At 43.5% G+C, this 105,335-nt stretch overlaps 10 protein-coding genes across 14 annotated transcripts in view; 3 read left to right on the top strand and 7 right to left on the bottom strand.

Annotated features, from left to right (window-relative positions):
* Positions 1-3,695: 3,695 nt before the first annotated feature.
* nrn1lb (neuritin 1-like b) lies at positions 3,696-7,630 on the bottom strand (the record flags this gene model as incomplete). The annotated part of the gene is made up of 3 exons (XM_083650665.1): positions 3,696-4,002; positions 4,910-5,057; positions 7,576-7,630. 3 exons carry the CDS (start codon positions 7,628-7,630, stop codon positions 3,696-3,698), a joined length of 510 nt encoding a protein of 169 aa, XP_083506791.1.
* A 3,519-nt stretch (positions 7,631-11,149) lies between these two features.
* On the bottom strand, positions 11,150-12,665 carry thap11 (THAP domain containing 11). The gene has a single exon (XM_083651223.1). The coding sequence runs from the start codon at positions 12,567-12,569 to the stop codon at positions 11,715-11,717; it is 855 nt and encodes a 284-aa protein (XP_083507349.1). The 5' UTR covers positions 12,570-12,665; the 3' UTR covers positions 11,150-11,714.
* Positions 12,666-15,323: 2,658 nt separating this feature from the next.
* Positions 15,324-23,444, top strand: gfod2 (glucose-fructose oxidoreductase domain containing 2). The gene is made up of 3 exons (XM_083650828.1): positions 15,324-15,402; positions 16,972-17,349; positions 19,604-23,444. Exons 2-3 carry the CDS (start codon positions 17,097-17,099, stop codon positions 20,509-20,511), a joined length of 1,161 nt encoding a protein of 386 aa, XP_083506954.1. The 5' UTR covers positions 15,324-15,402; positions 16,972-17,096; the 3' UTR covers positions 20,512-23,444.
* A 655-nt stretch (positions 23,445-24,099) lies between these two features.
* Positions 24,100-36,020, top strand: LOC310788940 (uncharacterized protein). Its single transcript, XM_083650528.1, has 3 exons — positions 24,100-24,341; positions 26,606-26,959; positions 35,095-36,020. The coding sequence occupies exons 1-3, from the start codon at positions 24,119-24,121 to the stop codon at positions 35,394-35,396; spliced, it is 879 nt and encodes a 292-aa protein (XP_083506654.1). The 5' UTR covers positions 24,100-24,118; the 3' UTR covers positions 35,397-36,020.
* Positions 36,021-37,076: 1,056 nt separating this feature from the next.
* cog4 (component of oligomeric golgi complex 4) lies at positions 37,077-58,387 on the top strand. Of its 2 annotated transcripts, none has more exons than XM_083650526.1 (19): positions 37,077-37,209; positions 46,436-46,518; positions 47,065-47,179; positions 47,968-48,142; positions 48,540-48,733; positions 49,162-49,267; positions 50,032-50,189; positions 50,294-50,352; positions 50,443-50,567; positions 50,665-50,783; positions 51,414-51,580; positions 51,686-51,851; positions 53,152-53,214; positions 53,288-53,395; positions 54,160-54,252; positions 55,180-55,263; positions 55,680-55,781; positions 56,281-56,394; positions 56,505-58,387. In XM_083650526.1, exons 1-19 carry the CDS (start codon positions 37,078-37,080, stop codon positions 56,637-56,639), a joined length of 2,298 nt encoding a protein of 765 aa, XP_083506652.1. In that variant the 5' UTR covers position 37,077; the 3' UTR covers positions 56,640-58,387. The 2 variants fall into 2 exon arrangements, with proteins under 2 accessions (XP_083506652.1, XP_083506651.1); XM_083650525.1 differs by having other exon boundaries at positions 56,266-56,394.
* gnao1b (guanine nucleotide binding protein (G protein), alpha activating activity polypeptide O, b) lies at positions 58,388-69,929 on the bottom strand (the record flags this gene model as incomplete). The annotated part of the gene is made up of 8 exons (XM_083650527.1): positions 58,388-59,299; positions 59,413-59,566; positions 60,490-60,619; positions 64,489-64,617; positions 64,731-64,891; positions 65,089-65,230; positions 69,623-69,665; positions 69,812-69,929. 8 exons carry the CDS (start codon positions 69,927-69,929, stop codon positions 59,112-59,114), a joined length of 1,065 nt encoding a protein of 354 aa, XP_083506653.1. The 3' UTR covers positions 58,388-59,111.
* Positions 69,930-71,315: 1,386 nt separating this feature from the next.
* On the bottom strand, positions 71,316-80,648 carry tradd (tnfrsf1a-associated via death domain). 2 transcript variants are annotated; one of them, XM_083650471.1, is made up of 6 exons: positions 80,602-80,627; positions 79,444-79,557; positions 78,467-78,620; positions 78,019-78,299; positions 74,764-74,911; positions 71,316-72,044 (listed from the first exon to the last, which is right to left on the bottom strand). In XM_083650471.1, the coding sequence occupies exons 3-6, from the start codon at positions 78,615-78,617 to the stop codon at positions 71,746-71,748; spliced, it is 879 nt and encodes a 292-aa protein (XP_083506597.1). In that variant the 5' UTR covers positions 78,618-78,620; positions 79,444-79,557; positions 80,602-80,627; the 3' UTR covers positions 71,316-71,745. The 2 variants fall into 2 exon arrangements, with proteins under 2 accessions (XP_083506597.1, XP_083506596.1); XM_083650470.1 differs by lacking the exon at positions 79,444-79,557 and having other exon boundaries at positions 80,602-80,648.
* A 1,073-nt stretch (positions 80,649-81,721) lies between these two features.
* Positions 81,722-89,177, bottom strand: ogfod1 (2-oxoglutarate and iron-dependent oxygenase domain containing 1; the record flags this gene model as incomplete). 2 transcript variants are annotated; one of them, XM_083650340.1, is made up of 13 exons in its annotated part: positions 89,002-89,177; positions 88,456-88,601; positions 88,314-88,360; positions 85,708-85,808; positions 85,431-85,547; positions 85,210-85,301; positions 84,969-85,097; positions 84,147-84,260; positions 83,970-84,049; positions 82,667-82,935; positions 82,346-82,474; positions 81,953-82,011; positions 81,722-81,853 (listed from the first exon to the last, which is right to left on the bottom strand). In XM_083650340.1, exons 1-13 carry the CDS (start codon positions 89,159-89,161, stop codon positions 81,722-81,724), a joined length of 1,575 nt encoding a protein of 524 aa, XP_083506466.1. In that variant the 5' UTR covers positions 89,162-89,177. The 2 variants fall into 2 exon arrangements, with proteins under 2 accessions (XP_083506466.1, XP_083506467.1); XM_083650341.1 differs by lacking the exon at positions 81,953-82,011 and having other exon boundaries at positions 81,805-81,853.
* A 4,140-nt stretch (positions 89,178-93,317) lies between these two features.
* On the bottom strand, positions 93,318-97,532 carry nudt21 (nudix hydrolase 21). 2 transcript variants are annotated; one of them, XM_083650594.1, is made up of 8 exons: positions 97,261-97,532; positions 96,469-96,669; positions 96,304-96,367; positions 95,713-95,802; positions 94,907-94,982; positions 94,642-94,756; positions 94,252-94,312; positions 93,319-93,776 (listed from the first exon to the last, which is right to left on the bottom strand). In XM_083650594.1, the coding sequence occupies exons 1-7, from the start codon at positions 97,395-97,397 to the stop codon at positions 94,285-94,287; spliced, it is 711 nt and encodes a 236-aa protein (XP_083506720.1). In that variant the 5' UTR covers positions 97,398-97,532; the 3' UTR covers positions 93,319-93,776; positions 94,252-94,284. The 2 variants fall into 2 exon arrangements, with proteins under 2 accessions (XP_083506721.1, XP_083506720.1); XM_083650595.1 differs by lacking the exon at positions 94,252-94,312 and having other exon boundaries at positions 93,318-93,776.
* A 3,971-nt stretch (positions 97,533-101,503) lies between these two features.
* Positions 101,504-105,335, bottom strand: part of LOC310789451 (uncharacterized protein) — a gene marked incomplete at its 5' end in the record, with an annotated part of 4,969 nt that continues 1,137 nt past the window's right edge. The window contains 7 exons of the mRNA XM_083651093.1: positions 101,504-102,104; positions 102,218-103,651; positions 103,834-103,905; positions 104,183-104,219; positions 104,314-104,406; positions 104,534-104,978; positions 105,131-105,234. Of these exons, the coding sequence (XP_083507219.1) occupies positions 101,785-102,104; positions 102,218-103,651; positions 103,834-103,905; positions 104,183-104,219; positions 104,314-104,406; positions 104,534-104,978; positions 105,131-105,234 (2,505 nt within the window). The 3' untranslated portion in view covers positions 101,504-101,784. The remainder of the gene's footprint in view (positions 102,105-102,217; positions 103,652-103,833; positions 103,906-104,182; positions 104,220-104,313; positions 104,407-104,533; positions 104,979-105,130; positions 105,235-105,335) is intronic.

Genomic DNA, 105,335 nt, shown 5'->3' with positions numbered 1-105,335 from the left:
TGTGCTGCTTGCAGATTTTCTCAAGTGAAATGCAGGACACAGGGGGATTAGCGTGAGCAGGCACCTCAAGGTGTTCTGTGGACAGTTCAAAGATTTGGTGGCTTATCCACCAGGTATGCTGCAGCACAGTATCCAGAAACAGCCCTGGATTTCCCTAAATAGAAATGCAAGAAAAATGCTAATCACTTCAATGCAGTAAGTCAGTGTATATCCTACAGTAAAAACGTACAAAGCCATTACAAGACAACTGCTTAAGTCCACATCCAGAGCAAAACTGGACAAACCAGATATTGGATGGCAACATGTAGTCTTTCAGAAATATTTTAATGAAAAAAACAAAACAGAACAAATGCATTATGCAGAAAGAACAATAAAAATTGTGTGTTTTGTAATTTACACACGATTCTTTATCATTATTGGTGTTGGGTAGAAATACACCATCTAACACAAAAATAGACTTTTGAAATGCAGTCTGTTGGACTTATTATCAGTCATAAAGCTAGTGAACTTTTCCACCTATTGTTACATTACAAGTCAACGATATGACGAGTGATTTCTTTGGAGAGAAAAAGCACTGAACAGTAGATCAAACAGTGCTGGGTCATAATCTGTGGTTTCAGTGATGACAGAACGAACAGGAAAGAAATCACAACCAGGCGTTGAAGGAAGCGGTGCATGTGTGCAGGTTCCAGGTTTGTAGTAGGTCCCATCCTGCCTTCTCCACTTCTCCTCCACCCCCCTCTCCCCTCTCTCTGACATAGCCTACTGTGTGTGTGTGTGTGTGTGTGTGTGTGTGTGTGTGTGTGTGTGTGTGTGTGTGTGTGTGTGTGTGTGTGTGTGTGTGTGTGTGTGTGTGTGTGCATGCAATGTTTCGAGCCACTCTCTATATAGTGTGCCAAAGTCTCGGCAATGAGGAAATTAATTCTCCATTCATTTCTTAAGCTGTGTGAGTGCGTGTTTTACCAGCTTTCAAACGCTATCATCCTGGAGACGAGACGCCACAAAATACTCCCTCTCCCTCTCTCTCGTCTCTCTACGCCTATGTCTCTGTGTGGGCCTATAGGCTAAATCTCATCGCACACATCTTGCCACACACATCTCGCCCATAAACACACATAGTCACTTAGAAGCGGCTGCACCGCTTAAAAATAGGAATAGGATTTGTGGCATTATCTTTGAATGACTATGTTCTGTATTGATGGTGCACACAATTTTGTGATGTCAGAGGTTAGCTAGCACTATGATAGTATATTAGTTGTTTTGGGCACAGGATTCTAACCAACATGACTGAAGTATTGGAACATAAATCTTTCTTTAGCTGTTCATGTAGTCCATTCATGTGGACGAATAAAGACAGAAGAGATTACTACTCATTATCCTGCAGTTATGAAACAGCTTAAAAACGTTAAGATTACACACACCCACACATAATAATGCACACAAACACGCGCGCGCGTGCACGCACGCACGCACGCACGCACACACACACACACACACACACACACACACACACACACACACACACACACACACATGCACTCTCTCTCTCTTTCTCGCTCTCTAACAAAAGCCCCCAACACTAACTAACATGAAGACCAGTGAAGATACAATATGTGTGATGATGAGACAGGGTGCCCAGCATCAAGGATAAACCAGACAAAATAACTTTACAGAAAAAGTACGATGTTATGCAGACGACACCTCAAACAACGCTTCAAAATCAATAAAAAAAAGCAAAGAACACCTGCTTAAAAAGAGTGAAGCGTGATTGGGCGGAGTGATCTAACATGATGCAGTGTTGTTGAACAACTGTTAACATTTTTGGGACACGTACACACTGTGGAGAACGTTTCCACACAAAAATTGAATTTTCCACACACTAAACCAGTTATACAGGACGAGGAATTAAACTCCCTTTATAAACCTGCACAAAACACTTTTTTCTCCCCTGTAATAAACCCTGCCTCCACATCATGCCTGAAGCCTGATTGGATCACAAGCAGATTGGAACACCTGGCATTAACATGTGTCTTCTATCTGTCTGCTGTCCTAACATCATCTGATAATGATGATGTAGTAGGCTAAAAATAATAATAATAAACAAACAAATAAATAAAAGTGCACACAAGGAAAGCTAGGACCTCAACGAAGCTGTCTGACAAGGAAGGTCTTTTACTCTCAGTGCATTAATCACATCCCTACTACCTGAAATAGTAGGACATGAAATAGTGTGAATTTATTCAAACAGTAGCAGTTGGTGTTCAGTTATCTGAGGATGTGACATGAGCTATTACCAATTTGCTTCATTTACATTCAAATTCAATTAATCAGGTTATCCCTAAGTTGTCAACATGAAAGGACTATCCCACCGTTTGAGGGCAAAGCATGTACAATGATAAAGCTTATATTGATAATGATCAAGTCAATCATGCCAAAACAAATATGCCACCTTGTGCATGTTTCACATTGTTTCAGTTTCTGAAGTCACGTGGTCATAACGACCCTTACTGAAGAGTGTTTGCCCTTGTGTGTTTGGAGGCTTCGGGGCGAGCGGGAATCTCTGAGAGCCAACAGTCATCTCTCTCGACTTCAAGATCCCCTAGCCCCGAGTCGGGACTCGTTCTGTTAGCTTAGCCACCGCTCGCTGGCAGAAGAGTCCCGTGTACATACATAGACTAGCATGCGACTTTCGCTCCCAAGCTGTCTACATCAGCGATACGCACGTATTTACAAGTCCCACAGAAACATTTCAAAGCCACCTACTAGAGAACAAGGGTTCAGAGCTTCTCGACGACGGGTTTAGAAAGCTCGACCCTGCTCATAAATGCCTCTTTTCATCCGAAGTCTGTCTTGGTGATATTATTTTTTCTGGGTTGCAGCTCCCAGCCGTCAGAGCGCTCAACAGCCTCACTCTGGTTGAAAGCTTGGTAAAAAATAATATCACCAGCACAGACTATGGATGAAAAGAGGCATTTATGAGCAGCGTCGAGCTTTCTAAACACGTCGTCGAGAAGCAATGGACCCTTGTTCTCTAGTAGGTGGCTTTGAAATGTTTCTGTGGGACTTGTAAATACGTGCGTATCGCTGATGTAGACAGCTTGGGAGCGAAAGTCGCATGCTAGTCTATGTATGTACTGTACACGGGACTCTTCTGCCAGCAAGCGGTTGCTAAGCTAACAGAACGAGTCCCGACTCGGGGGTGCATTCCTTTATAACTGGGGACTGGTAATCTTATGACTTCAAAGGTCATGAGCTGGGCGGTGACGTCATCAGAGCTGGTATTTCCCATTCCAAACTCGTAGGAGTCTCAGCAGCCGCAACCTCAAAAATCCAAGATGGCTGCGCCACGCAACAACAGTAGTAGTAATCGTAGTAATATTGTTTAGCACTTCTGTTTTGTTTGTGTCTCATTAAATCAGCTGTACACACAGCACTGCCTAACTTCTATCTGTGTGGACATGAGGCTGCAGTGTTTGTATGCGCAAAATGCAGCGAAATGCCATGTTGTCAATTGTTATTGCTAACAATGGCTAACAATGGCTAGCCTGGCTAGCGACTGGATCTGACCAATCAACAGTGAACTTCCCAGCTCAAGTTTTTTGCAAATGGAACGCTAACAAAACGGATGTGATGTCATTTAGCCTCCACATCCCAGTTATTTTGCGATAAAGGAACGCACGATAAAGATCCCCTAGCTAGAGCCTGAGCAGAGCGAGTAGCGTGCTGCATGCTGGGAAAAGTAATAGATTGAAGGTGGGGCCGTGCTTGTGTGTGTGTCCTTTCAGTGTCTCCTGGTTGGTCTGGTCGGAGGTGGGAGGGCTTGTCGGCGGGGGCACAGTGCTGGGTGCAGCAGCGGTGGTACGGCTGGCACACATGTCATACAGGTTTCCAGAAAACTGTGTCTTCCTGGACTCTTCTCTCAGAGACTCCCATACTGCTGCTGCGTCTCCGGGACACCCAGCCAGCGCCGAGTTGGCACACACATGGAATGCATTCCAGGACCTTCAAGGACCAAGACAGGAACACACGTCGGTGTAAGTGGAGCAATGCAATGACTGGGAAACTGTCTGGATGGATCTGAAGTATCGAAGGACTTCTCTTCTAACACAGACTTCTCAAACATTTTGACTTGTGACCCGTAACAACTTGCAACCCCTGTCACAGGCTGCATTAGCAGAATAGTGAACAAAAATAAAATAATTGATTTTCCCTTTTCCGGTTGTTTCATCTGAGGAGGAAAATAGCTCAAACCTATATGGCATTGTGTAGGTGGTACTTGCAGCAACCCATGTTAAGGGCTTGCCCAGGGGTGGATACGAACCGCCGACCTTCGGCTTGGGAGTCAAGGACACTAACCACTGCACCAAGAGAGCTAGCTCCCTTGGCAGAACTGATTAACATGCCTGTATACTGGGGAGTGAGTTTAACCAATACACTCGCTACCACACTGGACATACGAGGAATCAACGCTGATTCACCTCGGTTACATTTATATATAGGAAAATCGATAAAAAAAATACACAAATGTTTTCCTATGCCTCATCTCACAGCTCCCCAAAATGATCTTGTGACCCCCTGGGGCATCCTGACTCTCCATTTGAGAACCACTATTCTAATGCACATGCAGCACCAGGAAGGAATTTGGGAGAAAAACCAGTCAAGCGAGTCCAAACAAGCTGAGGACATTAACAGTTCAAGAGTAGTAACAAAGGAGGCCGGATGTGACTGAATGGATACCATGCTGAGGGCGAGAGACACACACACACACACACACACGGACGCACACACACACACACACACACACACACACACACACACACACACACACACACGCACGCGCACACACACACACACACACACACACACACACACACACACACAGTACACACAGTACACACAGTACACACACCTGCAGATTGCATCTATATCCTGTGTGCTCTGGCCTTTTTGCGTTTCCACCAAACTGTCCCCAAGTGTGAGCAGACACTGAGCAAAGCTCTTGTAGATGGAACCACATGACATAGGAATGGCAGCTCCCAGACACACAGGGACCAAACCTGTTGGAGAGAGGAGGAGAAGGAGGAATCTTAAAACATCACATCATCCATCAACACTGGCTCAATACATGTGTACTTTACACAGTACATACATTTTTTTTTTTTTCAGACGGACAAGCCCGTCTTTATTGTCACACGATTACAATCAACACATGCACGGAGGGCCACAACACACACATGCTGACGGTGGCCGGTGAAATTTGTCCTCTGCATTTAACCCATCCTGGCTTTGTCCTTTCCTCCGGGGGGCAGGCCAGGAGCAGTGGTCGCTTTTCTCGTACAGCGCCCGGGGACCGACTTCAGATGTTGTCGTCACTGGTCGGATGACGATGACGATCTGATCTTCTGCATGTTTTTAATGGGGGGGGGGGTTATATACGGAGGAACCCCCCTGGGGGAGCACGGGGAGAACATGCAAACTCCACACAGACAGAAAGGCCCTTATGACGAGATACCCCACCTGGGCAGTAGGCACTGAAGATATGGGGGGGAACACAACCAGAGCGCCCACAGTGTCCCAGGCGAGAATCGAACTCAGGACCTTCTGACTGCGAGGCGACAGCTCTACCACTGAGCCACCGTGCCCCCTTGTTGTACATCCAACTGGACCAACGTTTTCTGTAGCTGCCACAGGAAGAACAGCCTCTGGTGGGCCTTTTTTGCCCCTAGGAATCTCGCGCGCCACGCACGCACGATTTGATGTTGAGTGAACGCGTGCTCGATTCCTAGGGTGGAGGCTCTGGAGATGATGCGCCACTTGTCCTCTCCTCTTCTCCCTACTTACACTCCCACCACTTATATACGAGGGATCAGTGTTGGTAAACAAAGGGCAGCTTATAATGGGACCCTATGGAGCCAGCCTTGTGTGTCTCACGCTAGCAGGCTGTGCTTTTTACTAAATTCTCTTCATTTTAAAAACTGCAACAGTTCACACAACTTTTAACACAACATACATATATTATACACTTGAGCTACTTCTGCTCTCACTCAGAATGTCAAAATATAAGCGATGTGATGTAGAGTTTTTGAGATATTAACATTTGTTTGGCACAACTCATACTAGTTAACTGCTGCGGTTCAGGGGTGTCACTGATGACATCACAATCATGACACACCGCCACCGTCCACAGACACCACTTAGCCAATTTTATCTAGGAAGATGGCTGTGGTGTTGCCCTCCCACCTGAGGTCCTGGGATATTATGGTTCCTAAGAATCTGAATGACTCCTCAGTGTTGACTGGGGAGTCACACGTGATGAGGGGTACGGTTGGGGCTCGTCTCCTCCTGAAATCCACAACCATCTCTACAGTTTTTAGAGCCTTTAGCTCGAGATGATTCTGGCTGCACCAGGAGGTCAAGCGGTCCACTTCCTTCCTGTAGGGCAGGCGGACTCATCCCCATTGGTGATTAACCCAACGAGGGTTGTGTCATCTGCGTACTTCAGGAGTTTGACCGACGGGTGACTCCTCGAGGTGCAGCCATTTGTGTCGTAGAGGAAGAGTGGAGGAGGAGGACTTGTGGAGCTCCAGTGCTGATGGTCCTGCGCTCCGAGACATGCTTGCCCAGCCACACACGTACTGCTTCTTGTCTGTCAGGAAGTCAATGATCCTCCTGCTGGTGGCCTCAGGTACGTTCAGCTGCGACAGCTTGTCCCGGAGAAGAGCTGAGGAGATGGTATTGAATGTGGAGCTGAAGTCCTAAAACAGGATCCGGTGTAAGTGCCGGGGGAGAGCAGGTGCTCTACTGCAGTGGTTCCCAACCTTGTTTGTCCTTTGTACCCCTTGAGCTGTTTTGCCATGCCATGCCTATAGTACCACCTCACTCATGCGATGATTCTCCTAAATTAGTTATATTAACCTCTTATTAAACTCATAGTACGCCTCTCTAACACATCTGATTAGTAAATGGAAATGATTTGAATGACTCCCCTAATACAATTTTGACAGTTTTCAATGGGAAAAAGTGAGTTTTAGACACACACACACACACACACACACACACACACACACACACACACACACACACACACACACACACACACACACACACACACACACACACACACACACAGAGAACATGAAGGGACAGTGAACATTTCATTAGGTTAAGTGCATTTGTAAAACCTCTCCCTCCTCAATTTCAGAACAAGCTCAAAAGAATATCCCTTATCATCCATCTGAACTACTTTGAGCTATTTCTGACCAGCCTGCTGAAATTCCACGACGTTAATTTCCACCAGGCTCCAGTTCAACAAAAAGTTCAAATGTACAGAAATAGACAGGTATATAAATAGACATATCAGGTCAAACATGCACAAACGAGAAAACCAGTAACATTGCACAAAATAGTACAGGACCCCTGTGTCATATTTTTGTCAAATTCAACATACCATATACAAACTTTTTTGTGAAGAGATACAAATACACCCCCCCCCCCCCCCCCCACACACACACACACACACACACACACCCACACACACACAAACACACACCAGTTCTAGAGTAAAGACGTCCTTACTGAGGCAAAGGGCAAAAGGCAGCAGCATGGTGACGGTGGCTGGATGGGACTTCATACTCAGTCGGCTCATCAGAGTCCAGTGGACCAGAGTCCCACCTCTGGATCAGGCTCTGATGTCAGGACGATGTGATGCTGTGATTCCATAGAGTATGTTGCTGCTTTTAAAAGATGATGTGTCCCGTCATCCGCTGAGAACAGACCGCAAAAGTGCAGCAATGCACACAGGCACAGAACCACGGCTGGATTAACAGTGAAACAGTGATGCAACACAGAGCACAAGGGGATGCTGGGTGTGTGTGTGTGTGTGTGTGTGTGTGTGTGTGTGTGTGTGTGTGTGTGTGTGACATGCATGTGCACTAGGGAGGGGCACAAGCCGAGCCGAGAGCATCACAACATCTGGATTAGAGCATTCTCATTTCCGGTCTTTAGTGTTAAGAAGAACATGTATTTGAGATAATAAAAAAAAAACATAGCATAGTAGTACAATTGAGATTGTGCAGAAACATCCCCAGTCACTACTATTTCACAATTACTATTGCACTACGGGTTTGTTACAATTCACAGTACAAGGAGAAATAATCTGATGTTTGAGGATTTTTCTTGCCAGATGGAGCATGCCCCCAGTGGCATGACCTGAGAGTCCTCTGAGAGTGGCAGTCCTCTGAGAGTGATCACAACCTCAGCTCTCTTATGTCATACGAGTGAGGGTGGAGTGATAGAGTGCTGCATATTGATACTAGAGATCAGTGAGATCAGGCACAAAAAATAGTTTTGGGCTCTCCAATCGCAAAATATTTACCATATTCCCCCATCACACATCACTGAAATGCTGTCTTACACCCCCCCCCCCCCCCCCCCACACACACACACACACACCATCCGAATCCTCTGCTACGCCCCCCAGATGGCTCACACTGCATGCATTAGTTTAAGTCCTGTTTCACATCTGTATACTGACACAGGAGGAATGGTAACCCATTGTTAATCTGCAGCTTAAAACAGCCATTAACTGCAGAGTAATCTGTCTGCTTCTGAAGCCGCTACCTGTCTACAAATCTATCTATCTTGCAGCCTGAATACAAAATGTATTAAATTGATGTTTTTTGGAGGCAACAATTGGCACAAAATACCCAATGACAAAGCAAAAATATGAGATAACCATTAAATTGTGTGAGTCAGTACTGTGGAGATTCTGGAGAATCATCTTTGGCAGCGATTCAATATTCTCCCCATTCTTCTTGCAGATTTGCTCAAGCAATAAGGTTGACCTTCAAGTGATCGCATAGATTTTCAATGGGATTCAAGTCTGGGCTTTGGCCGGACCACTCAAGGATGTTTCATGTTTTGTGCTGAAGCCATTTCAGCATTGATATTGTAACTATGTGTGATGTTTGGTTGTTTGACCAACTCTAGAAACATCTTGTCAATTCCATGGCTGATCCATTTCCCAATGATGGAACTTACTGTGCTCTTGTGAACTCCCAACACGTAATACATTGTTTTATATCTTTCCCAGATCTCTGCCTCCTCAAACTTCTTCCTATGAATTGACAGTTCCTTGGACTTCAGGGTACGATTTTCTCTCTCTGACCTACATTGTCATCTGTGGCTGTGAGAATTCCCATTCATTTTCTCCATAGACATTTCCAAAAGTCCTTTTTAAGGCTGGAACCAAGCCAACCAGCCACCTACTGAGTGACCATAAAACATTTCACTTGGAGCAAAAATTAAAAAATAAAAGGCTTTTTATTTTTTGTTTGGAAAGTTGGGAGTTTCATCCAGCCAGTGAAATACGCATGTTTGTGCACCGTATATAGGGAAAAGATGAAATGTACAACAGTATCAAGATACTTGCAAACAAGAACATCCCTCAAAATGGGCAGTGTGCATGGTTTTCACTGCAGCCAAACACCACAGCAGCAGATCACAGTGATGATCGGCTCATCCTCTCTGGGTGAAGTTGTGCTCATCAATGAAATCAGATTCTGTAGTGTTTGGTTGGAGTGAAATCCTGCAGACTCTCAGCTCTCTGTGGCTCCTAATATGCCTTTTTGTAGGCAAGGGTCTTATGTGAGCAAAATAATACCTTCAATAATAATCCATAGTGAGTTTTAAATATCAGGCCAGAAACCTTTTGACATGAGCAGGTGTCATATTTTTAGTTGATGGCGGTCTCAATTTGGGATCAAACATGTCATTCTTAATCTGATGCCAGACACTGATATTATTGGATGGTATTTTGGGACCATGTACTTTTAGTTTTACATCATAACCACGACATCATTACTCTGGAAGGGTGAGTGACACCTGTTGTTGTCAGTATGAGGCTACTGTAGGGTCTGAATGTAAAGACTGTCATGAGAATGGGAAAGGGAGATTGAGTTGTGTAAATTTGATTGACAACACTGGATTAAGGCATTATGCAACTCTGCTGGGAGTAGAAATAAACCCAGATGAGATTAGGATCTGGATCCTCCCTCTCTCCAATGCTCTATAAATTCATTCATCTCTCCCTTTTTCTGCGTTTCATGAAACACATGATTGAATCCCATGTACTGTATTTGATCAAAACGATGCTGTTAACGCTCAGCGTGAAGAATCACATCATTTCCTGACACTGACATCACATAAAATCAAACATTTCATTTTTTTTTTAAATATGTCACAATTAAGCAAATGACCATCCACGCTACTGACACAAACAGAACAGATAAGGTATAAATTAGGCCATATAGAATGAATGAAAGCTAAATCCTGTGAAGCTTTTATCCCACTGCCATCTAGAGGGTGTAAAACTTGCTGCAACATGCAGGCATCTAGTATCCTGCCAACTGAAAATGAGGCTGGCGCTGCAATTACTGCTCGTAGCTCCTACCATCAACCTTCTGTGTAACAGTCCGGCACAACATAAACAATAGTGGCTATACACACGCATACATTCTCACTTTCTGAAACCTCAATATTGGTGTCAGTTTCACAGACTCAATTGAAATTGTGTCTTCAAATCAATCCCTTCCGTTTCATTCACGACTAACCTCTTCCTACATGGCAGCCAGCTAAGATAGCAGCTAACAGCTAAGATGGCAGGTTGTACTTCATTATAACTTTCATCATATCGGTGGCCTGGTCTCAGGTACCCTTTTGGACGTATGACAGAAACATGGTGATTCAGTTTTGATCAGGGGGTTCCTGTTTTGATGCCATCACACAACTCCTGATGCATTTAGTTTGATACAATGCAGAATAAACATCACTTTTTCCACAACTCACTGCAGTAAACAACTGAATATCTCCAAGGACATAATTACTCGCCACTCGACTTGGCATCAAAGAAAAGGCACGAGTAAGCCCAACTTTCTGCCTCTTCTCACAACAGCCTGTCACCGATACCCAGATGACTGTCAGTTTAACCATGATGGGCTGAGTTCACCCTTTAGATAAGATTAGCCACAGTCCGCACAGGATCCTCTCTAACACAGCCTATCTATTGAAACCATCACATCATGACACATTTGAAGAATTGAGAAATAATTCAACATGAACCAGTTATATTTCAAAATGAAATTTACTTCAAATTCAGAGTAGGGCATAGCTGTCAGGCCAAGTTCAAAAATCCATAAATGAACGTAACATTCTCTCTGTGCATAAAACACTCAGGAACAGAGCTGAGATGCAGTCATTGAACTTCTGTGTGGTGAGATATGAGCTGGCACATGATTCACACAGAAACAAACAGGCAAATGCTGTTTAGCAACCCAGGAGGCAGACAGTCTTCTCATCAGTCCAGTTATAAAAACGTAAGCCTGTCATTTGTAATTTTGTGCAAACTCTGACTCTCAGTTGAATGGATAAAACAGTTGTTGTCCTCGGTACTAGTTGCAGCCAGGCCAGTAGCGCAAAAGTGGACTGAGCATGTTTCTAATGATTAGCAATTGGGTTATTACTATCAGCTACATAACTATAGCCAACCAACTGGCATTAGGCCTACTAAAAATCAGCTATCTCTAGCCTACTGTTGAAAATAAATTGTCATCGCTCGTCGCTTTGTTATAGAAAATAGGGTTTGATCTTTTGTCTCCAGGGTTCTGGGTGTCATCTCATTTCCCGAAGTTTCGTGTCTTTGTAAAGTTAATCGCCGGTCAGACTTTCTTGACTTTCAAAGAGGTGGCGGCGGCCCCGTACAGCATACGGTCCCGCTCGCGCACCTCCTCCTGCAGCTTGGCCTCGGTCACGCGCAGCTGACGGATGGTCGCCTTCATCTCCTTCATCTTCACCTCCATCAGCGCGATGATGTCCCGCTGCTCGTTGAGCTTCCGCAGCAGCTCGGCCGACGTGGTGCCCGTGGTCAGCGAGTAGGAGTGGTCCAGCGGGCTGCTGGTCACGCTGAGGTAGTGCACGGTCTCCTCGCGCTCGGCGGCCACGGTGCTGTCGTTCTCGGTCGGTTCGGCCGAGCTCGCGGTGACCGTGTAGCAGGTCCCCGGCGGGTCTACCGGTGCGGCTGCGACGGGCAGGCGCGCGGTGCCTAGGTACTCGCCGTTCTGTCCTATCTGCACGATGGTGATGCCGCCTTCCTCGCCCACCTCGCTGCCCTCGGCGCCTTCTCCAGTGATGACAAAACCGGAGCTGGGGTTTGAAACGGTGGCAGCAGCAGCAGCAGCAGCAGCAGCAGCAGCCGCGGAGGATCTATCCGTGGAGCCCTTCCTGCCCCTGCCCCTGCCCCGGCGGCTCCTGCGCTCGTTCACGCCCCGCAGCGGGAACAGGGTCGGGACACGGATGTTGTATGTTTTCCTCCCGCCGGTGAAGTGCACACTGCAGACCCGATGTCCCGTGGTGGGCAGGAAGGTGCTGAAGCAGCCGCTGACCCCGGCCCGCGAGATGTTCTTCAGCCAGATCTCCCTCTGCGTGCTGTCCTTAGGAAAGGTGTAGAAGCGCAGCTCGCGGTCCCGGTGCGAGTTGTTATAGCAGCCAGGAACACAGCACGTGAACCCGGGCATGTTTAGTTCAGCACGGAGCGTGCAAATCTGTTATTTTGATTAAGTTTGGGTTATTTTATTGTTGTTTCGTTCTTCTCCGCGTTGTTATCAAGCTCAGCGGCCTGCAAGCGGAACTACACGTCCCACAATGCTTACGACTTCCTGTTTATTTTCTACAAACGGCGAGCTGGGTATTCGTGGTACGGCGACTGAATCCACTTGTGTTTATGTGGACACGGACCTTGCGAGGCGTGTGTTTTGTTTAATTCTAGATAATTTTTTGATTTATTTTCGCTGGTGAATGTTTTGTTTTTGTTCTTCTCCGCAATGATATCAAGCTCAATTGCCTCAAATGGGAACTACAAGTCCCAGAATTCTTTGTCCCCAATTCTTCTTCTTCTTCTGTTTGGTTTTACGGCGGTTGGCATCCAAAATGTTGCATTACCGCCTCCTTCTGGACTAATACATCCACTGTTCCCCTATTCCATTACAGTCTTTTTAACAGTCCAGTTCCTCTCAAAAAACTGACCACTATTTTCTTCCCCTCCACTACTCCCACACAACCCATTATACCCTTCACACTGGCCTCTATTTGTCCCAGTCTCTGCAGTCCAGTCATCATGATCACCCTCTCTGCTTCATATCTCCTGCATGAGATCAGAACATGCTCCACCGTCTCCCTTACTTGACACTGACTACAATGCCCAGTTGGGTGCTTCCCTATTATACTAAGTGTTCCATTTAAGTTGCTGTGCCCAATTCTCAATCTTCTTATAACTCTCTGTTCAATCCTATTAGTCCCACTATTCCCCACCACTCCCACTTTATTTTTTATACTATGCAGATGTCTCCCTTTTATTGCCCTATCCCACTGCTGTTGCCACTGTGTAACTATTTCCCTCCATACTATGCTCTTCCCCTCTGATTTTGAAAGTTTGATGTCAATGTCCACCTGTTCTCTCCTGATCGCCTCCTTTGCTGCCCTGTCTGCTTTCTCATTACCTGCGATTCCTACATGAGCTGGCACCCACATGAACTTAATAGTTTTCCCCTGCCTAACTAACCTTGAATTAACAAACAACAGTTCATATACTAAATCCTGATGACTTTTCCCTGCTCCATTTTTAATACTTGCTAGCGCTGCCACTGAATCACTACAAATTATTACTTTATTTCCCCCCCCTTCCTCCACCCACTCTAACGCTAACAAAATTGCCACTAACTCAACTGCATAAACACTTAAATAATCTGATGTTCTTTTACTGATCTCTACCCTCTTACTGGGAATCACCACCCCCGCCCCTGTTACCTGTTACCTGTGGATCCTTAGACCCATCTGTGAAAACCTGTAAGTAGTTCCCATACTGACTACTCATATGAGTATAGAATTCCTGCACTAGATCTACCTGTCTACTCCTACTCTTTATTACCAAAATGCCCATGTCCACCCTCGCCTCCTTCAAAGTCCACACCGGTCTCACTGGCCACAACACCGTTGGCCCAAACTCTTCCTCATGAATATGCATTTGCTCTGCCACCTTCCTACCTACCCACCCAAAACTTCCTTTCTGACCTTTACCCCTCTCCCAGCAATCCTCCAAGACCCCCTTAGTCGGATGACTCACTCCATGTCCCCTTAAATTTATCCAATAATTAGCCATCAGATGTTTCCTCCTTAACCCCAGCGGCATTTCTCCTGACTCAACTTGGAGTGCGCACACTGGTGCTGTTTTCACTGCCCCTTTGTCCCCAATGTCCCGCCTGTCTATTTTTGTTAGTGAACTACCGCCCCTGCTGGTCGGTAACGGAAATCAGACCTCAGTTAAAAGAAATTGGTGGAAGTTTTTACCTTTTCCCCACTTTTTAATGTAGTTATGAAATATAAACACACACACACACACACACACACACACACACAAATCAATAACTATGTAGCCTATGATTAAATTGAAATTCATATGGCTTCATAAACATATTGTTTCCCCTTGTTTTACCATTCATTGCATTATTTTTTTTAAGAATTTGTATGGACAAAATGGCTTTTATTTTTTTGCTTTTTATTTTTTTCTGAAATATTTGCCACACACAAATAAAAGATTCGTCATATTTACAATGTTCTTATTTAGATGTGTTGATCAAGTAAAAGTAAAATAATATTTTCTATCAAGTTAAATTGATTGCTTGATTTGATTTATTGGTTGATTTAGGACCTACACCAGTAGATCTAAAACATAAATGTTCAAGGTCCATCTAAAAGGTTTAGTGCAAATAATAATCAAAGCCCATTTGCAATTGGGCACTTTGTCTGCATTACCAAATTTAGACTTTCAGTAAACTGTGCTTTTCCATGAGGGAAACTACACACAATTTCTTTAGATAATAATCACTTTGCACTTCTATCCTTGGTAGACTCTCTGGAATGGAATGCGGCACAAGCACAAGCCCCGACTAGCTAGCTAGCATTAACCTAAGCTAGCATCAGTGCTCTGGCTAGCAATTGTCTTCGCGCAATGAATCATGGGAGAACCGGGGTATATGCTGGCTGGAACTTGCTGGAGGATTTATTTAACCCTCTAAACAAGTTGAAATCCATGTCGGGCGCTATTATTATTGCATGCAATAGTTTGGTTGTGGATTTCAAATGGAACTCGTACGTTAACGGAGCGAGTTCCGTCTGAAATGCACAGCTATAGCGTCAGTCTGTCCCCCTCAAGTAATTTTCCGGCGGTGTCCTCTCTCTACATACTACAACTATCTCTGATTCACACATCATACTGAAGTTACCACTAGCAACTGGGCAGCGCCCGTGGAGCACCTATCCTCGTCGTATCGTTGATGTTGGCTGGGGAAATAGGTAATTTAACGTTATTCTGGATATATTTGTTTCAACTCAAACTATGATTTGAGAATGTTTACTTGTTGTCCCTCTTTATACTTACGGGAAAGCTAAATTTCCTCCACGCTGCTCTCTCTAGATTTTCGCGTCGCCCCCGACGGTGACGTTAGCAGCTAACCTTTGCTAGCTGACACTATACTGTATGGACATATGGACGCTAACGTTCATTACGTGTTATGACTATAGCTAAGTAAGTTGTAAATGCTGTGCGTCACAAAGAGCCGTTCCTGACATCGACAACAGCATAAAAAGTGGTGGCTTAACGTTAGCTTTTATCTGACCAGGCCGACAACAATACAAGACTGCTAGGGTTTTAGCTGCTGTGTGGTAAATGCGACGTAAATGGGTAAATGTAAATGTTTTGCTGCGATGTCTGAAGTTATACTGAGGCCAGGGTTAACATCTGCAGGCAGACTTCATCATCTTTAAAATCCCAAACTGAGACACAGGCTCTGTTGCAGGTGCACTCTCACACTCTCTCTCTCTCTGTCTCTCTGTCTCTCTCTCTCTCTCTCTCTCTCTCTCTGCCATCATGTGTTCCATACTGTATCATATTCATTTGGTACCTTCCAATTATAAATGTCAAAATATGTTATAGTGTTGAAATTTGTGTCTATATTATAATCTTATTTAGATTATATTTTTCTTTGCTGTGTCCTATTACTATTTGTGGCTGCAACGACCTAATTTGGGATAATTTAACTTGTTTGTGATGTTTAAGGGCTGTGCCCCTAAACTGAGATGGTATCTTGTCCACATGCTCTCCCAAGATGAGAGGAGACTGGAGAGTGTTGTACAGCATTAGGTATAAAGTAAACGCATTGGGAAAATTATGACTTCTTAACTTCTAGTTGCAGGAGCTTACACTTACTTTAACCACAACGTAAGCTATGCCAACAAATGCTATTCATTGTCAGCAGCATAGACCGCATTCCCCTCTCAATTGTGGAAACAATTCCTGAATATCTTGCGATGAACGCATTCTATTTTTCACTTGAGCAACATTTATGGCAGCAGCCAGGGAAGCGGAAATCCTCAATTGACAGACCCTTTAAAACCGCAAAGCATGTCAGCAGGAGAATTTCCAAGCAACAAGTGCAGCTCCATGGCAGTAAAAAAGAAGAAGAAATCACTCAACCAAAAGTAAGAGAGGGAAGTTGGGTGAATGTCTCTGCTGAGCCGAGCTATACACCATTTCATATTTATTTGACTTGGCTGGCAGCTCTGAGTCAAGATGTTTATGTCAGTAGAGTAGATAAACATTGATGCATTCTTCCGTCATGTATTTGAAAAGTATATGCCACCAAATGAGTGGCGGTTTAACTTGAAAAACAAGATCATACATACACAGAAATTACACTTGCAGTGTGTTTGAGTTGTGTTGGGTGTGGAACATCTGAGGAATGGGATGTTAAGTATGTGGTGGTGCGACAATCGAAGTAGCCTGTCAGACTGCTGATAAGGGAAACTGGTATGGGCTGCCCGACATGTTTCTCCTGTGTCACTATGGTCACTTTGTTTTTACAGGTAAACTGCATGATTTACAGACAACAAGAGGCTGTGAGAGACGGGCGAAACAGTGGCTGCCTGTTGGGATGTCGGTGAGGCTGGCTATGGTTCAGACGTGAGGTCGGAGCGAGTGGCACACTGCCATGCTGCCAGGAGTCGGTGTGTTCGGCACAGGGAGCACATCCCGAGTGCTGGTGCCCATGTTGCAAGCAGAAGGATTTGAGGTCCATGCGCTCTGGGGGCGAAGCGAGGAGGAAGCGTGTTGCCTGGCGAAGGAGCTCGGCATTCCGTTTCACACCAGCCGCTCGGACGATGTCCTGCTGCACCAAGACGTGGACCTAGTCTGCATCTACATCCCACCCTCGATGACGCGGCAGATTGCTGTCAAAGCACTGGGTAAAACAGATCATAAACACACACATACACTCTTCACTAAAAGCACTATGTCAAATGCTGTCCAAACACTGTGCCGTATCGGTTAAACAGTAGGCTTATTTAGTATCATTAGTATCAAAGTAAGTTAATGTACTGTAAACAGTGTGACCTGTTAGTCGATGCATGTAAACACACAGTCACTGTCTCCCTTGGCCTTCTTTTACTACAACCAATGGAGAGGCAGGACATTCAGAGGACAGTGAGCATGTTGTGTCTTCATGGGTTTTATTCACTGCTACAGGTGAAAACAGTGTTTCCCACAGGTTGCCAGTTTACTTGGGTGTGTGTGTGTGTGTGGGGGGTTATTGACGACCGGTTATTGACCTTTCGTTCAGCAAGCGGCCGAGCGCCCAGTTACTCTCATGCTTTTCAGACTAACGTTTCTCAATCTAGTATAAACTACTGGCATTGCAACATTAGCCGACTGTTAAACTTCCATCTGATTATCAAGGTTATGTTTCAGTCTGTCTCCACTCATCACTGTAGTTCATGCACATTCAGAGAGAGCCGCCTGCTTAATGCGTCAGGGCGCGCACGGTGAAGCCAACAAAAAATTTACTTGGCTGGCTGTTAATTTACCTTTTTCATCTCATTCAGAGACACTCAAGCTCTGTTTGCTTTTAGGGCGTGACAAATTAGCATCTGATGTACAGTATGTAAGATACTCATATGACCCGACCCAGCAGGGTCTCGCAACTCCATGTGTGGAACCAATTCAAACATTTTCCCTATAAGAGCCAGGAATATTTTACTACTACAAATGGGTGGCATTCCCCTATAATCTCTGAGGTTTGACCCTTGACCTTTGATTATTGTTGATCACAGTCCAAGTAGTAATTCTGAAGAGAGCAGCCCCTCGTCAAGACACACTGGGTGTATTCCCTGCTCTGTCTGACTCTTCCGACACCCCCTCCCTAACAACAAATTACTCTGATAGTGTGATAGCCTCCCCCTCACAATCAAACCATTGTTAGCAATACTTTTGAAACGGACATGATCAGCGCGCTGCAATGTCTCTGTCTATGAGGTTAACTTATCTAGTGGAATTCCTGAGTGTTGACCTCAGCTTCCTGTTTTAGTTCCAACTTCCTGAGTGTGTCCCCACCAAAAGACTTGTCCTCTCCCACTGCACCAGCTTCCACCGGGCTCTGAAGTCAGCAGCACTCCATATATAGCCATACATAATATTATAGAGAGCACATAATATAAAATGTATCCATACAAATCCCAGAAACTGGATTCAAATACCATCTGTAAGTGAGTAAACCGTCTACTTCACTGCTTGAATAGTGCTTGAGCAAAGTCCACCCTACACCTTAAAATCACATTCAAATGTATGTAAAACCATTTTGAATGGAAAATGATGTTCACACACCACCTTTAGCTAGAACAGGGATGGGCAACTTTGATGATAGAGAGGGCCACAAAAAAGGACCTCGCTACCAGAGGGCCAGATTGTGACCGTGCACTTCCACCAATAGCCTCCTGTAAGACCATCACTCCCAAATATAGCTACTAATTTGATGAAAAGGACTGGTAATCCAGGTTTATTATACCAACGGTTATATTTTTCATATTCAATTTTAGTAGTTCTTCCATTCAGATGACACCAGAAACTTTGCTCTCGCTTTAAAACAGCCCGCTACAGCAATTTGATGGGGTACATCACCCAAATATGTCATATTAATCAGATTAGTAATGTTGCATGTGCAATGTGCATCCTGGATATACGGTAGTTTGTTACAATAGCGTTAGCTCAAATGCTAACGTTAAACAGTATGTGGATGGACAATCCTAACACACCATTAGTGCCATGTTCTGGGATGTACAGTAAAACAAAAACACAGATTTGGCTGGTCTAACATAACCTAACCAAAAACGTCTGCCTTGTAAAACCCCCCGCCCCCCCCCCCCCAAATTGACCCATGGGCCACACTGAGTGGGGTTGGGGGCCGCATCCCCAGTTGCCCACCCCTGACCTAGAACATGAAGGTGATTCAAAGTAACATACTTGTATGAAATGAAATGTTGAGACATTTTTTGTTGTAATACAAGTCAGCCCAAATGAAACAAGCCAGCAATAGTGGGTATGAAGTTCAAAATTTGCAATAGCATAATTTACTATGAAAAATGAGAAACTATGTATTCATCAACAGTACAATACATATTGTTGTCATTTGAGAAATAACCCAGTACATTTCCCCTCTCTCTGCAGGAATAGGTAAGAATGTCGTGTGTGAGAAAGCTGCAACTGCTGTGGATTCTTTCAAGATGGTGACTGCAGCGCGGTACTACCCCCAGCTGCTCAGCATTGTGGGCAACACGCTGCGCTTCCTGCCAGCTTTCGTTGCGATGCGCCAGCTACTTCTGGAGGGATACGTGGGTGAAGTGCAGGTGTGCGATGTCCGAGTCTACGGGCCCAGCCTCCTCGACCAGTCTTACGGCTGGACCTGCGAGGAGCTGATGGGAGGCGGCGGGCTGCACACGGTTGGCTCGGCCATCATCGACCTTTTAAGTCACCTGACTGGAGCGCGAGCCCAGCGCGTGCACGGTTTGCTGCGCACCTTTGTGCAGCAGAACGGGTCGATCCGGGGCATCCGCCGCGTCACCAGCGACGATTTCTGCTTCTTCCAGATGTTGATGGGAGGGTCTGGCTCTGGGACGGGCTCAGGGGGCGTGTGCTGCACCGTGACCCTCAACTTCAACATGCCGGGCTCTTTTGTCCACGAGGTGATGATAGTCGGATCCACAGGGAGGCTGGTCGCCAGGGGGACAGAACTGTACGGACAACGCAACGGGGGGAACGGCGAGGAGCTGTTGCTCGGGGACAGCGGGTGGGCAGGGCCGGAGGTGCGAGACATGCCCTTGCCTCACCTCCGGGGGCTTAACTCCATGGTGACGGCACTCAGACAGTCTTTTCAGGCCCATGAGGAGCGCAGGTTGTGGACACCTGGGCCGGTCGCCATGGCCCCAACGTTCGAGGATGGGCTGTATGTGCAGACGGTGGTGGAGGCAGTGAAGCGGTCGAGCTGCAGCGGAGAATGGGAGTGTGTTGAGATAATGACTCGGGAACCAGATCCAAACCACAACCTGTGTGAGGCTCTGCAAAGAAACAAGAACTAAATAAACACCCAGTGCAACTACGACATGTCTCTGACAGTTAACTTAAAACTGACAAAACTGGGTTTGAATGTTTTGCCCATTAATTCAGTTGCTTATTTCTGTATGTTTGCATTTTGTAGAGAATATTTTTGTTTGAGAAAAGCCTAGCACAATATTCTCAGCTACTCCAGCTACGTTCTGGTTGGCTGTTCCCCTTACAGTTTTGTTCAACAGGTTTTATTTTTGTGTTAATCACAGCTCCATTATTCTGATTCTCAGCAGAAAATATATTCATAGCATTTAGCAACATATCATTGGGTATAAGATGTTATTATATATGAATTTTTAAATCTTTACTTGGTTTGTCAACCTCTGCCATTATCTGCCCCCTTGATGTGTGTATCATACATAGCATTAGCATACAATCTTATTTTTGTTTTTGCATAATTCTAATTTCTTAAAAATGGGCGCATGAAAAAATAGAAATGGTCCCAGGTTGTCTCACTACGTTTTTGAAAGACTGGGGAAGTGAAACAGATTTGTCACCTGCCAGTGAGGCGCCACACCTACGTCAAATATTGTCCAAGAGGAAATGGCAGAGTAAGAAAAAAAGTTGGATGGCTGTCTGGCCATAGAGTTACCACTTGAAATAGTTTCTGTTATGTATTTTCTTAATTTTATTGTATTCCTTTTTAAGCTAAATGCACAAAGTCATTGTTTCAATATTGATTGTCACAGATGGACAAACCAAGCAACCGATTCCCTCATCCTTGGGATCAGCCAATAATATGTGATTAGCCGTGAGAGAGGGGCCAATCTCCAGCTTACTTACTACTTGAATTTTCCCCTTTTAGCAGCTTTTTGAATGTTAAGTTCACCTGACCGTCAATGGTACTGATCCCAGTAAACTGTTCTCATAATTGTATAGCCCCAAAAATTATAGTTGGTTTAGATATTTGCACTACCACAAGTGTGACAGTTTTTACGGACGGACCTTCTCGTAACAGCCCTATGCTCCACTTTGGGGTCATAAACCAACCATTTGAGAACCACTGGGTTTTGTTATTGTAACTGTTGGGGTTTCAGAAATATTGTCCAAGCCATTTATTCAGAAAGTTTTCTTAGTTTAAAAGCTTACCTTTAAAGTCCAACTGAATTGTTTTTGATGCTTGTATAGAACATGTAGATGTTAATATTTTTTGTCAAAAATATTTGTATGTTAAAGTTTACATTTCGGACACTAGCAGCACCTTAGGTTGAAAGGGAGTGTTCACTTCAGACATACATATTAATATCAAGGTGTGCCAGTGATTTGATTAGCAAAGTACTTCCACTGTTGGTACAGTAGTTGGTGACACTGGCTGAATTCAAATGACCTCTCCTCAGTGAAACACAGAAGAAGAATGGAGCTGTGGATATCTCAAGTTTTGTTTGATATTAGTTTTGAATGTAAGTTTAAGCAGTTGAATAAAATTGCAAGGGGTGCTAATAGATTATTCTTTTTGTCATTTTGGTTTAATAATCATATGGATATAGTTTATTCTAACAAAATCTTCTCTCAACCAAATTAGATGACATTAGCATCTGCTTTGATACTTACTAGGAGACAGAAAAACAATATGTGACATCCAGGGTTGTGTAAAATACCTGGCTATGAAACAAATTTAGTAACAAAAAAAGTCCCAATTCTTGTCTCTTACATTAACAAAAACAAAAGCTTGTCCTAGAAAGACATTTTGTATTTCCTGAACTGATTGACAGAGCTTTTGATACAATGAGTATTTCAATGCAAAATTAGTTTTAAATGTGTTAAAACTGTAAAACGTTTGTTTACATGTGATAACAACCATTGGTGTAAGTTTATATTTTACAAGGTTTTGTTTCATGCAATCTATGCATACATAGCTATTACTGATGTACTGATGTAAAAATCCCAAGACTGGGGTTTTTTAAACAAATCCCCCGCTATCTGTGAAGACTCCTCCCCGCATGTCCTCTCCCCTCCTCACACAAGGTGCAGCCTGCTCGTGCTTGAGCCATTACTTTCTAACCTTTTGATGGAGTAGAACCACTGGATTTGACGTATTTGAGAGTTTGTGTGCGTCCTCGAGGGGCTCAGTGACGACTGAAAAAATAGGAAGCGTTAAACACTTTACCTGTAGTCACTCACTGTGTCTCACAGTTCTGCTGAATATTATTGGCCCTCGCGAAACCTTTTAACGCTCAGACACAGGCCATAGTTAATTCTCAGAGGATGGTAGATATATTGAAGCGAAATGTCTATTAAAGACCAGTAGTAGATCGTACTGGTTGGACTCGATCTGTCTGTCCTTCACCGAGACCCATGCAAATGCCAAACCCTAGTAGAGGGTTATACTGTATAAGACTCATGGTTTGTTGCACTTTTACAGGTGCAGATAAGGAAAAATACACAATGTTACATGCTTACCTCACGCTATCCCAACAGTGCTTTACAAAAATGGTTTACATTAAGCGTCTTTACAATGCACATCACACATTCCTGCTGCAGAATGTTTAATGATAAAACTTACCACTAATAAACTACATGCCAGCTGAGTTATCAGTTAGATTCCTCCTATCTTTTTTTTTGCACTGATACCTGATAATATGCCACATATTTATGCAGTGTAATGCTTGTACCAGCCAGCTCACTGCAAAAATGAATATCACGTGTCTGTTTTGGGAAGACTTATTGTATTTATTATTGTTTTGTGTAATGTGTGGATAGTTTCCCACTGTTGTGTTCAGTGTTTGTATTTTCAGCCTGTGAATTTCTGTTAAAGCTGTAATATTTGTCTTGTTTAGAATTGGCATTGCTTTAACTGATATCGCTTTGTGAGCACAACTTGTGTTGCATTTAAGTTGGGAAACCGTTAGCTCTGGAAACTGTTAATTTCCCTGATAGATGCTTCTTTAACAAATAAATACAGCTCTATTCATTTTGTCTCTTTGGTTGACAATTCCAGTTAATTCATCAAGTAAAGGTTAGATCAGTGGTTCTCAACCTTTTTACACCAAGTACCACCTCAGAAATTACCACCATATTAAAGTATGAGAGGGAGTGAGCCCCGCACCACAGGTTGAGATCGAGAACCGTTAGATAATTTCTAAATTGTATGCATTGTTTGATTAGAACTACAATAAACAGATCTGATGCCTGCTAATAGCTTTCAGAGTTAGCACATCTCATCTTCAGTCTTATCAATGGTTGGAACTCTGCAAGAATTTTGTAACACCGCCCCCTTCAGGTGAATTCGGTTTTCATGCCTATCCACACAGCTCTTTTTTCTTATCCTTCAGTGTGTGTGTCCATAATTTGTACATCAGTGGTAGCCTATTCTTTTTCCAGCTTGACTTTTGGCAGTGGTCGTTTAAACCCCCACACAGAATAATCTTAATTGCATGCATTATGATTGTGTGTTTTCCTCATTGTTCCCTTTTGCATATTTGAACTATCCGATTCTTTTCAACGGCTCTTTGGTACGAGCCAGGTACGAACGAAGGGAACCGAGTGTGATCGTGATCTCGCGAGACCATCCACTCCCCTACCACTACGTGGACTGAACAGTGAGAAACCAGCCAGTCACAAGAGATAGTAGACGAAAAAATGAGCCAAACTCGAAAACGCAGCGGCATCTGGATGCACTACCACAATAAAGGCAATGGTAATGCGGAGTGCAATATCTGCAGATCAAAGCTATCATATAAAGGAGGGTCAACAACCAATCTTCACCGCCACTTAAAAAACAAACATCAAGTGGCCGTGGCCGTGGCCGAGGTGAGACGACGACGCGATGACCAAGATAACGACGGCGCACGTGCATCTGAAGGTACATGTGAGTTTCAGTTTAATGTTTGCAGTATAAAAGAACGATGAGCCGTTATTTTTGAACGGCTCTCAGAAAGGAACGGAGCCATTATGGCTGATCGAGTCTTCTTCGGTCTTTCCCCACAGTACGCAGCAGCAGTGCATTATGGGGCTGGAGCCGAACACTCCTAAAACCTAGTCCTCAACCTGTTCAATGAACATAAATAATTTATGGCACTTTACACACTTTGCAGGTCAAAATAGCATACTGAGCATCTTTTACCAAACTAAGTTTACGTTACAGACAGTCAGTAAGGGTGAGTGGCACGTGACAACAACACCGGGGCTAAAGATGGCGACTCGGAAGAGAAGTGTAGTCTGGCATTTCTTTAAAGCTATAGACGAAGATGGGGTCCAGTGTCTGCTGTGTGAATGCGGTCTGATCTACAAAGGCCGTACCAGTACCACCGGCATGCTCAGACACCTGCGGGCCGAACACCCGCTCGAGTTCGCCAACGCGGAACTATTAAGACCAAGAGAGAGGCAGGAGGAGAGGGACATGACTGACTGTGTTGTCCGACACATGATCGGGACCGGGGCGGACGGGGAGTACTGCACTGGTATTGTCGTGCATTCCTTTATAACTGGGGACTGGTAATCTTACGACTTCAAAGGTCATGAGCTGGGCGGTGACGTCATCAGAGCTGGTATTTCCCATTCCAAACTCGTAGGAGTCTCAGCAGCCCCAACCTCAAAAATCCAAGATGGCTGCGCCACGCAACAACAGTAGTAGTAATCGTAGTAATATTGTTTAGCACTTCTGTTTTGTTTGTGTCTCATTAAATCAGCTGTACACACAGCACTGCCTAACTTCTATCTGTGTGGACATGAGGCTGCAGTGTTTGTATGCGCAAAATGCCGCGAAATGCCATGTTGTCAATTGTTATTGCTAACAATGGCTAACCTGGCTAGCGACTGGATCTGACCAATCAACAGTGAACTTCCCAGCTCAAGTTTTTTGCAAATGGAACGCTAACAAAACGGATGTGATGTCATTTAGCCTCCACATCCCAGTTATTTTGCGATAAAGGAACGCACGATTGTTTTCACCTCTTTAAATAGTTTGTTCAAAGTTACTAGAGGACTTTGTTTGTGATAGCTACATCAAAACATAGGTGAACATCGTCTAGACCTGATTGTAAACCTTTGTCATACATGTATCAAGGACCCATAGTCTACTCTAGAGCCAGAAACCCCCATTCTATGACATTCTGACCTAACTCCATGACTATCTGTATTGTAGGTAGAGAGATAGAGAAACTATGATCAAAACAGTCATTCTTAAGTTCTACATTCACTGATTGTGTTAACTTCTTGCAGGGATGCAAACTAGTCACCTTAGGTGAGTGACCCTTTTCATCCCAAAATATGACGATTTCTGAGTAGCTTTATATCTGCCCCGGTATCTGTCACCTTTTTCACTCTCCATGAGTTTGCATCCCTGTTTTGTAAATGAGATAATGTGCTGAAATTCAACAATTCATCGATTTGCTTGGCAACCCTAGAATCTCCTCAAGGACCCCTGGGGGTTCCCGGACCCCACGCTGAGGACCATTAGTCTAGAGACCCTTACCCTTCCTACATGTTCCCATGGATCTGTGTAGGACTGTCAGATCCGATCACTACAGCATGAGCAGTTCTCATTGGACAATGAATGGCAGACTGATTTGAGGACCCACCCAAATGTTTTAATAAGCTTTATTCTATAGCAGTAGTGAGTGATAGAAGCTGCTGGTGCCCCCCTCTCCATAATCTGGACCGATGGCTCTAGGTAAAAACAATGGTCCTTACTGATTTCAGTTGCTAAAGGGATAGTTTGGATTTTGGGGTTGAAGATACTGTATGGTTGTACTGGATAACGATATCATTATCCTCCTGAGTCCCGAATCATGTCACATATCTTGTTTTTCCTAATGGTCGGTTCGCAGGTGACAAGTTAACTGTTGCTTTCCTGTTATCTCACACCAGCTAGGTTTGTGAAAGATAACCACTTAACAGATTCAAAGGTTTAAAATGACTTGACCTGTTCCTCAGAAGACAGCAAATATGGATGTAGGCATAGGTAATAAACAATGATATATTTTTGTGTGTGTGCGTGAGAGTGGCATTTCCCATTACGGTCAGTACTTTAACATAGTGATTGTCTCCCGTCACATTTGAATCAGAAGAATACAGGGATAAAAGCATGTTCTCATATTATGGTACTCCTGTTTTCCTCTTAAATAGTGGAGGTGGCTCTGGAGGACGGAGAATCCGACTGCATCACCACGGTGAACGGAGCTGAGATCTCGTGTGCCATTAGCGGCATCCTCGAAGCCGCGGAAGAAGTCATCGTAAAACAAAGGAAACAAAAGGCCAAGAGTGACGGCTCCTCGTCGCGCACCCGCAGCTTGATCTGGAAGCACTTTGAGCGGCAGGAGAGTGAGAAGTGCGCTCTGTGTCTGCTCTGCATGAAAAAGATTCAGCACAACAGCAACACCAGCAACCTGCACCGCCACCTGTCCAAGGTGCACCCCGAGGTCACGGAGCTGGGCAGAGCAAAGCCATACAATGCATTACAGCTCTACTCGTCTGTTCAAGGTAAAGACACGGCTAAACTGTCAGAAGTTGGGTTTTCATCCAAATATATTGCACATTTTAACTGCATTTTCAGAAAACCGGCAAAATGCAATTGTAAGGTTATGCCCATTTCCATCCACTACTGTTATGCGAATATTAGGAGTTGGTGATGAGGGCGCAACCAGTTGTGCTGTCTGCCTCTCCTGATTACACCAAATAATGTTACGTGTGTCGTTGTCTTGCAGGCAGCGACTGAGCTCTATAAGAAAACATCTATTATTTTAAAGTTTCTTGGTTATCCACAAAGCTGCACTATGAAATGGATTACCAGGCGCCACTCTTCAATTCGGCATACATGTAATTCACAGAGCAGTTACTGTAAGTCAGTGGTTCCCAAACTTCTTTGGCTTTAGTACTCTCTTTCCCTGATTTTTTAATCCAAGTAGCCCCTTTACCCGTGTGGTGAGATATTTCTGTTTAACCTTTTAATAAGTCCATTTACTAGAGAGTAAATTGTAACATAGTTTATTTACAAAACAAAAGTCCACACACGGATCCGGATCACTGCCTGCTCTCACTACTTCCTTAAGATGGCAAATGACCCCGAACAAAGGAGGTCTTACTTCTTTATAACCTTTGGTCTAGGCTCCGCCCAGACACTGTGTCTGCAGTTCACAGCGCCCTCTATCTTCCTGGAGTAGTAATGAACAGGATTATTTATCTACAGTTCCCTCCTTTTTTTCCTTATAAGGAAAAACTTAACTGAGGGATTTATTATAAAGTTGCTTTTTGGTTTTGCAACTTTTGTCTATCAGCATACATCATCAGCATTTTGACATCTCACCCCATCCAGAGATGCGCACAAGCAGGTCCACAACGCAGCCTTTCCCAGATCACATAATCCACAAAGTCCAAACCACTTCTATGAATCAAATGACCCGGGAACCATGTCATGAACCACCCTGCACACAGCTCTGCACTGAGTGCGGTGACTTTTAACAGCTTATTCACATGCAGAGGTAAACCTACTTTTTCCATTTGCTTTCCTTCGAAGTAGGGAAAGGCCTCTGCGAGCTTCTACTGTTATAGAACCACTCACTTAAAAAGCCTGTGCATAACCCAGCCTACCAGCGATACCAAAAGTCTATGATGATGCTTATTATATAATGATAATGTTTATACTATATTATAATAGGCCTTTTATACAATACTTCTAGAATTAATTAGTTACATACTCTAGTACTAGACACAACATACATTCAATTCAATCATTTACAGTACATATTATTACACTTAACAGCTTTCAAGGTTTATAGTTCACTATCAATTATTTGGCATATGTTTCTGAATTCAATTAGGGAGTGCAGGATTCTTGTGGCAGTTTTATTTCTTCTTCGTCCTCGCGTTGGGTCGTCTTCATTGGCTCCACCTACTTGCTATTCATACACACTCCATCCATTCCAACTTCAATCATTAAATCAATATCCTTTCTCACTGCTAAACTGTCTGTTTTATTGAAATGTTCCTTTGTCTTGAACTCGATGTCTCCCTCGATGTTCCTGGTTTTCCTGAAACAGAAAATCTAATCTTAGTTCTCCTTTTACATACATCAGTTTATCTCAACAGTCCTGCTATTGTTTAATTTTGATTGCATTTTTCATCATTATAACCAGCGTTCATGCAGACATTACAAAATGAAATTCAAGGATTTTCCAGTACTTTCCATAATACTATTTTCATTGTCAAGGATTTCACATAACCAAGACTTCATGGCAGATGTAAGTTTGGCTCAAAAGCCATCAATTTTACAATTTATTTTATTGGGTATTTGATAATTTATTGGTCTAACAACACAAAAGCTTAACTTCTGTGTGATCAGATCAAACCCCCTCTTTCCTTACGTTCCACATTATTTGGTTCTGTTTTGCATACGCTGTTTCTACTTTGCTTAAACAACCTGTATGATGATAGGGTTAGCATTAGGTGAGGGAAAATTGCAAAGTAAACTGGCTTATTAATCAATGGGAGGCCATATTTAATATATTTTGAGAGACAAACCAAGGACCACTCAAAATCTGTCCACAACCCTCATTCGGCCTCAGGCCCGTGCTTTAGAAACCTGTATTGAATTTTCAACTTGCCAATTCATCTCAAAATACTGCACAATCCAGATTGCACATTTTCGCTTAAAATCACACAGTATCTCAGCATTAAACTAAAACAATAACACTACTACAATTGCAAATAGCTGAAGATTATTCAACAAGAAACATTATACAAATATAACTCTGAGCATCTCATCTGCTCACAATGCACACTACATTGAAATGATCACTTAAATTGCTATTCTAACAACTTATTTACATGGCAACACACAAACACAGGTTCTCATTTCAGTTCAATTGTCATTAACAGCATAATTTGTATTAAGAATGATTCATCTCACCTCTTAAATTGATTCCTCTTCAATATTACCTGCCATGGATTCGGTCCCCTCCACGACTATTTGTCCAATAACTTTGGTTATAACAATCAACTTTTCATAGTTAGTTATGAATTAGTTAGTTTGGTTAGTGTATTAATTCATGCAGTATTTCAGCTGTTCCCATATTTCCACGTCATACTTACCTTACTTTCTGATCCTGTAAACAATTAATCCCACAACAAATAACACAAATAACCATTCTCTATCTACAGTATTGAGCTCACTTAGATTCTATAACAAATAAAATTCTCTCCTAGTCAGTCCGAAAATGTCAAGTCCGTCCCTTTCCCTCTCATACACACAGTCACAAGTCTGAACTCCCTAATTCTTCATTATTCTCATTATTCTCCGCTTCCTTCCCCCCTCTGAAAATCGCTTCCAGATTTTCACTTCATTGTCCATCTCTGTATAACAGACAAGCATACAGATTAATGACAATTTACACTTTTAAAAAGCAAGATTATTTTCTCCATCTGCAAACCTCCACCCTTCCTTATAACGAAATAAAATTAGACTGAATATTACTTAACCAATACACTTTAGTTTAGTTGGAGTTTACCCAATGTGGAGTTCACATTCAAATTTTGTTCTTCAAACCCTGTTTACAATGACAGACAGACGGCTCTTCTCGGTCTTCAAATTAGCATTTCAATCACTTTTGCTGCAATAAAAGCCTTTAAATACGACTTCCGATTCTTTTATCAACTGTTTCCTGTGAAAGGAAAATACTAGTACCAAATTCTGTTGTTTTGAATGATTACCCTCTTTCCACGCTTTATTATGCTGAAGCACTGACTAAAGGCTCTCCTCTCTCCTTGGTATCTGAAAGATAAGAGTTACTGGTCCCTACTACATCATTCTAAAATGACACCGACTTTACATTGATATAACATCTTGCTGTTGTTCTTCTCCTGTAACCAAAAGCTTGCACTGCGGCCTTTTCTTTGAAACAAAGCCATCCTGCATACTCACACCTACTGGGGAACAATTGCTTTCACATCCTGTAGTGAGCGCTCTTGCTCATTCTGTGAAATTAAAATTTAATTCAGATGTTTAATTTCCCCACTAATAGATTTGTTAATCACCACATGTCCGACCTAAAGGAAAATATTAAATTAGGAATAACAGCTTTTCTTCCTTCCTGCAAGTAAAGTAATGTTATGCTTCACCTCAGAGTTTTACATGACATCACCTCTCAGCCTACAGTCCCCTGTAAGAAAATTAGCATTTAGATTATTCCAAGTTCTCCTCCCATTTTCCTGTTAAGTCTCAGAGATTTAAATGACAAGACAACATTGTGTAAATGTCTACATTTGCTTGAAACTTATCAGTTCTTCATACTGTGGTTTTTTTTTTTTCCAGCACCTCCATCTCATCTCGGCCTGTTTCTGAAATGTTAAAACCAACATTAATACCCTTCATAATGTACAATTTTCCTGCACACAACAACTGCCTCCTCTCTTCCTCCCATTCCAGAACAACTTGATTCCCTTCCTGCAGCCCATGGTTCCGTCTCTGAAACACACACAAAATATGTTAAACCCTAGCATAGATATCCCCTTTTCATTTATTCCTTAATTTTCTGTGCTCTCATTTTCTCCAGTTCAGCTGGACTCCTTCTGAAATAAAAGAACATAGTGCTTTATTTACTTGTGACTTAATCGCGGTAGACAATTCATTTTCTCTTCTTCTCAAACTTACAGCAAAGTTAAATATGGATCATCATAAAGCAGTGTAACACAATAACATACTAACAAAGGAATTCTAACCCACAATGACTTCATCTGAAATGAGGTTCATCGTGTTGTTTATATTTATAGCCTTCACCTTGTCTCTAATTCTAATTGGCAACATAAATTGGAAGAATCCGAAATTCAACTCAAAATATGGATATTGATATTACCATAATTAGACAATTCTGTGTTATTTATTCCCAACCAAATTTTCATTTTGCTCTCCACCTGAAATCTTACCATCTCAAAGTCTCACTCAATGTTATTGCTCCCTACCCCCTCATCCCTACTTCAACTCTTCTTATCTCTGTTTAGGAAGAAGGGATGAGATGCATTGTCACTATGTTAATTAACTAAGTCCTTTTACCCAACTGGAGTCATTCTGTACTCTTCTTCTTCAAGGAGCCTGCACATTGTAAGGATTATCTGGACAATTTCGGGCCCAGTGTGTAGGATTCCCACAAACAAAACATCTATCTTGCTTTCTGCATACTCCCCTATTCGGACTCTGAATATAAAGGCCGGCACATTCACTGCCTCCTCCTATCTCATGTTGGCCCTGTTGCCCACCCCTCCCCCCTCTATTTACCTGAAGGGAGCGGGGGTGAGGTGGCTTCCTGTGAAATCCTTCTCTCCTTCCTTTGGGTCGAAATGGCTGCTGCTCTGCCTTTTGCTCGATTTCTGCTTGCTTTGTATTTACAAATGCCTCAGTTATACTTATTTTCTCCTCTCCTGTCACTAATTCTACACTCTCATGTTTAACTATCTGTAATTGACGCATAGCTTGTACTAAGAATTCCTCTGCTTGTCTTTTGGCGATTTGAGCAGCCCATAAATTGTATACTATTTCATGTTCCCTTCGGGCCTGGTCATCCAATTGTTTAAGAGATAATTGTTCTAACACTGCATTTAATTTTGCTTTCTCAAAAGTGCCCATAGCTGGCCATGAACCCTGTGTCCAATAAGACCACTCAGTTGTCTTTTCTGCTGCCATGAGCCCATGCAGATTCATCATTTCTTGGATAGGCAGGATTTTCTTATCTTGATTTCTCAACTCCATTTCTGAAAATTACACAAATAGGTTATTACACAGCAAAGTTTCCCCTAATTCTACTTTATTTTACCAAGTTGCTTATTTACTATACAATCATGTGCTTTACTTCTAATCACGTTTGAGTAAAATATTTGTAGTTTTACACATGCAGTACATTCATTCACACACAAACTACAAGTCCCATTGTCCTTGTGAACAACACTCAAAATGGCCGACAGCCATGTGCTTCCAAACTCCCACAATAAACAACCGGCGTAAAGCAGCTGCTGGCTTAGAAATTAATTCCCTAATTATTAAGCCCCAGCTGAGGATAGAAACTATTGATGTGATAGTCAATGATTTTCTTTCATACAAGCCGATTTAACAAACAACCGCGGTAAGACAACACAGCCACATGCAACAAATTCTGCTACCATTGTTCATCCCAGCAACTGAATAGCATTCACACTTAGAAGCATCGTCTTATTAAATTTGTGCAACCACAACTGGTACTGCGTCTCTTTTCATTTCAGTAATATCCAAAATCTCCTGAGTGCCACTATCTCAGAGCGGCCAGCTTTTAAGCTTACCGTTTCTCACATAAAACTCCCTTCAACATTCCTTACCATACACTTTTTATTTGCTAGCTAATTCAGTCACTGGATGACTAACGTACGTTTATTCCTTATTTATTTATATAGCGCTAATTATCTCCCAACCGGGGGAAATCCGGCGACTTTCAAAGCTTAATGCTCCGCTTCCTCTAAGGATTTACTGTGGTCTCATGGGTCGCCAATGCGACTTCCGATTCCTTGTTAGCACATTAGCCACTGCTAACTATTGTACTAAACAGTCTCCCAGAACAGACAAGTTGGGTCTCTAATTTTCTCAGGTCTTTATCTCTAGAGCATAAACTTTACAGGCCTCTAAGGTCTCATTCACACACATTGTGAACGATTCTGCTTCTGATAAAAACCCCATCTAACGGTCAAATGCTTCCACCATATGTGTAGCTGCATTCGCCAGAAGTAGATGAAACAGTCTGTTTTAAGAGACTACTGAACAAAGGATCGTCCCCCCTCCCGCACAGCCTCTAAGGATTTTATTTATTTACCTAGGTTCTTAATTCTCTCTCACTGGTAGGCCTACACAATCTGCAGCAGAATATCTGTTACATCAATAATATGATTAGTTACCGAACTCAGTTACCTTATAATGTTTAAATGATTTCCACCTAGTGGATTCTTGAGGCTCCAACTTGCCTCTTAATCAAATTTCCCAATAGCAACATAGCGATCTTTCTTCCACGCTATTCTTTATGCTCTTTTAATCATTCGGTAACCAATCATCTATTGGGCACAATTCACACATAACACACTTAGACTTTTGTATTTCTAAATAATCAAATTACAACTCACCTTGGCTTCCCATTTGCTTCTCGCCGGCCTGCTCTGACTGTGTTGTTGTTGATTTGCGCGCTCCACAGGAATTCAGGTCCGACGTGAAACAATGGCCCAAACCACAGGCCCAAAGCCTGCCCCACTCTAGTTCCCCCCTCGACACGGGTTTCGGCAACCAAACTGTGGTGAGATATTTCTGTTTAACCTTTTAATAAGTCCATTTACTAGAGAGTAAATTGTAACATAGTTTATTTACAAAACAAAAGTCCACACACGGATCCGGATCACTGCCTGCTCTCACTACTTCCTTAAGATGGCAAATGACCCCGAACAAAGGAGGTCTTACTTCTTTATAACCTTTGGTCTAGGCTCCGCCCAGACACTGTGTCTGCAGTTCACAGCGCCCTCTATCTTCCTGGAGTAGTAATGAACAGGATTATTTATCTACACCCGACTACAACATTTTGCTTAGAAAACTGTGAGAGAAAACTAGAGCATGTGACGCAAGGAATGAATGATAACCCACCTTTTTAAGAATAGAACATTACAAAATAAGAAATATAGTGAAAGAGTTGCAATTAGTGCCTCCTGAGCAGATTTATTTGAACGTTTCATTTATTTTCATGATTTATTCTCACATTTTTTCATTTTCCCTAGTCCAAAATTAAATTAACGGGTGACCTAATTTTCCACTCAGGTATTTTATACGCAAATTGAAAATTCACATATTAAAAACAGGTGGATGGAAACCCACCTAGAGATAATTGTGGTGAAAGACAAATGTTCAGGTAGGCAGTTTGCTGTGGTTTAATTGTTAATGTGAAAAATAACATTTTTCAAAAGCATCTTCACAAATAAATCATCATTAGGGAAATGAAATGCGCAGACTGGGGAAGTTGAAATTAAGCATCATAAAGCCTCTTGTTTTTACACCCAAGTTATTGGCACTGTGAAAATGTAAAGTCAACTCGATGAGCTCTACAGCTGTTTGGACAGTGACAGACACACCTTCTGATGTTTTGGCTTCCCTGCATATTACGTTTCCTGTTGGACTCGAGGGAAGAATTGACCTTCAGATTGTCCGCTTTAATTTGATGGTGAAGTCACATCAAATGAGCAGTTACTTATGCGCAGTATTAGTTGTCAAACTATTCTTGTTACTGTGTGTTAGCTAGAATCAGCTAGACATACTTTCTGTGAAGCCCTCTGAGACATGCTTAGGGGCTATATAAATAAACTTGACTTGACTTGACTGTGTATCATCACGAGTCTATAGAGTTTCAAGATACATGCAGAAACAACATCCTGGATTTGTCACAACATATCTCAGCAGCCATAATCACCCAATGTAAACCATGATGTTATTGTGAATGAATCTGCTGCACTTTGCACGCAGCTAAATATCAAATGAATGTTGCTGTTGCTAACCAAGTATTCACATTCTAGTCCCGTCCTTGATTATGAAGCGACAATGAATCTGGTTCTTCCCTTCCCTCTCCTTACAGAGAGCCGTGTGTCTGAAGCAGAGGCGCGCGCGCTGGAGAGGGAGCGGGAGCTGATCGATGCTCTGAGGAGCGCCCAGAAGCAGGAGGCGCAGGCGCTGGACCACCAGAGGGAGCTGCTGGAGCTGCTGCGCACGGCGAATGCCAGGGAGACGGGCGCAGAGCGGGAGAGGGTCGAGAGCCTGAGGCGGGCGCAGGAGGAGGAGGCCAGAGACTTGAGCCAGCAGAGGGAGGAGCTGCAGAAAGAACGAGCAGAGCTGCAGATGAAATGGGACGAGTTTCATTTATTGTCTGGAGGCCAGTAGGACCGACTGAACGACTCTGTGACAACATGATCCTACGGTTTTGGGGCCCGACTGGACTCGGTACTTCTTGATGGACAGTCATCACATGACATCAAGCTTTGTTCAGAATGCATGGTTTATTCCAAGACATGCAAGTGTGAAAACATGAACCCCTCTCTTAGTGAAATGTCATTTGAGATAGGGCTGGGCGATATCTCGAATATACTCGATGTATCGCGGCTTGTGCTACGTGAGATGTAGAAATGACTATATCGCGAACATTCGAGTATAATTGTCACGCATTGTTTCTAACTTAAGCCGCCGGCATGACTCGCTTCACGTTTCCTCTTGCCAGCTCTCCCTCTCAAGGGAGAGCTCTGTCACACTCAAGGGAGGGGGAATCACATGGATACGTCAAACGCGTCAAACCGCGTCACACACCCGTCCCCAGCAACCAAGGCGAAACATGGCCTGCCGATGGTTATTTGTTCCTAGAATATTTCCCAGCCAACTATTTGCCCTTTCTGTCTCCAAGCAGGGACACCCAGTGCAGGGTAACTGTTGAACTTTGGGAACAATTGCAAACTACCAATCCCCAAAAATGTTTAAAAAATGTTTTTGTAATTGTTCTAGGTAATAAATTATTCTCGCCTCTGTAGAGTTGTCAAGGTACCTCTCTGTTTATCTGGTCGTACTGTACATGCATATAGGTGTCATGACACAATATATCTGACAGTCTTTTTATACTTTTATAAATTTCATTATTATTATTTTTTCCACCATATGCTGCTGTACTGCATAGACCAGTAAATGTGATACAATGATTTAGACAAGGGAATACTGTAGACTTTGGACAACAGGCATTGTAAGAACTTGGGCTGATCCCCCAAAGCAATTTGTTTTTTGTGTGTTTTTTTTACTCGTAGAGCTGCTCTTAGTTTGTGCTCTTCTACCAAAATACACAGTGGTATCAGCTCTAAAAGTTAAAATTATTTTAAAATGGTTGCTTGGTAGATAACATGTATTTGCCGAATTCAGTGGACCCTGCGGTTCAACAAAGGTCTTAAGGCATGTAGTAGGAAGAAGGAAGAATGTCTATTTGCCAGTAAGCGGCAGCAACAACCAGCCACACTTTTGTTTTCTTTTCTTTGTCTGTGTCCAAAACCCAGAAAACGACAGAACTAAGATTGAGTGGAGACTGGTTTTCTCAGGGTGGAAAATCTGTTCATACAGCGTAAACGGCAATCTCCATTCAGCATGAAGTTGGACAAAGCAAAGGTTGAGGCTTTTTGTCGTTCCTTTCTTTTGATCTATTTATTATTATTCACAATTCATAATTATGTCAAGAGTACAACAGAAGGTAAAAACAAAATATATATGAGTATATGAATTGTCAATAAAGATGAAAACAAACATTAAAAGAATACATTGAGAACAGCCAAAAGAAAACCACTGTGGAGACAAAAACAAAACCTGTTGGTCAATGAAGTACAGAGGACATAAAATAGGCATATTATGCAGTTCAAATTCATTCATCCTTATAACATAAGTCTCGTAATACAAGTTAATAACTGTCAAAAGGCTGGCCCTGTCAAGCTCATTAATGGTCAAGTCAGAATACAAAATCGCACCACGCATGCGCAACCGTCGCAAACCTCGCTGGTGTCGTAAATCGTGATTCGTAAACCCAAACTGGCCGAAGATGGCTGACAGCGGTCCCTGTCTCACGGCGAAGAGATGCGACTCTCTCGGCTGTGTGAGTATGGAGAGTATCTCGGCTCTGACGGAGCTGGAAGACCTGGAGAGAGTTTACCAGCAGCTCTGCGCAGGAGAGGTGAGTACCGTTAGCTCGTTAGTTTAGGTGAAAAGGCGGTTGTGGTGGTGTGCGAGTGTCTGCACACGTAAACTTATGACGTCGGCGGCGTGAGGGGGGGCATAAAATGCTGAAATGAAATGTTTCGTGTTGCTGGCCTGTCCCGAGCGCATTCAAAGGCCTTCACGTCTGCAACACGGTCAAAATAACGCACCCCTTTATTTTTAAAGCTCGTAGAGGCAGATTAGTTACATGTCCTCAGTGAGGCGGAAGTTGGGGGCAGAACCTGATCAGGTTGACAGGATACAAAACCATAACAACACCTTTCATTCTGGCCGTATGGAGTTACACTCTTACCGTCTATGGTTACACCCCTTTGTTTTGGTGTCGAGTAGTCCCAGGAGGACGTTGCGTTGGAATCTGCAAAGGTTCAGAAGCGTGAATCCCGGTCGGGTCAGCTGGCTGGTGGTGGATCTCTAGCCCCATCAGCTGGTCCCATCCCAGTTCAGTTTGACAGAGATTTGGTTCACTGTCACATTCGCTCGTAGCCTGCAGTTGCAGCACTATGGAGTCCCGGATCTGCCGTATCAACAAATAAATGAATAAATGTATAAATGAGCAGATAAATACATATATATGTATCATAAATATATGTAGAAATAAATGTAGATGACATAAATGTATATATATGTGTATTTTCCTATTTTTGTACGTTTTATATATTTATTTAATGATTTATTTGTGTATTTATACATTTATTTATACATTTATACATTTATTTATACATTTATACATTTATTTATACATTTATACATTTATTTATACATTTATACATTTATACATTTATTTATACATTTATACATTTATTTATACATTTATACATTTATTTAGACATTTATACATTTATTTATGGCATTTATTTATGTGTGTTTTATTTTATTTATGTCTGTTTTATTTACCTCCCATTTATTTATGTGCCTTGTATTTAGTGATGTCTCCTTTGTATTTAGTGATGCGTCCTTGCTTCCTTTCCTTTTCTGTATGCATTTCTGCCTCACTCAATGCAAATTAGGGGGGCGGCCCGTGCATTTATGCCTGCTGCTCAATGCAGATTAGGGGGCTGGCCGTCATGGGCTCAAGTCTTTGCCTATTGGCTCGAATGCACATTGTCCTATCTGCTCCAAACTTGTCATGCATGATAAGTGTCCATGCCTGAAGATATCTGCACATCAATATCCATGGTATTTACACTCATAGCGCCACCTACTGGCAACAGGAAATGACATGTTTTACACTTACATGAACTGCTCAGAGTGGGTTGAACACATCCACCTCGGATGTGGTCAGAAAATCCTTTACCACCCAATGCAGCTTCATTGTGATGATTATGAGTGCTCATTGACTGGCGTGGGCGTGGCGCCATGGCGAAGGTTGATGTTTCGCCGTCACACAGGAAGTTGGAGTAACTTCATTGTAGATTGTCCAATCTGCTCCAAACTTGTCATGCATGATAACTGTACATGCCTGAACACATCTAGATGTCAATATCCATTTATAGTCATAGCGCCCCCTACTGGCAACACAGAAAGTGCTTTGTAACTTGGCCCTACATGCTCACACGTGCACCAAACTTCACATGTTTGATGAGCATCCCAGCCTGAAGACATCTAGATGACCATTTGGAGTTAGAGGCAGAGCGCCCCCTACTGGCCACACAGAAAGCGGTTTGTAACTCGGCCGTACATGGTCACACCCGCAACGAACTTCACATGTTTGATGAGCATTCCAGACTTCACACATGTACATGCCAATATAGCATTATAGGCAGAGCACCCCCTACTGGCAACACATAAAGTTGATTGTAACTCAACTGAACGTTGTCCTATCTGCTCCAAACTTGTCGTGCATGATAAGTGTCCATGCCTGAAGATATCTGCAGATCAATATTCAGTGATAGTTACAGCGCCACCTACTGGCAAAAGGAAATGACAAGTTTTACACGTACATGAACTGCTCATAGTGGGTTGACCACATCCACCTCAGATGTGGTCAGAAAAGCCTCAAGCTCTCGATTAACCTTCATTGTGAGGATTATGAGTAAGACATTGATATGTCAATATCCATTTATAGTCATAGCGCCCCCTACTGCCAACACATAGATTGTTTTGTAACTCGGCAGTACATGGTCCCCCGTGCACCAACATACACATGTTTGATGACCATCCCAGCCTGAAGACATCTGGATGACCATTTGGAGTGATAGGCAGAGCGCCCCCTTCTGGCCACACAGGGAGTTGGAGTAACTCCATTGTAGATTGTCCAATCTGCTCCAAACTTGTCATGCATGATGAGTGTACATACCTGAAGACATCTAGATGTCAACATCCATTTATAGTCATAGCGCCCCCTACTGCCAACACAGACAGTGGTTTGTAACTCGGCCCTATATGCTCACACGCGCACCAAACGTCACGTTTGATGAGCATCCCAGCCTGAAGACATCTATAGGACCATTTGGAGTTAGAGGCAGAGCGCCCCCTACTCGCCGCACAGGAAGTTAGAGTAACTCCATTGTAGATTGTCCAATCTGCTCCAAACTTGTCATGCATGATCAGTGTCCATGCCTCAAGCCATCTATATGTCAATATCCATTTATAGTCATAGCGCCCCCTACTGGCAACAAAGAAAGTGGTTTGTAACTTGGCCCTACATGCTCACACGTGCACCAAACATCACATGTTTTATGAGCATCCCAGCCTGAAGACATCTAGATGACCATTTGGAGTTATAGGCAGAGCGCCCCCTACTGGCCACACAGGAAGTTGGAGTAACTTTATTGTAGATTGTCCAATCTGCTCCAAACGTGTCATGCATGATAAGTGTCCATGCCTGTACACATCTATATGTCAATATCCATTCATAGTCATAGCGCCCCCTACTGGCAACACAGAAAGTGGTTTGTAACTCGCTCCTACATGCTCACATGCGCACCAAACTTCACATGTTTGATGACCATCCCAGCCTGAATACATCTAGATGACAATTTGGAGTGATAGGCACAGCGCCCCCTACTGGCCACACAGAAAGCGGTTTGTAACTCGGCCGTACGTGGTCACACCCGCAACAAACTTCACATGTTTGATGACCATCCCAGACTTCACACATGTACACGCCAATATAGCATTATAGGCAGAGCGCCCCCTATTGGCAACAGGAAATTACATCTTTTACACTTACATGAACTGCTCATAGTGGGTTGACCACCTCCACCTCACATATGGTCAGAAAAGCCTTAACCCCTCGATTAACCTTCATTGTGAGGATTATGAGTAAGACATCTATTATGTCAATAGCCATTTATAGGCATAGCACCCCCTACTGGCGACACAGAAAGTGGTTTGTAACTCGGCCCTACACGGTCCCACGCGCGCCTACATCCACATGTTTGATGACCATCCCAGCCTGAACACATCTAGATGACAAATTGGAGTGATAGGCAGAGCGCCCCCTTCTGGCCACACAGAAAGCGGTTTGTAACTCGGCCATACACAGCCACACCCGCACCCAACTTCACATGTTTGGTGAGCATCCCAGACTTCACGCACGTACACACCGTCACCGATATAGCATTAGAGGCAGAGCGCCCCCTATCGGCAACACAGGGAGTTGATTGTAACTCGACCGAACGTTGTCCTATCTGCTCCGAACCCCGACGCGCGGCGGGTGCGAGGGCCCACGACGCTGCCTGCAGCTTTAATTAGAGCCCGAGCACCGGCATGGTCGGTTGGCGAAGGACCTATTGTATTCCAAGGGATTATTATTAGGGGTCCAAGCACGAAGTGCGTGGATCCCTATTGTAATTGTTCCGGTTATTAGGGGTCCAAGCACGAAGTGCATGGATTGTATCTGTTGTATCTGTTCTGATTATTATTATTTATTTTTTTATTCTTCTCCGGTAAAACTGTATGTACAGCAGAAACTGTAATGCTCAGCATAGCCAGACTGGGCACATAGATTGGAAATGTGCCTCACTACTCAGAAACAAAAAATGACCCATACCGGCCAGATGGTGGCGCTATAACAGACCATTTCGCGTTATGCTCCATATCTTCTGAACCGTGTGTCCTATACTCAAAATTTCTTTCAAATCAAATCACTTCTCAGGGATTCCTTGGATCAATATGCATCTATCTATGTAGGCCGCGCCCATTTGCGTCTGCCTAGATTTTCCACCATTTTGAATTTGATCAAAACCCTACTTTTGCTAACTCCTCCTAGACCGTTTGGCCAAATCACACAGTTTTGAAATGATAAATCTCTAAACGTTTAATGAAACACACCCCGACACTAAATTGCCCACAACTCATTAACCGGTCAATTACAACTACTGCTGCTACTACTGCTACCAGTCCCACTACTACCAACACTACTATTACTACTATTCCTACTACTGCTACTACTAGGCTACTACTACTACTGCTTGGAAACTGTCAGGTCACCGGATCTCAACCAAATTTTGTTTACTTGTGCACATACCAACTCTGAATAAATGTGCCTTATTTTGTGTTTATTATGTCTCATATATCCCCCATGTCACCGGATGCTTGGACCCCGCATCGCCGCTTGCGGCTATATTTATTGTTATTATACTTACACTTTGCGTGCATTTTTGAGGGTCTAAACATGCACAAAAAGTGGCCAAACTTTGCACATCCGTCACAAGTGGCGAAAATTTTCAGATTTCAAGGTTTTTGGCCAGGGGCGTGGCTAAATGCCTCCATAGTGCCTCCTATAAACGGAATAGCCCTCGCACTAAGTTTCACCTACAGCTACGAAAATTGCAGGGCACATGTATCATGGCCAGACTGATGGAAAAGTCTCTTGGTGCCAGGATCCACACCCAACCGGAAGTCAGCCATTTTGAATTTACTGTGCAATATTTCAGACATTTCACCCATTTCCAGGGGTCAGACTTTAACGAACTCCTCCTACGGGGTTCATCAGATCACCCTCAAACTTGCACAGCAGATAGAAGAGACCCCAATGATGAATAGTTATTAAAAGTTTGCATTTACCATGGACGGCGTGGGTGTAGCTACGCGGCGAAGATCGATGTCTCGCCATGACACACGAAGTCGCTGTCACTCGAATGCACATTGTCCTATCTGCTCCAAACTTGTCATGCATAACTGTCCATGCCTGAAGACATCTATATGTCAATAACCATTTACAGTCATAGCGCCACCTACTGGCAACAGGAAATTACATGTTTTACACTTACATGAACTGCTCAGAGTGGGTTGAACACATCCACCTCGGATGTGGTCAGAAAATCCTTTACCACCCAATGCAGCTTGGGCATGGCGAACGTTGATGTTTTGCCGTCACACAGGAAGTTGGATTAACTCCATTGGAGATTGTCCAATCTCTGCCAAACTGCACGTGCTTCATACGTGTCCCAGCCTGAAGACATCTATATGTCAATATCCATTTAGAGTCATAGCGCCCCCTACTGGCAACTAGGGGGCGCTCTGCCTATCACTCCAAATTGTCATGTAGATGTTTTCAGGCTGGGATGGTCATCAAACATGTGAATTTTGTTGCGCGTGGGACTGTGTAGGGCCGAGTTACAAACCACTTTCTGTGTTGGCAGTAGGGGGCGCTATGACTATAAATGGATATTGACATATAGATGTCTTCAGGCTGGGACAATGAGCAGTTCATGTAAGTGTAAAATATGTAATTTCCTGTTGCCAATAGGGGGCGCTCTGCCTATAATGCTATATTGGCGTGTACATGTGTGAAGTCTGGGATGGTCATCAAACATGTGAAGTTTGTTGTGGGTGTGACCACATACGGCCGAGTTACAAACCGCTTTCTGTGTGGCCAGTAGGGGGCGCTGTGCCTATCACTCCAAATTGTCATCTAGATGTATTCAGGCTGGGATGGTCATCAAACATGTGAAGTTTGGTGCGCATGTGAGCATGTAGGAGCGAGTTACAAACCACTTTCTGTGTTGCCAGTAGGGGGCGCTATGACTATGAATGGATATTGACATATAGATGTGTACAGGCATGGACACTTATCATGCATGACACGTTTGGAGCAGATTGGACAATCTACAATAAAGTTACTCCAACTTCCTGTGTGGCCAGTAGGGGGCGCTCTGCCTATAACTCCAAATGGTCATCTAGATGTCTTCAGGCTAGGATGCTCATAAAACATGTGATGTTTGGTGCACGTGTGAGCATGTAGGGCCAAGTTACAAACCACTTTCTTTGTTGCCAGTAGGGGGCGCTATGACTATAAATGGATATTGACATATAGATGGCTTGAGGCATGGACACTGATCATGCATGACAAGTTTGGAGCAGATTGGACAATCTACAATGGAGTTACTCTAACTTCCTGTGCGGCGAGTAGGGGGCGCTCTGCCTCTAACTCCAAATGGTCCTATAGATGTCTTCAGGCTGGGATGCTCATCAAACGTGACGTTTGGTGCGCGTGTGAGCATATAGGACCGAGTTACAAAAACCACTGTCTGTGTTGGCAGTAGGGGGCGCTATGACTATAAATGGATGTTGACATCTAGATGTCTTCAGGTATGTACACTGATCATGCATGACAAGTTTGGAGCAGATTGGACAATCTACAATGGAGTTACTCCAACTTCCTGTGTGGCCAGTAGGGGGCGCGCTGCCTCTAACTCCAAATGGTCCTATAGATGTCTTCAGGCTGGGATGCTCATCAAACATGTGACGTTTGGTGCGCGTGTGAGCATATAGGGCCGAGTTACAAACCACTGTCTGTGTTGGCAGTAGGGGGCGCTATGACTATAAATGGATGTTGACATCTAGATGTCTTCAGGTATGTACACTCATCATGCATGACAAGTTTGGAGCAGATTGGACAATCAACAATGGAGTTACTCCAACTCCCTGTGTGGCCAGAAGGGGGCGCTCTGCCTATCACTCCAAATGGTCATCCAGATGTCTTCAGGCTGGGATGGTCATCAAACATGTGTATGTTGGTGCACGGGGGACCATGTACTGCCGAGTTACAAAACAATCTATGTGTTGGCAGTAGGGGGCGCTATGACTATAAATGGATATTGACATATCAATGTCTTACTCATAATCCTCACAATGAAGGTTAATCGAGAGCTTGAAGCTTTTCTGACCACATCTGAGGTGGATGTGGTCAACCCACTATGAGCAGTTCATGTACGTGTAAAACTTGTCATTTCCTTTTGCCAGTAGGTGGCGCTGTAACTATCACTGAATATTGATCTGCAGATATCTTCAGGCATGGACACTTATCATGCACGACAAGTTTGGAGCAGATAGGACAACGTTCAGTTGAGTTACAATCAACTTTATGTGTTGCCAGTAGGGGGCGCTCTGCCTATAATGCTATATTGGCATGTACATGTGTGAAGTCTGGAATGCTCATCAAACATGTGAAGTTCGTTGCGGGTGTGACCATGTACGGCCGAGTTACAAACCGCTTTCTGTGTGGCCAGTAGGGGGCGCTCTGCCTCTAACTCCAAATGGTCATCTAGATGTCTTCAGGCTGGGATGCTCATCAAACATGTGAAGTTTGGTGCACGTGTGAGCATGTAGGGCCAAGTTACAAAGCACTTTCTGTGTTGCCAGTAGGGGGCGCTATGACTATAAATGGATATTGACATCTAGATGTGTTCAGGCATGTACAGTTATCATGCATGACAAGTTTGGAGCAGATTGGACAATCTACAATGAAGTTACTCCAACTTCCTGTGTGACGGCGAAACATCAACCTTCGCCATGGCGCCACGCCCACGCCAGTCAATGAGCACTCATAATCATCACAATGAAGCTGCATTGGGTGGTAAAGGATTTTCTGACCACATCCGAGGTGGATGTGTTCAACCCACTCTGAGCAGTTCATGTAAGTGTAAAACATGTCATTTCCTGTTGCCAGTAGGTGGCGCTATGAGTGTAAATACCATGGATATTGATGTGCAGATATCTTCAGGCATGGACACTTATCATGCATGACAAGTTTGGAGCAGATAGGACAATGTGCATTCGAGCCAATAGGCAAAGACTTGAGCCCATGACGGCCAGCCCCCTAATCTGCATTGAGCAGCAGGCATAAATGCACGGGCCGCCCCCCTAATTTGCATTGAGTGAGGCAGAAATGCATACAGAAAAGGAAAGGAAGCAAGGACGCATCACTAAATACAAAGGAGACATCACTAAATACAAGGCACATAAATAAATGGGAGGTAAATAAAACAGACATAAATAAAATAAAACACACATAAATAAATGCCATAAATAAATGTATAAATGTCTAAATAAATGTATAAATAAATGTATAAATGTATAAATAAATGTATAAATGTATAAATAAATGTATAAATGTATAAATAAATGTATAAATGTATAAATAAATGTATAAATGTATAAATAAATGTATAAATGTATAAATACACAAATAAATCATTAAATAAATATATAAAACGTACAAAAATAGGAAAATACACATATATATACATTTATGTCATCTACATTTATTTCTACATATATTTATGATACATATATATGTATTTATCTGCTCATTTATACATTTATTCATTTATTTGTTGATACGGCAGATCCGGGACTCCATACAGCACAAGGTGTTTTCCTGCCAAAAGGAAAGAAGATGGGCTATATTCGAAAATGATATGCTGCTGCCATGAGGGTTGCACTTTATTATGCTCATATTCTGCCCTTTATCAAAGGATAGGAGGACAATGTGTTCAAGGAAGTGCAGCTCAAAGTATAATTCCATGAATCTTTTCAAACAATACATGTGTAATAAACAATTTAATGGGGGAAAAAAATCAATTAATGGTTAGTTGTCTACTGTTTACCATCTCTCTTTGTATCAAAAGCTCAGGCAAGAGCTCAGTCAATTTCAGGGTAGAAGAAAATGTCTCATAAATCAAAATTTAAGCAAAGGCAGAAATGTAGTGACAGCAACTCATCTAGGACTCAGGGATGCCAAAGTAAAATTCCAGATGGAGGTGTTAAAAGGTTTCTGACCACATACTGTAGTGCAAACTGAAGAGTGAAGAGTCCATAGCTCACTGTGCTTAGCCCCAATGAGCATGTCAACTAGAAGGGGGAGTAAGTGATTTATCAAAAAAAACATTTTCGATTTATTATAGCTTTATTCTTGTTGTGCATGACATATTTCGTTGTCTGTTCTAATGCAGAAAGAAGTGGAAACTGAGCTGGACAAACTGACGGGGCAGCAGGGGAGCATCGACACAAAGATGCTGGCACTACAGAGGATGGGGTACAGTTTGAGCAGAGTACAGTTTCTATAACAGTTTGATGTTGGTGCATAGTGGAACAACCATGTGACCCAATATGACTTGCTATGTGTTTATTGTACTTTATGCATACGACATTAATACAGCTTATACATGGTGTATGCTACTTCCTGATGTGTTAAATTGTCATGCCATCCTAATTGACTGGGAAATGTAAAAAGTTGGGGCTAAAATATAAATAAAGTTTTGATGTGATATCTGGTAATTCCATGGAAAAACTGTCTCAGGTTTGAATACATACTTACATCCTCACTGGAGACATGCAGTAGCTCACAGGACACGTCAAAACCAGCAGATGAAACCCACATGCATGTTATTAATAATAAAAGATTAAGATAATTTATTTAAAAGCACACCACATACACATACCAGTATGCACTACCTTCTGACATTGCATGATCATCAGATACAGCACCACCAATTTCAGCTACACCATAATCTATGATGTTTGAGCCAGCAATCTGTTAATAATAATAATGATATGCAAAACCTGTCACTTTGCCCCTCAGGCCCAAGCTGCAGCTGATTGGAGGAGACGCCAGTCAGCTGTCGGGCATGATCACCTTCACCTGCAGCCTGGCGGAGAATGTCAGCCGCAAAGTCCGACAGCTGGACCTGGCAAAAGTACAACAACACACACACACACACACACACACACACACACACACACACACACACACACACACACACACACACACACACACACACACACACACACACACACACACACACACACACACACACACACACACTCCTTACATCTAGGTGTCACACACATTCATTCTACAGAGTCAGGGATGCAGTGGAGGAGGGGGACCCACCTAAACCTTTTAGTTACAAAATAGGGTTTACCCATCTTTTTGCGCATAAATGCTGATGACTCACTCAATTAGAGCTCGATTCTCTTGCTCCAGCTTCTCAAATGTGAATATTTTCTAGTTTCTTTCATCTTCTATGACGGTAAACTGATTATGTTTGGGTTGTGGACTGTTGGTGAGGCCAAAAGAAGACATTTGAGGACGTCATCTTTGGGCTTTGGGGGACAAAGAGATCGACATTTTTCACCATTTTGTGTGCATTTTATAGACTAATCGATTAGTCGAGAAAATAATCAACAGATTAATCGATAATTAAAATAATAGCTGCAGCCCTAGACTCAATAAACACCATATTGGGTAGAATCAAATGGATGTGTATAAAGAAAGCGTATTTTAAGAAAGAACATAGATTAATGTATTTTTCAAAATTGTATTGATGTTTGTGCCTATGGTTGTTTTGCCTTATGATGATCACTGACTTGATGGGTCAAATTTATTTACCCCTTTCCTTTTTTACCACCACATCACTGTACATAATACAGTCACTCCTGCTCTCTGACTGTGCGTTTATATGTATATATTTTTGTTTTACAGACACGGCTCTATAACGTCATCCAGCGGGCTGATGATATCCTTGATCTGAAGTTCTGCACCGACGGTGTGCAGACGGCTCTGAGAGATGAAGATTATGAAAAGGCTGCTGCCCACATCCACCGATACCTCTCTCTGGACCAGTCGGTTATTGAGCTCAGCCGGCAGGGAGAGGAAAGTAAGACGAGGGCTGTAGCTCAATGTGTACTACCAATCTGATCATTTTTCACATTTGGTCAGATCATTTTTGGTTTGTGGTATTTTATGGGGGAAGCCTGAGAGAGGAAAATGACTCAAAAGTTTTCTGAACAAATCGGAAAAGCACCAGACTTTTGATTTTTTTCCCCCCTCAGACTCCCTCTGTTAGCTACTGCAACCCAAAAAAGACATTTAGCCAAATTGAACATGAACAATGAGCAAAAATGCAGAATATCAAAATCACTGTAACTAGCATGTAAAGCCACCACAGAAGAGAGATAACACGTTCACTTTGCATCTGCGCTCCCCTCACTAGACAGAGACCGTAGCACTGATAATGCAGATGTAGATAATGCAATGCCTCTCTGTCCGCCCAGGCAGTGTGGTGGACGCCAGTCTGACGACGCTGCAGGACGCAGAGCAGAAACTGAAGGTCATTGTTTCTGAGAAACTGGATGAGGCTGTAGCAGCGGTTGACCTCGCGCAGGTGGAGCGGTTTTTCAAAATCTTCCCTCTGCTGGGCCTCCACCAGCAGGGCCTCGCCCGCTTTGGTCAATACCTCTGCAGCCAGGTCAGTGTGACAGCGCTCCCAGGTGTTGTAAAGGGCAGAGAGCAAGAGAGAGCACCAGAGTGGGAACTTAAGGGGATAGAGTTGCAGATTGAGAAAGAGGAAAGAGGCCTACAGGAGAGAGTAGTGCTAGGAGCTTGGGAGATGAGGAGACAGCGGAGCGAGGAAATCTGTACATTATTGCAGGAACTGGAGGGAACCTAGGGGTGTCGGTAAACCAGGTAATGTCAAAAACAAATGCTGCCCCCATAAGTCCATGTGAGTAAGTGCACCCTCTTCTCCTTAGCATCCCCTAAGGCACAAGGCATTTTCACCACTTGACCTAATGTTAAAGAATCACCAGAAATAGTCATGGGTATATGATGTCTGATCACTAATTGTGCTCTTATTATTACGATAGTCATATTTCAGTATTTCTCTCTTTCATGCAGCTGGCCTCTAAAGCTGAGGAGAACCTGCTGTTAGCGACAGGTGGAGACCTGGGAGAGAAGAGAGCGCCACTCGTATTTGCTGACACTCTCACACTGTTACTAGAAGGTGAGCTAATCAGCCTGATATAGCGTGTGTGTGTGTGTGTGTGTGTGTGTGTGTGTGTGTGTGTGTGTGTGTGTGTGTGTGTGTGAGACAAAAATAAGTGCAAAACATCTAGGTAACTTCTGTTCTGTGTCCGCCCTCATAGGCAGCTACCAAATTTGGAAAAAACGCTACCACCTCTATCCATAGTTGTCTTATGCAGTGGTCACCACCACTGGTAGATCTCAGGGTGCTTACTGGTAGATTCCAAAATCATTTTTGGATAATAAGTCTGTCCGTGCATGTTTATTGCAAATGTACAATTTAAATATACATTAAGAAATACTGTCTATTGCTAATTGCTTATTGAGATTATAAACAGCATTTCATTTAGGTCATGTCTACCCACACTTATCTATGGAATACAAGTTTGTGATTTTTTGTTTGTTTTGTAATTATGTTTTTGTGTGTGTACAAACAACGGTTAATTATCAGGTTTACTGTTACGGGGGGGAGAGGGGGTGGACAGGTAGATCTTGTGCTGTTGAAGAACGTGAAAGTAGATCTGAAGTGTAAAAACGTCTGTCTTATAGCTTGCTGGTGAGCCTACAGTGTACAGTGGTGGTCATGGTTTTACATTGCATTGTGGCTCTGAGATGCATTTGGATTTTGATGCGATTGTCCTGAATTGAAAATCCAAATAAAGAAATTAAACTGTGTATACGTCTCCACTTGTTTGTTTGGAGAGGCAACTTAGAAAAAACGTGCTTGTGTTTGTGTGTTCCCAGGCATTGCCCGTGTTGTTGAGACTCATCAACCTATAGTAGAAACGTTTTACGGTCATGGCCATCTGTACACACTCATCACCCACCTGCAGCAGGAGTGTGACCGGCAGGCCCAGAAAATAGTCGATAAGTTCATCCAGCAAAGAGACTACCACAACAAGGTGTGTGTTTGTGCGTGTGAGTGTGTGTGTTTGTGTGTATGAGTGTGTGTGTATGTCCTTGAGTTCATACCTGGAGTCGCTGTAACCTCGAGTCCCTCCTGTAGTTTCAGATTGTGCAGAACAGCATGATGAGGACCATGCCAGCTGAGAGGATAGAGCCCAGGTATTTGTGTTTGTCTCAGCAGCATCTTGCGTCCCCCAGTCGGTCTGGCTGCTTGCTGTCTGTCTTCATGTGTGTATCTTGTGTGGACAGAGAGCTGGACCCCGTGCTGATGGAAGTCACCCTGATGAATGCCAGGGCTGAGCTCTACCTGCGCTTTTTGCGTCGTCGTATGATGTCCGATTTTGAAGTTGCAGACGCCCAGAACATCACTCAAGGTAGCTGCATATGAATGCATGATAATACATATAATAAGACTCCCTTTGTGATGTAGGGTAGAAACAATTTCTGTGATTGTTCTCGTCGACCGCACAGAGCATCAGCAGAATGTGGAGAAGCTCCTGAAACATTGCTTGCTGAGCCGGACCATGCAGGAGGTTATTGGCTACTACATTCCAATGGAGGAGTACTACATGAGGGAGACTGTCAATAAGGTAAATCACTCAATCTTATATTTTCATGCGGAGGTAATGGCAGTGAAACAAGTGTTCAACTTTTAGAAAAGCCCAGAACAAAATTATTATTTTTTACCCCATTAGCTGCAATACACTTTGATTAAAAAAAAACGATTAAACTTTTAATTCATAAAGATAAAGTGTGTAGCATTTTCTAGGTGCACGGGTGGAGGGGTGAGGAGAATTCATGATTAGAGAGAGTGAAACTGCATTGACTTTAAAGACGTTAAGACGTCACAAGTTAACACCAAAGTGCTGTTTTCACAGTGTTGTAACTAAGACAATTGCTGTTGAAAATATGTAATTCATGCGTTGACTCTGCCACTACAGTTAGAAGATCACCAGGTTCCTTGTACTGTACGTATGTAGATGTACAGCCACCAGCCTCCAGTTGATTGACGCTGTTTGACTTGAACCGTACTGCCTGTGTATGAGCGCACACTGTATTTCCCTTATGCAGGACTCCTGCTCTGTCATGCCTTAACAGCTTAACAGTACATACCGTAATTCCCCCAAGCAGAGCGCATTGCCAAAAGCGTTAACACACGGAACAGACAATGAACACTCAGAGCCCGGCTCATGCAGAATAAACTGAACTTTTCTCCTCAGGCTGTTGCAATGGACACATATGAAAAGGGTCAGCTGACGTCCAGCATGGTGGACGACTGTTTCTACATTGTGAAGAAGTGCATCAGCAGAGCTCTGTCCAGCTCCAGCATCGACTGCCTGTGTGCCATGATCAACCACGCAAACTCAGCGCTGGAGTCTGACTTCAGGTACTCCCACTCGCACGTTTTCCGATTCACATTTGAAAAAATACTCTTTACCTCCTTGGTTCACACTCTCCCTTCACCCCTCGCCCGTCTCTCTCCGTGTCCCAGAGAAGTGTTGTACAATAAGCTGCGGCAGGGCTTCCCTGCCACCACACTGCAGGACATCCAGCGGGGCGTGAGCAGCGCCGTCAGTCTGATGCAGAGCAGCTTGCAGCAGGGCAAGTTCAACACACTTGGCATCGAGAGTGCCGAACACGCCAAGGCTGCTTTCCTGGTAAGAATCATGAATGGACACATACACGTATACGCTGGCACAAACACACTCACACCTGTTAGACAGCGGGGTACTACTGTGTGGATCTGTCTGTAGTGTCTGTGTCCATGCATTACATCACATGCAACATATCAGAACATACTGGCCTCAATGGCAAAACATTGAGTGAATGATGCCATTGAGACAACATATTCTTATTGGGAATTCACCAGAGAGGGTGAAGAGTGTTCCAAGAGTTGAAGGGTTTGCATAGCTCCCACCCACCCCATGAGGACGTTACAATTAAAATGGAACAAGAGTGATTTTATTTGTAATTCTTTAGGTAAAACAGTATGTTTAAAAAGCACATTGTAACCCACACAACATCGTACACATACGTGTCATGCCTCCCAGCCGAGACCTCAGGACCACAATGGACGTAAGTTTGACGACTTTATTGTGATATCCTGTTCTGGGAGTTCTTGCATCAATTTACATTTCAGCTTGGGAAGCCTGTAAACAAAACACACGTTACCATGGAGATAAGCCATTTAAAATAACATTTGTATAAGACCGCTAAACCGGACCCCCCACTTCTATCAGAGAGGCGGGACGGATGAAAATTAGATAAATCAGGAGTCGCTGCCTCGATCAAATCTCCATGCCTCAACCGATACATTTTCTGTGACCCAAAAGTCCAAACGATTAGCAGTGATAAAATCAAGGTAGATAACAGACTTATTAGAGAGAGGGATGTCAAATTGAATACATCAATATTTAAAGGCACTAGGTCAGGGGCAGCAAGAATAGACCGTAATGGAGTTCCTGGAAATAGAGGCTGGCAGTGTTGTAGTGGGTGTAGGTGTGTTTCCAGGAACAAGGACGGGAAGTGTCTGGGGATGAGGGAGGAGAGAGGACAGTTACTGACCGACTGTCAGTCCTTCATTAAAACCTCAAAGTTCCAAGCAAAGAACAGAAACATCCCTGTCATTTGGATGGAGACGATCCCGCTTGTCTGCATCCTTCGTTAACCGAAGCAAGTCAACGGATTAAATAAAAACCCAGACCAATAGTGATGATGTTTTTAAGCCAGCCGTTGAGTGTGACATCTACGGTGTGTTTCTTAAATCCAATCTGACGCTCTACACTAAAATGAGGGCGCCACTGTTCGCTGTATTCCAACAGCGCTCCCAATTGTACGAATGGTCCAGTTTGTGCCGGATTGCGCTCTGGCGCTCGGAGTGGCTATTTTACGAATGCACCCGTAATTGAATAGAAGACAAATTCACCCTAGACAAACGTTTTCTTTTCTCCATCGCAGGTGACTCTAAATAATGTCGACGTGTGCAGTGAGAACATCACAACTCTGAAGAGGAACCTGGAGGTAAGGTCTACATCAGTGCTTCTCTAGTTTTGTGTTTTTCTTACAGCTTGACAACTTGGTCCCTTTTCCACAGAACGATTGCTCCAAGTTGTTCACGCATGGGGCCGGCGAACAGGCCAAGATTGACAGCTGTTTGTCAGACCTTGTCAACACATCGAGCAAGTTCAAGGATCTCTTGCAGGTTGGAAGATCTCACACACACACACACACACACACACACACACACACACACACACACACACACACACACACACACACACACACACAGAGATCAGTTGTGCATTATGTTCCCCTCTCTTGCTTCATTCAGGTGCCACTCAGTGGGGAAAAGTCTGTGAGTGTGTGTTGAAAAGCATTACTTAAGCCAGTCATGTCATTAGGGTTAGATTTACAGACACAACAGAGGAAAATAATTATTTATTTAAGACAGGGAAGTCATTGGCTTAGTAACGAGCACAATTGAGTTTTAATACGATGTTTAATATTTTTGCTAGATATGATAATTGGTGCCGGTTAGTCACATCATTATTCTCTGTCCTCGTTTTCGTAGGTGGGCGATATAAACCTCTTTCTATAGCCTTTAGTTTTCTGTAGCAAACTATAGCGAGGAACATAACTGTAACTGTTCTATTTAGTGGCCAATACTAATACTGAAAAAAACTGTAGAAAACAGATATTAGCTCTAAGGTTGAAACCCTCCAGTGAGGGGGGAAAGTAAACTATTAAGCTGTGTACACAAAGTCCAAGGAAAGCTAAAGCTGTAAGGAAAGGAGAGACTAAAAGTTTGACATTTAAAAAGTCTTTATTGTCTTGGTGTTTCCATCTTAAGGTCTTCATCAGGGCAAGAAAAGAGTAGAAGACTGTGGTTTGGCATTTGGTATTTGGTCCTGTAAGGATCTTTGGATATTACATACACTGTTGTGCTCATGGGGTTTTGTTTGACAGGAGGGCCTGACTGAGCTGAACTCCACAGCCATAAAGCCTCAGGTGAAACCCTGGATCAGCAGCTTCTTGTCCATCTCGCACAACATAGAAGAGGTAATGCTCTCTACATCACACAGATACACTCTGAGGTTACAGAGCATGCTCTCTACATCACACAGATACACTCTGAGGTTAAAGAGCATGCTCTCTCTACTAGGGATGTTCATCAATTATCGAAAATCGATAATTGATCGTTAAGGAATTGAATCGATCATGTGGAATTTGGATGATTATTGTTATTATTATTATTATTATTATTATTATTATTTTCCCCTGGCCACAGCGCTAGTGTCTGATATTCTTACTACACAGTGGCATCGCCATTATAGCTGGCCGAGAACGCGCAACGTTATTACCAGGCCAGAGTAAAAAAATAAATAAATAAAATAATAATAATATGTTTCAAATTTTTTGATATCGATAATCGATAATTGATCGTTAATTTTTCCCGATTTTCGATTATGGAAATTGTTCAAAATGAACATCCCTACTCTCTACATCACACGGATACACTCTGAGGTTACAGAGCATGCTCTCTACATCACACAGATACACTCTGAGGTTACAGAGCATGCTCTCTACATCACACAGATTACACTCTGAGGTTACAGAGCATGCTCTCCACATCACACAGATACACTCTGAGGTTACAGAGCATGCTCTCTACATCACACAGATACACTCTGAGGTTACAGAGCATGCTCTCTACATCACATGGATACACTCTGAGGTTACAGAGCATGCTCTCCACATCACACAGATACACTCTGAGGTTACAGAGCATGCTCTCTACATCACACAGATACACTCTGAGGTTACAGAGCATGCTCTCTACATCACATGGATACACTCTGAGGTTACAGAGCATGCTCTCCACATCACACAGATACACTCTGAGGTTACAGAGCATGCTCTCTACATCACACAGATACACTCTGAGGTTACAGAGCATGGGAGGATAACTGGTGGTGTTGTTTACAGGAGGAGTTTAATGAGTATGAAGCCAATGATCCGTGGGTACAGCAGCTCATTCTTAACTTGGAGCAACTCATGGCAGAGTTCAAGGTATGTATCTAAAATCTAATTCATAATAATGGTTGCAGCATTGTTCAAAATACAATACGACTGATATCACTTCAGTTTGTATCATCTGAATATATTTACTCTTTTCTTATTTTTTTATCAAGTTTTATTTTAGATATACATTATATATAAAAAAAGGTCTCTCCCATTTTAACCCAGTTGTACTTGGCCAATTCCCGCTGTTGTCCCTGTCGTTGCTCCACCTGCTGATCTGGGGATAGCCCGTAGACTAGCACATACTTCATCCAATACATGTGCAGTCGCCAGCCGCTTCTTTTCACCTGGCAGCGAGGAGTTTTACCGGCAGGACGTAGCGCCTGGGAGGATCATGTTATTCCCCCCTTCATATTGACTATTTTCTGTCTTCACTCTCACTCCTCCTCTTGTGCTCCTCTCAGATGGCCCTCTCTCCAGTTATCTACGACACACTGACCAGTCTGATGACCAGCTTGGTGTCCATCGAAATGGAGAAGACCGTCCTGAAGTGCTCATTCAGCAGGGTGAGGTGCCGGGTTTGGCCACAAGGTGGCACCAAGCACGTTGTGCATCGCTTACATCACTGACATACATGTGATGAAAAGGCCCGCCCTAAGCAATGATTTATTAATGAGTCCAGACATGGGTGTTTCCTTTTGACAGGATGGCATCTACCCATTTCAAGCAGTGCATCTGCTGAAATGCAGAACCAGTATTCTAGTACCCGTATTCCCATGATGTCAAATGCATTTCGTACCAATATGTCTTTATAATATACACAGCTCATTGGCTCTGTTTGTCATTTGATTGTAATCACCTGTAAAAAAAAACATTATTTTCCTACCAAGATGGCTGTGTGGTGATGTAACAGAATACTATGAACACCCCTAAAAAATACATATCCATTCCATTTAGCAACATATAGACTTTCTACTCTAAGAAAATATTGTTGAACAAAATGTATTCAGTCTGTGATGTTTGCTTCACATGCTGCTGATTTTCTCCTAGCTGGGAGGGCTGCAGTTCGACAAAGAGCTGCGCTCTTTGGTGGCTTACCTCACCACTGTGACCACCTGGACCATCCGGGATAAATTTGCTCGCCTCACACAGATGGCCACCATCCTCAACTTGGAGCGGGTAATCTACATTGTAGAATCCTCAGCACACATACACAGAGCACGTATATAATTAAATTGCAGGTTTTATTTTCGACATAGACTCACTAGCACCTATTTGTGTGTACGTAGGTAACAGAGATCCTGGATTACTGGGGCCCAAACTCCGGCCCGCTGACATGGCGGCTGACCCCGGCAGAGGTGCGTCAGGTTCTGGCTCTGCGTATCGACTTCCGAAGTGAAGATATCAAGAGGCTGCGGCTCTAACTCATGAACTAGCGTGCTGATCGTCAGCGATTGGACTGTAGCACCCACCTTGTGATGCGTTTCACTAAAGAGGAGCTCTGCACAATCCAGGTTTAATCCACCTGTCTGGTAATGGACGTGGGTAGGGCGTGGGCAAATGGCTAGGGATTTCTTTTCGTCTCATTGCGCACCCAGGAGATTTCAGTTGGCTTTTCAGTTACTGCCTTTTGCTCCACACTCCCTGTTTCTGTGTTCTGCCGCTGTCAGCCTCTATTAGAGTTATAGCTGAGCTTTCAGGGGCAGGCTAATACTAATATGAGATTGGGTAATGTTAGTGGTTATGCGGTAGTGATGGTGAACTGAACACTGAGGTGAATTATCTGTAAAATATGAGAATAGTCTCTGAAATGTGTACAGAATTACACATTTCAGATATTCTCTGAAGTGTGTAATTACAGAACTACACATTTCAGAGAATATTCTCTGAAATGTGTCATTATGTCATACTGGGATTTCCAACCTTTTAACCTGTAACTCTGAAACGAGGGCACACTGGGACCGGGGGGAGCTCTGCGGCTGTCAGTGAAACGGAGCAATAATGAACATCATATCCATTAAACTGACAGAAGCAGGTCAGACAGCTGATCCAGCCTCGTCATTCAATATATGAATAGCTCCTTGTCTGTGACGATGGAACACTTTTAACCTAATAAATTGAGAGCCGCTGTACCACGCTCTTGATCCCTGCCATCGGCCCCATTGCACGAAGCGCTGCCCTGTTGCCATGCAAGACCTCTTCCCAATCTTTTATATACGGCACATATTTGTGACACCCAATACAAAGCTGTGTTCGCCGGGCAAGGAAGCATTGAAAGAGGGCCATTCTCATAATGTTCAGCCTAATTTCCGCGTCTAACCGTAATAATTCTGTGTGCACCGGAATGGAGTGAGGCTGGTCAGTGTGTCAGAAGTCAATGTAGTCGCACAGTATTAATTCAGACTCGAACAGACACACAGCATGAATGCAGGAGTAGTTAGGAAAAGTGTGGCTTTAATGTAAACACAACATTCGATTGGCTCAGCACAAACATTCCACATGAGAGCAACCAATAAACTACAGAATAGGATGGGGTGCAGCACAAAAACATTCACAGTAAAAAAAAAATCTGGTATAATCATAATATATATATACAGTACGGTGTGTTTTTTTTAAAGGTGAAAATGGATATAGGATTATGAGGAATGATATGTGATAGGTAAAGAGTATACAGGAATGAGAAGATGAATTTTCAGGTGCACAGGTGAATAAATGGAGAGCTGTACTTTTTCCTCTGTGAAAAGAGAAACGTGACAGATGGGGATAATGGTTCCCTGTTTACTTCTCAGGGGAAAAGGGGGGTTAACCCGAGCTCCCCACAAAGAGGTAGCCTCAAATGATATCTTTCTCCTCGTGCAGTCTTCTATTTCTAAACAGACTCCTATAGAGGGGTAAAGCGCCACACAGAGAACAAGCTGTCATTAGAGAACTGCTTTCTACCCTCTGAAATGTAGACCGGTATAATTGTTATATACCCCAGTTTGACATGAGAGGAAATAAATATGTGGCACGGGATTTTAGGAGGTAGGAGGAAGCATGTAGGGCATGAGGCTTAAATGAATAAATCATTCGATGACAATAAAATGTATCTGTTACTTAAATATCAGTTGACTATGAACATGAGCTAATCCCCTATCTGTCATTCTCCGATGGCTGGCACCGATATGACATTTTCCAGATATCATTGGCTGATGCGCATGTCATCACACAACAGGGAGCCAATGGTGACGGACAGCCGTCCTCTTCCATTATGTTACAGTGAAAGAGAAAGAGGAGTGGAACAGACCTGCAGGCTACTCATAATGGAGCAGTCATGTGTGGGTCCAGAGGAGAGGGCAGCTTTGTCCCTCTGCAAGTTAAATAGCCTCCTTCATCCCAACCATGACCCTCAGCCACTAGTACAGCATCACCACCAACATAAATAGAGCAGTGCTGCAAACGGAGCACCAGTGGTTATATTCAGTCACGATACAGCCTTGCAGATAGAAATGTCATGTAAAGAATGGGACAATATTCACTATATTGTGGTAAAAATTAGGACATTGCACACTCCTTGCATCGCATTTCTAGGTTGAGCTTTGCAAAACACGGCGCCGGCTGAATAATGACCTGTGGTGCTGCCGTTTTTATGACCTTCCAAGTTGTTGACAGGATCAACAACCAGACATGAAACGTTCAGTTCAAAACACATTTTATAAGACAAAACTGGGGTTGTATACTGAAATCAGAATAGGAAGAAGGGAACAAATCATGGCAATAATCCAGTGTGGTGTCTGACGGCAGCTCTTTGGGTCCGTTTGGACGTGTAGATTTACATATTGAATGCGTTTTAGTATCATCAAAATTATTATTAACACCTCATACTCTCCATGGCAACCTCTGTGCATGGCCAGGCCTCAGTATAAGCCACACCCTCTAAGGTTGTTTGCAATAATGATGTCAGTGACAGCGTCAAACACTACCTGGATGTTTCCTGTGTCTGTGGCACAGGTCAGGTGACAGTAGATCTCCTTATTGGGAGAGCGGCTCTTACTCTCAAACTGAACCTGGATATACGCAGTAGCATCGTCGTAATTATTAGCACCTGGAGGGGGAAGAAGAGGCAAAGAAAACGGGGTGTGAGAAACTGGCATCTGTCTCTCTGTGTACGTACAGTAAGGTGCTCTGCTTTAAGAAGAGAGTCGTGCCTGCGCTCACCTGTGTATTCGGGAAAACAGATATTCAACGGAGACTTCTTGATCTTCTCAGCGAACAGATCCTTCTTGTTAAGGAAAAGGATGATGGAGGTGTCGATGAAAAACTTGTTGTTGCAGATAGAGTCGAAGAGCATGAGCGATTCATGCATGCGGTTCTGCAGGAATAAAGAATACCGGTAAATATAACGATGAGATTCGTGTTAGCCTGGGATAGAAAGGCCAGTGGTTAGAGAATATATGGGGTCGATATTGGCCTTTTATTAAAAACTAAATATCAGTGTCATCTCATATAAAGGATATGGTGCAGTTTATTTTGTGTTACATGTATAATTGATCAACCCAGTGGTCATCAATGAGAACCTGAACTGCGTCTAATGATTGTTTTCTACACAACATTATTATGTATGTTTCATTAGTAGTAGTATATTACTAATCTGGGCCCGTATTCACAAAACATCTTAAGGCTAAAAGTAGCTCCTAATTTTAGGACTCCTAAATGTTTTGGACTAAGAGTATTTCATAAAGCCTTTTTGCGCTAAAACCAGCTCCTACATCTTTTTATTGAAGTTAAGTCAAATTGATGTCACACCTAGTTTTATTTTTCAGTTAAGTTTTAGTTAACTATAATAACGTTGCCTCCTACAGTATTTCTATGATGACTTCACTGACAGAGACCCAAAACAGCCCAAGACCCAAGAAAGCCAATCACAGTTTCATGAAAATGACATCACCGATAACAACGGGGCCCACCCCGCCCTTTCTCTTAGCTTAGGAGTTCTCCCTGTTCCTTAGTAAAAGTTGGTCTCAGCAGCTTTGTGAATAAGTTTTAAGAGGAAACCCTTATCTAGTAACTTTTAGTGCTAGTGGTAAGATGACATGTTCTGTGAATACAGGCCCTGGGTTTCAGGTTGAGAGAAAGACTGAATACTTTGAAATTCCTTGGAATTTTTGGGCATGAAATACTGAATATTGGTATCTAAATTAAAAAAATGATCAGATTCAAGAAGCCATACAAGTCGAAACCCAGTATGAAGTCCGCACAAGAGAGATATTCAGATTGTGTTTGAGTTCCACTTACGGTTGTTTCGTCTTCATGGAGCACCTGGTCGTATCCACTCAGAGCGACACAGAAGATAATGGCTGTCACATCTTCAAAGCAGTGGATCCACTTCTTCCTCTCTGACCTCTGACCTCCCACATCAAACAACCTGAAAAAGAGCAAGAAATAAATTTAGGCGGAGACTTATAACCCCTGAACCTAACTGAAACCCTTAAATCTCAGTCAAATTGATGTTTTGATCAAGCATTCAATCTCAGACAAAACACATGATGAATAAAGACCAGACTTGTATGAGTTACAAAGCCAACCCAGTCGCCATAATGACATTTTGGCATGGTACGTTTCTAGAATCCACAGAAATATAAAAGATGACCTAATGATCTAAAATCTCGATGTAAATTTGAAACCAAATGCTGGTTCATTAGAAAACCTCACTGCCTTTCCAATGTTAAACACAAATAAATCAACTTTGCTTATGTTTAGGCAACAACAAAAACACTTTGGTTATGTTTAGGCAAGTAAAACAACTTGATTAGGTTTAGGCAACAAAGGAACATGGTTAGTTTAGGCAACCAAAGCTACTGGGGTTGGGGTTAAAACCAAAAGTAGAAACCCAACATGCCTCGGTTGGGAGTTGAACTGGCGCTGTCTCTTGCTTGTAAGACGGGACATTACAGGTCTGTCCAAACCCATCCCTACTCCCTTATGCCCCGCCCCGCAACTACACTTCAATATGAGACTGACATGAACGTGAATATTCACGTTATACACGTCATTAGACTGTGACAAAGTGGGCAGGACCGCATCATTTACGACTTGTTAACATTATTTGTTTATTCATACTTTAATTTTTTTAATTCAATTATTTGTTGTAATGTCTTTTTTAGGCTGTGGTTTTATTTTCTCTTGTTTGAATGTTTTTGCATGTAAAGCACTTTGAGCTGCATTTTATGTATGAAAGGTGCTATACAAATAAAGTTTATTTATATTTATTTATTTTATATACTTTAAGCCAATTAGTACATCTTTACATGTTTGTCTGTTAATCACATCTCTACAGTTTACCGGTAATTTCACAAGGTAATGCAAATCCACATATCTATCCCGGGTCTGTTTGTGTTCATAGCGTTACATTTTGTTTAAATTCCTAAACTCCATATCTTCAATTTAACACAATAATCACATATCTGCAGTTCAACACAATAATCAAAGACAGTGTTTCTATTTAATTTGCCTTTATTGTTATTTTGGTTATAGAAGTTTCAGAATTGCCCAGTAACATTTTATTTTCTTCTCTGAGGTATCCTTACCTGTTGCGGAAAACGACTGCATAAGAGGGGGCTGCCCAGCAGTTGGCATCTATTTGTGTGATCGGTGACGTCAGCGATGATGTCGGGGCCTGTTCTATCGCGGAGGGGGGTTGTTATGTGTTAATGTGTAATGTTGTTTTCTTGTGTAAGATCATGGCTAGCTGTATGTGGGCTCGGGCTACAGCTATTCTGAAATGGAGGTTGACTAGCATTGGTGTCCAATTTTGATGAGCTCACCTCTAACTGGCTAAACAATGGTGTACCCCAGGCATCTGTTTTAGGCCCATTGTTATTTTGTATCTATAAGAATGTGAAGTGTCCGGATTTTTGAATTAGGTAATTAGAAATGGCTAATTAGTGGCCAAAATGAGTGAAAATAGGTTCAGCACCATGGAGAGCTCCATTCGTTAGCTACTGATGGCAGACACCTGAGTGGAGGAGCACAGTTGGAGTAGGTTGGAATCAGCCAGGGAAGTGAGTTAGTGAGAGAGGCCTGACTAAATGGCCAGTGACACATGATGGGTATTCCGCTAGTATTAATAGTTTGGGTCACAATGTGGATGGCGCCGCCAATTTAAATTTTTATGCAGAGGAAACTGATCTATTGTGCCGGTTCCTCCATTGTGGAGGCTCTTACCAAATTGCAAGATGGTTTTAATATTATTTTTCACAACTAAAGCTGGTTTTAAATGCTGATAAAACTCAAGTAATGCAGTTCTCAAATGCTAGGAAGAAGCCTGAGAACATTGTGGATATTATTACTGCTCAGGGTAAGAAGTTAGAAGTTGTTTCCAGTTATAAATATCTCGGTATTTGGCTTGATGTTATGCCCGCTTTTCTTTTAAACCTCATGTTGAAAATCTCCTTAAAAAGCTGAGACTTTAAGTTATAATCCGGAAGATTTCAGTTTTCTTGTCCCTGACACCACCTATTAGCCATGAGCAGTAATTGCATGTGAGATTCAAACAGTGTTGCATATGTGACATAAAGTTTTTTTTCCCTCTCCTTAATGCATTAAAGTTGGTCAGTGGGGGCGGTAATGCAACACTTGGATGCCAACTGCCACACAACTCAAAAGAAGAAGAAGTTGGTCAGCAGTGCGTTATTATGGATCCCACTCAGTGGGCAAGCCCACCCCCTTTCCCAGGAAGGTTCGGAAGTCTTTGTTTAAGATGTAATTCCTTGAATGGCCACTTGGTGGAGGGGGCAGTAGGCAGATCTCACGGACCAATAGCAGGCGGAGCTGCGGCTCTGGGAAACTCCCATCTCACTGAGACTCAACCCATTCCCTCCCATTCTGCAGACGAAAAATCAAGATGGTGACAGCCAATGTTTGAACTCCGCCAGGTAGAAGAAATGTAATGCGATAGCTACGTCCATATTATTTATGTCTATAATCCCACTGAAGATCGCTATGACATGTGGGCGGCTGGGCCGGGTGTGTGTGTGTGTGTGGGAGATTTGAGCTGTCAAAAGGGAACAAAAGGCTCGCTTCTGGCTTGACTGCTGCATAGGCAGGCGCAGGGTGTGTTCTGCCCAAATCTCCAGTGGGATCATAATAACGCGGAAACAACAGCAACTTGTTCCTACTCCGCCTACCCTCTCTGGCGGACCAATCATTGCTGGGTGATGGGAAAGACGTCAAGAACTGTGCGCCGCTTGTGATATCTTTCTGTTTTTTTAGTTTGGGGGACAGAGAAAGTGTTGCCACAAACACAAGTTCATAAATGTTGCAATACAAAGAGATGCAAGGGCTTTCATCAATGGGCCATAGGCTCAATCACCATTGTGTTAACTCAGTTGGCGATATATAGTGACTTTACAGACATTTATTTACATGAAAATCTTCCGGATTATCACTTTTAGTTGGGATTTTATTTTATAAATAAGTTTTGCTTCTCCCTTGAGGCCAGAAGAAGACTGTTCTCTGCTACCTTTTTACCGGTTCTTGACTACGGAGACCTGTTGTATATGAATTATGAATGCTTCTGTACATTGCTTGCACATGTTAGATACAGCATACCACAATGCACTGAGATTTGTTAAAAACGGTAAAGCTCTTTACTCTTTACACCAGGGCTGGTTGGCCATCTCTGACCTTTCGTAGGCTCAGCCACTGGTACATGTTCATTTATAAAGCTATTCTGGGTAAACTCTCATCTTACATTTGTACTTTGATTGCACTGACTGTAGTTCTAGTTGCAAGATGTGGTTTTGTTGTCTGTTCCAAGTGCACGGATCGATTTTGGGAAAGAAAGCTTTTATGTCCTCTGCTCCCCTCATTTGGAATAATCTTGAAAAAGGCTTGAAACTGAGGGACTTGTTCTCTCTGGCTGATTTTAAGGCTCTTATAAATGCAATGGTGAATTAATCGTTTGGTACTTGTCTATGTCTGTTGGTATCTTAATTATTTCAGCATTCTAACGGATCTCCTCTATGTTTCCTTGCTGTTTATTGTTGTTTTGTCTGTAACTTTTTATGTGGCTGTCTTGGCCAGGTCTCCCTTGTTCAAGAGATCTTTTATCTCAATGCGACTAACCTGGTTAAAAATGGACATGTATAATGTTACTTATTCACGTATCTAGAAACGTGAAATGCAATGTATTTCCGTTCAGAAATGTTCATATTTTACATTTCCGTGTATTCTAGAAACATACAATGCCAACATTTTAATCAGGCGACTGGGCTGACAAAGCTGCAACGGTACCTGAAATGTAGGTTCTTGAAGGTGAAGTGGGTTTCGACGATACCGGTGGTCTTCACTCGGGTTCTCAGGATGTCCTGTTCTGTGGGCTGGTAATCTGGCGCCCCAATCCGGTCAAGACTGTCCAGATAGCTGATGACGCAGGGAAGAGGATGGAGAAGAACGAGGATCAGGAGACTTTTTGTGCTTTTGTACTGTATGTTACACACATCAGGCTTCTCATACTACCCTAGTATGCTACTCACTACTGGGCGGAGTCATTGAGCTGGTATTCCCGGGCGCGGTTGAAGCACTCCTGGGTCCCGGCGTCAGCCCACACACGCTGCATAGCGGTCAGAAGCTCTGGGGAGTATGGCTCTGTGTCCTCCATACGGGTCACCACATCACAGATCAGCTTAGAATCCCCCTGGACACACAAATTTCACGTCAGGAAACGGGGGAAACTAAATTAATGTTTTCAATTCTTTTTTCACTATCACATTTAACACCTTGAGCTTCATGGATGTAAAAATGAAGTGTCATTTTCTAAGCAGTTTGAAGCCGTTTCTTCTATTGGGGAACACTTGGGGAAACAGTCCTCACTAGAAAAACGAGTAAACTAACTTTTCTATCCTTGTCTCCGAACTCAATCCCCAGAGAGTCCATGGCTCGGAGGATGGCTGACAAGCTCTGGATGGTGTTACTGTAGACCACAGGCTTATACTGCTTCACGTCATCCCCAGAAAAGCCATCTTCATGGATAATCCTGCATGTGCAGACAGATATTAGCAGAGACACAACAACCATGGGCTAAATACAAAATAGTCACACGTTCCCATTAGGGCTGTGGCGATTCACTTATCTCCCGATTCGATACTATCACGATTCTTGGGTGCCAATTCGATTTATATTGCGATTCTTAAGTATTGCGATTCGATATTACGATTTATTGCGATTTTTGTTTATTTTTTTCTTTTCTTTTTTCAGTTTGTTTGCTTTTTTACACTAGATTAGAACATGGGAAAAGTTGAATCATACACTAGAGACTGTATATTATATATCATGAGTAGGGCTGGGCGATATAGTTAAAAACAGGGGCGGACTGGGATCATAATTCAGGCCGGGCATTAGATACCAAGCAGGCCAGGCCGATATGGGCCGACGCGCGTGAAATTTGGGCCGTTTGAAGCCCAATTTGGGCCGTTTGAAGCCAGATTTGGGCCGTTTGAAGTCCAATTTTACAATGAGATGCACCCACTTTAACCCTGAAGTGTAATTATTACTTCAGACTAACTAATAAAGTAATAAAACCACTAGTAAACCAGTAGGCGGCGCCTGGCCTGCTGTTCAGTGAGTGGCCTGACTGCAAGCACCCAATTTTTTTATTTATTTTTATTTTGCGATTATCGATTCTGGAATAAAAGATCGATTCAAAAAATCGTGACATTAAAAATCGCGATACTTAGGTGAATCGATTTTTTCCCCCACCCCTAGTTCCCATAATGCTCATGCAAGCACGCACGCGCGCGCACACACACACACACACACACACACACACACACACACACACACACACACACACACACACACACACACACACACACACACACACTTATGTTTACACCTCAGATGTAAATGATTCCCCTATCCTAGTAGATTCTTTATGTTGTGTGTGTGTGTGTGTGTGTGTGTGTGTGTGTGTGTGTGTGTGTGTGTGTGTGTGTGTGTGTGTGTGTGTGTGTGTGTGTGTGTGTGTGTGTGTGTGTGTGTGTGTGTGTGTGTGAGAGTGTGAGACTCTAGTGTTTTTAGTGTTCTCAAAGTGAGAGCCAGGTGACTCCTGCTCCTCCCTCCACAACACACTAGGCTCGGTGTCCCCTCTCACAGCCTCACTAGGAAACGATTCTGACCCAAATACATATTTATGTCTATTATTACCTCTTAATAATAAATGGGGGGATAAACATTCTCGATTTTTGATTGGTAATTAGACCGTAATCTGGCAATTAAGACATTCTTAATGAATATGATGTGCAATGGCAATGCATCAATCATTCTAAGATGAATAATCCATTACACTGCATAAGACTCTACTGCAATACAGTAAAACTCCTTATACTGTTGTATGTTGTCGGTAGTATCCAAAAGCACATGGAAACACACACATGGAAACACACACACACACACACACACACACACACACACACACACACACACACACACACACACACACACACACACACACACACACACACACACACACAGGCTCAGTGGTGTAGTGATAATGGATGAGGTTGAAGTAATGATTTGTGTGACCCTCCATTATAGACTGAATGTACAATATCCTTCTTATATCCACATCTCAATTGCCTCAATGCTTAAATTGTCTTAAAGCTTAACAATCCTTCTCGAGCCCCATTTCTTTATCTACTAGATCCATTAATGTATCATTGATTGGTATAGATTTAATCAGGAGATGGAGATCAATAAGGGATGATGGCTTCTACCTGGACTCATCTCATGGACTTCATGATAAGAGTAATTGTCATTATGTATGTTTTACATTCAGTGTGTGTAAAAATGTTGGTGATTAGGATGATAGGTGGCTATACTCTATAAGCCAAGGCCAGGAATTCAAATAGACAAGGTAACTAACTAATCAACTAGTCAAAAAATAAAAAAAAGTAAAAGAGAAGACATAATTGACATTTCTGCAACCCAACTTCCTGGTATTTCACCCAGCAATTAAAGTAATTTAATTCCTATAATATGGCTAAAACAGAGGTGAGTAGAATCCATTCACCTGACTTTGTAGGCCACATCCTCTTCATCATGAGGCTTAACTATCTCACCATTGCATTTCGGTTGCGTGTGAAAAGTTCTATTTCAGGCATTCATTTTTTCTCTCTCTCTCTCTCTCTCTGTCTCTCTCTCTCTCTCTCTCTCTCTCTCTCTCTCATACACACTTGATGGTGAGCAGTAACAATGTGAATGTCCAGGTTTGGTCTCTTTCTCATCCTGATTCTTACATCATATAACAGTGTCTCTCAACGTTGGGTCCAGGGACCGCCAGGGGTCCTAAACGTCATCATTGTTTCTTTTACAGAAAAGTTAACTGTTCGAGAATGTAGAAAAATGACTGTTTTGATCATAGTTTCACTGTTATATATCTCTACCTAAAGATAGTTGTGAAATTCTGGATGAATTTCCTAATCCTAACCCAAATCTGGACATATCTAACGATAAAGACATCCTCAGACTTTGGTTTGATCTCATCAAATGGGGGACCGTGGACTAAATTAGGGGTCATTGATATGAAAAAGGTTGAGAATACATAAGACACATAACGTCATAACACCAGCAGCCAAAGGGCTGGGCAATATATCGATATTGTGATATGAGAGAATGAGACTAGATATCATATTAGATTTTCTTTAGATCGTAATATCGTGATACGGTAAAAGTGTTATCTTCCTGGTTTTAAAGGTTGCATTACAATAAAGTGGTGTAATTTTCTGAACTTACAAGACTGTTCTAGCTGTTCTATTATTTGCTTGACCCACTGACTTATTATATTACATTATTATCAAAAACTCTGTCTTTGCATTATATTTTGATCACAGCCTTGTTTTAATCAAACTAAAGTGCTTGTGACATCTCACATGTGTCTTTGATTTAGACTACAACTGAACATTTAGCCCAGTTCGTACAGTAGAAGATACTGTGTACTGTCATTCAGCCTACAAATACAGACACTTGATTATTTATTTTGTTTGGTCCATATTGCCCAGCCATAAGCAGCCATAATGATTTCACCAATCCTGGGTCAAACAAAAACCACACAGGAAATATAAAAAGATCTGGATTGCTGTATACCTGCACAGCAGCACATCCAATGAATTGAGCTGAGCAAACCAAATCTTACAGCTCCCCCCCCCCCCCCCCAACTTTATGGGCAACCAGAATAGGAGGAGCAATGAAGTGGAGGAAGGGAAGGAAGGAAGGAGGGAGGGAGGGAGGGAGGGAGGGAGCAATGCAATGCAGGATGTGTTGGGCTGTATGGAGGCTGCGAGCAGGGGAAACACTGACACCATAAAGATGATGATGAGACGTTTCAGAGGACGCCTTGTATGAATAAAATATACAATGGACTATGCCTTTTTCCAGATTGAAACATCTAGAAACTTACCTAAGAGGTTTAGGGAGAAAAACACACAACAACAACAACAACAGTGATTTAGAATATGAAAGAGTGATTTAGATTAGAAAGGGGGAAGGTTTAGATGCGGTTTTAGATGCCACATTTCTGCGTAAATCCGCTTTATAGGCAAAGTACTCTGAGCGATATCAGGCACTTAAAGCCATTAAGATTAAAGCAGAGGTATTCGCTAATGGAGCTGTAGTGACCTCACTATAATTCACTCACTCACTCACACACACTCACACTCACTCTCACACACACACACACACACACGCACGCACGCACGCACGCGCGCGGCGCGCCCGCACGCACGCGCACACACACACACGAACACGAACAACACCCACGTACTCCCTCTCTACTGCACTGTCTAGTATAAGGCACTGTAGGTCGATTTCAGCACCCTCGCAGTGAACAGCTCCCTGAGGCGCATCGGTCTGACTACAGGAGGTGCTCGAGACACTGACCGGTGTCTGTGACCGCCGCATTGCTTCTTATGGGGAAATAATCTAACTATATTTCACCATCTCTGACAACAGCCATCAGAATGCGACCACACATAGGCTACTGACTGTAGCCAGCAACAAGCACCCTTTGCGGTCAGTCACACATTTCGGTGGTCACAGATTTCGGTGCCACCGTATTTGGTGACCCTTCACATCCTGCCCTGCTATTTTTTACCCTAAACCCCAACCATCTCACTCCGCCATGCCTAACGTTCAACCTAAACCAACACAAATAATCTGATGGGTCACCAGATACGGTGTAACACCGGGGCTACGGCCTCTCTCGAAACATGGCGGCTCAAGCCTTACAGCGGCACTAGGCAGGGGAGGCGCAATCTCAGACAGGCCTCACCTCGACTGTGACGAAGAAGACGCTTTAACGAGAAAAGACACACACACACACACACACACACACACACACACACACACACACACACACCAAAAATACACTCACTTCATCTGTTTGACGATTGTGCTCTTGCCGGATTCTCCCCCTCCTGCAAAGAAGGGAGCAGAGTGAGTGTATGTGGCCAGGCGGTGTTTCTGTAAATCAGTACCACGGAGAGCACCATCTCCCCTCCGCCCCACTGCTAACGTTACAGGCTGGGTAGCGGGGCGGAGGCTGGCTCTCTGCCTTTCTTACCGAGGAGCAGCAGCTTGACGTCTTTGGCGGCGGTCATGCCGTCCTCTTTCAGGTTCCTCTCGATGGCCTTGCTCCGGTCCAGAGCCAGGCGCTCCTCGGCGCTCAGCGTACATCCCATGTTTCCAGGCGCGTGAACAAGCCCTTCTTCACTCGTCCCTCGCCCTCTCAATCAGTGCGTATCTCTCTCTCTCTCTCTCTCTCTCTCTTGCACTGTCCGGCCGCTACAGCATTAGGCCCGGGCGGGTTGAGGGCTAAAAAGAGCCGGGATCCGGGGGAAAGGGGTGTTTTCTCGGTGCCTCTCTCTTTGCTCCGTCCCTCTCTGGGAGAGGGGGTGGGGTCGTGGTGCTGGCTCGAGCCTGCGGGGCTGGGGAAGGGGGGTCTGTCTCTACAGGGCGGCGCTGATGACAGCGAGCGCGAGCGATTTCATCGTTCTATCTTTTCACAATGGCAGGCAAGCTGCGCGAGACTCACCTAGCACAGACAAGCTCGCTTACGTCAGAGCAGCCGAGGCAAGAGCTTTTAATCACACACACGTCCCTATGAAAGATTATTATGAAAGGGCCGTTTAAAAGGCAAATGTTTCTGTCGTGGTATTAATGAACAATTAGCTGTGGTAAATAAAATAAAAAAGCATCCTATGACAGATATTCTTGTTTTCTCGGTGGGATGGGACCAGGCTGCTCCTCCTAGCATGTCAACAGAAATAGGAATAAAATATAAAAGTACAAGTAACAAGCATGTTGGTGAACAATGCCGTACAAGTTAAAGCCTGAGGTATTCTGAAAATACACTTGACTTGGCACATGCCAATGTGTAACCTTAGCATTTGATTTGTGTGTGTGTAAGCCGGGGAGGGCATGAAGGCTACAGTTACAGCGGAGGCAGAGAGAGATGAGCGAGATGGGTGAGGTCATGACATATACAACTTTGTTTGTGTGTATCGGGGGGGGGGGCAACATGCCAGTAAATGTGTGTGAGCCAGGGCATGTGTGGTAAAAGCTTCTAATCCTCACATCACATCTGGATGGACCTCCAAGTGGAGTAAGGGGGTTGGGCTTTTCCAGTGGAGCATCCGCTGAAACCACCAGAGCTAAACCTGCCTCCTTCATCAGTACATTTGTGTTTGCTATCATGGATGGGACAAACAGCCATGATGAGATAAAAACCTCACCTCTCTGCTCTAACGGCCCCCCCCCTCAACCCGTATGTAGACAGACACAGACATAATAACAGTACATGAATAATCAGCAGTTTAATCATATGAACATGTGCATGTGTCCCACTCTGTGTGTGTGTGTGTGTGTGTGTGTGTGTGTGTGTGTGCATGAGAGTCTATCTCTCATGAAAGTGAGTGGTGGGAGAGAGAGAGATAAGGGGGGATTAATGCAACACTAAATTATACCTGAGGGAATTTTTCCAAAATTATGTTTTCACTTTCAATTACACTAATGCATCAAACACAAACATGACAATTAATTTGATATCTGTATTTTGTAAAAACAACAACAACAACAACAACAACAACAACAAAATCAATCATCACTTTTTGCACTCATTATTGACAAGATCCGACAGGTTCCATCTCTAAATTAACTTAGAAAGGAGAAAGAGAGAAGGCACATGGTGAAAACAGTCTGCTCCTCCACAACAGAAACAGTACAGGCAGTGTGTATTGGTGACTATGTAATAAGTGACTACGACAATAATGACAGATCCTTTTACCTAAATGGGAACAATATTCAATCATACCAATAATAAAAAAACGACAACACAATAGTACCCACATAATATTAATCTACACACTCGTCCTCACACACAGGTTAGCACTTGTCTACACATCCAGTCTGATAGACATACACACAGACACACACAAGAATGATTTTGAATGTGAGGAAGACAGATATCAAAACGGAGCACAGCTGTGCGACAGCGTGTCACTCGCGCGGCTGTCCGTCCAGAATGTTTTCGGCCAGGCTGGTGAGCTTGCAGTCCTCCAGCGCTCTGACCAGCCGGCTGAGCTTGGCCGCGCGCCCCTCTGCCTGGATGAAGCGACTGAGCAGCTGGTAGGCTTGCTCGTACAGACCTTCTCGCTCGTACTCGTAGGCCAGGTTGTCTATGGCCGGGCCCTTAAGAGCGCGGCAGCTCTTGGCCAGGACTCTCCCGACGTGCCTCCACTGGCGGCCCACTCCATTAGAGAAGCTCTGAACATCTGCTGCTGTCAGCATTCGGTCCTCTGATAGGCCAAAGGATAAAGGAAATAAGTGTTAGTCTACAAACCGATGTGTGCATCAACAGTAAACAGCTTTCAGACTGCCTATAGACCCCTGTAGGACAGTAACAGGATTGTTGAGATGTGGGGTCCTATATCGCTCTCATGTCGACGGGAGTTGTTACATGCTTTTGCTCAACATCCGTTTCCATTACTGATGTTTTTGTTAAAAGGCATATTCTATTGGAAACATATAATTTAATTTCCCAGCTTTCTGCCTGGCTATGGGGTATTGGAGCTGTAAATAAATATGCACGCATGAATATTGCATGCGTTGCCTGCTCTTTGCAGTTTCATAACCATCTTAGAATTGGGGTTAAATTCTCGCTATATTTTAGATTCAGAGTCAGACTCAGTTTGAACACAGAGTTTCTCTACCTTTAAATAGTGCAGCATTAGGAAAAATTGAAATGCAGAAAAAAGTGGAAGCTGCCAAATCAGCTTATACTGTATTTATAGGATATGCACAATTTCTATCAGCCATCCTTCTGTCATCGTCTGAATTGTGTGCCTAACTCTGCTGTACCGGAAGACAGTGAGAGATTCTGGTGAGGAGAAGCAGCCCATCTGGAGGCGGCAGCGGAAAGCAAGGCATTAACTTCACCCAGGTATTTCGAATGGCGCGGCGAGCAAAACCAGGTCCACACCAGAGGATAGTCCTGGTGAAGGATATGCAGGGTAACACCGTTAACTCACAGGATGAATGTAGAAAAGGCTGGAGGAAAGGCCCTCTCATGCCGACTGATGAGAGCATGCCTGGGAACGCCCACGGACCGGATTCGGGCCAGTGACCCAACGATGACGTCATCGGCGATGATGTCAGAGTTCCCCCTGTGAGGTCATCGGTGATGTATTGACCGCTGTAAGGAGCATTTCAGTCACCTTCTGCATCATCCTCTCAACTGGGTGGTATCTGCATCCCTGAGCGGCTTACCCACATTTGAGATCATGTATGGATAAAAGAGCGACCCCCTGGAGCACTGCCTTACTCAAAACAAAAGGATGATAAACTGGTCTGCAGTAACCATAGGAGCATCACATTTGTCTATTCCAGGAAATACTTGTCTCCTGGGCCCTACTGGCCATTAGAAGCAAAAGACGCCCCCAACAGGCGGGCTTCCTGCCAAACCGATCAGATCTCTGCTCTTCGCCTCATCAGACACTTCTACATTGTCTTCCGGGATTGACACAGTGGACCAAGCATCCCCCTGGAAGATTCTCACCATTCTTGGAGCCCAAACAATTACCACACAATTTCAAAAGCTACACAGCCATGCAGAAAACTGTGTCCACGTCAATAATAAGAACTCCACGTCTCTCGATCAACACAGGAGTGAGGCAGGGGTGCGTGGCTGCCCCAGACCTCTTAACTGCATCATTGATTTCCTGATGGATTGAGGGTCTGTGCTTGGGCCCCTGGGTTACACCTTGTCAGCCATCTTCTCACAGACCTGGAATATCCGGAAGATATTCCACCACCACTCTGCACTACAATAGAATAGAGCAGCCCAGCTGGAGGATTCCCCGATGATTTCCCCGGAGGAGGCCTGCAAATTGGGCCTAAAGGTGAGGTGGGACAGAATTAAACTCATGTACAGTACATAGGAGGTGAACCAGATCCTCGCATTGCCGGGGGAAGAAGTGGAGTTTGTGAGCTCGTTTACCTACCAAGGGTCAACCGTTACAAATAATGGTAACCTGATATTGGAGCTGGATCGGCGACGTGCCCTGGCGGCCAGTGTAATGAAGGCAGCGCGGAAACCACTGTGGAGACATCATTCCATATCCAGAAGGACCAGATTGCATCAGATACATTGCATCAGTCCTTTCTTTAAACATGGCCTCTTAATAAGACATTGGCTTATGGAATCGATGGCTTTGCCACGAGAGCGCTACAACACAACATGGTGCTGTGGTAACGTACCCCGCAGCCACCTGCTTCCCGCTTAGCCGCACAGCGCCAGCTGCGTTGGTATAGACACATCAAATGACTCCCTCTTGAACACTCTACACATGCCATCCTTCATTTCGACCTGAAAGCAGCCCCCAGGGCCGTTTCCCCGGCTCCTCTGTTTTCCCACGCCAGGATAAAGGCGCTCTTCTCGGCCTCGCGCTCGCTGGTAGCGCCCTCGCACGCTCTGCCACTAGGGTGCTTGCCACGTCGAAAACCAGCAGCCCTGCAGGAAACGATGCGCACTGCAAGTAAATCTGAATTTATTATGGTCTTCCAATGTTGTTGTGTTCAGCTGCACCAACGGCGAGAATGAGGCGCGTGACAGCTTACACGTTTTGTGTCAATTCCGTCCAATTTCTGACCCGCCTGCCCGACCCAGCGATATTTTCTAGTAAGCTGACCCCGAACCCGCCCGACCCACGGTTGTGAGTCGACCCCGCGCATCACTACTCCCAACGTTATGTCCCACCTGTCTATCCTGTTTCACTTGGAAACATGTCACGATACAGAAGATGGATACTCTCGATAGATATCTGGACGTGCTCCCTTGTTTAAAGGGGAACCGTATTCCTCTGTTTGTCAGCCATTTTCTCCACCTTGGAAGGGAAAGACAACATCCACAAGAAAGTGTTTTCCATGGAACCAAACGCAGCCCAGTACCCGAGGGCTGTGAGAGCTGCACGGGACTTGGATGTCAGAAACGCTCCTCTTGACATTTAAGGAACTCACCAAACAGCCTCCTCTGGAAGCGGAAGCAGTTGCTGGGCACGGGAGGCTCTTCGGCTGTGAGGGCGGCTGGCTGCGGGGCGTGACCCAGGGCCTGGTTCTGCAGCTGCTGCTCCAGGGCCTCGATCTCCTCGTCACGCAGGCGCTCCGGCTGACAGGGAACGACAAAAAACACATGAGATCAAAGAATGAGAAGAATCTTTTAGGGCGAGCCGAGCTCAGCTTCCTGAGACAACATCCCGAAACACACTCACTTTTAGTGTGTGTGTGTGTGTGTGTGTGTGTGTGTGTGTGTACGTGTGTGTGTTTCAGCTGAATCACAGAGAAATCAAATCAATGCATCTGTTAATAGCTCATCGACACATGCTTTATAGCTAGTGGCATATATAATCTATCACTGCACACAGGTTGGCAAATTATTCAATCTTGAGCTAAATAAAATAAATATATTGCCGCGCGTGCAGTGCCAAGAGGCTTCCTCACGCGTCATTCCATCAGACTAATACTCTGGGGAACTCTACAATTTAATCAACTTGCACCGATATCGGACTCGCTGGTTCATCACCTGCAAAATAACTTAATCTACAGACATAATGGAAGCTCTAAGCATATGGGAACATGGAAGCGGGGGAAAGAGGCGCGCGGTTCATCCGAGGTTACGGCGGCAGGAGCTTAACCACCAGTGCCCGCTATCAAACTGGCGAATGTCCAGTAATGAAACAGATGAGCTCCGGGTCATGGTACTCCATCTACACGAGTACAGAAAGGCCTGTGTGCTGGCCCTGACCCAAACCTGGTTTTCTAACAATGCCTGTAATCCAGATTTAGTGTCTGAGCAACCCTGTGCCTATGGACAGATAAGAGTCAACAAGGAAATCCCAAGGGGAGCACAGAGAGTGATACTGTAGATAGTGACACAGCGCAGCATGGAGAGTGATACTGTAGATAGTGACACAGCGCAGCACGGAGCGCAGCACGGAGAGTGATACTGTAGATACAGTGCAGCACGGAGTGATACTGTAGATACAGCGCAGCACGGAGAGTGATACTGTAGATACAGTGCAGCACGGAGAGTGATACTGTACATACAGCGTAGCACGGAGAGTGATACTGTAGATACAGCGCAGCACGGAGTGATACTGTAGATACAGCGCAGCACAGAGAGTGATACTGTAGATACAGCGCAGCACAGAGAGTGATACTGTAGATACAGCGCAGCACGGAGAGTGATACTGTAGATACAGCGCAGCACAGAGAGTGATACTGTAGATACAGCGCAGCACAGAGAGTGATACTGTAGATACAGCGCAGCACGGAGAGTGATACTGTAGATACAGCGCAGCACGGAGAGTGATACTGTAGATACAGCGCAGCACGGAGTGATACTGTAGATACAGCGCAGCACGGAGAGTGATACTGTAGATACAGCGCAGCACGGAGAGTGATACTGTAGATACAGCGCAGCACGGAGAGTGATACTGTAGATACATCGCAGCACGGAGAGTGATACTGTAGATACAGCACAGCACGGAGAGTGATACTGTAGATACAGCGCAGCACATAGAGTGATACTAGATAGTGACACAGCGCAGCACAGAGAGTGATACTGTAGATAGTGACACAGCGCAGCACAGAGAGTGATACTGTAGATAGTGACACAGCGCAGCACAGAGAGTGATACTGTAGATACAGCGCAGCACGGAGAGTGATACTGTAGATACAGCGCAGCACGGAGAGTGATACTGTAGATACAGCGCAGCACGGAGAGTGATACTGTAGATACAGCGCAGCACGGAGAGTGATACTGTAGATACAGCGCAGCACAGAGAGTGATACTGTAGATACAGCGCAGCACAGAGAGTGATACTGTAGATACAGCGCAGCACGGAGAGTGATACTGTAGATACAGCGCAGCACGGAGAGTGATACTGTAGATACAGCGCAGCACAGAGAGTGATACTGTAGATACAGCGCAGCACGGAGAGTGATACTGTAGATAGGAACGTCAAAGTGTAACAAGCTCAGCCCAGCAATGTTGAGATGACGTGATGAGTGCACAAAGCTCAAACTCCTGGCTAAATTCAAGCATTTTTAAAGACCTCTTTATAAATCCAAGCACTTTCAAGTACTTGATCTTCATTTTTTAAATTGAAAGCACTTTCGAGACCAGTGGAAACCCCGTCTACATCAACAAAAATTGGTACAATAACAGAACCATCAAGAGAGACACTATGCACCCCGCCCCGACACATGACTGTTGTCTGTGTTTGTCTGCCCTTCTTACCTTCCTTGCTAATTTCCCCAGAGTTTCATTACTGTTGTCTTCATACATCCTAAAGCCAACGGCAAAAACACTGCCGACATAATTAGCCAATCAACCGAGAGACTCCAGTCTCTATCCCCTGATGCTCCACTTTATTTTAGAAGATTATAACCATTGTAAATTGAAGACATCGCCAAGTCATTTGTTTATACAGCATACAGATCAACTATGAGGACGCCCATAGGATAATCCGATCACCCCGCCATACATCTAGAACCAGTCTACAAGGCCGTATGAAAAAGGGAGGTTGTCCACACCAAATCTGTGAAGGTGTGGTCAAAGGGTGCTATCCAGTGTCTACAAGGCAGTCTGGAGTGCACAGACTGGTCTGTATTTACCCAGTCAAATAGATCTGAGGAGTCTTATACAAGCATCATGGACATTGATGAACTTACTTTTAATGTGTGTGTAGCTATATGACATTCTGTGAGGAGACTGTTATACCCACACGACAGGTTAAACTGTTTCCAAATAAATAATAAACCATTGATTACTAAGTCCTTGAAAGTAATAATTAGGACGAAACATACTCTTTTTAAAAAGTTGAAGTTGAAGCACACGGGTGTATCTGCAAAGGTTATCTTATACGCATTAATTATGGGCATTTCACCTTTATAAATCCACAGGGTAGCTTATTATTTTCCCTCCAATTCCCTATTGTAATATAGTGTAGGCTAGGCTGTTTTGAAAGAGATCAGCTGTGACTTGTGTATGAGATGGCAAAATAGCCTAATATATACTGGATGTAGCCATAAATTGCATCCAATAGTACTCATAGTGGACTTTTTTTTTAATCTGCAAAGACAGTGATTTTGCAACAGGAGAGTGCTGACTACTTGAACATTTTAAATCACGGGGGGCTCCTTTTCAGATCACTCCCCCCGCCCCCCCCCCAAAAAAGCAGCATAATTTATAAGCGTAAACATACACTATACCTGTGAAAAGTGGATGTGCTGTAGGCAGAGCTCCAGGTCGTCCAGACAGAGATCCAGTGTGTGTGCGCTGGCTTTGAGCTGGGTCTTCACAGTGAATTCTTGCGTGGCCGTGAGGAGCCGGCAGGCATGTTGAGAGAGGGACTGACACACCGCCCCCGACCCGTAGCTCTCCAGGAACTGCTGACACGCCATTTCATCCACAAACTTGACCTCCACCCCCAGCAGGGGATCGGCATCGTGGAGTTTTAGTATCTCATAACCACCCAGGCCTCCTGCAGAATCTGGGCCATGGAAAAGATTTGAATTTGATGTCCAAGCAAACACATTTTTGCGATGAAAGATGTTGTTCTATGTTACTCGTAATAGGCACCGTGCGCTCTCATTCATACATCTACGATCCACAGAATTAAAATGCTATATGCATGCTGTCTAGAACGTCAGTGCTCACCTATGAGTGTCAGCTTGATGACTTTGAAGACAGGGAACTTTCCCTGTTTGTCTTTGTAGAGCGACAGCAGGTTCACTTCGGGACACAGCGACTGCAGAAACAGAACCGCACATCCTGTCCATGGCCCGTGACCCACAGTCCTGTCTGCCATTCTCTGATGCAATACACATTGTGAAAGACATATTTTTTACATGACTCCAGTCAGTGGTGAGCATTCAAAAGCAAAGGATATTTTGCCTGATGTGCAAAGAAAGTGTCCAAAACAACAGAAGATTAGGAGCTGTGAAGGTCAAGAAGTTCATGTATCTAATCATCATGATCACTTTCTCAAGGAAAGCAGAAGGCTTCACCACCACAAACTCTTCTTCCATTACCCTCAAACAGAGGCCAGGATGCTCTCCTCCCTCGACTAACAAATGCCCAGATTTCCCTCCACTCTCCTCCCAGAGACTTCAGGGTTCCTGCTCCTACATTTCCTCCAAGACACCAGACTCCTCTTCTGTCAGATTCCTCCACTAAACTAAAGGAAGGACAGAGCTCCTCTGGGCCGGTTCCAGAGGAGCTTGGTCCTTTAGAGCTTCTGAAAGATTCCCTCTCCCACGTACTCACATCATCTATCGTCTCCATAGGAGAGAAAAGCACATATAGATTGCACTAAAAGATATGCTATATTTAGTGAGCTTGGACTTATAAAAGGTCTATCTGTTTGAGGTGCAGTTTCGAGATACCATATCTGGCAGTACTGTTATGTAACCTATCCTATTTGTTATCGTGGTATAGCCGAGGCAATAGTTCATCAAAGAATATCAAAAGGTACCCATAATAAACTGTGAAACTGAAACTTTTGATGTGGTCTATGGGGACACAAACCAAACAGCTTGTCGTCCAGTTAAAACAGGCTTTTACTCTACCTTACCCTTTTATACCCCCAACATCCCTTTGAAACCTTCATTACATAAAAACATGTTTAATCTCACTTGCTTCCCTCCCCCACTCCAGCTAGCATCTCCTGCAGTCTGGATGAGGCCTGCTGGCTCACACTTGGTCTTGTTTGGGATCAGTCTGTCACCATGCACAGGATGTACACAGCTCTACATGGAAAGAGCATCATCTGAGCTGGATTACATGTATCTCCTCATATATCACTCTAATACAGTGTGTGTTTGGCTGCCTGGGCCTACTACAGGAATCTCCACAATTTAGCCGGTATGTAATCATGCCATCCTATCTACTGGCAGTCTAGAAGTGTACTGGTGAGATTAGTTCCCCAGCTGTATGAGGATTATGTGATCACCAGGAGCTTAAAATATAATTTAGCTTCAGCTGCCAAAAGGCAACCTCTAGTATTCCCTGGACAGCTCGTCGGTTTGTGTGGAAAATATTGATTCATCCCGCAGAACAGCGGCATGCTTTCATAAATTAGTACTGCAAGCAATGGATGAGCCACAAGAGGCCGTCCTTCAACCTCATTTTAGAGCAGTTCTGAGGAGTTGACTTGATAGGCACAAAGCGGAGTGATTTTTAGCTAACGTTAGCTTTTACAGTAGTGACGTAAAAAGAACAAAACGGTCTAGTAAATCGTATTTTTCTAAATTGTACAGTAAATCTTATTTTTAATCAACAATTATTACACAATATTTAACTGTGATAAATGTTAACGGTATTATTTTGTCAAGCAATGAAACTAGCTAGATCTTGAGCGGTAGCTGAACAAAGTGGTTGCTAAGCGACACGTAAAGAAGTACAGTTAACGTTATGTTATGACTAGTGATTTCCGGCCGTTTCCGGCTAGCATTGAAGTAACACAAACATGTCACATGTGATGTGTGACTTTATAGGGGGGGTATTTTCTTTCTCGGCCGCATTATAACGTAACCCGGAACCCTATCCGTTTTATAAAGTTTACGTTTGGAGGTCTATAAACACCTTAACATGACACGAATCTGAGTTGGTAGACCGCACACACAGACTGCATATCAACTTTACTTTGGACACGGCGCGGTTAATTACACTGCTGAAGTGTTAACTGTACAGGAGAAGGCATGGTGGGACGATGCGAACACGCTTTCTAACTTATCACTGTGTGTGGGTTTTAAAACAGATTTTAGTGGAATTTCTCATAGCCATGAACTTACCTCAAAACTTTGTTATATATTGTTCGACACTTCCTCCTGTAGGATCACGCCCACTGACGCAGTAATAACTTCCTGGCGTCCAATTGGTTGACTTCTCGACTGGACATCAAGAAACATTGTGATTGGTGGAAATCAACATGCCGCCCGGGGAAACATTCGTGACGGGAAGGAAGTGGTTGTTTTCATGTTTATTATTTTTTGTGATATTATTTGTATGCAGCAAATTCAAATGTACAAATAATGGCCAATATTCTTAAATTAGTCTACAACAACGTTTTTACCAACAGTCATAAATATACACACAATATCATGAAAAGGCGGTTGGCCTGTGGAGCTGCTTCTAGAGATTTGGCAATGGTTTTGGCACAAAAAGTTGTACTTGTAATTTATGAAGAGTACCATACTCCCAAAATCAGCAGGTTAGACAGATTTGCTCATTTTCTTTGACAGGACCTGTATCAAAAACTAAATCTAGTCATCAAATTTGTGAATGATTCAGGGTGAATTAATGATTTCAGATTGCTGAAAACACATGAAACGCAAATAAGGGGCCATCTGCTTTATAATTTGGCATTGACAAGAACAGATAAAGCAACAATGAATTACTACCAGGAAATGATTTGACTGTCATCATTATCATGCTTCTTCCCCGGAAGTTTTGAGATTGTCTGTATTGACTAATGATAGATCTAACTTGAAAAGAAACTGCTCTCTATGTAGCTATTTAAAAAAGTTAATCTTAAATATACCACTAATATGAAGTCTGAATAACAAGTGATCCTCAAATTACTATTTTTCAATTTTTGTGTGGCATTGATTTATCAGCATCACCAATTTATACTTATAAAAATGTAGGGATGTCAGCAGTAACCTATTGCCTCATACAGTTGTTTTCAGCTGGAAATCTGATTTTATGATTGGATAGGATCCAGCAGTTGTTTTTCCAGCACACAGTAAAGACAAGTCCTTCACAGTGGCAATCTAATAAGTACTGTGTAAGTAAGTAGTGTTGTTGTGGAGACGACAGTCAATATTGTCCTGTGAATTACGCCTTCATCTATATTCACTGCTTAAAATTTAAGGAACAATAAGGAAATCCAAACAAAGATGTCACACACATTTATTCATAGTACACAAAAGAGAAGTCATAAAATGTTCTGCCTTTGTGATTGATGTGTTTGACAAATTTGAGTGTTTCCTTGTCTCTGTAGATGAGGGCAAGAGAGTTATCCTCTGGATGCACGGTCAGGAGCTACGAAGAAGAGGAAACCACAGCAAATATGACAATCACAGAAATCCTGCCCACACATTTAGAGCTGCAATCTATATATATACTTTCATCAGCACTCACCTCCTCATCCTCTTCATTAGCAATATAAGATGTGAAGCCCCCAAACTCTGACTGCCAGTCTACAAAAAAATAATAATAATAACTTTCCAGTCCAGTCATCATCATACTATAAAGCAAGGAATCTCTGTGAGTGAGTGACTGAGTGTGTGTCCTTCGGATATCTCGAGATATCCGTTCCTCCGATCTACTTCACACTTGGCGGATGTGTTGCCGGGGACCCAAGGACGATTTGGTGCAATTCGGACATGCGACACATTCAATATTAATAAACATCGAATAAACAAGCGAACAGCGCACTGTGAAGCAGTGGGGCGAATGGGCACTGCACTAGTACTATCGATTGGCAATTTCTTCCTATACTGTGTGTGCGTTTGCATGTGTGTGCCCACTCACCAGAACAGCCAAACGGCAAAATCAGGTCCAGAGCATACTCGGCTCTTGCTGCTTCTCCATCGTGCAGCAGAGTGTAGTCCCCATGAGACCAGCGCCGCAGCTCCCCACCACACTCTGGTGTACTCAGCTCTGAAGGAGTTCACAGAGGTCAGCACAGACATCAACAGATACCAACACTTCTGCCCACACAAACTCTCACTCTCTCTCTCTCACTCTCACTCTCACTCTCACTCTCACTCTCACTCTCACACACACACACACACACACACACACACACACACACACACACACACACACACACACACACACACACACACACACCTTTCTCTCTGCTTTTGTTTGTTGATGATGCGTCTGTTAAAGACCCCGTGGCTTCTCCGTCCCTTCTGCGCTCTTGCTCCTCCTCCTCCTCCTCCTCCTCCTCTTTCGCTCCATCTCCTTCCTCGTCGTCTTCGTTGTTAGGACAGAGGTAGTGCAATCTGAGGCCGGTGAAGTTGGAGAGAAGCAGGAAGAACGCTTCTGAATGCAGCAGCTCCCAGCATGCGCTCAAACATGGAGGCCAGGTATCCAGAGAAGCCACTTCATAGCATCTGAGTGGAACACAAAGACATGTACTCACATACTGTAGTGTAGTACGCTCACAAACAAATCTGTTCCATCATTCAGTACGATAACAATCATTCATTCAGTCAACTACTGAGTTATTGAAATGGTTGTGGAATGGGTTTTAATGGTTTTACAATGGGTTTTAATGGTTGGACAACTGGTTAGAATGCGCTTGAAATTGAAGCTCGTCATAAGTTAAGTTAAGTTATCCTTTATTTATCCCCTTGGGGGAAATTCATCCTCTGCATTTGACCCATCCTCTACTAGGAAGGAACCTTCCTAGAACTAGGAGCAGTGGGCAGCCACTGTGCAGCGCCCGGGGACGAACTCCAGTTCTTTTTGCCAGTACTTTGGCCAGGGGCACTGACAGGAGTATTAACCCTAACATACATGTCTTTCTTTGATGGTGGGAGGAAACCGGAGCACCGGGAGAAAACCCACACGGACACGGGGAGAACATGCAAACTCCACACAGAAAGGACCTGGGACGGACCGGGGTTCGAACCGGGGACCTTCTTGCTGTGAGGCAACAGTGTTAACCACTGAGCCACCGTGCCGTCATCTGACCAGTGACGTCAACGTTTGAAGCATGCCCACTGCTCCTGGCCTGCCCCCCGGAGGAAGGACAAGCCTGGATGGGATAAATGCAGAGACCATAATATAGTGAAATATGATTTCACTGTCGGCATGAGTGAGTGTGTGTGTGTGTGGCTGGCTGCATGCGTGTGTTATGGGTTGTCGTATGACAAATAAAGATGGATTTGTCCGTCCAGTTGTTCTTCTAGAATGGGCTTGAAATTGTAGACTGGGTTGGAATGGTTGTAGAATTGTAGAATGGTTATTGAATGTTTGTAGATTTAGTTAGATAGACAACAGGTTAGGGTGGGTTTAGAATGGATTACAATGGTTATCATTTAGAATGGTTGGGGAATATGTTGGATAATGGGCTACAGTGGTAGTGGAATGGGTTAGAATGGTTGTACAATGAGTGAAATAACATCCGTGAAACATGCCCCACCTCTTATTGGCAGGACCTCTCCTCGTCCACTGGACTTGAGCGAGTCGCAGTGACTCACTCACCTCCAAGAACTTCTCCTCCTGATAACAGAAACACTGTCAGCGAGGGGAAGCGGACGGATAGAGAGACGACGGACGGAAAACTGGGGGGAAAAGAAGAAAGAAAGACAAAAGTTACCTTGAGGAAATCTTTGAGCTGGATTTCAGAGCTGTCCTCAAATTCCTCCTGAACCTGCTCCTGATAGGAAATGTCCAGGTAAACTGGATTCACCCACTCCAGCAGCAGTGTCTCCTGTGTGAACAACACAGACACAGAAAGTAAGCTCTGGCTGTGCCTTACCATTTAAAAAGAATCAAATCAAATCAAAATCAAAATCAAATAAAAAATTAACATATCAGGGTTTGGGGACATTCGCGAAACTGAACTGAGAATTGGAATTGGAATGTCACCCAGCTCTAAGGAAACGGAATTGAATTGGAATGACAGTAAACAGAATTGAATACCATTAAATTCCACTTCTAAGAGAGCTTGTCTTGACTTACTCAACATTATAAATCAAAAAATTATGAATCGAATAAAAGACAGTTAAACAAATAAATACATTAAATCATAATGTATGTATTATGATTACATGTTATGCATCAAATACCACCTGAAAGTAGAGTTGGGCCAATGGACAGCAGGCATCGACCACTGAGACTATACATGTTTTCCTATTTTCAACGCAATGTGAGTACATGTTTGCTTCTATGAAGTAGCTCCGTTATGAGCGAAGCTTACTGGGGTGCTGTGTTTCTGCCAGTGAGTGTTAGTCTGCAGCAGCCTGCCTGCTGTCTGATATACAGTATTCCAGCCGCACACAGCCATCACCGCTATAGTATCCCCCCCCCGAGAATACACAACTTGTGTCTACCAGAGATTGATTTATTTATGAGTTCATTCATTCTGACCCTAACCCTAGTACACATTTGTATTCATGCTGCTTTTGTCCCAACTCACATCTCTTGGCAGGTGTGGGCTCCTTGGAATCGGAGGCTCTATATGGCGAGAAGGACGCTCCAATGATGGCCCGTGAAACCAGCCACTCAGGGACAGACGACACTTGTCCTCGGACAAAACCTCCGACACCTGGAGAGACACAGGTCACAGCCACGTCTAACAGACAAATCACAGCCTAACGTCTAACGGACAGAGATGACAACAACGGAAGGAAAGTTATTCTCCAAAGATCAAAGGCTACCTGGTGGAAGGAGACCGGAGAAACCTCAAAGAGGACGAGCGTGTTGAGAGAAGGCACAAGCGACTTCGCTATACTCTGTGGTTGGAAATGACCTGGTGAGAAGGGGGGGAAATGATGAAGGGCTGCGTCAGTCTAACACACAGGGACGCACACACACACACACACACACACACACACACACACACACACAAACACACACACACACAACGTGGGATGCTCACTGTCTGTGGCGAACAGATCCAGGGTTCCCCCGTCGCTGCTCTGCCACGGAGGGACGAGGTACAGTATAAAAGCAACGCGCCTTCCCTCCAATTCATCATCATGACATAGAAGAACATCTAGAGGGAAGGAAGAATGTAAAATATGAAGGACATTTATTTTACGTGAGATTAGATTTGTTATAAAACACACACACCACACACACACACACACACACACACACACACACACACACACACACACACACTAAAACAGCTTGAAGACAAACCTTAACCTCACCAGTGTATTGGTATTTAGCGCAGGAAATGTCCACTGTGGCCTCCAGTTCAACACCCAGCACTTCTCCTAGCCAGGAACGAAACGGCCCAAACAGCGTTGCCCTGAAATCAATATGAAAACATGTGTACCAGCATGAGAAATGTTGTCCTGAATGTCCTCCTCATCACACACAGACACACTTGTTGTGACTGTCTGTCTGTTGACATTATATACTGTGTAAGTAATAGACCGTCACAGGAGAGCCTTTACAGTGCATTTAAATATGTAATTTAATTCACCCGGGCTGTAATGCTTCAGTTGGACTAGCTACAAAAATAATGAGTCTTTGGACAAAATGGCATGTTGACGTCTTTGTTCAGTGTGTCCTATTCTGGTGAAAAACCGCACCAAATCGAGGGCACTCGGTAGAGTGCATACCTCCGTCAAAATCTCCACAAAGTTTTGTTTTGAACGTGAATCTGTTCAGGAGTTAGGCGCCTTTTTGTGATTGGCCAGTTCTAAGTTGCTCCATGACCTACTTTTCAACAAAGTTTCAAGCAAATCCGCTCATAACTTTTTGAGATATCCTGCCGAAGAAGAACAGTCAGACAAACAGGGGCAAAATATTACCTCCCGGCCAACTCCTTTGGCGGAGGTAAATATCATTATATTATATCATGTCATATTTTGTTAAAAATTAAAACATAATAAGACAGGATTTGTCTATTATTTTATCATCTGGATCATCTGTGAGTCTCAAAGACTCAATCTGCTCTGGCTCCAGCCTCAGTGCTGGCTTGGAGTCAAACTTGCCACCCAGATGATGTTGGGCGTGATTCAGACTCGACTGGCCTTGGTCTTTATTTATCTCCAGCACTGAAAATCTTGGCAGGTCCAGCAGCTCTTTCAGTTCAATCAATATCCAATATTTTCAGGCTACACGACTCGTCACTACACACCGTACGATCTGCTCGGATGGTCTTCACTTGCTACGTGCAGGATGCAGCACTGGTAGCCTGGGTAAACCCAGCCGCCACGTGACCTGCTCTCAGACCTGCTCTCAGTCACTACCTTGTGACTAGTGAGCAGGGTCTGTCTGAGAGCAGGTCACTGGGGGCTGGGTTTACCCAGGCTACAGCACTGGTACTGTATATTTTAATGTACAAGGCCATTCTAGGCAGGTTACCCATAACGTATATAGCTCTAAGTTTGTATTTGTTCAAAAATACCTACAATCTTGGATGCAATAATCGGCTACGTTAAAGGTGCCACCTATGCGGACTGAGGGTGGAAAACGGAGTCCATTTTTATTATTGGGACTCCCTCAAATCTCTAACCAGTTTGAAACAAATGTATTGCTATAATGCACAATAAATTAATAATATTCTGTTCTACCACCATTGGTACTGCTGTAATAATCAACACAAGCCTTTTGGCTTTTGCTTACTGCCCTGTTCAGCACACCTACTAGAGTGTAGAAGAAATGGCCTTTCCACTTAAAGGAACACTCTGCCCATTTTCAACCAGCTTTGTATCATTAGAACATCAGTAGTATATCAGAAAACTGTAAACTGTTTTGAAGTCTGTCATTTAATTTGACAGTTATTGAGTGTTAAAGTGTGGACCAGTGACATCACTGGTCCACACTAACTCAAATTAATAACTCATTAACTCAAATCAACTCTCAATAACTGTCAAACTAGATGAATGATGAATAGTTTGACAGTTATTGAGAGTTGATTTGAGTTAATGAGTTATTAATTTGAATTATTAATTTAAGTCCACTTTAACACTCAATAACTGTCAAATTAAATGACAGACTTCAAAACAGTTTACAGTTTTCTGATATACTATTGATGTTCTAATGATACAAAGCTGGTTGAAAATGGGCGGAGTGTTCCTTTAACATAAGGTCTAAAAGTAGGATTATGCTCAGCATATCTTGCACAGGTGATTACCCCAACGACATGTAATGTTGAGTAGATAGAGAGATGGAGCCGCAGCCGGACTGCTGACAGTTAGCTGCACAGAACTCAACAGAGTGAAACAGGTGAAAACACGGCAAAAGTGTCAAAGAGCCTCAGCCTACCAAAGCTTGAAGTGAAACCCAATCCCCCTAAACTGGTGCCAGAAGTGAAATGTAGAACTATTTCAGTTCACAATACAGAGCCGACGAAGACCAACCGAAACATCAACACCCCTGTGTGTGCAATATGTGCAAAGAAAGTTTGCTACAAAGCTGTGCAAATCCAGTGGTAACATTTTTGGTTGGTGGTTTTTCTTGTTTGCTGTGGTCGTAGTAGCAACAACTATTTAGATGTTAAATGTATTATTAGTGAAGTCATACATTGCATGTAGACTGAGATTAATGGAAACAGGAGAAATCCAAGACCTGCGGTGAATAAGGAGGGGAGAATATTCACCCCAAAGTAATGGCTCTCTTCTATGGCAGTCTGTCAAAATCAATACATCACCAGGGGCCTGCCATTATCCATACTTTGATTCTCTCATCATGTACTCCTCATACCGGTCCTCCTCAGTAACTCCACTGCCAAAAAACAACAACATGCACATGCCTACATGCACTCAATGATGTCACATATGAACACGCTCTACTCAGTGTTTACCTCAAGCCTGAGATATGTGGCTCAGTTCTCTTCCTCAGGTCCTCTGACTGTGAGGGAAACAACAAAGTAAACATTAAAATAAGACAATAACACCAGCCCACTGGATTAATAGAGCAGTTTGGTTCACTAGCTAGTAAGCTACCTGTTTGAATTTGTACAGATCATTGGACTTCTCGTGGAAGTTGAGGTCCAGCAGTTCTCTTTGCAGGTTCTCCACAAAGGTTTCGCTGCTGATGAAGTTGTGGATGATGCAGTGGGGGAAAGGGTGGCAGTCCAACTCCAGGTTCTCTGCAGAATGACAACAATGAGTTTTGTGTAAAACATGTCACCAAATACAGGAGAATAATGTAAATAGTGAATTTGGACATTTTGTCTCATTGTAATCCGTGTCCTCTTATACACTGACTTGGATGCATTGCTTTTACATGCTACTATACTTTCACATTAAATGTAAAGCGGTGGCTTAGTTCTAGGGGCTAAATTACATGCATACTTTATCCTTTGGCAACACAGACCCTTTCTGTCAAGATGATATGAGAGAGAGAGAGAGAGAGAGAGAGAGAGAGAGAGAGAGAGAGAGAGAGAGAGAGAGAGAGAGAGAGAGAGAGAGAGAAGAGAGAGAGAGAGAGAGAGAGAGAAAGAGAGAGAGAGAGAAGAGAGAGAGAGAGAGAGAGAATAGCATCATCACCGTGGGTGTAGGGAGCTCTCCGGGTCCATGCCTCCCTCACTGCCCTCTTCACCGCCTCGTCATCTACAACGGAAGAAACCTCCGCTATTTCTTCTCGTTTCTTTCTCCTCTTTCTCTTGTCCGTGTTGCCACATTCGTCTTGCTCTCGTTTAGCGCTCATTGCAAAAGAAAAAGGTGTGTTGTCTAAAGCCGGGTATAATGGCAGGCAGGGGTGGACAGTTTCGTAAACGTGTGTCGCAGCTAAATTACACTGGTTGTACGTCACCAAGGCGACAGGACAAGAGGAGTCGGAAACGGGAGGCAGCATCCACTACGAGTTTGCAGAGATAAACACTCTGACGTCACAATCAACATGGCAGCGCACGCAACATGGCGATAGTAAGCAGTTACTTTTTCACAAATGTTTAACTTGATGTAGTGTTTGTGTTATGAAACAACTTTTAGTTGTCATTTCGATTCCCATACAGTTGATTTACTAGCCGTCCATGTTTGTAGGCGTCCATGTTGTCCCGCGCAATTGCACTGGGACGCATTTAGAGCAGACACCAGTGAGCATGCTGCAGCCAACCATGACTCGTGAGCGGTGTAGTACTAGTCCGTGTAGTGTAGCCTCAACGCATCTGCTCTGTACATTGTAGTCTTCCATCTGCGGTGGATTTGGAGAAACAGTGGGCCGTTTTTGGTAAGCCGTGGTGTAGTGTTGTGCTTCTGCAGCACTCATTTCCCCCCAGACAGCTTCAACAATCTCGACCAGAAAAGTGGGTTAAACGGCTACGCCTGGAGCCTGTCTACCTGACGTTACCTCATCTTGATGCGATCATGCGAACGATTGGGGGGACGCTGGGGGCGTGGTCAGGGTGGGGTAATCATCCCATTCTCTTTATTCAGCATAGTTAGCATTTAGCTGCTAGCCCAGCCCAGGCAGACAGGATCGGTGATTCAACCACCGTAGTAAACGCACATCTGAACAGACGTCTATGTACCTGCTCTAGAATCCCCAATCCTGTAGTGTAGAGCTGCAGCACCGTCCTTTGGTGAGTCAGCCCATTGAGATGTATCGTTTTTTTACCCCACTCGCGTGCCAGCTGTGGTAACATTTTGTGGGCATTCCCACACAGACCGACTGTATCTATATGGAGACTGATCATGTTAAACAGAGTTTGCCTCCATTCTTGCTGAAGATGTGTTTCCAACTTCTACAGGTCCTCCTCTGGTGACAGCCAATACCTCCTCTGACGACAGTGCCAGTGCCTCCTCTGGTGAGTGGTGACAGAGCCAGTGCCTCCTCTGACAATAGAGCCAGTTCCTCTGATGACAGAGCCAGTTCCTCTGATGACCGAGGCAGTGCCTCCTCTGATGACAGAGCCAGTGCCTCCTCTGATAACAATGACAGTGTCTCCTCTGGTGACAATGACAGTGCCTCCTCTGATGACAATGACATTTCCTCCTCTGGTGACAATGGCATTGCCTCCTCTGATGAGAATGGCATTACCTCCTCTGATGTCAGTGCCTCCTCTGGTGACAATGGCATTGCCTCCTCTGATGTCAGTGCCTCCTCTGGTGACAATGGCATTGCCTCCTCTGATGTCTCTGATGACAATGCCAGTGCCGCCTCCTCTGATGACAGAGCCAGTGCCTCCTCTGCAACCAAAAACAAAGGATATGGGCATTCAAATGGAGAAACGTGCATACAGAAGTAAAGGCATTCAAGTAAAGCCACCCCGTAGGCGTGTTGCCACTAATGTGAATGAGATGATGTTACTGGAAGACCTCAAGCTGACGACACTGAGAAGTTGTCTTGGTGTTAATCCGGAGGTGAGCATGGAATTTGTGCATCTGAAGGAGGGACCTAAGCTCATACCGTGTCAGGATACAACTGCACCTCCAAAAACCAACTCAGAGGACAGGGGAACCATTTCTAATCCACGCCCAGTTACACTGGGTGCGTCGATTGGATCCGGGGCCGTTTCCACCATCCATCGTGCTGCTGCTGTCCATGCTTTCCGACCATCTGAAAATGGAACGGGGCTACCATTACGGATGGTTGTCTTCGGTGTCTTCGATGACCACCTAAAAAAAGACAATGCTTGCCAAACCAGTCTTGCAGTCTTGGGAAGTAAAGGTAAAAATAGTGCAAAGAATTTGGAGAGGTATGTTGGCCTCGGCGCCTCAACATACGTTGATGATGACCAGTGCCTGTTGGATTTGGAGAGCCCATCTCAGCACATCATCGACGACGAGCGCATCCTCCAGCTGTTCAGTAGGAAATGCCCGCAGTGCAAGAAGCAGTGTGCTGTGAGAAAACGCGTCTACGGCCTACAGCTGGTGATAAACCAGGCATGCCACTTCTGCAACTTTCACTACAAATGGACCAGCCAGCCAGAACCAGCCACCCAGAGTGATGATGTTGAGAACACACCCGAGTTGACATAGTGCCTCTGCGTTTCGGCTGCTACCAGAAATAGTCCAGTAAAAATGTAACTTGACCTCACACTAATTGCAACAAAACCAAACTCAACTGATTTTGTATCCTCAATATGTCCTCAATGAAGGAAAAAAAGTGTTAAGGAAATGTATGAAGGGAAATTTTTGAAAATTACCTATATGATGCTACCAAAAACGTTTATTTATTTATTTTTTAACATTTCTTTTTCTTTTTCTTTTATTTTTTATTTTTTTTATTTTCTCCTTGAAGCAAAAAACACATACAGGATATAAGTGATGAGATTTATGGCACATTAAAAAAAAAAAAAAAGGCTTCCATAGGCTACCATCATATTTAGGTCATTTTCAAAACTTTCCCTTCATACATTTCCTTAACACTCTTTTTCCTTCATTGAGGACATATTGAGGATACAAAATCAGTTGAGTTTGGTTTTGTTGCAATTAGTGTGAGGTTGACCCACATATTTGCGTAAAATGCCTGGACTAAAAGACGTTTCAAGCTGACGGTGCTTGTGTTGTGATCAAGTCACAACAGGAAATGTTATTAGTTCCAGTTTGAACACCGATGACACGGTAGAAATTGGCAGCAGGAATCACAGCCACTTCAATACTTTGACATAAGCTACCTCAATCGTGTTTCCATTTTTCCCTGGAATACCTGTCAGGAACACTCCTATCAATTTTTTTCCTACATTTTTTCAATTTCTGGATGCCATCCATGCACATCTAAACCCAAGCCATATTGAACTCTTAACATGCTTTTCTTCCACTCCCCTCCTCCCAACTAAGACTTGATGTTGAGATGCTTTCCTCAGACAGAATAAATTGCCTCACTACAGGAATGGCCAAAGTTTGATCAAAGTTGAATAAAGCAAGCAAGGGTCCAATAAATTGCTTAAAAAGAAAGAAGCCTGGTACCCATTACTACAGGCAGGAAGACCTGCCCTGTGTTCCAGTGGTCTTTCTTTCTGCTTTGTCCCCCATAGGATGGTTTTATATGGTGTTAGTTCATTTTATTTTTGTAGCTACATAGCTAGATAATGCGCGTCACATTTATTTACGTTATGCCGTTTTCAATGTCGATTATCTTTTGTGTGCGCTCCATCCTTGTTTACTGTATATTTTATTGTATATCTGTTTTTACGTTTTATGTACCCTATAACATCTAGGGACAAACATTGCAAATTAGCTTAGGCTAGAAATGTTATGATAAATGACATGACTGTTTCCTGCTATGTTTATGTATCTGTCCCTATACAAATAAACATTAAACAAACACTAAGTGTGGTTGTGCTGGATGATGTAGTGCTACAATTTTGGCCCCAGACTAATTGGTTGGGGTTAGGGTCTCTCCGGTTGATCCATTCTAGCATCAAGCTTTATTTGTTAGTAAAGATACAGTCTGTAACGTCACACTTATGTTAATATATTAGCATGGGTCTGTTGGAAATAAAGCTTCATTGGAAATATTTAGGGGGAAATTAATCAAATTATGCAGAAATATTTCTATAGTTCACAAACACATGTATTCGTTTAGGTTGCTGCCTGGCTGTAAATCAAATTTTCTTTCAAAAACACATCATCCAATAGCACTTGGTGATTTTTCCTATCTGAAGTATTTTTTAATCTGCTACTTGTGTTGCCATTTGTTCAGTTTGTGCCATTCTGAAATGTATGGATGACTGGCAGCATCTGTGGAATGTACATAACATTTATTTATTCTCAACTTGGAACTTGGGAATGAATTGACACTTGATTGACTTGAATGTCACAGAATATCCATTTCAACAAATCTTCAACTTTTTAAGCAATAGGCTCACAGTAAATATTAGCAAACTTGAAAATCACTTCTCAAAAGCCTTATTTGTTCAGAAAATTAGTTTAGTATCACTTGTTCGCTCACTGGACTTAGAAAAGCATATTCAAAAGGACAGTTTTATTTAAAAAACAGAAAAACAATACATGAATACAGGTTAAAACAGGAAACTCAATGCTGTATTTTTTTAATCGCATACTGCCCTCTTTTGAAGGGCATAAAATCAGATTTTCAACACACTGGCATATGGACTCGCATTCTACAAAAACTTTCAGATAAAAAACAAAACAAAAAAAACAAGACATTTTCTTCTATTAAGAGTAAACTAGCCAGCGAATTGTCCATATTCCTGATGTGATGAGCTGCGCTTATGTGAAAGTTGAGTCAGAGATGAGCAGCATTTTGTCCACATGGTTCTCTCGTCTCTGAACTTCACCCAGACACGGCTGCACTCACAGAGACAGCAAAACGTCATACTCGCCATTACACTATTTAGTTGTAGATGAAGTTGAACCTGTGCAAAGAAATACAGATTATTAGGGGGGGAATCCCTTTGAGTGAAGTGAACAGATCCATTGTCTCATGAATAACATGAATTATTATAGGTTTATCAAGTTATGTCCATCTTCTATCTCACATTTCCCAAAGTTCATGCAAGTGGCAAGTCAAAGACTCTGATATTCTGCATACATACATACACGTCATGGCAAATAATTTTGTTGTCAGTGTAGTCACATTAGCCTTCATAATGGCAATCATTGTGACAAACGTGAATTAAAACATTTAGCTGTTTGGGGGGGGGAATCTGATTCAGAGTCCTGCACCGGGTCGGGTACCCGCAAAAAGCTTGTGTAACGGGTAAGAAATATACTTCTATAAATTCACGGGCACGGGTAAAAATGAATTTAACCGCGGGCGGGCAGTGCTTGAGAAGAACGTTGAGCCATGTATGTTTTTGTGTTGCGCTCAGACTGAATTCAGTCACTTACGGTAATCTCTCGTGCATGACGCAGGCAGTGTGTTTATTGTTGGCGGAAGTCAGTCTGGTAACTAGGCAGACAGAGGCAAGAGGAGAGATTTGCAGACTACTTTCCCCCCTGTCAAACAGTTTTGTCAAGACAGAAACGCTTTGTTTCTCTACATAACCGACATGTTTCAAGTATGCACACTGCATTGTTTGAAGCTACGGACTGCACAACGTAAACATTCAAAACCTCATCTGTAATGATAGTGAATCTGGGACATTCATTCTCAAATGCAGCATACATACATGTGACAAAGAAAAAGAGACCAACCCCCAAATAAATGTTGACACTACTATTGACACTATTAGACCAACTTTCCCCCAAAACACATAGATGAGAAAATATGAACAATACCTGCTCAGTAGCTGTGGTAGACTGGAAATGATTGGTCCATATCCAGGAGCGTTGTCATATAGTTCAAAGAGCGGTGCAGCCACCAGCTTATAGTTTTTGGGGACTGCAAAGAGGGCTGTGGGACACAGATCACAGACACATTTTAAAAAGGGAAACTATGCTATGTACAAAGATATCATCTGCCTCTTTCCCTCTTAATTTTGTATCTCAATTTACACTTTTCCATCTATTTAACCACAAATAATTAAGAAATTTGGGTTGTGACCTTTTTCCTGCAACTGAACCAGGAATAGCTTCTTGTGCTCCTTAGGTTTGGTGATGTGGGCTGGAATGTAAGGGTACTGAAAAGACAAACAGGTTCACACGAGTTCAGAACAGCGTGCACAATTATATGAACTCTATATCTGTATATCCCAAGGCTGAATGATGGCTGGATGAAGAGAAGCGGAAAGATATCAAAATATCTGATGTTCTGAATTCTGATCAATCGACAGGCATTCAGAATCTAGCTTGCCAACTGAAAGAACTCTTCGTTTTTAGAACAAAGACACTGTCGAGTCTGCATCCACTCCCGGCATATTTGGTGAGAGGGATAGCAACGAGGAACGGCAGTTCCACATCAGACTGATTTGGTAATTAGTGTGAACCAATGTGTTTCCTTATTCATACACAATAACTTATCTGCCAGGCTGTACGAAACTATTCACTACTCCAATCAAACTATTCAAGCATGTTTGGGGACAAGTTAGTGGGAAACCACAATTTATATATCAGGAGTTTAGAGTGAAAGTTTCACATTTTTATAGCAAAGAGGAAAACCAAAACTATGAATCCAACATTTTATTCAAAACAGCATAAGAAAGTTATTAAAAAAAAATAATCTAGGGACGTGTTTTCACTTGTCCTTTAGCATTGAAATTTATTTTACTGTAATTCTATTTACAATGTGTTCCTCACTCTGACCATCTGATAGAGCTCAACAAGAGCTTCCCAATGACATACAAGTCACATGCGCCTTTTGCACCCAACCCTGAATTTTGTGTACAGTCTGCTGTGTTTGAGCACACTCACCTGTGGAGGCTCGAAGTTGGGGCGCCACCAGTTGCCAATGCAGTCGTCAATCACCCAGTCCTGCTTCACCCCATCCTGTCGCCCAAGGATCTAACATACAAACACAAAGCAATGAACAGAACATGATGATAAGTGAGCATCGTTAACTCCTGCGATAGTTAACAACGCTCTTTTCTGACCCCGATAATTTCCCGTTGTGTTTACATAAGTGTATTTACATAAGGAAAAAACTACGCTGCGACACATTTAGCTGTCATTTCTGGCCGCGCTGCTTCTCTCGTCTGCTGTCTGAGTTTCACCACAGGCGGCAGAGAGACACATACACAGCCGTGAAGAAGTGAACGTTTTATTGGGGACAATCAGTGAATTTATAATAATTGTGGAATCGTCTGCAATATTGCTGATCCTATTGAAAAAGAATAGCTCAGAGCAGCTCATTAAAAAAAAAATTTTTTTTAAAGAACGTGAACTGCTAATTTTTGGGACTTGATTTCAAGCTAACTGTGAGCTAACTCTTGTGAAGTGTGAACTTGCACAGCACCGTACCACGGCAACAAGAAGCTCAAAGTGGGCGAGATGTAGCTAGCTAACCTCAGTCATCAGGCGCTTCAGACCCTCCACTTCGTCTTCTCCCGGACTCAACTCTCCGCCGGGCCTACAGGAGAGAGAGGCCAGCATCATCATGTGACATGTCACAAAACTGCAGAAACCAACCACACACTGACGAGACGCACCGCCCAGGGGCTTTACACTCACAGTTTGAAGAACGTGGTGCCCAGCTGCAGCAATAAGACGTGAGGCAGTCTGTGTTCGTGGACGATGAGCACACCCTCCACCGTCCTCCGCATCCCCATCTTTTCAAACTCTTCCCTCATCCGCAGGAACCGAGCTGCCACCGAGCTGTCCTTCTCATACAGAGGCTCCTTGGTGCCAAATGTGTAGTTGGTCAGGGGGTATCTGAAACACACACACACACACAGAGGTTTATGAGCTGGACCAAATATACAGTGTGTGGTCATTAGTGCCAGGCACTGTATGTTTGATGCAGTTCAGTTCCAGGGCAGAATACACTCGGTTATGTTTGGATTTGTGTCTTCAGTCTTGTGCTTAGTGGGCTCCTGTTTGTATAATGGCTATGTGTTTATTTTTCCATTGTGGGGTATCTCTATATTTGGATAATATCTATTAATTGTACTGTTAATATGCCAGCATGTTTTTGGTTTGTTGTTACTCAAAGTCTCTGAATAATTCCATGAGGGATGGGTCAAGTAAATGACCAGACACAAAAATAAAATATTCATTTTCTCTCTCTCTCTCTCTCTCTGTCTCTCTCACACACAGTTGTCTAATACACCTTACAATCATTGGCTGCAGAAGCCAATGGCATCGGCTATTTGAAAAGGCGATCCAAGGTAAAAGGAAAAACTCGATACAATGCGCTAGTTTCCGTGGAACAAGGAAGCAATGTTGTCGGCGCAGCGGGTTTTCCTGGCTCATCAATACATTTTGGGGTTAATCAATTATTACTACAGACTCGAATTCACTCACAGGTTGATGGTCCTCTCCAGTGTGAGCGGTTTGGCGGTGGGGGCCGCGGGGCCGCCGCTCATGTATTTGTTCCCAAACTGCACGGACCCGCCGCGCGGCCAGCCGGCGGAGGAGCGATTGGGAGGCGCTACCGACATCTCTCTAACGTTTGCACGAGGCTGTTAAATCTCCCTGCAAATGCGCGTAGCTTGTTTTATCTTTATCACAATAACAAAGCAAGTTTTAAAGAATCCCTCGCAGCATCCGCAAAATTGTCTGCCGTCGTTTTCATTCCTTCAGGCCTCCTCTTCCGGGTTATTTGTGTTCACGCGGTGTCCTCACTAGCGACACCTGCTGGTCTGGAGCTGGAGCTGAACAGCAGAGTGAAGAGTGAAGTCGTTTTGTCATTTGAAATTGTCACAAATAACTATAATACTAATACTAATACTAATACTAATAGTAATACTACTATATAATATATATATTCACTAAAACTTTAAACCATGAATCAAAAAGCCTAAAATGCCATTTGACTCATGGTTTCAGCAACATGATTAGTGTAAACGTAATGTTTAAGGAGGAAAGAATAATCAGAAAATTTACCTGAAACACAAAAGATCCAGTAGTAGGCCAAGTAGCTACAAGTACAAGTTTATTAATTGTCCCAAAAGGGCGATTTGTGTTGCAGCAAGCATAAAAACCACATAGTAACACATATAAAACATAAAAAACAATACAAGTAGGCCTATACATGGACAGTAGGCTACATTTTACAGTAGGCCTACAAGCAGGCTAAGTGTAGGCACCGTAACCCCTCAGCACCTTGGCATTCCAAGCTAATCAACGCTACAATAGTGCTATTGTATCTAAAATACTGCAAATTAGTTAAATGTTTAACCTGTTTTATTAGTAATAAATTACTATTATCACTAATAAAGGCTTTCCCAGTCCACCATGGGAACACGTATGCCTACAAGAAAAGTTAACAAAAAAAAAGGGGGGGGGGGGACAGTTAACTGCCTCCTTTCTTCCACTGCCTCCTCCTTTCCTAGGAAACTGCTACTGTGTTCCCCATGCTGTCTCGGTGAAGAGGATGACGTAAGCTGCCTAAAACATCCCCTGAAATTTACTCAAAGAAAGTGGACTATGCAGAGGAAATAACATTTTTTATTTCAATATACTAGGTAAAAAAGGTATTTGGGGGACATCCATTGGTGTGTGGCCATAATTAAAAAGGTGATGAAGCACAATAACTTAAACTTTACCCCTCTTCTCCTTGCCTCCCCCTCCTTCCCACTTCATCTTTCCTGGGAGGGAGTGGTAGGAACATGAGGACAGCAACAGCGACAAAGAGTTGGGGAGCATGCAGAAGTCTGCAATCTTTATGGGCCGTTGTGTATCTTTCCTGCGCCCGGGACAAAATGATCCCAAATGGACCCAACCGTCCATCCAATTAAATTAGACAATTAGGCCCCTATGCACCCCCCTATGCCCGGGACAACCGACTCTGCCCCATCCCCCCGTTGTTAGGACCTGTCCTCTTTGTAACAGGCCCCATTTAGGGACTGCACATTATTATTTTATGATTCCCTCATTGGTTTTTCAGTAGTAATAATAATGTAAGAAAAGCTTACAGGAATGCCGTGACTTCGGTTCTGAGAGGTGACTCTTTCTCTGTGGGAGAAAGGTCACCATTGTCCATATCCAAGAGAAGTTTACATCCTGATGAAGCTGTGCTGCTGACTATCGGTTCTAATCCACCAGCAGGTTTGGAGCCGAGACCAACAGCAGGCTGAGGTGAAAGGTCAGTCAAGCTCAGCAGTCACTCCAGAGAAACTAGAGGCTTCAGCATAAAGGGATTGCTCCTTATTCAGGACTTTCACAAACATGCGGTTCATGATTTCATGGCGGTCAATCATTGAGTTGATCAACGTTTTACATGGATGCTGAAAGAAATGCAATGGAAACATCTTAATGAAACAAAAAACCATAAGGCCACCTGATGTAGGTTTATTAAAGGTCAACGTGCTTCATCATAGCTTCATCTGATCATGGTTTTGTTTCAACAACAAATCTAACTGTGAATTTGCAATGTAAATCAAACTAAGGAAGAACTGGACACAAATGCAAATCCTTCAACACAAACAACTAGTCTATCCTGATTGTGTTTCTTGTTTGTTCAGCAAAATACTCTGTGCTCAACCTTTCCATGTTGAATAATAAAATTCTAAATAGATGTGGCTTACCAAGCTGGGAATCACTCTCAATGTTTTCCTTTCTAACAAGAAGATAGTTGTTGATGCTTCTCCAAAGTGAAGTGAATGCAACATGAGTTTTCTTTCTCAATGTGCAGGTGAACACCAATCAGAAAAGCCAACTGAGTCTGAGTCTGTCTTCAGGTGAGTCTGACACTGAAACTCTCAATTCTATTAACTTATCTAGCCTACACATGATTTTAAAAAAAAATCTTAATCTTATTTTTTATGCAGAAATCAACAATTAAATTGCTAATTCCCATTGCACTTTCATTGTTTTAAGCCACAAGTTCGCTCACTCAATCATACTACTATACCTACTACTACTATTGCTACTATACTATTACCTATTACTACTACCTACTATTATATCTGAGGAGATACTATAGGGGGGAAAGAACATTTATTTATCTTCAATTCAGCTTTTCATGTGTAGAATTTATTTTGTCCAGAACAACCTGCATCAAGTCAACCTGTAGTTAATAGAAACATGGGTAGCACTTTAGAATGGCCTTTTTCCAGTGCAAACATTTGTTGTGTGCCCCTAATTATATTAGTGTACCCAGTATTTTTTAAGTAGTAATTAAGGAAATAGTTATACCATAAATACATATCATATCGTGATGATAATTGCCAGGTAATTATAAGATAATGATGATATAATTGGATTACTAAACGTGACTTTGCTTACATGACCATATTGTGATATACATTGGTATCAAGAATGACACCTATGATTATCGTCATATTGATTTAACGGAATCGCCCAGCCCCAGTAGGCCTATACCGTTTGTTTTGGTCTCTCTCTTTTCCCCTCCCTACTCCTGTTCTCCCCCACCTCTCTTCGTCCCCATTCTCTCCAATTCATATCCCCATTTCACAAGCAATACACAGAGCTCATTGGCTGTTTGTGTCACTTGATTGTAATTACATGTTAATTGATTACAATCACCTATTATTTTCCTACCATGATGGCCGTGTGGTGACGTAACAGAATACCATCAATATACAGACTGTTCAATCCTGTTTATTAGTGCTTAGGTAGACATATTTTCTGTAAAGCCCTCTGAGACGCTTGTGAATTAGAGCTATACAAATAAACTTGACTTGCCCTTATAAATCTGCATGGATGGAGCATTGCATTTGGAGGCTAACATAACATTCTCTCATGCTCTACTGATAATATTGTAATGCTAAATCATATACTGTACTTAAAACATTTCAAACGATCTTCTGATTCAAATGAATTAGTATCACACTGACATCAGTCCGTTTTATTGTTAGCCATGTATTTTTTATTATTATATTGAAAGTTTGGAATGTTATAAGCAAGCGCTCATTTCTAGCTTTGCGCGCAGCTGAGCAATTGTGCACCGCCATGCCATGCAGAACCCCCTGCCACCTTATTATAGTAGTGAGATGTGGAAGACAACTAGTCTATTTGATATTCGCTATAGGTTGAGGCCACGTCTCGTCATAGACGCTGGTTTAGCTGGCTCAGCCTGGCTGGGGGCGTGGTCAGGGTGGGGTAAAAACCCCCGTTCTATCCATTCAGCAAAGTTAGAATTTAGCTGATAGCCCAGCCCAGGCAGACACGATCAGGGATTTAACCACCGCAGTAAACGCACATCCGAGCAGACATCTTGTGTTCTGCTCTAGAACACCCAAACCTGTAGTTTAGAGCCGCAGCACCGTCTTTTGGTGGGTCAGCCCATGAGATATAAGGGCGGTTTTACCCCACTCGCGCGCCAGCCGTTTAACATTTTGTGGGCGTTCCCAGACATGCAGACTGTCTCTATAGGCCTTATCGATTTTGTTCTGTAATGTGGACACTGCAGGAAGATGGCTTACCGAGAGCAATATCCATATTTGACATTTTGAATTCATAGAACATCAAACAATTTGTTTCATTTACCCTTAGGACACAGAGGGAATGACTCAGTCAATGCAATATTCCATTTAATAGTCATAAGTATGTCTCTTAACCATCTATTGTAAACATAGTGTATTTACCACAGTAGTTGTCTTATAGTACATAATCATACGTGCAATGAAAAATTCAAACAAAAGTTAAAAAAGGACAAAGACACTGCTGGATTTGTGTATTATGTCACACAAAGGGGATCTCAGTTCTTTGGTCCAGTGGCCCACCCTCTGTGGTGTACTGCTGTGATGTGGTGGTCCCTACAGGAAGTCCTATGGATCTCCCGCCTAACTTCTACTGTGACCTTCCTTGCCCCTGTCACAGTAGTTGGTCCCATATTTCAGCAATTTGATCGTGATATGCGACTTATTTCTCATCCACTGACTTGGCTCCTTCTTGCTTTTCATCCTCTATCACGCCCTCGTTTCCACATAGTTCACCCTCCTTGTTTGACGGAGCTTTATCCAATACCGTTTCTTTGCTTGCAGTGTCGTCATCGGCCTTCATGTTGACTTCCTGCTCTTCTTTCCTTGCCACCGCACTGCTGACCAGAGGTGATTTCTCTTTTTCATTCTCGGCCTCCTTGCCGACATCATCATCATCATCATCATCACCACCACCACCTTTCCTGCTGTCATCCATCTCACCTTGCTTGGTCTTTTGAACCATCCCATCCTCTTCATTTGCTGTTGGAGAGGAGAATCACAAACAAACCCTTCAACATGAAGCTATGTAAAAGCATGGGAATGCCTGTATGCAAATACATAACAAATGTAGAGAAGTTGAACCCGAAACTTACCTGTGCCCTTTATTTCAGGCTCTACACTGGACCTTTCTTCGGGTGACATTTGTAAATCACCATCTTGGCCCAGACGGTCACAGACAGAGGGCGCTGGACTGCTCAAATGATGGTAAGTGGCACTTGAGTTATCAGTAGTGGGGAGGGCAGAGACAGACGGGGCAAGGACAGTGTTGACGTTGTTAGAATGAGTTGGGTCTGGGTTAGTCGTGGGAGGGAAGTTCATTTCGTCTGGGGTTGTTGAGTTGGTGGTGGTGGATGTAGTAAATGTATGGCTTGTTGCACTGGTAGAAGAGGTGGGAATAGAGATGTCAGCAAGGGTCGCTGGGTGGGCGAGTGTGGAAGGAGATATGGATGTCACACAATCAGTGGATGTTGGGCTGGTAATGTCAGAGGTGGAGTTAGCAGGAGGTGGGGCAGCAGAGACAGGGGAGATCTGGGTGGCGTCTAACATAAGAGAACTGGCGATGGTGCTGTCAGTTGAAACTGTAGTCGTAAGTGGAGGGATATCAACATTATCAGTAGAGTTAGGGGGTGGGGATGCAATTTTAGTCACCGCTGAAGCTGCAGTCACAGAACTGGTGGAGATGATGGAGTCTGAATCGTCGTTAGCTAAGCTAGTTGAACTAGCATTGTCAGAGCAGCCTGTTGGCATACTTGACAATATGTTGGTAGAGATGGAAGAAGTTCTATCTGCAGTGCTTATGCCTGCAATAGTTGTTTCACTATTGGCAGTAGGGGCAGTATCAGCTGAGATCGTGCCATTTAGCATCGGGACAGATGATTTAGCTGGCACATTTGTTAATGCGGAATCTGAGATTTCATCGCTGGGTCCAGAAACATTTGTCGAGGTGGTAATGGAAGGCGTAGTTACTGTTGCTGAGCTGGAGGTGACAGAGAGGTTTGGAGTCATGGACTCAGAGGTGGCGGAGGTGACGGGGACAGGTGCGGGGCCTTCTGTGGGCGTGGTGGTGCTTGTCAGGGTTGTGAGGGAGGTGGAGGGGGGCGGGTCAGTGGGAGTAGCACTAGCTGCAGGGGCTTCGCCATCAAGCTCTGTAACATTGGTGGGTGCAGGAGCTGCAGTCTGGTTAACAGAGTCAGTGCATATATCGGTGTCAGAGGGAGTTAAGGTACTTGAACAGGAGATTGTAACATTGGTTGAGTCAGGGACTGAGGTGGAGATTGTCGACCCAGTCAGGGTGTCGGTAGCACTGAGGGTGGAAGAAGTCGGGGTGGGCAAAGTTGCAGTGGGGCTCACGTTAGTTGTCTCCCCTTCCTGTATTTGGGCCAGCTCGTTCTCAGGCGTGTTGCGCCCTGATGCTGTGGGGGGCGCTGCTGGGGGAGGACCAGGCTTGATTATCGGCTTTGGGAGCAAAGCAGGTTTCCCAGATGACTCATGTACTGATGCACTCTGCCGAATTTGATGCCTTGTATCTAAAGACAGAGTAAGTGCACACATTATTTAGATGATCAACTGCATAAAAGAGTGAGTGAGACTGTGTGTGAGTGCGTGTGTGTGTGTGTGTGTGTGTGTGTGTGTGTGTGTGTGTGTGTGTGTGTGTGTGTGTGTGTGTGTGTGTGTGTGTGTGTGTGTGTGTGTGTGTGTGTGTTGTTACCTGATGAGGTGGACATCGTTCGGGGTTTTGTGAAAGTAGGAGGTGGCTCAGGTTTACTGTCAATAATAGTACCTGAGGCAAAAAGTTAATTTGCATCTTATTTTACTAGATTCAAGAGGAAATGCTTTGAATAATACATGAATAGAGTTGTACTTTTGCTCCCAGTATAGTGAATCTTTTCAATTTAAATTCTTCCATTTCAATCAGTTTCTTCTTTAGATACAAATCCCACAACTTGCAACACTCATTTAGCTTCTTGCTCATGGACACCAGGCTGTAGCAGATGTGGATGGGGTTCCACAACAACAGCTTAGGGTTTAATGGTATTAAATTCAAACAGATAACTTACCCTCAGATTCTGCCTTTTTCATCTCTCCCTCCTGGTTCTACAAGAATCAATGAGATGTTTAAATCATTTTGAAGACTTCTACATGCCGATAAGGAAAATGCACTTCTAACTTCACACACACCGTCACACACCTGTGTCTCTCCTGGCTGAGCTTTGGAAACTCCAATACGTTGGAGCATGAGATGGAGTTTCTGCTCAAAGCTGTGTTGGCCCTCGTAGGGTTTCTAAAAATCACAGCAACAGTAGAGTGATGAGCTTTTCAAAGCGTGCCCGATTGCCTCCATTTGTTTTACTGCTCTAAAGATAGGAGGGTTTAATTGTCCAAACACTCACCTTTGCAGTGTTTCTGGTGTTAGTCGTCCCCGCTGCCGCTGACCCAGATAGCAGGATGAGTGACTGGGACTTCCCCTCTCGGAGCGCGCGGCGGGGAGGCACTGCTTCACCCCTCAGCGGCGGAGCCCCAGAGATGGGCGTCTCGCGCACGGCCGATTCCCCAGCGACGCCACTCTGCTCTTCTTTCCCTTTCTCCTTTTCATTTTCCTTGTCGTTCTCCTTCCCTCTGTCTTTGTCTTTTTCCGCCCTGGCCGCCTCCCGGAGAGGCCGGATGAGATCGGCGATGGAGGCCTTTTTGGGCCGGCCCTCCTGGCTCGCCTCTGATTTCAGACCCCGTCTCTTTCTGAGGGTGAAGAAATCGCCGAGCTTCCTCCTGAGCGTCTTGGTCGGGGGCGGACAAGATACAGCGCTGGCAGGAGCCACTTCCTGCACGGTGATGGGCGACTCCTCATCTTGCTTCTTCCTACAGGAAGGATCACAATACCTCAAGAGCCGCTATGTGCATTCAATCAGTGTAGCATCTACAGTAGATTTGTTCAATACATATGAAAATATAAATATAAAATATAAGTATAAATAAGGAAAGGCTTATTTGTCAGCTGGAGGGATACTCACAGGGTATCAGAGGGAAGTACTCTCTTGGTAAAGAACTCTTCAACCCCTTCATCCACTCGCCCCATGAGCTCAAGCGCCTCATTTTCACTCTCAATGATTGGTTCCTAATTGGCACATGTACACAAACGCAAAGACACAAACACGGGGACACCAGAGATCAATGAAACCAGGGATGATTAGCAGCTGACGTCACATAAGAAGCATT

The sequence above is a fragment of the Poromitra crassiceps genome (genome assembly GCF_964638095.1).
Source record: "Poromitra crassiceps genome assembly, chromosome: 14".
In the NCBI taxonomy this organism is placed as follows: domain Eukaryota; kingdom Metazoa; phylum Chordata; class Actinopteri; order Beryciformes; family Melamphaidae; genus Poromitra; species Poromitra crassiceps.
This window is presented reverse-complemented; position numbering and strand designations above follow the sequence as displayed.

Bases quoted from the DNA above. Each gene is read 5' to 3' on its own strand.
- gfod2 (XM_083650828.1), top strand. From the start codon at position 17,097: ATGCTGCCAGGAGTCGGTGTGTTCGGCACAGGGAGCACATCCCGAGTG. The intron at 17,350-19,603 runs GTAAAACAGATC...CTCTCTCTGCAG, and splicing joins GATTGCTGTCAAAGCACTGG to GAATAGGTAAGAATGTCGTG.
- tradd (XM_083650470.1), bottom strand. From the start codon at position 78,617: ATGGCAGACAGGACTGTGGGTCACGGGCCATGGACAGGATGTGCGGTT. The intron at 74,912-78,018 runs GTATAGTGTATG...GTTCCCTGTCAG, and splicing joins AGCACATCCACTTTTCACAG to CCGGAGCGCCTGCGTGACGA. The intron at 72,045-74,763 runs GTGAGTTCCTTA...TTGGCCTATCAG, and splicing joins CTTCCAGAGGAGGCTGTTTG to AGGACCGAATGCTGACAGCA.
- LOC310788940 (XM_083650528.1), top strand. From the start codon at position 24,119: ATGAGCCAAACTCGAAAACGCAGCGGCATCTGGATGCACTACCACAAT. The intron at 24,342-26,605 runs GTACATGTGAGT...CCTCTTAAATAG, and splicing joins CGGCGCACGTGCATCTGAAG to TGGAGGTGGCTCTGGAGGAC. The intron at 26,960-35,094 runs GTAAAGACACGG...CTCTCCTTACAG, and splicing joins GCTCTACTCGTCTGTTCAAG to AGAGCCGTGTGTCTGAAGCA.
- nudt21 (XM_083650594.1), bottom strand. From the start codon at position 97,397: ATGTCGGTAGCGCCTCCCAATCGCTCCTCCGCCGGCTGGCCGCGCGGC. The intron at 95,803-96,303 runs GTTAGCTAGCTA...TTTGTATGTTAG, and splicing joins TGAAGCGCCTGATGACTGAG to ATCCTTGGGCGACAGGATGG. The intron at 94,313-94,641 runs GTATTGTTCATA...CTGTCTGCCTAG, and splicing joins CTACCACAGCTACTGAGCAG to TTACCAGACTGACTTCCGCC.
- thap11 (XM_083651223.1), bottom strand. From the start codon at position 12,569: ATGCCCGGGTTCACGTGCTGTGTTCCTGGCTGCTATAACAACTCGCAC.
- cog4 (XM_083650525.1), top strand. From the start codon at position 37,078: ATGGCTGACAGCGGTCCCTGTCTCACGGCGAAGAGATGCGACTCTCTC. The intron at 47,180-47,967 runs GTACAACAACAC...TTTGTTTTACAG, and splicing joins GACAGCTGGACCTGGCAAAA to ACACGGCTCTATAACGTCAT. The intron at 56,395-56,504 runs GTAATCTACATT...GTGTGTACGTAG, and splicing joins CCATCCTCAACTTGGAGCGG to GTAACAGAGATCCTGGATTA.